Source organism: Garra rufa, chromosome 13 (assembly GCF_049309525.1).
Source record: "Garra rufa chromosome 13, GarRuf1.0, whole genome shotgun sequence".
Classification (NCBI taxonomy): Eukaryota; Metazoa; Chordata; class Actinopteri; order Cypriniformes; family Cyprinidae; genus Garra; species Garra rufa.
The window spans coordinates 30227656-30370012 of NC_133373.1; the positions used below are offsets into that span (position 1 = coordinate 30227656).

At 37.5% G+C, this 142357-nt stretch overlaps 10 protein-coding genes across 14 annotated transcripts; 4 read left to right on the forward strand and 6 right to left on the reverse strand.

Annotated features, from left to right (window-relative positions):
* Positions 1-1421: 1421 nt before the first annotated feature.
* selp (selectin P) lies at positions 1422-10765 on the reverse strand. The gene is made up of 14 exons (XM_073852760.1): positions 10378-10765; positions 9451-9558; positions 9180-9365; positions 7715-7903; positions 7246-7431; positions 6875-7060; positions 5815-6003; positions 5447-5632; positions 4796-4981; positions 3862-4047; positions 3540-3725; positions 2178-2381; positions 1950-2072; positions 1422-1549 (listed from the first exon to the last, which is right to left on the reverse strand). The coding sequence occupies exons 1-14, from the start codon at positions 10763-10765 to the stop codon at positions 1485-1487; spliced, it is 2568 nt and encodes an 855-aa protein (XP_073708861.1). The 3' UTR covers positions 1422-1484.
* Positions 10766-14439: 3674 nt separating this feature from the next.
* LOC141348464 (P-selectin-like) lies at positions 14440-16437 on the reverse strand. Its single transcript, XM_073852761.1, has 5 exons — positions 16312-16437; positions 16163-16214; positions 15710-16084; positions 15448-15555; positions 14440-14651 (listed from the first exon to the last, which is right to left on the reverse strand). Exons 1-5 carry the CDS (start codon positions 16312-16314, stop codon positions 14440-14442), a joined length of 750 nt encoding a protein of 249 aa, XP_073708862.1. The 5' UTR covers positions 16315-16437.
* An 11934-nt stretch (positions 16438-28371) lies between these two features.
* LOC141283248 (E-selectin-like) lies at positions 28372-33899 on the reverse strand. Its single transcript, XM_073816535.1, has 19 exons — positions 33786-33899; positions 33643-33700; positions 33171-33557; positions 32881-32991; positions 32594-32785; positions 32322-32513; positions 32004-32195; positions 31732-31923; positions 31430-31621; positions 31164-31355; positions 30862-31053; positions 30590-30781; positions 30269-30460; positions 30009-30185; positions 29740-29925; positions 29519-29641; positions 29387-29408; positions 29176-29261; positions 28372-28653 (listed from the first exon to the last, which is right to left on the reverse strand). The coding sequence occupies exons 1-18, from the start codon at positions 33786-33788 to the stop codon at positions 29201-29203; spliced, it is 2856 nt and encodes a 951-aa protein (XP_073672636.1). The 5' UTR covers positions 33789-33899; the 3' UTR covers positions 28372-28653; positions 29176-29200.
* A 3299-nt stretch (positions 33900-37198) lies between these two features.
* On the forward strand, positions 37199-39174 carry LOC141283249 (14 kDa phosphohistidine phosphatase). Its single transcript, XM_073816536.1, has 3 exons — positions 37199-37402; positions 37757-37881; positions 38965-39174. Exons 1-3 carry the CDS (start codon positions 37261-37263, stop codon positions 39043-39045), a joined length of 348 nt encoding a protein of 115 aa, XP_073672637.1. The 5' UTR covers positions 37199-37260; the 3' UTR covers positions 39046-39174.
* Positions 39175-42705: 3531 nt separating this feature from the next.
* LOC141348465 (zona pellucida sperm-binding protein 3-like) lies at positions 42706-44586 on the forward strand. Its single transcript, XM_073852762.1, has 8 exons — positions 42706-43221; positions 43312-43430; positions 43511-43614; positions 43692-43869; positions 43950-44067; positions 44148-44236; positions 44327-44418; positions 44504-44586. The coding sequence occupies exons 1-8, from the start codon at positions 42706-42708 to the stop codon at positions 44584-44586; spliced, it is 1299 nt and encodes a 432-aa protein (XP_073708863.1).
* A 1288-nt stretch (positions 44587-45874) lies between these two features.
* Positions 45875-66872, forward strand: firrm (fignl1 interacting regulator of recombination and mitosis). The gene is made up of 23 exons (XM_073852906.1): positions 45875-46147; positions 46308-46396; positions 46954-47058; positions 47154-47294; positions 47436-47598; positions 47700-47784; positions 54255-54393; positions 54581-54670; positions 54761-54825; positions 54947-55095; positions 55585-55714; positions 57458-57644; positions 57808-57890; positions 58218-58269; positions 59709-59798; positions 59973-60158; positions 61920-62036; positions 63834-63929; positions 64044-64157; positions 64259-64363; positions 64707-64787; positions 64866-64997; positions 65086-66872. Exons 1-23 carry the CDS (start codon positions 46111-46113, stop codon positions 65290-65292), a joined length of 2643 nt encoding a protein of 880 aa, XP_073709007.1. The 5' UTR covers positions 45875-46110; the 3' UTR covers positions 65293-66872.
* A 1838-nt stretch (positions 66873-68710) lies between these two features.
* Positions 68711-84802, reverse strand: scyl3 (SCY1-like, kinase-like 3). 2 transcript variants are annotated; one of them, XM_073852908.1, is made up of 14 exons: positions 84598-84802; positions 83915-84113; positions 83520-83705; positions 81259-81372; positions 80613-80669; positions 77982-78084; positions 77428-77539; positions 76132-76209; positions 75907-76046; positions 75627-75814; positions 75338-75509; positions 72168-72338; positions 69725-70476; positions 68711-69649 (listed from the first exon to the last, which is right to left on the reverse strand). In XM_073852908.1, the coding sequence occupies exons 2-14, from the start codon at positions 84077-84079 to the stop codon at positions 69593-69595; spliced, it is 2295 nt and encodes a 764-aa protein (XP_073709009.1). In that variant the 5' UTR covers positions 84080-84113; positions 84598-84802; the 3' UTR covers positions 68711-69592. The 2 variants fall into 2 exon arrangements, with proteins under 2 accessions (XP_073709009.1, XP_073709008.1); XM_073852907.1 differs by having other exon boundaries at positions 68713-69649; positions 83915-84116.
* A 4473-nt stretch (positions 84803-89275) lies between these two features.
* On the forward strand, positions 89276-96661 carry prg4b (proteoglycan 4b). Its single transcript, XM_073852707.1, has 11 exons — positions 89276-89521; positions 89891-90007; positions 90124-90246; positions 91540-91581; positions 91842-94385; positions 94574-94657; positions 94828-94964; positions 95098-95251; positions 95359-95457; positions 95932-96057; positions 96233-96661. Exons 1-11 carry the CDS (start codon positions 89458-89460, stop codon positions 96349-96351), a joined length of 3609 nt encoding a protein of 1202 aa, XP_073708808.1. The 5' UTR covers positions 89276-89457; the 3' UTR covers positions 96352-96661.
* A 136-nt stretch (positions 96662-96797) lies between these two features.
* On the reverse strand, positions 96798-118930 carry tprb (translocated promoter region b, nuclear basket protein). 4 transcript variants are annotated; one of them, XM_073852704.1, is made up of 50 exons: positions 118780-118930; positions 118418-118522; positions 118251-118324; positions 118060-118156; positions 117535-117638; positions 117131-117295; positions 116912-117004; positions 116742-116822; positions 116562-116649; positions 116312-116449; positions 116126-116223; positions 115833-116030; positions 115622-115729; positions 115313-115542; positions 114710-114870; positions 114241-114383; positions 113927-114075; positions 113679-113841; positions 113471-113605; positions 113241-113381; positions 112991-113147; positions 112631-112797; positions 111669-111821; positions 110584-110904; positions 110317-110504; positions 110059-110206; positions 109795-109932; positions 108051-108182; positions 107820-107950; positions 107524-107734; positions 107284-107430; positions 106489-106687; positions 106174-106370; positions 106010-106083; positions 105687-105883; positions 104515-104817; positions 104293-104435; positions 104131-104211; positions 103835-104041; positions 103613-103756; positions 100008-100095; positions 99677-99834; positions 99510-99578; positions 99311-99396; positions 99119-99222; positions 98896-98994; positions 98614-98767; positions 97316-97428; positions 97148-97237; positions 96798-97016 (listed from the first exon to the last, which is right to left on the reverse strand). In XM_073852704.1, exons 1-50 carry the CDS (start codon positions 118928-118930, stop codon positions 96979-96981), a joined length of 7059 nt encoding a protein of 2352 aa, XP_073708805.1. In that variant the 3' UTR covers positions 96798-96978. The 4 variants fall into 4 exon arrangements, with proteins under 4 accessions (XP_073708805.1, XP_073708804.1, XP_073708806.1 ...); XM_073852703.1 differs by having other exon boundaries at positions 99311-99399; XM_073852705.1 differs by lacking the exon at positions 99510-99578 and having other exon boundaries at positions 99311-99399.
* A 6826-nt stretch (positions 118931-125756) lies between these two features.
* On the reverse strand, positions 125757-131828 carry pdcb (phosducin b). The gene is made up of 4 exons (XM_073817169.1): positions 131737-131828; positions 129696-129761; positions 128047-128195; positions 125757-127895 (listed from the first exon to the last, which is right to left on the reverse strand). Exons 2-4 carry the CDS (start codon positions 129742-129744, stop codon positions 127380-127382), a joined length of 714 nt encoding a protein of 237 aa, XP_073673270.1. The 5' UTR covers positions 129745-129761; positions 131737-131828; the 3' UTR covers positions 125757-127379.
* Positions 131829-142357: the final 10529 nt, after the last annotated feature.

Here is a 142357-nt window from a genome sequence, read left to right on the forward strand (position 1 = left end):
CGCCAATATGGCCGATTATAAAGTAAAACTGTTTGCACTACAAACCAGTGTGTTCATACTGTAATTAAGATAATATATTAAAACAATATGGTAAGACACACCAATTTTGCAATATTACGCAGCACAACGAGCCATTTTGTTAAGCTAAAAATAGCTAGGCGCTCATGAGACCGGAAGCCAGACCCATAAAATGTACAAATGGCCATGCTCACTTAGTGAGGAAGAAAAGTAATGCACATAACTTCTGATGCAATCAGTGCACATTTGATAAAAATAAATACATGAATATGAAAGGAATGGCATTTTCTGACTGTATCGGTTTACTGATGTGTGAACACATCAATGTATTTTGCTTAAATCCGCATTGGCACACACATCTCTGTCTCTTGTGCATTTATTGGCGCAAGACTGGCCGTTGGCAAACCAAGCAGTCAAAGCAACCGAAAAATAATCAAACGGCTATCATACGGTCACAGCGGGTAGCAATAGCCTCGTTATTATTACGATAGCAGCCAGGAGGCATCCACTCAGCTGATCAGTTATTTATTACGCATTTCGTGCCAAGATGGGCTGCAGACCCCGCTCCCTCTTAAGCGATATAATTGGCGTCACGCTGTGTTAATGCCTGGACAGATGCGACTGGTTAGCACAAGTGCAACTCTCTCCTTCTGTGCTGAAATGCTGAAGAGCTCCTACTGACCAGCAGCACAAATAAACAGAAGGGCCTTCTGTACATTTGCATGTTCCCATCACATATGCCTTAATATATTGGCTAAATAAGCTCACAATTTAACAAAAATCATATTGCAAATAATAACTCAGACAAATCATGAACTTTAGATGTAAATGTTAAAAAAACCTTAGACAGAAAATGTTTTGACACAATAATGCACTCTTTTCTTTTCATGTAAGAGTGGACCAATTGTAAATTTTATAGGTTTGGCTTCTGGTCTCATCCGCATTCAGCTATTTTTAAATGTATAAAATGGCTTGTTCTGCTGTTTGATATTGCAAATTGGTGTGTCCATAAGCTTAACTTCCACACTGAAGAAAAAGGTGGACAGAAAATGTTCATTACCTTTCATGACCCCAAAGCCTCTCACATAGAAGAAACAAGGTGAAAGGGCAACTAGAGGCCAGAGTCAGGATTCTGGGCCTGGGTGACAGTGGGCAAAGTGCCCAGAGACAGCACATTCTGACCCGGGTGTCTTTTCTGGAGCAGCACATTCAGAGTGAGAATATATGAAACAGCGGGTGTGTGAGCGGGTGGACGACAGGGTGTTTCTGGCAGTGTTCATACTGTCTCTCACATACCTAGTGAGTGTCACAAAGATACTAAGGAATGACCCTGTTTATTTATAGTGTGCAAATAAATCCATACTACTGGCATGTGGATGTTTTAACACACAACACACAGTTCAGTTCAAATATGAATTTATTGTAAGCACAAAACAACATGGAAAATTTCAGTTACTTAACATATTTTAATTGAATTCGAATGTTGGGTTCAAATGCTCTTCCCATAAAGACTCACTCAGACCATAACGAGCTGCAGTGGAGAAGAATACAGTAAATATGTTAAGATACTGTTAGAAATGAAAGTAAAAGGGGTAGTTCACCCAAAAATGAAAAATTTTGGGGGGTGGGTGAACTATCAGCATGTTTTAGAAGTAAAAATGATTTGTTCCTGAAAGTATTGATATTTGTTGCATTAGTCCAACACATATCATTGGACTAACTTTTTACAATAGTCCAAGCTCAACTGACTTATTAAAGCTAAACATAACCAAGTTTGCTAGCACTAAATAATCAAATATAACAGTGCAAGCACAATAAAATACCAGCCAACTAATGTTGTTGTCAAATGGCAATAAATTACACTTTTTCTAAGTTTAATGGTTTTAAAAACGGTTATGCCAAGAGTGGAACAGGATCATTGCATTTTTTACCCTTTTTGGTGAATTGGCGCATCAACAGAAACATTAGTCCTCCAAGTAGAAGTAGACCAGCTGAAGAAGCAGCTCCCACAGCTGCATACATCAGTATGCCAGTGCTCACTGACATCTCCTTTACTAAAGCACATAATAGATGTTGTCATAAAGTTTTAGCGGCGTTTCATTTTAAATGCAATTAAAATTCAATATGTGGAATATTAAAGCGCAATATTTAAGTCTTACCAACACAACTGGGTGGAGAGCTGGTCCAGTACCCACTGGAGGTGCAGATGAGCTGACTGGTTCCATTGAGCTCATGGCTCTCGGCACACCGGAACATACACTGAGATCCAAAGCTGAAGTTTCCAAGGGGGTGAGAGCAGTTCATTGAAGGTGAAGGTCCCAGCTTAGGAAGTTGAGAGAGTGAAAGGGGCTCACAGCGAACAGCTGCCATTTCAAAAAGAAAGAGGGAAGGAGAGTATGTAGTGAAGAACGTCCCATGATCCTTATTAAACTCAGTTTTAAAGATCTTATCAAGGCCTTAAAATTCATTAATGTATAAATGAAAAGGAAAGCCCAGCTAAAAAAAAATGGGTCCCAGAACATTCTGAGAATGTCTGTTACAAAAATAGAACCTAAAGAAAACATTCATTAAAAATTAAAGGGATAGTTTGCCCAAAAATGAAAATTTGATGTTTATCTGCTTACCCCCAGGGCATCCAAGATGTACGTGACTTTGTTTCTTCAGTAGAACACAAACAAAGATTTTCAGCTCAAACCGTTGCAGTCTGTCAGTCATATGATTGCAATAGGACCAATGTCTTTGAAAGTCAAAAAACATACACAGACAAAACCAAGTTAAACCCTGCGGCTTGTGACGATACATTGAGGCCTTTAGACCTGAAACAATCTGTCTGTACAACAAACTGAGCAGTATTTATATCATTTTTTACCTCTAAATCACAGATATGTCCAACTGTCCTAAGTTTGTTCACAACAGCCGGCGTGTGACGAAGAGCAAGCAACCATAACTTCAGTCAATCAGGCTCAAAAGTTAGGAGTCGGTGAAAAGTCAACACTTGACAATGGATGAGCTTGCACAAGCAAATGTAATCTTTTACCCACAATGTCTTTGCGCTGTGTAAACAATGAGTGATGTATACGTATGCGTCTACTACTATGCCACAGCATGTTGATGCGTCACGTGCCGGCTGTTGTGAATGCGCTCAGGAAAGTTGGACATTGCGGTGGATCAGAGGTAAAAAATTTATATACAGTAAATACTGTTCAGTTTCATGCACAGACCGCGTGTTTCGTGTCTTAAGATGTCGTCACGAGCTGCATGGTTTAATTTGGTTGTGTGCATGTTTTTTTGACTCTCAAAGCCGTGGGTCCCATTGACTGCCATTATATGTCTGACAGACTGCAACGGTTTGAGTTAAAAATCTTTGTTTGTGTTCTACTGACGAAAGAAAGTCACCTACATCTTGAATGTTCTAGGGGCTAGCAGATAAACATCAAATTTTAATTTTTGGTGAACTACCCCTTTAAGAATTGGTTCCCTGAAAAATTAACCGAATTCTGCATTTGCCAAAAGGTAGATACCAGCACAAGAGGGCATCTCCTGACTCCAGTTCCCAGAAGCAAAGCACTGCATGCTTGGTTCTCCTATAATCTCAAAGCCAGTCTCACATTCCAGGACGCATTGTGAGCCATAGCTAAACACGGAGTGAGGATGAGAGCAATTCACCCAGCCATTTTCTGGAGCGGTCAAATGGGGGCACTGTTGAGCTATGAAAAAAATATAATAATAAAACAGACATAATCAGCAAACGAGGTGAATGAGGTGACAGATGAATATAAAATTTCAGAAGTTGACACGTAATTACATGTGTGAGGTCAAATAGGAACACCCAACAGCTATTACCCAAGCAGAAGGGTGGGGTGTCTGTCCACTTCCCCATCTCCAAGCACTCAATTCGGTGTGTGCCATGCAGTTTGAAGCCCGCCTGACAGCTCACTTCACACACTGTACCAAAGCTGAACTGCCCATTAGGATGAGTGCAGGTTAAAGTACCATGAGAGGGGTCAATTAAGGGGCTGCACTGCTGTGCTATTGAACAGAGAGTCAAAAGATATGATAATGATTGTTTTAAAGCGATAGTTCACCCAAAAATCAAAATTCTCTAATTAATTCCTTAATTACCCTCATGTTGTTCCAAACCCATAAGACCTTCGTTCATCTTCAGAACACAAATTAAGATATTTTTGAAGAAATCCAAGAGCTTTTTGACCCTGCATTGACAGGAACGCAACTGAAACCCAGAAAGATGGTAATGACATTGTTAAAATAGTCCATGTGACATCAGTGGTTCAACCACAATGTTATGAAGCTAGGAGAATGCACGTCGAAGACTGAAACAGAAGAGAAGAAATTGTTGAATAAAGCTGTTTTATATGTTTTCTTTGTGCACAAAAAGTATTTTCGTAGCTTCATAAAATTATGGTTGAACACATGGAGTATTTTATCAATGTCCTTACTACCTTTCTGGGCCTTGAATGTGGTAGTTACGTTAGTCCCTATGCAGGATCAGAAAGCTCATAAAAAATATCTTAATTTGTGTTTCAAAGATGAACAAAGGTCTTAAGGGTTTGGAACGACATGACAGAATTAACATTTTTGTGTAAACTATCTCTGTTCTATTAAAAAGTTATTTTGGGAGCCCACAATCATTCTTTAATGGCATTTCTTTTTATGTTAGGACAGGACTATAAAACCAACACAAATAAGACCTAAAGCCCTTGGGCACCCAAGATTCTTCCTGTTTAAGCATCACAGAGTATTGAGAGTGTTTGGTTACCTTGACAAACAGGAAATTCTTGGCTCCATTTGCCTTGTGAGGTGCAATAAGTAGAATTACTTCCATTTAAAGTAAATCCAGCTCCACACTCCAGCCAGCACAGGGAACCATAACTGAACTCCCCCAGGTGGTCCTGACAGCGCACAGAGCCATGCTGAACAGACTCCAAAGCATCACATTTTATAACTGAAAAGATAAAAACAGGATAAGAATTACGAACAAAAACAAAAGACAAAATGTGCAGCAGCAGGGTTCTACGTCACAATGCTGGCTCCTGTGTCAGCATCACCACACGCATACTGTTGTGGAATTATTATGAACGTGCAGGAGAGACTGACACGAAAGAGAAGAAATTGTTGAATAAAGTAGTTATTTTTGTTCTCTTTGCACACAAAGTAGCTTCATTAAATTCAGGTTGAACCACTGATGTCGCATGGACTATTTTAACAATGTCTTTACTACCTTCCCGGGCCTTGAACATGGTAGTTGCGTTGCTGTCTATGCAGGGTCAGAAAGCTCTCGGATTTCATCAAAAATATCTTAACTTGTGTTCCAAAAATGAACAAAGGTCTTACGGGTTTGGAACGACACAGGGGTGAGTAATAAATGATAGAGTTTTCATTTTTGGGTAAATTAACTCTTTAAACTTACCTTCACACGCAGGTGTTGGTGCTGACCAGTTTCCGTCACTCAGACAATTGAGTGTGGTTTCTCCTCTCAGTGTGTATCCCTCCACACAAGTTGCATTACAAGAAGAATAAAAAGAGAACTTTCCCAGTGGATCAGCACAGATCAGGTGGCTATTTGCAGGGGTTACGAGAGGGCCACAAGCCACAGCTTAAATTTGAATGAGATCAGTGATGAGTTTTACATCTGTTCTAAATCATTGCTAAATCAAACCTATAGAGTCTACACCATTTTTATTTTATTATATATATAAGTGTAATCAAATACATTTTATTTATGTAAAATAGTTTAATGCTATTAGGGCAATCAAATGATATGAACTGATGCCAAACCTGTACAAATGGGGGTGCTGTGTGTCCATTGTCCGGTATGGTCACAATGGGTGGAATCTGCACCTTTGAGCACGAAACCCTCTTCACACTTGAACTCACAGCTGGAGTTGTAGCTGTTTGTGGAGAGAGGGTGTGTGCAGGTTATACTTCCATAACTTGGTGCATCAGACAGAGGTGGACACTGTATAGCTGTGGGAAAACCAGAAGTATCTCATAAACTGATTCTGCTGGAACTACAGTATGAACTGGAGATATGCGTATGTACAGTTGAGGACAAAATTTTACATACACCTTGCAGAATCTGCAAAATGTTAATTATTTGACCAAAATAAGAAGGATCATATTGAATGCATGTTATTTTTTATTTAATTCTGATCTGAATAAGATATTTCACATAAAAGACGTTTACATATAGTCCACAGGAGAAAAAAATAGTTTAATTTATAAAAATGACCCTGTTCAAAAGTTTACACACACACACACACACACACACACACACACACACACACACACTTGATTCAGTGATTGTGTTTTTTGCCTTATTTGTCCTGAACAGTTAAACTGCCTGCTGTTCTTAAGAAAAATATTCCAGGTCCCACAAATTATTTGGTTTTTCAGTGTTTTTTTGTGTATTTGTGTAAAAGGTTCAAATACACAAAAATGCTGAAAAACCAAAGAATCAGTGCAACCTGAAGGATTTTTCTGAAGAACAGCAGACAGTTTAACTGTTCAGGACAAACAAGGGACTCATGCACAACCATCACTAAACAAAAAAGCACAGCTGTGGATCATTCAGGTAAAAACAGTATTATAAATCAAGTGTATGTAAACTTTCGAATGGGGTCATTTTGATAAATTTTGATATTATTTTCTCTTGTGGACTATATGTAAATGTCTTTTATGTGAAATATCTTATTCAGGTCAGTACTAGATAAAACATAATATGCAGTTTTTATGATCCCTCTTATTTTGGTAAAATAATTAACATTTTGCAGATTCTGCAAGGTGTATGTAAACTTTTGACCTGAACTGTACATGTATTGTTAAAGACGCATGTTACCTTGACAAACAGGAGGGATATGACTCCAGTTCCCCTGTTCGGTACAATGAGTGGAATTTGTACCATTGTGGACAAAACCAAAATCACATTTTAACCAGCAAGTGGAGCCATAAGCAAACTTCTCCACAGGGTCATAACATGGCAGGGAGCCATGTGGAATTGGCTTCAGTGGGTCACACTTTACAACTGCCAAAATAAGAAGAGAACAGAACAGATAAGGGAGGTTATATACTTATTTGAATATGTGTGAGTGTACAACAGTATTGTTTATGACTCTTTTTGGTGGTGCCCCAAAGTTTGGGCGTATTGACATTTTTCAGAGCTCACATTGTGATTGATATGTGAATTTAGTTACTCAGTATGTTAGTTACCTTCACACACAGGTGTTGGTTCTGACCAACTGCCATCATTTAGACAGGTGAGTGTGGCTTTTCCTATCAATTTGTGTCCCTCATCACAGGAAACATTGCAAGACGAACGAAAGGAGAATTTCCCCAAAGGATCAGCACATGTCAGATGACCCTTTGCAGGAGCCAGGATGGCATTACATGTCACCACTGCGACAAATGGGTAAAATGTTGATTACTGTCTATTCAAACAAAATAATTGCTTGATTTGTACCATCTGTGCACTTCTAGGGTGTGTCTTAGCAGTGTTACCCAACATTAAAATGTTTCACAAGAAAGAAAAGCAAGGGAAGTGCACTATTTCATTGCTCTCAGCACAATTTTGAGCTAATAAAAACTTAGTTAATCAGGTCAACATGGGTATTCAGTGCCAGTGTATGAACCAGCAACTGCATGGTGATTTAGTGAGGATAGTTCTGCAGATGTGATGTACCTGTGCATGTGGGGGGTTTGTGTGTCCATTGCCCAGTCTGGTCACACCAGGTTGTATTAAAGCCCTTGAGCTCAAATCCCTTCTCACACTTGAACTCACAACTGGAGTTGTAGCTATTATTGGAAAGGGGATGAGTGCAGTTCACACTCCAACCACCAGAGGCATCAGTGATAGGCAAACACTCGACAGCTGTATGAGGAACATGTTTTAAAACAAGTTAAAGGTTGTATCAGCGATTTCTAGCCTAAAACATAAAGTGTCAATTTCAGCTGACCTTTCATCACGATCCGCTCGCTGCCTGCCCCATAAATTGTCTGTGAAAAAAACGCGTCTCTCTGGTCAGCCTAGGGTCCGAGATATGCCAAAAAAACAATCGGCACTACCAACCTTTCCACAGATAAACAAACAGTGTTCCAACCAATCAGCGTCAGGGGTTTGGTGTTGTGGACTTTCGCTCCGCCTCCCTCACATCCCAGCACCAGTAGGAAAGTCCACAACATCAAAACCCTGACGCTGATTGGTTGGAGCACTGTTTGTTTATCTGTGGAAAGGTTGGTAGTGCCGATTGTTTTTTTGGCATATCTCGGACCCTAGGCTGACCAGAGAGACGCGGTTTTTTCACAGACAATTTATGGGGCAGGCAGCGAGCGGATCGTGAAGAAAGGTCAGCTGAAATTGACACTTTATGTTTTAGGCTAGAAATCGCTGATACAACCTTTAAGTCCAAACATATGTGACCCTGGACCACAAAACCAGTCATGTAGCATGGTTGTATTTGTAGCAATAGCCAACAATACACTGTATGGGTTAAAATGATCGATTTTACTTTAATGGCAAAAGTCATTAGGATATTAAGTAAAGATCATGTTCCATGAAGATATTTTTTTTTAATTTCCCACCAATATATCAAAAATATATACATTTTTGATTAGTAATAATATGCATTGCTAAGAACTTCATTTGGACAACTTTAAAGGTGATTTTCTCAATATTTAGATTTTTTTGCACCCTCAGATTCCAGATTTTCAAATAGTTGTATCTTGCCCAAATATTGTCCTATTCTAACAAACCATACATCAATGGAAAGCTTATTTATTCAGATAATTCATTATTTTATATGATGTACAAATCTCGATTTCAAAAAAATTGACCCTTATGACTAGTTTTTTGGCCAAGGGTCACATCAGCAATCAAATAATTATTTACTTCTTTTTTCTTTTTAAGTTTGATAAGCTGTAAGTGTTAGAATTTGACCTACTGCTGCACAATTCATGCACACACTCTTAGAAATAAAGCTACAAAGCTGTCACTGGGGCATTATCCTAAAACATGAATTTATTTACCACTAAATGGTATATATCAGTACCTTAAAGGAACACATCAGTATTTTTTTTAAATGTACCACCCCTGACAGATTTGTAAAAAAAAAAATTCTTAGGGTGTGGAAACATATTCTGGTCCATACCCTCACAAACAGGAAGGGCGTTATCCCAATGCCCTGATGCCAGGCAGTGTAGACTCTGTGCACCCTCCAGCTTGAACCCTGTGGCACATTGGAACTGGCATGATGAGTTAAAATGAAATGCTCCAAAGACACCATCACACTTCACAAAACCTTGCTGTGGATTTGCAATGGGCCAGCACTGTGCAACTGCAAAAGTAAAAATAGTAACTTCGTTACAAAATGCACACCATAAAAAGACCAAATATTCCAACTTAGATTGATTCTACAGCACCTTCCTCACAGCGTGGGCCCATGAAACCTGGGTGACACTGACATCTATAGTTTCCAATAGTCTCCACACACTCAGCATGCTCACTGCAGGATTCCTTTGAACAAGAGGCTGCAAACAAGAAAATAAAATCTAATGAGAGCAAATGAGGGCTGAGGTTTCAGTCATAACTGGATGTTAACAAATTGAGTTAAAATTGAGAAAAACAAAAATTACCCCATGGTTTACTCACCCTCAAGCCATTGTAGGTGTAAATGACTTTCTTTTTTTTTTTTTCAGAAAAATACAGTTGGAGTTATATTTTTTTTAAAAGCAGTGAATGGGTGTTGAGATTTTTAAGTCTAATAAAGTGCATCCACCCATCTTAAGAAGTGCTCCACACAGTTTCGGGGGGTTAATAAAGACTTTCTGAAACTAATCAATGCTTTTAAGAAAAATATGCATATTTAAAACTTTATAAACCGTAATCTCTAGCTACATGAGAGAGTGGCATTTAGAGTCACGGTTTCTAAAGAAGGCGGCATTTATTAACCATCTGGAGCCATGTGGAGCACTTTTTATGATGGATGGATGCACTTTATTGGACTTCAAAATCTCAACAGCCATTCACTGACATTATAAACCTTGGAAGAGCCAGGACGTTTTCTTAAATATAACTCTAATTGTATTTGTCGGAAAAAAAGAAAGTTACATACACCTAGGATGGCTTGAGGGTGAGTAAATCATGGTGTAATTTTTATTTTTGGGTGAACTATCCCTTTAATATGTAAAAATGCATTTGAAAATATCATACGCCAAAAACATTTACATTCTTTTATGACAGTAAGGTCATTAAAATGATCATTATCATATACATTTGTTCTCTTTATTACACGAAACTTCATAATTTCAACTAAATATAATTTATTTAGAGTTGTTAAGTGTGCTCACCTAAATAACAGACAGTTGCTTTATTTTTGCTGCACCTCTCATCATTCCACTTGGCTGTTTCTTTGCTCCTCTTAATGTAGATTTCCACACAGTCTTGTCCAGATCCCTTGTTATTTGGTTCGTTAGCTGCCCAGTTTGCTGCTTCAGAGTCTAAGCGCTTGTTGGTCCCAACCCATGTCCAGTAATTATCAATCTTCCTAATGCCAATCCAGTAGTATGCTTGATTGAAAGGTAGAATTTGGTTGAGGTATTCAACTTCTGCCTGATTTTGGATGGCTACCATATCAGTAAAATGATTCTGACACCACTGACGAGCTGTTGTCCAGTCCATATTAATGTCTATGTTGTAATGGTAAGTCCAGGCCTTGACTGTTAAGCACAGTTGCATTGGATCAGAACTTAGTTTATTATAATGCATAGTTAATTTGTGAACAGCTTTAATAGTGAAATAGAGTAATTAAGAACATACCATCATAAATTCCAGTTATAAGGACAAGATATCCAAATAGTCTAGTATGTGCCCACAAAACCATCTGAAGTTTGAGAAATGCATATGAATGCCTATTAGGACATTATTTGTATTCTCATTTATGTATGTCATCAAATCAAAGGTGTTCAGATGCTTTTAGAGTAATATTCATTGTTTGATGAATACATACATGAATAAAATACAATTAATAGCTGTAAAATATGTATAAAAAGTAATGCAGAGTGTTCATCTTACCGTACTTTCAATGCGGTTTAATTAATTCTGAGAGGATTTCTAGGAACACGTTTACAGTTGGCTGCATACGAAATAGTCAAACGTGATTTGCCAATATTCAGACACTTGAACTGCATAGGAACTAAGTGATGGGAAGTTGTGTAATAGAGCTGCCATAAAAGGAAAAGCAGCACAAGAGATTTCTAATATCCCGCATTCAGCATTTCTGAGCAAAAGATGACAAAGAGATTATTGACTTTCATTTATTGACTATTCCATATTTGCACAAACAAAGATAGTATCTACAAATGGAAAGAGCAGAAAAAGATTTGAGTCAAAACCAGTTAAGACATCCAGATTAGAATATTTTTTTCCCTTGCTTTATTTGTATTTCAAGTAGTACAAAAACATTTCAATTTCAAAAATCAGGTAAATTATTTCAACATAATTTATAAAGAAAGGGGATCATAAAATGTAGAAATAAAAAATACAATAAATTCTCCCCTAGTAGTAAAGCACAATTTTTTACCGATTAGAAATGTTTATGCTGAACATAGAGGGCCCTCTAGTGGTGTTTGTTCTGCTTCATATGCTGGATTCACCGTTTCTTGTTGAGTTCTGCAAGAAAACATTAGAAGTAAGATTTCAGTTTGAAATTGTCTACATCAGTGAATTTAATTAAAAAACTAAATTTTAAAATGAACATAATTTACCTCAGTCTTACTGGCTTTTTACCTGCAAAAAATATAGTTTTTTATTTTTGCAATTACCTGTTTGATATTTGATACACTCTTCAAAACCTTATAGTAGGCCTATACTCACTTCTTCTGCAGTTGGAGCAACAGAATAAACAGCAACACAACAGTGAGATGACAACAGATGCCAAAAGAGCATATAGAAAATGGACATAACCTGTAGAGAGATAAAACAAGTCTATTAGGAATTAATTTTATGCCGAAATGTGAAAGCAACTGTGTGTAATTATGTGCATTTTGCGATTTTGGAGTCCTCTACAGTTTGGTCACTGTCGTGAATCGGTGTTGTTGTGAATGACGTAATTTGTTGCTGGTTTAAAGTAATCTGCCTTTCTCACAGAATTTCGTAGGCCTACACGAATTTCGTGTTTGACAGGGAGTGTGGGAAAGAAACAGAAGAGTCACCTTATTAGAAGCCAATGTACCACCAGAATGATTTTGAAACTAACTTAAGTAGTTGCACTGGCGGCACTGAATGTAAACAATTGCAGTGAACCGAACGAAACTTGCATATTTTTCTGATTATGGTCAATTATTGTCATGTTTTGGGCTGTACTAATCAGTTGGACCGGGAAAAACATTTGGAGTGCTATAGACTGCCAAAAGTTTTAACAAATCAAGGAAACACGTGCAAAAAACTCTCAGAGGAACCAAAGGCATTTGTGGTTGGTCGAACTCAACCAGGATTTCCAGGGCTATAATCTTGACAACTCATTTCCGGTCAGGTGGGAGAAATATTTGGCTGATATCTTAATTAACACTGCTGGTACTTATCGTACCACCCATTAACTGTAGTTTGTCAAAATGTTGCGCCCTTTTTTATTTTCTAAGATCTTCTCTATATGATTTCGCAGCTTCCACACATTTTTTTTTCATGGTTTAGACAGCATAAATTAGCAAAAAAACATGTTCAGTAGTACATTAACCGTGCAATTAATTTATCCGAGTATCTACAATACGGGCGCCCTGCTGAAAAAAAACAGCATATGCTGGTTAGGTATGTTTTGGTGCTTGGATGCTGGTTTTAGCTGGTTTATGCTGGCCCTTTGCTGGTTTATGCTGGTTTATGCTGGTGCTTGACCAGCAACATGACCAGCATAAACCAGCAAATGACCAGCATTAACCAGCAAAGGACCAGCATAAACCAGCAAAGGACCAGCATAAACCAGCTAAAACTAGCATCCCAGCACCAAAACATACCTAACCAGCATATGCTGTTTTTTTCAGCAGGGCGTGCATCTGGGTAACTGACCAAATCGTGAAGTAAGGTCAAACCCTGTATAGGTATTGTTCTCTGAATATTCCTTGTATATGAAGTTGTTATTTTAGGTTTCTTTGCACAAAAAGTATTCTCATAGCTTCATAACATTACAGTTAAACTACTGATGTCACATTGACTATTTTGGGGCGTTTTATTGTTTCAGTTGCGTTGTTGTCTATGCAGGGTCAGAAAGCTCACAGATTTCATCAAAAATATCTTAATTTGTGTTCAGAATATGAACAAAGATCTTACGGGTTTGGAACGGCATGAAAGTGAGTAATTAAAGACAGTATTTTACTGTTTAAAAATTAAAGGGATAGTTCAGCCAAATGAAAATTTGATGTTTATCTGTTTACCCCCAGGGCATTCAAGATGTATGTGACTTTGTTTCTTCAGTAGAACACAAACAAAGTTTTAACTCAAACCGTTGCTGTCTGTGAGTCATATAATGGCAGTCAATGGGACCCATGGCTTTGAAAGTCAAAAAAACATACACCGACAAAACCAAATTAAACCCTGCGGCTGGTGACGATACGTTAAGGTCTTAAGACACCAAACAATCGGTCTGTGCAAGAAACTGAACAGTATTTATATAATTTTATACCTCTGACCCACCGCAATGTCCAACTGTCCTGAGCGCATTCACAATAGTCAGCGTGTGGCCAAGAGCAAGCAACTATAACTTCAGTTGATCAGGCTCAAAAGTTAGGAGTCGGTAAAAAAAAGTCAACAATCCCGAATGAGTTTGCGCAAGCAAACATAATCTTTTAGTTTCCAATCGGTTGCAACAATCAGGATAAGCACGAGTAATAATTACCATTTTGAGTAGCCGTCATACCCATAACAAGTGATGTATAAGCGCGACAGATCGCAGTTTCTTGCACAGACCGATTGTTTAGTGTGTTAAGACCTCAATGTATCGTCACGAGCCGCAGAGTTTAATTTGGTTTTGTCTGTGTATGTTTTTTTGACTCTCTAAGCCAAAATTTAGACAAATTAAACACCCTTATTACATACTATTATTACATGTCACTCTGATTATACTCAATATCTGTGGCACACAACTAAAAATTCTCCTTACTTGCACACATTAGTGGAAAGGAAGACTCCCATGTGCCATCAGCTCTGCAGGTGAACTCAGCAAAACCCATCAGCAAATGACCAGGTGGACACTGTACTCTACAGGCAGATCTAATGCCGTCATGTCCTTCAGTGCAGTTCAGTAATCCACCACCAAACAAAAGAACGGGAAAACACTCCCCTACAACAGAAAAACTTCAACTTAATATTACATGCATTTATTTATTTACATAATAAAAGACATTTTTGATGTAAACACAGAATCATAACTTTGAAATAGATATTGCACCTGCACATGAAGGTGGTGGTGCACTCCATGCACCTGAGGAACTGCATTTGAGCTCAGCTGTACCACTCAGTTTATATCCACCAGCACATGAAAATGTACAGGTTGAGTTGAGGGAATGATTCCCAAACGGACCAGAGCATTTCATCTTGCCATGCGTTGGCGTGGAGAGTTGGTCACATGAAATGACTGGAGAGAGAGAAAAATGACTACGTGACTTAAAGGAGTAGTTCATCCAGTAATGAAAAATTGCAGGATATTTACTCATCCTTAGCATACAATATGTAGATGAAACTGTTTCTTCCTCAGAGATGTTTTATCAGGTGTTTGAGTATTCATTCCGACAGCACCCATTCACTGCATGTGATGTGCTGTTCTGTTCTGATGAAGAAACAACTCATCTGCAGTCAAACCAAAAGTTTTTCAGACACCAGATGTAAATTTTTTATTTTTTCCATTTTTTACTAGTGGGTGCAGGTCGCTATTGTTAAATAATGTAAGTGAGGATCACAAAATAAAGGAAACTGTGACATATCCCCTAAAAGACCTGACCATATTAAGTGTTTTTTTTCTTTAATGTGACTGAGACTGAACAAAATTAAGCATTGCTTGGTAATTGGTCAACTAGTATTGACAGTTGTGTAAATATTGTTATCTGACATTATCAGGATTGTTCTTGTCATATTTTAGCGAATAATTTGTGACAATGTGAGAAATGTTAAAGGTGTCTGAATAAATTTTGGTTTGACTGCCATCTTGGATAGCCTGAGGGTGAGCACATTGTCAGCAAATGTTTTCATTTTTTGGTGAAATGTTCTTTTAAATAAAGATTATCATACATGTGTGCATCCAGGATTGTATATCATTTTGTCCATTTAACATAGTTTTTCATTCACCCCATCTGAACAGATCCTGGGTTATGAGCCATCAGCTGAAAGCCACTATTAAATTATATTATGTTTCACTTTCTCAGCAAATATTTCACCTTTTTTACACTTTGGTCCAGAAAAACCTGGTTTACACACGCAGGTGAAGTTGTTGACTTGTTCTATGCAGTCCTCTCCAGCAGTACATGTACTGTTTGGACATTGTGCTGAAAGAAAATGCATAGATTTATAAAAAACATATTTTTTTGGTTTATCAGATATGTCTCTAATTAGAATCATGAAGGTTATTAATATGTGCTCTAACTGGAAATCAATCAACTAATTGAACAAGTAAGGCACCTTTCATCTCCAACTCCCTACCTTGTTGGCATACAGGATACTTTTTATTTATACAACCGTCATCGTTCCACTTTCCACTTTTGTCGTCTTTGGAGATGTACAGTTCCACACAGTTTTCATTAGACATGTTGTTGTTGGGCTCATTGGTTGCCCAGTTTTCATAGTTCACAGTTTGTCCATTGGCAACCCATGTCCAATTGCCATTGATCTTTTGTAACCCCATCCAATAGTAGGGGGATGAAGATTTCTTTGTCAAAATTTTTTGAAGGAAAAGTGTTACATTTTCATCGTGGACCATCACAATGTCTGTGTACTGCTGTTGACACCAACTTCTTGTCTCATTCCAGCTCTTCATTGTATTGTTCAAGAAGTGATATCTCCATCCTTCAACATTGACTAAAATGACAACAAAAGTTAATTTATTTCTCAAATGTATTTTATTCTGGAAGGATGATCAATGTAGAATTTACTCACCCAATGAAAACCAGAGATGTATCAAAACTCCTATGTGCACAACACCTCCAGTCTGAACAATAAAAACAATCACTTAATTGTCAATACAAAGGTTTGTATTGAACCAAAAAGGTTCAAATGAAATGCAAAGTTTCATAATAGATGCATACCATGGTTCTCTTTAGTCTCCTTTCGACTGAATCACTTGTCGCTAGTAGAATATTGTTCGTCTGAGCTCACAGAAAGTCTCTTTTGCTCTGAAAACTGTGGACAAAGTGGGTTTTCCCCCCATATATATCAGTCAGTAGCATTAAATTGCAGGATGTTTTTTCACAGGTGCGAAAGAATAAATATTATGTAACATCCTTGGAAAAGAATGTCAATTTTCGAAATGTGCTTATCTCTTATGTCCTTTTATTTTTCCGTAAAATTCTGTCTTGCACAAAGAGAGCTGAGATGCAGATAATGATTAGATGATTTTAGTAATCCACACTCGTCATACAGTTTCAAAACAATAAAAAAAAAAATGTGTCATTTACAGCAAGGATCATTCAAAAGATGTTTTAACCTCTGAAAGGTATTTCTGTAAAAGCTAACCAACTAAAAATATATAATAAACATACACTCCCTGATTATACGCAGCTTCAGGGAATGATACAGTCACAGGATGCATCCAGATGAACATGACTTGGGTTACATAAACAAAATCTTTCACTGCCTTCACAATGCTAATGGCTTTATACTTAAAGGTGATGAAAGATAAAGGAGAACATTATTCCCAGCCTATATATAGGTGTTAAGATTTAAATATATGACTGATCATTCCATTTGTGCTTACTATTTGTTTATACATTGGTGTTGAAAAATGCTACTTTTATGCTTTTTAAGTTTTAGGCACTCAGCTGAAAGTGGAAAATGGATTGAAACACTCAAGATGTCATCTCATTAAAGTCAAACGTTACTGGTTTACATTTACAAGTAGTTTGGTAGTTCACCCCAAAATGAAAATTCCTTGATTATTTACTCATCCCCAGGCCAAAGTTGTAAAGGTCTTTTTTTTTCTTTAGCCAAAGAGTAATGAAAGGGATAGTTCACTCAATTACTCACCCTCATGTTATTCCAAACCTGTAAGACCTTTGTTCATCTTCGGAACACAAATTAAGATATTTTTTGATGAATCCAATAACTTTCTGACCCTGCATAGCCAGCAATGCAATTACCACATTCAAGGCCCAGAATGGTAGTAAAAAACATTGTTAAAATAGTTTGTGATTCAACCGTAATTTTATGAAGCTACGAGAATGCTTTTTATGCACAAAGAAAACAAACATAATGGCTTTATTCAACAATTTCTTCTCTTAAAGGAGTAGTTCACTTTCAGAACAAAAATTTACAGATAATGTACTCACCCTTGTCATCCAAGATGTCCATGTCTTTCTTTCTTCAGTCGTAAGGATTTTTTTTTTGTTTGTTTTTTTGAGTAAAACATTTCAGGATTTCTCTCCATATAATGGACTTCTATGGTGCCCCCGAGTTGGAACTTCCAAAATGCAGCTTCAAAGGGCTCTAAACGACCACATCGAGGAAAGAAGGGTCTTATCTAGCAAAACGATCGGTTATTTTCTAAGAGAAATTACAATTTATAATTTTTTTAACCTCAAATGCTCATCTTGTCTACCTCTGTGTTTACTCTGTGTAGAGATTAAAAAGTATATACATTGTAAATGTTTTAAGAAAATAACTGATCGTTTCGCAAGATAAGACCCTTCTTCCTCAGCTGGGATCATTTAGAGCCTTTTGAAGCTGCATTTAAACTGCATTTTAGAAGTTCAAACTCAGGGGGCACCATAGAAGTCCATTATATGGAGAGAAACCCTGAAATGTTTTCCTCAAAAAACATCATTTCTGTACGACCGAAGAATGAAAGACATGAACATCTTGAATGACAAGGGGGTGAGTACATTATCTGTATTTATTTTTTTTCTGAAAGTGAACTAATAGTTTAACAAAGTTGTTTTTTTCTTTCTAACCCTTCTCACAGGAATATTCACACTGAGAGCCATATGAGAAAGCTTTATGAGACCACATGATCTAGTGGTTTTGTCCTCCTGTTCATATTTACAACTGAAAAACATAAAATGGGACCACGATTAAATCCATTTGCTTAGCTCAGATAGCAAACGGCAGATCTGTTGGAGAGGAAAGGAGACTGCTAGGTTCTGGCTCTAATTATAAATCAGTATACACTCCTGAGGTGTCGGTCAGGACACAAAGAATGAGGAGACCGGAGCTTCCTTCCAAAATGTATTCAGTATTAGTCTAAAAATAACAAAACATAACATTAAGAAAAAATAAAGTCATTTACAAATGAATCATTCACTTCCTAGTCAAGAATGCTAACATTCGGTATCTTTGAATAACAGATAAAGCTCTAAATATGCAGCAGATGTGCACTTGTAGGTGATATACAGATCATACAACATGACTTCAGTAGGAATGCATATTACTAAATCCAGGTGCCTAAACGAACAGTGTAATTGGACAAATAAAATCACAGGAGCAATATTACTGGTTAAAATGTATGCAGCAGCAAATTTGACATATAACTGACTGATTACAAGGTAAACCTGATTATGTAACTGAGTAATTAGCCTAATGGCGTTGCACATTTTCGGACGATCAACTATAAATCGTTACACATCTGTGCATAATCATATTAAAGTACAACGTACAAAAAAACTCTTCAAACCTGGTTGAAATTATTTAGAAATAGAAGAAAACTTACTTGAAGGTCATTTACTAACACTTTAAACTCCAAAACACCAACAAACATCCAAAGTACAGGCAGGAAAAAACTTCTATGTCCACCGCTGATCAAAATCTACAATGACGCAGCAGGTAATAAACTATAACGATGATGCCTCCTACTGGATACATCAGGAACTGCACTCTTTAGACTAATCAAACAGAAGTGTCTTTATAAAGGTCTACCTATTTCTAGGAGCCTTTAATACAGCCGCCCCCAAAGGTGCTACGCAACTTTGTTCCTACTAAAGGCGACTCCACTTAGGGCAAGTTGGCAGGACAGGTTCCGTTATCTGGCAGAGCTGGCAGGATCACTAACCGTGCTACTGGCCGAGTATACACTTGCCCCCTTATATCTACATCAGCAGACCTGACATGTCCATCCGAACTGTGGTGAGTCTTGATGACATGTCCAACAGGCCAGAGAGCCCTTGGCATCTGGGGATCTACGATCATGACTACCATTTTCTCTTTCAAGTCCGGGGGAGAGGACTGCCACTTTTGCCGTGTCTGGAGGCTTGGAAGATAGTTTCGGATAAACCTGGACCAGAAGTTATCAGCCAGGACTTGCGAATGCCTCCAGCGCCTCCGACCCAACAATTCAGACTCTGGGTAGATTACCTGTGGCAAAGAACCATCCGGCCGCCCCATGAGCAGGTTGTTCGGTGTCACTGGGTCAATGTCCGCAACATCAGAGGACACGTAACCTAGAGGCTTTGAGTTTAGAATTGCTTCCACCTCTAGAAGGACGGTCAGCAGGACTTCCTCTGGAACTGATTGAGCCCCTACGGTGGTGTAGAGCAGCGGTTCCCAATTCCAGTCCTCGCGACCCACCGCTCTGCACATTTTGTGTGTTTCACTCATCGCTTCCGACATTTGTTCTATTCCAACGTTACTGCCCTTCGAAGTGGACATCACAGGATATTCCGCCATTATTCATTAGTTCGAAGCGAGCGTATGTGTTCCATTTGAAGGTCATTAAAGCGTGCGAGACGTAAATTTAAAATGCATTTATTTACAGATGCACTTATGTCACACTTCTCTAGTAAGTTTCATCTGTGTGTGAAGACGCTACATGCGGTGGCGTAGCGCAAATATGTGAATGAATGTTTCGAAGTATAGTAAACAGATTTCCCCCGCTTAGGGAGCAGGGAGCAATGAACACTTTGCAGGGACCATGTCAATCGGATCGCAGTTCCTTCACGGACCTCACTTCTAATGAGCTGGTTATCTGAATCAGGTGTGTTAACTAAGAGAGACATGCAAAATGTGCAGAGCGGTGGGGCGCAAGGACTGGAATTGGGAACCGCTGGTGTAGAGGGCTGACTTTACAGAACGTACCTCTCTCTCCCACACTCCTCCAAAGTGTGGGGCTGCTGGAGGATTGAAACAAAACTGAATCCTTTGGCGAGCAAGTTGGTTCTGTAACTCAGGAGCCATTTGACCAAAGGCTTCCCTCAGTTCTCTTTCGCCGCCTCTGAAATTTGTTCCTTGGTCGGACCACAGTTCGGCTGGTGTCCCCCTTCGTGCCATAAATCGCCTGAGGGCCATTAAGAAGGAATCAGAATTCATGCTATGGAGGAGGTCCAAGTGCACCGCTCTAGTGGTTAAACACTTAAAGATTATCCCCCAGCGTTTTTCTGTGCGTCTTCCAATTTTAATTAGCATTGGCCCGAAGCAGTCTACACCACATGAGTAAAAGGCAGGTTTGTGGAGACGAAGACGGGCAGAAGGCAAGTCTGCCATCTTAGGAATAGTTGGCTGTGCCCTCCAACGCTGACACTCTGAGCACCGATGCTGGTGCCGACGAATGGCCTCACGGCCACGGATAATCCAGTAATGGCGCCGCATTTCGGCAAACACGCGCTCTGTTCCTGGATGATGCAGCTTGGAGTCAAAATGCTTGATTAGTAGCTGCGTGACTGGATGATGAGCGTCCAAGACAATGGGGTGTAAGGTGGAGTCACCAATGGACTCAGTTCTTCTCAGTCGACCTCCCACTCGGATTAAACCACTAAATCTGTCTAGTTCAGGAGCTAAGGTAAGCAGACGGCTGTCAGACGACACTGGTTTCCCCTTTCCCAAACGGTCACAGTCAGTGGGGAAAGACTCCTGCTGAACCTGCTTGAAGATAAGGACCTCCGCTTGACGATAATCATCTGCATCAGGAAAGGAAGTCGAAGTAGGGTTTACCTGAATTTCCTTGGCAGTGGCATCCAGGAGATCTTGCCAGGTATTATAGTTCCAAGCATCAGGTATACTGGATTGGGGTGGCAACACTGTGGCACCACAGAAGGCAGACTTCCGTAGCTCGTTGGGGTCATCTGTCAAGTCTGTTCCTGGCATCACTGGCCAGTCAGCTGGATCTTGGAGTAAGAAGGGAGGTCCTTGAGACCATCGATTGGTCTCTGTAAGGACTTTTAGTGGTTTGCCTCGGGTGAGGTCGTCAGCAGGATTGCGAGCAGAATCCACATAGCGCCAAGAACAATTTTCAGTTAGTTCCTGGATTTCAGCGACGCGATTGCCGACAAAAACTTTGTACTGGCAGGATTCTGAGGTCAGCCAAGTGAGGACAGTGGAGGAGTCGGTCCATAACACGGTGGTTTCTATTTGCAAGGTCAGTTCCTTTTGAAGTAGCTGAGCTAACTGAGCGGCCACAAGAGCTCCACAAAGTTCCAATCGAGGAATTCGAATGAGAGCATTTGGGGGCCACTCGGGATCGAGCTACCAGGAAAGACAGGTACACCTGGCCTAATTTGTCAGTGGTCCTCAAATATGCCACAGCTCCATATGCCTGTTCTGAAGCATCTGAAAATACGTGGACTTCGTGAGTGGAGCCATCATTCTCCACCTCAGGAGGGACGTAAGTCCTAGGGAGGCTGATGTTTGGTAGGTACTGAAGTTCATTCTCCCAGATGTGCCAAGACTGCAAGAGCTCGGGTGGCAAGTTTGGGTCGTCCCAACCCCGCTGTTTATTCCATAGCTGCCTGATGATGACCTTAGCTCGTGTGGTGTAAGGCAACAGAATTCCCAGAGGGTCATATTGAGTAGCTAGGACCTTATAAATATTCCTGAGGGTGGGAATCTCATACACAACAGGTCGATGCTTGAACGCCAGTGTATCAGTCTGCCAATTCCAGCGTAGGCCTAAGGTTGACTCAGGTATGTCGATCTTGTCTTTAGCTAACCAAAGCTCCAAGCTCTCCGCTTGAGCTTCTGTGGGTAAGTGACTCAGAACCTCTGGGACATTGCTGGCCCATTGTCTTATTTCAAATCCAGCTTGGGAAAGCATGTCTCTCAGTCCATCAACCAAGTGCCTTGCTGCCTCAGGGGTGTCCAGACTCTGAAGGCAGTTGTCCACATAAAAACATTTCTCCACTGAAAACTTGATGGACTCATCAGCCATACTGTGCTTGACCACATGGTGCTGCAGAGCGTAAGTCGCACAGCAAGGACTGCATGTGGTGCCAAATGGCAACACCTGCCATTCAAAGACCTTAGGGTGCTCATCTACTTTCAGATCACGCCAGAGAAATCGCAGTAGGGGACGGTCTTCAGGAAGAAGGCGGACCTGATGGAACATCGCCTTGATGTCACCACTAACTGCAACTGGACGTTCCCGAAATCTGATGAGCTCACCTAGCAACGATGCGCCAAGTGTAGGGCCAGGCAGCAGATACTGATTGAGACTCTGCCCATGATATTGGTGGGAACAGTTGAAAACAACACGAAATTTCCCATTATGACTGACAATGTGGTGAGGGATATACCAACATTCGTCCGTGTCTGTGGTCTCTTCAACCACCTCCTGAACCGCTCCCGTCCACCTGAGCTTCTCAATCTCTTCCTTATAGGTCTCTGCCTTCACCGGATCCTTCAGCAAACGTTTCTCAATACTACGGAGGTTAGGCATGACCGACTCCTTAGGGGCGTGCAACTGAGGCATATACTTCTGCCGTAGTAAGGGGGTTGCCAAGCGAAGAAGGCCGTTCACTTCTGTGCGGATGGTCTTGGCTTCAAGTAGCTTTAAAGCCTCCTGATCCAGTTTGGATCGAGTCACCTCTTTCTCCTCCCGGTGGGGAACAGCTTCTAGCTGCCAGAGTCTTTGGACATTCCTAAAGAGCTCATCTTGTATTGGAGGGACAGATGTCAGCAGGCAGTGTTGGGAGGATGCAGGCCACCCCATGAATGATGCAGGGCCCTGGAGGGTCCAGCCCAGGCGTGTGTGGACAGCCGCAGGTCCGCCTGGAGAACCTAATCTGACCGGCTCAAGGGGGGTAATGAGATGTGGCTGATCTGACCCAATCAGAAGTAGAGGCTGAGCATCCTTCACCGGCAGAATGGGAAGACCACGTAAGTGTTTATACTTCTTCTGCAGCTGATCCACAGGATAAGACTGCTGTGACAAATTGAGGCGTTCCGCAGTGAAGGCATGATCAACTTTGTAAAGGGTTTGCGGTTTGTGATTTGGGGATACGTGAAAGGAAATAGATGAGCCGTGAAGAACTTCAATGTCTTGTCTTACAGTGTGCAATGGGAGAGCTTCAGGTGTGCCTTGTATACCGAGGGCTTTAGCAGCAGCTGGAAGCAGGATGGTTCTCTCGGAGCCATCATCCAGAAGTGCAAAGGTATCTAATGTACAGTCTTTATAATGAACATGTACAGGTACTACTTTGAGCATGACACGGTTCCCAACAACGGGTTTGTCCAGGTAAAATCGGTCTGGAGCAGAATTGGTAAGGCAGGTCTTCTCAACACTGACTGTATCCTCCTGGGAGGATCTGACATTTACATTGTGTAGAGGGCGAAGGTGTTTAACATGACACAGGTTGCAGGGCTTCCTGAGATCACACTGAGCAGCATGATGAGTCCTGGCACAGCGCCAACAGCGATTATTCTGTCGAATCCATTCTTTGGCTTGGTCAGTGGTAAGTTTAGCAAAGGCTTTACATTGACTCAAATAATGCTCAAGGCTATCACAGAAGGGACAGAACCATTTCATTTCAACTGGCTTAGACCCTTCTGAGGGACCTCGGTAGTTACAGGTTGAGCCTCTCCCACCCCATGAAGAATAGCTACAGACCTTTTACTCTGTGCAGGTCGAGAAGTCTGTCGGTCTTGAACTCCTCGTGAGGCATCAAAGTCATGGCACCAGGCTTCATAGCGGAGCCAGTTTGACAGGTCATGGAGATTGGGTACGGTTCCAGCTTGCCGGAACATGTGACGGCGGAATTCAGCTCGTTGGTCTGAAGGTAGTTTGCTCAAAAGTCGGGCAACATGTGACCCACAATTAAGCTCAATGTCACCTTCAGGTCCTAATGTCTTTAACAAGCCCACCAACGACTGTACCTGAAGAGCAAATTTCTGGAATGCAATGGTATCCCCTCGCTTTACATCAGGGGCTTCCAGGACACTGGCAATTTTCCTCAATGCTAGCTGGTGGGGCTGACCAAACTTCTCATTGAGGGCCACCATGGTATCAGTAAACGGAGTAGGGGAATTCAGGAATGCATCGGCAATCAGTTTAGCCTCATCCAACTTTAAGTGGTCTACTAGTATTTGATATTTAAAAAGTTCAGTCCCATCTGGCGGGAGCAAATTCTCCAACGCTATCCGAAGTCTAGCGAACTCGCTTGGATCTGGATGGCTGAACTTGGGAATAGAAGGGGTAGGCCCTCTATAGACATACTCTGACCGTGAGGTGGGGGTTAAAGGTGGACAGTTTGACACTACCTTAAATGTAGGTGCTGGATGGTTCGACTTCCCTGGCATGGTTCCATGTCGGGCAAAGGAAACTGGAATTTGGGTTCGTGAAGGTTTCCAATACAAGGGCGGTGCAGCTGAGGCAAACAACTCCCTGAGGTCTTCAGGTGTTGGAGGAGGAGGTAGAACATCTGTATTTTGGGAATGATACTGAGAAGATCGATATGCTGGTGTAAGGGGAGCCTGAGAACCCTTGAAATCCGTTGGTACGTCTGATTGGTAGGTATTAGCGCTGGGGTCTGCTAACTGTAAAGTCTCCATACCTCTTCTCAGTTCTAGCTCGGGCTGCGGCCAAGGGGGAAGCTCAAGCCACTCTTCATTCGCAGCTGAGATCAGCGTTGCCCGGTCTATGTGGCTGGGAGGACTGGATGGCAATTGGGGTAATGGTCGCACTGGAGGACTGTAATGGCTTTTAGTTGGGCTAAGGTCAGCTCTAAGAGATTGGGCAACTTTAACAAGTTCTTTAAACTCAGTACGAACCGCTTTCAACTCCATCAGGTCAGCATGAAAGGCTTGTTGTGACTGTAGCAGCTGTGCATTCTCTCTACGAAGAGCTTGGAGCTCGTGATAGGGGTCAGGCTCAAGGGAAATGGGCTGCTGGGTTGCTGTGAATGACTGGGGAAGGGTTTCCTTTTGCTCTGTATAACTAAAACTTGGTCTTAACCGAGGGACTGTGCAAGGAACAGCTTCATCATTAGGGTAGTCAGGATTGCCCCATGAGGACTGGAGAGGTGTCATATGGGAATGTACCTCCCAAGAAGGTGAGATTGCAGGTTTAATTACAGGTCTGCCCCTTACATACTGTACTTCAAAATCTTGAAGTCGTGCTGGTGGATGTGTTCGGCGTTTTGGTCGGGTCGCCCCCATGATCTCCTCATCAGACTCCATGGTTTCAGGAATGAACACTGATCTGGCTCGAAGGACCAATTTGTTGGAGAGGAAAGGAGACTGCTAGGTTCTGGCTCTAATTATAAATCAGTATACACTCCTGAGGTGTCAGTCAGGACACAAAGAATGAGGAGACCGGAGCTTCTTTCCAAAATGTATTCAGTATTAGTCTAAAAATAACAAAACATAACATTAAGAAAAAATAAAGTCATTTACAAATGAATCATTCACTTCCTAGTCAAGAATGCTAACATTCGGTATCTTTGAATAACAGATAAAGCTCTAAATATGCAGCAGATGTGCACTTGCAGGTGATATACAGATCATACAACATGACTTCAGTAGGAATGCATATTACTAAATCCAGGTGCCTAAACGAACAGTGTAATTGGACAAATAAAATCACAGGAGCAATATTACTGGTTAAAATGTATGCAGCAGCAAATTTGACATATAACTGACTGATTACAAGGTAAACCTGATTATGTAACTGAGTAATTAGCCTAATGGCGTTGCACATTTTCGGACGATCAACTATAAATCGTTACACATCTGTGCATAATCATAAAGTACAACGTACAAAAAAACACTTCAAACCTGGTTGAAATTATTTAGAAATAGAAGAAAACTTACTTGAAGGTCATTTACTAACACTTTAAACTCCAAAACACCAACAAACATCCAAAGTACAGGCAGGAAAAAACTTCTATGTCCACCGCTGATCAAAATCTACAATGACGCAGCAGGTAATAAACTATAACGATGATGCCTCCTACTGGATACATCAGGAACTGCACTCTTTAGACTAATCAAACAGAAGTGTCTTTATAAAGGTCTACCTATTTCTAGGAGCCTTTAATACAAGATCTAAACTACATTCATTGAGTTTCATTATTGTTAACTGAAAAGAATATAACGTTTTTGTTAATTTAAATAAATCAGAAATATAATAAAATATAAACAGTAGGTTGAAACTAAAGCTAAACAAAAAGGAGAAATATTGCCACTGCAAATTACGGAAATAAGTACAAGTTAAAGCACCAACATAAACTGGAAATAAAACTGAAAATAAAATAGAACAGAAACTGAACTGTAAGCACATTGGGGTTTCCCACCATATAAATAATTCATTAGCATTAAATCAAAGCATTTTTCCTCACAGGGTTGATTGAAAGAATAAAAAATTTAACCACCTCCTGGGCAAAATGTCACTTTTTGGAAATTGCTGTTTTTTTATTATTTCATAAAAGCATCTTTTTGCACAAAGAGTATGGTGCTGGGATGCATATAATGATTCGATGATTTTCATTATCGAACAACATAAGACCACACTCATCATAAAGGTAAAACCTCTGAAATGTATTTCTGTACAAGCTAACCCACTAAAATATATAACAAACACTCCATGATTATATATGATTATAGGCAGCTTCAAGGAAGGACAGTCACGGGATATGTCCAGATGAACATGACATGAGCTGGGTTATTTAAACAAAACCTTTCACTGCAATAACAATGCTAATAGCTTTATGCACTTACAAGTGAGGAAAGATAAAGGAAGAGAACCGTGGCTTTACTTCCAGCTTTTATTTAGGTGTTAAAGGAGAAGTTCAGGTCCAGAACAAAAATTTACAGATAATTTACTCAGCCCTTTGTCATCCAAGATGTTCATGTCTTTCTTTCTTCATTTGATAAGAAAGTATGTTTCTTGAGGAAAACATTTCAGGAATTATCTCCATATAGTGGACTTCAATGGTGCCCTCAAATTTGAACTTCCAAAATGCAGTTTTCATGCAGCTTCAAAGGGCTCTAAACAAACCCAGCCGAGGAAGAAGGGTCTCTAGTGAAACGATCAGTCATTTTCGAAACAAATTGACAATTTATACATTTTTAACCTCAAACACTTGTCTTGTCTAGGTTTGTGTGATCTGTTTTTTCCGGTTCAAGACAGGGTAAGTTAGGGTACTTCAAAATCATCCTTCATTGCTGCAAATGTACAAAGTGAACATGCAAAGAAGATCAAACGCCCTTTACAAAATAAGGTAAAACATGTAGTGAAAACAATGAAGAAAATGAGATGGGAGTTTTTTAGCATACCCTAACGGTATTGACTTGGAATATACAAACACGTGCGCATCGCAGAGACAAGACAAGAAGAGCATTTGAGGTAAATGACCGATTGTTTTGCTAGATAAGACCCTTCTTCCTTGGCTGGGATCGTTTAGAGCCATTTGAATGCATTAAACTGCACTTCGGAAGTTCAAACTTGGGTGCATCATTGAAGTCCTCTATTTAGAGATAAATCCTGAAATGTTTTCCTCAATAAACGTAATTTCTTTACGACTGAAGAAAGAAAGACATGAACATCTTGGATGACAAAGGGGTAAGTAAATTATCTGTAAATTTTTGTTCTGGAAGTGAACTTCTCCTTTAAAGGGTTAAAGGAGAAGTTTACTTCCAGATTGGTAGTTGCGTTGATGTCTATGCAGGGTCAGAAAGCTCTTGGATTTCGTCAAAAATATCTTAATTTGTGTTCTGATGATGAACAGAGATGAAGATGAAGGTCTTACAGGTTTGAATGACATGAGAGTGAGTAATTAAAGACAGAATTGTCATTTTTTGGGTGCAATATTCCTTTAAAGTTCAAATATAATGCTGATGATTTTACAGATTCATTTAGGTTTTGATGTTGAAAAATACATGCTTTTTTAAAGTTTTAGACACTTATCTGAAAGTGGAAAATGCATTCAAACACCCATGATATCATAAAAAAATCACACTTTATTGATTTACATAAAATAGCTTAATAGGACCAATACAGTTTTGGAACAATAAATAGTACAAAAATGTATATTAATAACATGAATAGAGTACATTTAAATAGTACAGAACAATATGTTCATTCAAGTAAATAATAAAAGCTTCCGTTGGGAAGTAGAAATCGTATTCAGTTAGGACTGATGCCTTGTAACCGATAATGCCCATTAGAGTTAAAAAATATGTGTCAAATTATTTGTGATGATATATTTTAATGTCCAGCGAGGCAGTTGTGAGTCCTGTGAAAAAGAAAGTTGTATTGAGTTTTTCAGTTGTTTTATTACACATACTGGCCAGTATATGTGACACTGGACCACAAAACCAGTCATAAGGTCAAATTTTACAAAACTGAGATATATACATCATATGAAAGCTCAATAAATAAGCTTTCTATTGATGTATGGTTTGTTAGGATAGGGCAATATTTAGCCGAGATACATCTATTTGAAAATCTGAAATCTAAGGGTGCAAAAAATCAAAATACTGAGAAAATCACCTTTAAAGTTGTCCAAATTAAGTTCTTAGCAATGCATATTACTAAGCAAAAATTACATTTTGATAGGTTTACAGTAGGATTTTACAAAAAATCTTCATGGAACATGATCTTTACTTAATTTCCTAATGATTTTTGACATAAAAGAAAAATCAATAATTTTGACCCAAACAATGTATTTTTGGCTATTGCTACAAATATACCCCAGCGACTTAAGACTGGTTTTGTGGTCCAGGGTCACATATGTGCATGAGGAATATATGCTCACCGTATATGCTGATGCTATTTTTGCTCTATATAAGACTGTCAATGCTGTTCTTATAAGACTGTGGTGGATCCTCAATATCCAAGGTACTAAAAATGAAATAGACAAAAGTAAAATTAAACAGGATATGGTCCTGTATGTATAAATTAAAACTAATAAATAATAACAGTAATGATGCAAGAAAAATATAACTGCAAAATAAGACATGTCTTACCTGTTCAGGTCAAAATTGCTAGCTGAAAAACAAAAAGGCATTATTTAGCATTTTAATTCATTTCCAGTATATTATTCAAAGAATTATATGCAAGAACATATTCAGGAACTCAACAAACTCAGTTTGACTCACCTTTCTTCCTCAGTTTCTTCAGTATCCAGAGGACTAAGCCCAGACTGGAGGCGCTGATAGCGCCTGCAACCCCAACAGTCACTTCTGTCGCTTCGAGCAGTGATGCAGAGGTATCAGGATGAGCTGAAAATACAAATAAAAGGAAATAAGCTGTAGAATGTCTTTATCTTATCATCTCGAAATGACACATCTGCATCCAACAATTGCTATCAGCTGTTTACCTTGACACACTGCCACTTCCCCTGACCAGCTCCCATTGGAGTTGCACATCATTATCTTGTCACTGTCCTCTTCAAGTAGTTGACCTTCGTCACAGATGAAGATGCAGAAGGTGCCAAAGGTGGGTTCTTCAGACGAGCAGTTCATATACCCATTGATTGGCTCAGGAAGTTGTGGGCAGACCACTGCTACAAAGTTGAGAGAAGACAAAGTGTTTAGTATGTTAACTTGAACCTGTAAATCCATAAATGTGGTAAAAGTTTGTTTTTACCTTCACAGCGAGGTGGTTCCTGACTCCACTTTGCTGTCTTTGTACAGCTGATCTCTGAAGCTCCCTGGAGGCGGAATCCTTCAACACAACTGAAGCTGCATTTGCTCCCGTAATTAGAGCTGGAAGTGCAGCTCAGCTCTCCATTGACAGGACTGTTAAGAGCTGGGCAGTGAATAACTGAGAGGAAACAAAGTAACATGTGAACAGATTAGCCAGTTTTCTTGAGAGCTTCAGATGTCTGTTTGCTAAATGGTACTCACGTTCACAGGTTGGTGCTTTGCTTGACCACTCTGTGGTAGAAGTGCATGTTGTCGTACTGGAACCCTTTAGTTCATAACCTTCCTCACAGGAATATTTACACTGAGAGTCATATGAGAAATTTCCATTAGGATAAGAGCACTGGACACTAGCATGATCTGGTGGGGAGACGTCCTCTGGTTTGCATTGTACAACTGAAAATCAGAAAAGGGGATTATCATTAGAGCCAATGAGCAGAGAGAGTTAAAGAGAAAATGGAGCAGAACTACTGATGAACTGTTTTAATAGAAGTTTAAGTCTAAGTAAATTCAGACCCGTCTTACTTTCACAAGTGGGTTGTGAATCGTTCCAGCTTCCCGTTGCCCCACAGAACAGTGTAGAGGAGTTGGAGTTTCGCAGCGTGTATCCTTTTTCACACATAAACTCACAGGTGGACTGGTATCTGAAGTTGCCCATTGGATTTTGACACTGCATTTTACCTTTTTGTGGTTTGTTCAGCTCTGGACATTGAACAACTGCAAAAAGATGTCCAAGTGTTTTAAAAAGCTTGTGATCAAATGTCTCATTTTCATTTTACAATGTAAATTCAACTCACGTTCACAGGTTGGTGGTTTGCTTGACCACTCTGTGGTAGAAGTGCATGTCGTCGTACTGGAACCCTTTAGTTCATAACCTTCCTCACAGGAATATTCACACCGAGAGTCATATGAGAAATTTCCATTAGGATAAGAGCACTGGACAGTAGCATGATCTGGTGGGGTGACATCCTCTGGTTCGCATTTTACAACTGAAAATCAGAAAATAGGGTCATGATTAAACTCAATGAGCAGTGAGCAGAACTACTAAAGAACTATTTTAATGGAAGTTTAAGTCTAAGTAAATTAAGACCCATCTTACTTTCACAAGTGGGTTGTGAATCATTCCAGTGTCCTATTGCTTCACAGAACAATGTTGAAGAGCTGGAGTTTCGCAGCGTGTATCCTTTTTCACACTTAAACTCACAGGTGGATTGGTAGCTAAAGTTGCCCATTGGATTTTGACACTGCATTTCACCTTCCTGTGGTTTGTTCAGCTCTGGACATCGAACAACTGCAAAAAGATGTCCAAGTGTTTTAAAAAGCATGTGATCAAATGGCAAATTTTACAATGTAAATTCAACTTACGTTCACAGGTTGGTGGTTTGCTTGACCACTCTGTGGTAGAAGTGCATCTTGTCATACTGGAACCCTTTAGTTTATAACCTTCCTTACAGGAATATTTACACTGAGAGTCATATGAGAAATTTCCATTAGGATAAGAGCACTGGACAGTAGCATGATCTGGTGGGGTGACATCCTCTGGTTTGCATTTTACAACTGAAAATCAGAAAATAGGGTCATGATTAAACTCAATGAGCAGTGAGCAGAACTACTGATGAACTATTTTAATGGAAGTTTAAGTCTAAGTAAATTAAGACACATCTTACTTTCACAAGTGGGTTGTGAATCATTCCAGTGTCCCGTTGCTTTACAGAACAATGTTGAAGAGCTGGAGTCTCGCAGTGTGTATCCTTTTTTACACTTAAACTCACAGGTGGACTGGTATCTGAAGTTGCCCATTGGATTTTGACACTGCATTTCACCTTCTTGTGGTTTGTTCAGCTCTGGACATTGAACAACTGCAAAAAGATGTCTAAGTGTTTTAAAAAGCATGTGATCAAGTGTCTCATTTTCATTTTACAATGTAAATTCAACTCACGTTCACAGGTTGGTGGTTTGCTTGACCACTCTGTGGTAGAAGTGCATGTCGTCGTACTGGAACCCTTTAGTTTATAACCCTCTTTACAGGAATATTCACACTGAGAGTCATATGAGAAATTTCCATTAGGATAAGAGCACTGGACACTAGCATGATCTGGTGGGGTGACATCCTCTGGTTTGCATTTTACAACTGAAAATCAGAAAATAGGGTCATGATTAAACTCAATGAGCAGAAAAATTAAAGAGCAAAGTGAAGAACTACTGATGAACTATTTTAATGGAAGTTTAAGTCTAAGTAAATTCAAACCCGTCTTACTTTCACAAGTGGGTTGTGAATCATTCCAGTGTCCCGTTGCTTCACAGAACAATGTTGAAGAGCTGGAGTCTCGCAGCGTGTATCCTTCGTCACACATAAACTCACAGGTGGACTGGTATCTGAAGTTGCCCATTGGATTTTGACACTGCATTTCACCTTCTTGTGGTTTGTTCAGCTCTGGACATTGAACAACTGCAAAAAGATGTCCAAGTGTTTTAAAAAGCTTGTGATCAAATGTCTCATTTTCATTTTACAATGTAAATTCAACTCACGTTCACAGGTTGGTGGTTTGCTTGACCACTTTGTGGTAGAAGTGCATGTTGTCGTACTGGAACCCTTTAGTTTATAACCTTTTTCACAGGAATATTTACACTGAGAGGCATATGAGAAATTTCCATTAGGATGAGAGCAATCAATGCTAGCATAATCTAGTGGGGTGATGTCCTCTGGTTTGCATTTTACAACTGAAAATTAGACAACAGGCAACATGGTTACACATGGTTCACACTTTCATTGTCAACATAAATGTGTTAAATGTATCTAGAGAAGTATTACCCACCATGTTCACATCGCTCTCCATAGAAACCATCAAAGCATGAGCATTTATGGTCGTTTATGGTTTCGACACACTCTCCATGACCACTGACACAGGAGTCGACTTTGCAGGCCGCTGAGAAAGAAAAATGGATGATTATGCATTGTTGAATGGGTGTATTCAACAAATACAGCGGAATGGCTTTTCTTCCATTTAAATTTTTTAATAATCTACAAAATAATATTAGGGCTGTATGATTTCCACAATGGGGAAAATGTGGTCATATATAAAAATTTGAGATGCATAAAGACTACCTGTGTAGCAAAGTGCCGTCTTCTTCCTGTAGCAGGATTCATCATTCCATTTGCCTTCATCTTTCTCTCTTTTAATGTATATTTCCACACAGTCTTCATGATTCCCTCCATTATTGGGCTCCTTCTCTGCCCAGTTCTCAGCTTCCTTGGTAAGCGTCTTATTAGTTCCCACCCAGGTCCAGTTGTCATTAATTTTACGGATGCCAATCCAGTAATATCCACTGACTTTTGGAAGGAAGCTGTTGAGGTGATTAATCTCTTCTTTGTTTTGAATGGCTACCATGTCGGTGAATCTCTGTCTGCACCAGTCTCTGGCAGATTCCCAGTTCATCATCGAATCTGAGTAATGGTATGACCAGCCTTCGGTGCCGCTCCATATGTTTAGCGCTGTAGAATTAAACCAATGCACCTTGAGTGAATTATGTTTGTTTACTATGTTTAGTTTATACATTAGTATGTTTTGCTTTATTACCTGAATAAATAAGTACAAGGGAAGCAAAAAATTGCAGTGGTACTTTGTTGAAGATGTCCTGCAAAATTAAAGAATTCTATCAATTGGATGAACATAATATTCATTGATACTATAGAAATGCACAATTAAAATGCTTTACGTACCATTGTCAGTGATGTACAGATATGAAATGCTCCTGTTGATGGTCGTCTCTGTACTTCTCTACCTATATGATGGTTCTGATTTGAGAATCTGGTCTGGAAATCAGTCTCTTGGGGTATTTATGGGGTTTAGGACTTCCCTTCCCGGATCCACATGTCACATCAGCCAGTAAAAGCAATGGAATTCTAGTTTGTGGAAATACCCCTCTCTAACACTGATCAAGGAGGAAACACTTTCCTTTTTTTACACTCTCAAGGCGTTAGTTTGCAAGGAAGTGACCTCTCAGGAAATAAGCTTTTGGGGCTGATACGACCACAGCAGGATGACTGCATATTTACACAGTATATTCAGAAATAGAAATAACACTTCAATTGCTCCTTTTTTATTGTGTATACAATTTCACAATAAAAACTTTCACTTTTTATTCTGAAAAAGTAATCAACAGGGAGATCTAATGGCAGAAACACATTTCATGTTAATATCTTCAGCTCTGTTTATATAAAGGAAAGAGGGATACAATATGGGTCAAGAGGGGAATCATAGGAATTGTTGCCAGTAATTATTCCATTAGTGCCTTTACTGTATCTTCCCAGTTTTGTGGAAATACAATTAATGGTGAATTTATCTAATCTGTGTAGTAAATGTCATGAAAATAAAATTTAAAGACAATTAATTACTTCTACAAACTGATAACTTTTTATAGGTATTACAAGAAACACCCATAAGAATATTCACGATTCAATTTAAAAAGTAAATATTAAAAGTAAGACAAGAATCATTGAATGTGAGACAAATTTGTTCAGTAATTAAACCTAACTGTTTCAAATTTCCTTTGTTTAAAAGCTGTTAGTTTCACATTTTAAAGTTTGAGTTTTTTCAGCTTGATTTTTGTGTGACCCTAAACCCTTTTTTGGATGCCACTCTGTTTAATGTGTTTGCACAGTGTTGGACCAGCTTCCTTATTACAGATTTAGCTGCCATGAAGGCACCGGAAAAAAAGGAGAAAAGAAGAGAAAAGAATAATAAAAATAAACTTGTGTAAACAATTTGTGATAGTTAGCTTATCTAACATCATAGAATATTAAATCTCATTCAAAAATATCTCTTTAAAAACAAATCCGCATATAAACATCTCAAATGAAGGATTATTGTTTTATTCTTTTTATTCTGATAAATGATTAGTGAGTGGATTGATTTGGTTACGATGATATAGTTAGCATATATTAGACTTAGTTTGAAGCAAAATGAATTAATTAAAATTGGACATGTGGAACTAACGATAATGGAAATAAAATTTGAATGTTTGAAATGTTATTTTACAGATGATATTTACCTTGATGTTTTTTTATTTGGGGCAAACGTACGGTGGCCGACAGAGGCCAACGCGCTGCAAACAAGAAAACATATGCAAACAGAAAAAACGACAACAAATTAAGAAAACATCTTCATCAGTTTGACAACACAGGCGCTGCAAATCCTCGCAACGCAAACACAAATACGGAAACGCGCTGCAAATTCTCACAACACAACCAAACTCAGAAACGCGCTGCGAACACACGAACGCGCTGCATATAGCACGGACCACAACGGAAATGTTTCAGGGGGACCTCAAAAAGTGACGAACCCATCTGGGACCTGATTATTTTGTTCAGTGGCTGTTGGTCAGAGCAGAGGTGTTATCGGTGAACTATCACCTTTTAGTGATAGTATAGTATCACTTAAAGGTGATAGTGATATAAATAATCAGGTCCCAGATGAGTTCGTCACTTTTTGAGGTCCCCCTGAAACATTTCCGTTGTGGACCGAGCTGTATGCAGCGCGTTTGTTAGTTTGCAGCGCCCTCGTGTGTTCGCAGCGCGTTTCTGAGTTTGGTTGTGTTGTGAGAATTTGCAGCGCGTTTCCGTATTTGTGTTTGCGTTGCGAGGATTTGCAGCGTCTGTGTTGTCAAACTGATGAAGATGTTTTCTTAATTTGTTGTCGTTTTTTTCTGTTTGCATGTGTTTTCTTGTTTGCAGCGCGTTGGCCTCTGTCGGCCACCGTACTACGAACGGATCTGATAGAAATGATGTTACAACTGAAGCACAGTCACAAGTAAACCAAACATGTTTACATAGATGGTTAATGACTGTGCTTTGGATTGTCATATTTTTTCCTTTAAAATGTAATAACATTTTTATGATTATATTAGGCCTAGGATAGATTCAGTTTAGCTTTTCTGCGTTCTTTTTGAATATATTTAAAAAAATGTAATTTATTCGAGTGATCAAAGCAAAATTTTCAGCATCATTACTCAGTGTCACATGATCCTTCAGAAATCATTCTAATATGCTGAATTGCTGTTCAAGTAACATTTATTTTTATTAATAATATTTAAAACACATTTCTTTTTCAGGATTCTTTGATCCAAAGATCACCATTATATGAAATGAAAAGCTTTTGTAACATTTTATTATTATTATTATTTTTTTTTTTTTTAATTATAGAAATTATTAGTTTTACTTAGCAAGGATGATTTTGGTTGAGACATTTATAAGTAAAGTATAAGTAAAACATTTCTATTTCAGAACTTTCTGCTCATCAAAGAAACCTGAAAAAAAAAAATCTACTTAGCTGTTTTAAAATAAAGGTTTTCGAGCAGCAAATCAGAATATTAGAATAATTTCTGAAGGGTCATGTGACTGGAGTAATGATGCTATAAATTCAGCTTTGAAATTACAGGAATAAATTATATTTTAAAATATATTCATATAGAAACAGTTATTTTAAATAGTAAAAATATTTCTGAATTTTACTTTTTTCCTGTACTGTGTATCAAATAAATGCAGGTTGGTGAGCAGAATAGACTTCTTAAATAACATAAAAAAAAAACATTCAAAATGTTAGGCTACTGTCCAAAAACTTTTGACTGGTTATGGTGAAAATTCACAAAATCTTGGTTACTTCAAGATTATTCTCTTTTATTCTCTTCTTCATTTGGAATTTTTTGATTCTAGATGAACAGCATGGAAAAATTAAAACAATTACTACTTACTAGAAGTAAAACAATTACTATCTTGGATTAGATACAGTAGCTATGCTGTGTGGGCTGAGAGGGAAAGTCCGCAGGTCTGTAAAAAGGAAAGGGTGGTGAAAGGGAGATAACGGGACAATGTCACACTGACATGCTAATGTTATTTTTTTTTCCAGTTTGACATAAACTGTATGAACCAGATAATACAAATAAAATAATGTCTTTTTTTGTAATAATTAATTTACTCCATTGACAATTTCTCCCCCTTTCTCCAAAAACGTTTTATTAATTTAGTTTCTACCAATATTTATTTATTGACTATAATTTCGGTTTTTGTATTTACATTTTTTTCGTCGTGTTATTTTTATTAAGTGTTTCCGGTTTGGAACGTCTGTTGATATAGCTTTAAGAATATGGCGTGATGCCTGTATAAGGTTCGTCTCTTGCCTGCAGCTGCCACAGCGAAGATGGCAGACTCTCTGAGCAAAGTGCCCGATGTCGACATTGATCCAGAGGGAAAGTTTAAATACATATTAGTGAACATAAAGGTTAAAGGAGGAACGGAACAAAAAGTGATAGTGAGAGGAACTAAAACTGCGGAGTACCACAGTAAGTGTGCGCGCGCGACTGTCTGTCTCTGCAAGCCAGCAAGTTTACTTTATCCTTCTCAGACAGCTCAGGAGTATTTATAAATCAACTGGTAACATCCATTCTGTTTCTCACTGTTTATTGACATTGAGGAAAGTAACCTGTCAACATAAATGATTGACAGGTATCATTACATTGTTTTTGAGGCTTAACTGATATAAAAGAGATACAGTACTAGCTGTAACTTAGTAATGTTTAGTTGATGAGTTTAACTGTTGTAATGTAAAAAGACCTAAACTTACAACAGATGTCAAAATAAACATGACAATTGATCCATTTTCCCTATCTATCCTCATTAAATAACTTTTTAATCAGATCACATATTTGAAAAAGTGAATCCTGCAATGGAGGCCTTGGGACTGGAGTGTAATTGTCTTGGTGGCGGCAAGATTGAGCACAACAACACAGAAAAGAAGCTTCGGGTGTTTGGAGAGTCTACGGTAACACACTTAACCATTATAACAACCGTTTAATAATGTGACATAAAATAAGGTTACAGCAGGGGGTTAAATAAACACATTCAAAAATTACAGTATCATAGAGATGCAAAGAGTAGCCTATTATTTTAATATTTACACTACCAGTCAAAAGGAAGTTTTTAAGGAAGTCTCTGCTCACCTAACCTGCATTTATTTGATCCAAAGTACAGCAAAAACAGTAAAATTTTGAAATATTTTCACTATTTAAAATGAGTTTTTTATTTGAATATATTTTATTCCGGTGATCAAAGCTAAATTTTCAGCATCATTACCCCAGTTCTCAGTGTCACATGATCCTTCAGAAATCGTTCTAATAAACTGATATGCTGTTCTTATTATTATTATTATTAATATTTAAAACAGTTGAGTACATTTTTTTTTCAGGATTCTTTGGTAACTAGAACGATCTGATTTACCATTTAAAAGCTTGGAGTAAAAAAATTATCTTAAGCAATGATAAAGACATTTATGATGTTACCAAAGATTTCTATTTTTAAAAAAATGCTGGTCTGCCGTTTTCAACATAATAACAATAATGTTTTTGAGCAGCAAATCAGAATATTAGAAGGATTTCTGAATGATCATGTGACTGGAGTAATGATGCTAAAATTCAACTTTGAAATCACAGGAATAAATTACATTTTAATATATATATATTTAGTTGAACATAGAAAAAAATGTAAGTTTTTTTCTGTACATTGAATCAAATAAATGCAGGCTTGGTGAGCAGAAGAGACTTTAAAAAGCAAAAATCTTACTGTTCAAAAACTTTTGACTGGTAGTGTGTCTTTCTTTATATTAAGTAAATTTCACAAGAGATCAGATCACACGTCCTCATCATATACGAAGACACTGCTTAAAATAGGCAGTGTATGTAAAGTGAACAAACTAGTGCATTAAAATAAGTGCACAATTTTGAGCATGAATATTTGGGGGACTTTCCTATGTTTCCTATGTTATGAAGAACTAAATATTGTTTGCTAGGCATGTTCTTGGTATTTTGAGTCAAAGCCTGCTTTTAAAGACATTTTTTCCTTTTTCTAGGGATATGGCAAGGCTGACCATGCTGTCACAGTGGAAAAGCTCAAATCTGTCTTCAAAGACTATGAAATCACTATGGAATAGAATAAGCTAATCACTTTAAATTCATGAACATTTTGTGAAAGTACACAATTTGATAACACTTTAGCTATCCCTTCTTTTCATTTGGTTATTTAGGCTGATGAGATGGTAAATAAATGTTCACTGATTTGCCAGCAGTGTCAAAGTTGAGGTTAGATTACTGACCTTGATAGAGAGGTCTAACTTGCACAGGAACTCTGCATGTGTTTTGCAGAGTGATAAACATATCCAGTCTCCTGTCTCCATCACGGAATGTGTCTGCGTAGAGATCGGGGACAGATAAAAGTGTGTCAGTATGATTCATGGTACGTCTAACTAGTTACTGGACTTCATTGACAAATTTGGCATTGAGATACAAGCACACCGTGTATGGATTCATATTTGGTGAGAAACCATTTCACTGCACCAATCACTTTTCACTATTACAAGTAATTGTGTAAAGTCTTACATTTATATAGTTATAGTGGATATGTGATTTTCAATAGAACCCTTAAAATGGTTCTCATTTTACAAATGGCATGGGTATTCATTGCAAGTGATTTTCCATCCTGTTTTTTAAGTTAAAACATTTACCAGTTTCCTGTAGTCTACCCCATAACCTTGAATATGACCCTCATTGTCTTTTACCATTAAGAGGTTAAATGTGACTTTGGACCACAAAACCAGTCATAAATAGCACGGGTATTTGTAGCAGTAGCCAACAATACATTGTATTAGTCAAAATTGTCAATTTTTGTTTTAGGCCAAAAATCATTAGGATATTAAGTAAAGATTTTTAGTAAATTTCCTACCGTAAATATATCAAAACTTAATTTTTGATTAGTAATATGCATTGCTGAGAACTTCATTTGGACAACTTTAAAGGTGATTTTTGCACCCTCAGATTCCAGATTTTCAAATAGTTGTATCTTGGCCAAATATTGTCCTATCCTAATAAACCATAGGGTCACAAACAAGAGAGCTTACACAACAAAAAGACTATTTTTACACTAAATAGTGTATTCATAGTTTAAAGTTGTCCTAAAAGGTGCCAGTGCCAAGCGCTTTGTTATAGCAAAGGCCTTCTCAAAATAGAAAAAAGGTTTGATATCATTTTGTAGTGTCAATGCCACAGCTTTAGTAGTAATTCATGGTAGGAATTAGAAAAAAAAATGTAGGTAGTAAGGTTGAACAAGGTGAAGTGCTTTGATTAACTGTGTTTTATCTTCCCTGTGAAATTCCCATCTTCCTGTGACACGGTTGGAGTCTATTTGATGCTGTATTTGGAAGTTCCTGTAGATGTTATCGCCATCATAGCCTCCTGTTAATAGGCTTTTGTTTCCCTTAGCATGCGGCTGGCGCACGTGTTCACACTTACCGTCAAGGATGTTTAAAAAAAAAAAATCTGAACGTGTCAGTTTGAAGTTGTGAGGTGTGGCATATAATTGAACACAATATTGGCAGCCAGTAGATATTCTCAGACAGTATTCTGGTAATTACTTTAATGAGTGTAGGAATGTGTGGTCAGCTCACTTACAGGAGCCACTGGAGTATTTTCATTGATCTAAATGTATACTGTAGTCAATCAGTCTTCATTACAAATAATGAAGATATGATTACGAAGAAGCTAAAGATGTGCAATCATTCAAAGTAGCTTTTTGTGGTGGTGACGAGATCAGACATTACTGACCCCCCCCAAAAAATATCTCTATCACCAATATAACTGTCAATAACTTAGGAGTGTTTTCATGATGTGCCATCAATCGGCCATATTGGTGGCAATGGATGTAAATACCTCTGAATCGAACGAAACTCACATATTTAGCTGATTATTGCTGCTGAAAATGGTCAATTATTGCCATGTTTTGGACTGGGGAAAACATTTGGAGTAGCCTGCTATAGACTGCTAAAAGTTCTAACAAATTAAGGAGAAGACTGCATAAAACTGTCTGAGGAGCAAAAGTCATTTATGGTTGGCCAAACTGAACCAGGATTTCCAGGCCAAGAATCTTGACAACATTCGTGTTTGTTCTTATCATTTCTGGTCAGGTAGGTGAAATATTAGGCTAATATCTTAATTAATACTGCTCGTACATATCTTTATCAACTATTAACTTGAGTTTGTCAAAATATTGTACCCATTCCTGCTTACTAAGTCCTTCTCTATATGATTTAGCAGCTTCCACATGTTTTTTTCTGTGGTTTAGACAGCATAAATAAGCTGATGCATGCCTGTTAGAAAAATGTCAAGAGTTATGTCTGACTTGATCTGATGTCATGCTGACGTGTGCCAAAAATCTGAATGGCGAGGCAGCTGTGTCAGATTGCACAGTTGGGCGCAGTAGCTCTCCACCGACTGCGCTGACCAAAAGCATGATGGGAAACGACTGGCTGAAGACACAGCTTAATGCTCATTGGTTCAAATAGCCGTGATGTTGCGTTCTCTTCTAAAATGTTTATTTTTTTAAATACTCCCAAACACTACAGTGCGTTCTCTGTGTGATAAGTGATTCTTGTCATATTTTTATAAAAATCTAAAATACATCTTTGTATTAGGGTGAAAATGGATGATAAATACGACTTTCATATGGAAGTAAATAGCAAGCACTTTGAGTGTCCTGTTCATCTTATTTATTTTCATATAAAAACAACAGAGCTGAAATTATGTCATGTGTATTAGTAACATTATATGTTATATAACGTGATATGTATCTTTTACAGGTATGTGCCAAAAAAATTTAATTTTAAAATATATAAAAAGTCCATTTATTTCAATAATTTGTTTCAAAAAGTGAAACTTGTATGTTATATTAGTTCACTAAACACAAAGTGAAATATTTCAAGCCTTGAATGATTTTATTTTCCTGGATTTGGCACCTGCCCACAAAGCCAAAACTACCAGTACCTGGTTTAATAGCCATGGAATAACTACTTGATTGGCCGGCAAACTCGCCTGACTTAGACCCCATTGAAAATCTATGGGGTGTTGTCAAAAGGAAGATGAGAGAACAGAGACCTCGAAATGCAGATGAGCTAAAGGCCAATATCAAAGCAACTTGGGCTACCATAACACCCCAACTGTGTCAAAGGCTGATCGCCTCCATGCCACGCCGCCTTGATGCTGTAATTAGTGCAAAAGGAGGCCCAACAAAGTACTGAGGACATAATACAGTACATTAACACACTTTAAGGCCAACATGTGTTTCAGATCCTTTTTTTATTGGTCGCATGAAATATTCAAAATTTGTGAAATAGTGGATTTGGATTTTTTTTGTCTTGAATCCATAATCATTAAAATTGAAACAAATAAAGGCTTGACATATTTCACTTTGTGTGTAGTGAACTAATATAACATACAAGTTTCACTTTTTGAAACAAATTATTGAAATAAATGGACTTTCCCTCGATATTATAATTTTTTGGCACATACCTGTACTTCGAGAGGTCAGAATTCTCTATCTTTACTACACTTTTTTCACTCCTCCCCTCACTGCAGCCATCTTGCCTATATTTCAGGCAAGGCAAGGTGCATCTCAAATAAGCCTATTTGTTCTTTGATTAGGATGGTCCACAGAGCAATTAAGCTTGTTTGAGGGTGGGTGGAGATATCATTCATGACACTATAAATTAGTGCTACAACACTTTACTGAAGTGTGGTTGTAAGATATTGTAATGGCTCTAATAATGGGACTCAGACAGTGTGTACTTGGGATTTTAGTGTTAGTTTTGTTTGCTCATGTGTGTTGTGCCAGACCAAAGGCTTGGGGGTTTCATCCCCGGATACTTGGTTCTCAGCTTAGGGAGCCGTGGAAACCAGTCCAAGCTCCTTATGGGGTTCAATCTCCGAGGCTCCAGCTGGCCCCGCTTGCTCCAAATCTAGCAACTTCAAGTATTCAGTCCAAAGAAGAATTGCTAGGTCCAGTCAGGGAGCTGACCTGGAAATTCCCAGAAGTCCCAGCAGAGCCAGAACAGCCAGATATTAACTTTGAGTTGCAGCAGCCTAGACCTTCCGACAGCGTGGCAGTCCAGTGTTGGGAAAATGGGGTGCAGGTGGAAGTGAAGCAGGACTTCTTTGGCACCGGCCAGCTGCTTGAGCCCTCTCTTCTGTCTCTAGGGGGCTGCGGTGTAGCGGATGTGGATGCAGCCGCCAGAGTCCTGGTTTTCCAATCAGCACTTCAAGAGTGTGGTAGTGAGCTTGTGGTGTGTCATCTGGCTTTTCACTGTCTTGTGTATTTGCTCCTATTGTTGAAGTTCTGCTGTATTCAGCAGCTTCTAAATTCTTTCTTGCAGGCAACTGAGGAGGAGCTTATTTATATCTTCACCCTTGATTATAGACCAGCAGCATTACAGAGTACTCCAATTGTAAGGTCTACTGGTGCTACTATAGGTGTTGAATGCCATTACCCCAGGTCAGATTTTTTTTTTGACTTTTTTTTAGTGTCACTCTGCCATTCAAGTGTTCTGGACCTGAATAAATGTATCGTTACAGGAGACAGAATGTGAGCAGTAATGAGCTGAAGCCAGCTTGGATCCCATATGTGTCCACCAAGGTTGCCGAAGATATTCTCGTGTTCTCCCTGAAGATCATGACAGGTTTGTATTGCTGTGTTAGTGTATTTGCTAGTGTTTTTGGAGTTTAATTTTAAGGTGTTTCCCTCTCTTCTCTTAAGATGAATGGACGTTTGAAAGGCCTTCAAATGTTTTCTTCCTGGGTGACGTCCTGAATATTCAGGCATCTGTAAAGCAGTATAACCATGTTCCCCTTCGTTTGTTTGTGGACAACTGTGTTGCCACTGCAGGCACTGATGTGAGCTCTGGTCCGATGTACTCTTTTATGGAAAATCATGGGTAAGAACCTACACTGAGCTTTCATAGAAATGGGAGGAGAAAAAAAAAAACCCAAGATCCTCATGAAGTCTTTGTTTTAGTTGCCTCACTGATGCAAAGTATACAGGCTCCATGTCCAGCTTTCTGCCCCGAGTGCAAGACGACAAACTCCAGTTTCAGTTGGAGGCCTTCAGGTTCAAGGAGGAAAACAGTGGTGCTGTATGTATTTGTGGTCTAAGTGTAGATTTAAAAAAAAAAATAATAAAATCTTTAATCTAACAGGTGGCCTTACTTTGCAGATTTACATCACCTGTCTTCTAAAAGCTACTGCAGTGTCATCGTCCCAGATTGATGAAGATCATAAGTCTTGCTCTTTTAGAGGAAATGGGTGAGTCTTGGTGGGTGACTCTACTATATTTTGTTTAATATACAGTCTCTAGATGAGTTTCTCGTTTTTTTTTTTTTTTTTTTTTTTTAGATGGGTTTCTTCTGATGGAGGTGATCAGGTGTGTAGCTGCTGTGAAACAAGCTGTGGATCAAGAACTGAAAGCGTGTTCCCCAAAGTTCCAGGTATATATTGCATTAGACGCAAGCCCACGAGTAAACTTATTCTGACATATCCTTATGCTGACTGGTTTCCTCTTTTTCACAACAGCTGGGTTCCAGTGGGAGGGAAAAACTCAAGTTGGTCCCCTGCAGGTCTGGGAGAACCAACGTCCAGCAAAAAATGTGATTTGATTTTTTTTTTTGTAAATAAAACTTTAAGTACTCATTATTGTGCATGTGGCTTTTTTCATTTTTGGGTTGGGGTCTGATATGTAGGCTACAATAATAAAATCCCTTAATTTTCAATTGGCTGTCTGAATGTGGGTTTACCTGAAAATTATATATGGGGGTCTTCATCTAAGTGAGCGGGGCAGAATGCTTTCAGCACTTCAGTAGGATCACATGTATTAACTTTATACTAAAACGACTAAACTAATAGTCACCACGAAGCTGTCCCACTGCGTCACCGCTTTGTACATCGATTCATCAACATTTCGTTTGTGATTGGGTCGTTAAAGGTAGTATACCACATTCTGACCAATCACCGTAGAGTGTGGTTTGAATGAGGTGAATTAAGCCACACAAAGAAAACGGCGCGAAGTTGAGAGCCATACCATTTCAAGTTTAAAGGGGAGTTTGTAAGCAATGCAGTGCGCTTTGACCTATGCAATGCAGTGCACTCTGATCTATTCAGTACTAACGCAGTGAGGAAATTTACTTTGCGTATCGTGAAATAAGGTCTATTTAGCGCGTAGGCAGTCATCCAATAGGTTTCGTTTTAAAGTCCTCACCCACCCAGTGCTGAGGAATAAAATCGCCCGGCTGAAGGAAATGTGAAGAACTCAAACAGAAGAGATAAATATGCTTTCAGGATCTCTTTAGTGTCCTTAATCACATGAACGCAAACGTTGTTTCCTTGAGTGATTCGGTAAGTTTTGAGTGGATAGTAGTTTAAGTGTATGAAGCAAGTTTAAGTTATTTTATTTTTAAAATTTAACGAATTAAGCAACTGTTTCCTGTCACCAAGAAAACATGTTTGCCCATCGTTTTATCAGTGAAATATTTTTGCTTATGTAGAATCGACTTAAGTTGCTCGCAACTTTGTTTTCAAGGCAGGTGTGATTTTAAAAGCGTGCCCAAAATGTCTCAAGTGACTCTTTTGGATGAGGTCTCTCAGTGGAACCAGGAGACCTGTCAACAAGAGCTGAAAACGGTCCTGCCCAAACTAGTTATATCCTTTCCTGAATTCCTTCATAAGTTACTTTCACTTCAAGGCATGTAGTTTAATGTTTGAATGTAGGTAGTTACACACATATGTGACCCTGGACCACAAAACCAGCCACGGGTCATTTTTTTTTAATTGATATTTTTAAATCATCTAAAAGCTACGTTAAATAAATAAGCTCTCCTTTGATTCCATTGGTTTGTTAGGATCGGACAATATTTGGCCGAGATACAATTATTTGAAAATTACAATTCTGAGAAACTTGCCTTTAAATTTGTCCAAATAAAGTTAGCAGTGCATATTACTAATCAAAAGAAATGGCATAAAAGAAAAATTGTTAATTTTGACCCATACAATGTATTTTTGGCTATTGCTACAAATATACCAGTGCTACTTAAGACTGGCTTTCTGGTCCAGGGTCACATATTTTATTTTTTAGGACTATGTTAATTGATTAATATGTTTAAGATTGCCCTTGACACTTGAACGCCATGCATCATGACACTGATAGCTGGGAAGAGCACACAAGTAAGTCTGAGCAAGTTTTGGGATGTATCTAGGCAAATAAGTGAAAGTGAAAATGTCAAATAGCTGTCCAGTGTATCTGTAGCTGTCTTATCCTAAACAGGTTCCTGACTTTCAGTGCTTCTCTTGATAAATATTTTATTTGTATAACCTTACTCCACAGATATTCTGCAAATAATCACAAGCAGGTTCCTTCCTCATCTTTCTTTATTTGATTTGGAGGCAGGATGTTTCTCCACTGTCCTGCCCAAGGTTTGAGATTTAAATATCAACAAAATATCTGTTTTATAATAGGGATGAGCATTTTTGTCATTTTTCCTTTTGAGTACTTGAGTATTTGGTGGTGTCATGATGATAATGAAACTATACTGCAAATGAATATGATATGTTAAAATAATACCGCTTGCCATTAAATAACGGATCAGTTTTTTTAAAAACTCAACAGCTGAAAGGAATAAAGCTGTTGCAGACAACCCAATCATAGTGAATTATGTCAGACATTGTGTTTGAGCTGTGTGAGATAAATATAAAAAGTGAATAAACACTGGAAAACTGACACGCTTTGGTAGCGGATTAATTAACTCATCGTAAATGAGTGATTCACATCTAAAAGTGACTCCTGTGCACTTTAAGCCATACTTTCACGTTCGTTTTCCAGTCTGGACTAAATAAATATGGGAAAAAAAACTAAAATGACACAATCATCGCTTTCACTTTCGAGTACTTGGGTATTTGTGCCAATTCAATTCTATAGCCTGCAATATTCAACAGGAAGCATGTTTTCATGTGTTGTCATGTACAATCCACAGGTGGTAAAAGTGTTTGCAAGTCTTTTGGAAGAAATCAGCAAGCAAATCGGAGGCCTTTCTAGTCAAAACACAGAGCTTCATGTATTTTTGCGAAATATCTTGAAGGTTTGCATATGCCATATTTTATGATATTTTAAGTTTGTGTACAACAGTAAAAAAAATTCTGGTCATAGTGATTTCTGCTGTTGTGCTTTTGCCAGATGATGGTCCACACCTTGGAGTCTCTCTCTGGCTGTGTGCGTCATGTCTGTTCCTTTGAAGAGTCTGTCTCCTTTAATGCCATTCGCTCTCTGCCCTCTCACATCCTCAGAGTCCTAAAGGACACCTTCCAGCACTGCAAGGTATAATGTTTTTATATAGTGCACTGGACATATTCTTACACCATCAGTCATTGAAGGCTGCAGGCTGTTTTATTGCAGTGCATGGTTATGCAGAAAAGTTAATTTTCTGTATATTTCAGTATGATTTTGATGTGTTTATAGGACAGTGAGGTCATGTACAGTGGAAGGCTATCATTGGTTGGCGATCTGCTTCAGGGCCTGTTTAAAGAGGCCTATTCATTGCAGAAGGCCCTGATGGAACTGCTGGACAAAATTAACTTGGAGGACACTGCTTCTGAGGAGGAAGTGTCCGATATTGTCACAGGTTTGTGGTGTCTTGTGTGAGGGAAAGGTTGTGTGTTTCAAAAAATTTCCAGTGAATTTATGTATGTGCTTTTCAATAATTATTTTGTGTTTTGCTTGCAGTGATTCACAGTCTGCTGGACATATGCTCAACCATATCCAGATTGGACATTGCGCTACATGCCAACACATGGAAATGTATCATAAAGTGAGTATAATGTGCATCACAATCTGCTTTTAGGGTGTTTTAGGGGTTTGATTAAAACAAACTGTGGTGCGATTGCTCTGTTAGTGCGGTTCATATGAGTAAGTGTGAATGCTACCATCCGAACCCTGGTGCGCACCAAACAAGCGGACCAAGACCACTAAAAAGATCGATCTGCTTCCAAATTAACTGTGGTGTTGTTTGTTTGAAATGAAGGAAGTAATGACAAGATGCAATGCAATGCGACATGATTTCACAGAGAACAAGCGGTGTATCCAAAACAAAATGAGCAGAGGGCAAACGTAGAGCAATGAGGAGGTAAAGTGCTCTTTGTGAGTTCGCAGGTGGTGAAAATAAAATCATATACACGCAACAATGAGTGCGCAGCAGACTGGATTAGATGTATTAGACTTAAAGTGGCGCTGAGCAGACCGATCAGTGAATGGGCACTTTTCACAAAATATGTGTCATTCAACCCGACCAATCAGGTTGTGTACGTATCACTATGCCTTTAGGTTCGGTATCTTTAGATTCGCTGTCAAAAATGCCAGTGTGAACACTAAGGGAACCAGGACCAAATGTATTTTTTTCCTTTTTGGTCCAGACTAAATGAACCAAACAAACCAAACTACAAATGTGTTGTACAAGTGATCGGATGGCAGCGTTCACACTTACTCAAATGAACCGCACTAACTGAGAAATCGCACCAGAGTTTGTTTTAAAGTGCATATTGCAGGTTAGAGACTCCGGTGAATTGATGTATAGAAAAATAATGTAGGAACCAGATTTTCTTTAAAATATACTTCAAAATGCGCTATTAAGGCTTCTGGAGTCGTTTTTGTGAGAGAATGTTACTTCCGCATCTGAAAAAAATCTGGCAAAACCGGCATTGACGTAACGCGAGGGAGAGCGGTCAATGTAAACCATAGGAAAACAATGGATCACAATGACTGTTCGGACGCAGAGAACATTTAAAATGTTTATTTACACTTATATGACGAACCACAGACACAAATATGAGCCTGCTATGTGGCCAAGAGAGCAGGGACATGCCAGGATTAAACAGAACAACGGTCAGATGAGACAAATTAAGTTGTGGTGTGAGGAGAACAGGGCAGGTGTCTTGGTGGGAGATCAGTGTTAGATATCTAATCAGGCAAAATCATAGCATTGGTCATCTAGAAGTATTGATTCTACTTACCAGTAACACAAACGAATAATCGTTGATCAAGCGTGTCATACTTGTTAATATCCGACGCTAACGTTACGTGATATAGCGGGTTTTTATTACTGCGCACGCGCGAGAAACACCTTTTTGTTTTATTATATGCTTATATGGGAAATGCCCCCAAACTTGATGTGCTGTCTCTGACTCTGCACCCAGGCTTTGAGGTTTGCTGTCTGAAATCAAAATAAGTTCTACAGATAGCTTATATGCATTTCAGGCAGGGGCATAGACATCTCCAGGCCAGCAGACATGAGTAAGTTTATGGTAGAGATAATTTATTACTCTGGGCTAAATACTTACGTATGTACAAATAAACAGTAAAATGTAATCTCAATTACAGGTTGACTATATTTAGGTCACAAATACCTATAAAGTAAAACTTTTTTAATGCCATTGGTATAAGACAATTAATATTGACAGCATACAGTCAAGTTGTGCGCGTTGGTATTCACCAGGAAGCCCTTACCTGCATGTGTTGTGTCTGCTATTAGACAGCTTACAGAGGAAGGATTACTTTATAAAGGTTTTGAACCCCATTTTGGTGACAATCAATAAAAAATAATCACAATCACAAATTGTCTTACTGTATAAAATTTTTATTTAAGTTTACATCATATATATCAGGCAGATCTGCATTTATGGTTATAAATAAATAAATCATAAATATTATTTCATTGTACTGTTAATACCCAACTTAAAACACAACATTGCAACTGTTTATATATATATATATGTATATGTAGATGTACCAAACATATAGTACTGAAAGAAAAAACATTTTCCGTGTGGGTATCACACTAATGTGTTACATTAAAGGTGGTTAATAACAGCTGGCCTCCACTGCTTCAGATCTTGACACATCCTCATGTCTTGCAATGTCTCCCAAAGCCCTATAAACACAACACATGACAATAAATTACAAATGAGCTGTGCAAACAATGTGACTAAGCTGTAACTAGACTTGATGATTATAATATTAACAAACTGAGGATAACTGACCAGTTATGCCTTCTCATATGGTACCGTTTTTACACCGTTTTTTAAAATTATATTACAAGCTAGCTACGGTGCTTTACAACAACTTATACACATCTCGTTGTGTCTCATTGTTTAAATAAATATGTTCACGGATTTGGTAGTTATGAGAAGTTATGAGAAGAAAAAAAAGACTTACGGTGCACAGTTCACGTTTTCATCGAGCTGCATTTCTGACGGCTTAGGACGAACCACAGTCTGACAGCGGACCCGATGAAGGTGCTGTATGCACCGAAGGAACTGCACCATCTCTAAGCCTCGCTTGGTTCTTGCTTCAGCATCTCATGTTGAACTGTATCATATCGCCGAGATGATAATCCTCCGGTGTAAAGTGAACGTGTTTTTCAAAGCAGATGCATTAGTATAGGCCCGTGTCTTTACCCGCACAAACGCACCCAGATATGGAAGATGCACCGTTCTTTTTATTGTAAGTAAACCCATGGACATGATGAATCAGGGTATCTTCCGTCCATTCCATATCCATTTTCAAACAAAAAAATGGAAAAAGAAAAAACTGATCAATTTTTTTAATTTATCACTTTTTTGCCTTATTCAGATATATACGTAAAACTATGTTTTTCTATTTTGCAAAAAATGATTTTTTTTTTTATAAATAAAAGATTTTAGAATATCGGCCTAAAAATAGGTCTGTGTAGGTTTTATTCATATGATTTTCCTTTATTCATTTTTTCATTTGTTCAGAAAACGAAAAAAAAAAAACAGATTTTGGCTCGATTTTTCGTTTTTTGGTTCACGGGTAGAAAAGGGATAAACGACTTAAATTCGTTTTCCACATGTGGGCGGTCACGAGACGCCCCTTTACGGCGATTGGTCAACCAAATCTGGACCAGTGACGCCATCCATTGTTCGTTCAACAAAATAAAAGACCATTATTTATTTATTTTCATTCTTTTGTAGTCTTTAAGACAACAAACATTCAAGTGCAATAACATTAATTACATCAAAATATAATATAACTAAAAATATTGTAATAATAATAAAATTGGAAAAGCAGTACCCAGACAGCGCAAAGAAGAACAGATCAATGTTCAGTCAAGTGTAGAGGCAGAACTTATCTTTTAGACATTATGCTCAGTTTTGGACAAGCGATGATAAGTGCAAATACTGTAATGCAAATCGACTGAAGGTACTGAGGGTACTGTATATCATAGCCATGGGAACGTTTCATTTCGCCAGGATTTAAGTTATTATAAGTGTGCACAGCCTTGATGCTTATGTAAAATGTTGATATCAGCTAGATAAAAAAATAACGCTTTAAAAAAAGTCACTTTTCACGGTTTTCAGCCATTTAACGATTAAATTACTTGCCCACCGCCCCACCATCGTTTTTTATTGAACTATTATATAGAAATATTTTTTATATAAATAATATCAAGGTAGTACAGCGGGACAACAGACAATCGTCTGCTTCATACAGCAGGAGCAACAGCGCACGAGACCATGATCCAGCGAGATGATTGACACGACCATAGCTGAGGCAGAAGCACGAGAGCGCTAAGTGAACTTTTGTTAATTAAGAAAAAAAAAGGTGCCTGAGGATAATATACATATACCGATATAGCCACAGGAACATTTTATTTTGCTGAGATTTAAGTTAAATGTGCACAGCCTAGATGCTTAAGTAAAATATTTATCTATCTATCTATCTATCTATCTATCTATCTATCTATCTATCTATCTATCTATCTATCTATCTATCTATCTATCTATCTATCTATCTATCTATCTATCTATCTATCTATCTATCTATCTATAATCGTCATGTCAATCATCTCGCTGGATCACTCGCCTCTTGCGCTGTTGCTCCTGCTGTATATGAAGTGGACAATTAGCTGTTGTCCCGCTGAATTACATTGATATTATTTCTATAAAAATTTATTTCTTCATAACATTTCTATAAAAAACGAAAGGACAATTAATTTAATCGGTGGATGGCCAACACCGTGAAACACAGACTTTGCAAGCCTAAGCGTTATTTTTTATCTAGCTGATGTCAACATTTTACTTAAGCATCAAGGCTGTGCACACTTATAATAACTTAAATTCTGGGGAAAGAAACGTTCCTGTGTCTATGATATACAGTACAGTACAAATTAAATTCTCCACCCTCGGTACCTTCAGTCGATTTGCATTACAGTATTTGCACTTATCATCGCTTGTCCAAAACTGAGCATAATGTCTAAAAGAAAATTTCTGCCTGCTGTGCATTTACACTTGACTGAACATTGATCTGTTCTTCTTTGCGCTGTCTGGGTACTGCTTTTCCAATTTTATTATTATTATAATATTTTTAGTTATATTATATTTTGATGTAATTAATGTTATTGCACTTGAATGTTTGTTGTCTTAAAGACTACAAAAGAATGAAAATAAATAAATAATGGTCTTTTGTTGAATGAACAATGGATGGCGTCACTGGTCCAGATTTGGTTGACCAATCGGCGTCTCGTGACCGCCCACATGTGGAAAACGAATTTTTCACGTTTTCTACCCGTGAACCAAAAAACGAAAAATCGAGCCAAAATCTTTTTTTTTTTCTTTTTTTTCTTTTTTTTCGTTTTCTGAACAAATGAAAAAACGAATAAAGGAGCCGTTTTCTTATTTCTGCTTATTTCGTTTCAAATTGTAAATCATATGAATAAAACCTACACAGACCACCACAGACCCATTTTTAGACCAATATTCTAAAATCTTTTATTTAGAAAAAAAGAAATAGAAAAACATAGTTTTAAGTATATATCTGAATAAGGCAAAAAATGATAAATTAAAAAATGATCAGTTTTTTCGTTTTCTGTTTTTTGTTTGAAAATGGATATGGAATGGAGTAGTATAGGAAGATATCCTGACTGTGATGTTGTACAGCCTCCATAAACACAATAATTTACCATGATGATGATCAATTGAAATTAAAAATAACTACCGAAAACACACTAACTCACGACTGCTCATACTGAATAGCAACAGAGCTTGGCGAACGACTCCCTCTCGTGACGTCATATGACGCGGTGTGGATAAAAAAAGCTGTTTTTGAGAGCTGTCAAGGAAACCGTCACTCTGTCTTCTAAATTTGTGCCCTTGCGTCTTGTAAAATATTTTCAAATCCTGCATTAACGGTTCGTATAGTATTTTCATACACGGATATATGTTTATGTCGAAATTTTTTTAACCTGCAATATGCACTTTAATTGAACCAAGCATGAGAAGTGTGAACACACACACCCTCAATGCAGCTTCAAAGAACTCTACACGATTCCAGCCGATGAATAAGGGTCTTATCTAGCAAAACAATCTGTCATTTTCTAAGAAAAAATACAAATTTTTATACTTTTTAAGGACAAATTGTCTTGCACTGGTTCGACTTCACGCATTACGTAATTACACAAGCGTGCCATAGGTGGAAGTACCAACCCAGTGTTTACAAATCGAACGTGCAAAGATAGTCAAACGCTCTTCCCAAAAACGAACGTTTATGCCCTTTTTTAACCGAAGTACACAGACGGAGAACTAACCTTGTGAGACACTTTCATGCGCATCGCAGAGCTACTGTAAGATACGCGTTTGTTTTTTGGGTTTTTTTGTAGAAAACAACAGATCGTTTCGCTAGATGAGACCCTTATTCCTCAGCTGGGATCGTGTAGAGCCCTTTGAAGCTGCATTGAAACTGCAATTTGGACCTTCACTGGGCACCATTGAAGTCTCTTATATAGAGAAAATACCTGGAATGTTTTCCTCAAAAACATTCTTTGCAACTAAAGAAAGAAATACATAAAATCAATCAGGTAATTTTAATTCTAGACGTGAATTTTTTGGCATTTTTATGGCTATGTTGCATATAAAGAGGAATTTTATGTGCTGATGTAAAAGGGAAAGTCTCACTTTTGGCTTGATTTATTGAAATACATTAGTTGCTAATAAAAAAATGAATTAACTAAAAATATGTTGTCATTTTAATTTTATAAATATTTATTTTTGGTGTTTTTATTACATTTTATTATAAAAACATACAAGTAATTTTAAGTCTTATTGGGCCCCCCCGGAAGCCAGTAAAATTAGTAATTTTTTTAGCCAAAGAGAAATGTTCAAATATTATAAATTATATTACAAATAATTCATAATTATTCAGTCTAAAATCTATATGAAGAAATAGATTATACAAATGAATGTACTAACAGTTTGTGTTTGATTTCAGACAGAGCGTGAAATACCAGTCTCTTGTAGAAGATCGGCTTCACCACACTGACATAGCTTTCTCATTGTGTGAAGACCTGTGTACGTCTGTCCAGAACTGTCTTGAGCTGGCTCAACAGATCCAACAGGCAGGCCTACAGGTAGGCTCATCTTTAAAAAATTTTGAACAAAACAGAGATGGTGATTGTTATTGTGGTATTTTTAATTGCAATAATGGTGACCTCGAATCCTTTATCAGGGACTTTTTTGTTGGATAAATAAAAATATGAAAATGTTTTTATATGAAAGGTCAGCTCATATCTGACTTCCTCCGTTTGTTTCTCATAGGAAATCGTGCACTGTCCTGAATACAAGCTTTTCCAAAAAGCAACAAAGATGTGTAGGTTTTTTGCCAACACATTAGTCCACTACACAAAGGTAACTGAGGGAAACGAAAGTTTCTCATCAACCTGTTATAATTATTTAAACAGTCTGAAATAGATTTATGTTTTTTTGGTCACGTGATAGGAATTTGAAGCATTCCTTGCCAAGTCATGCTGTCGGTTTCACCAGTTATATCTCCAAATCCACAGGTAAATCAAAGACTTATTGTTTGGGTTGATACTTATAACATGTTTTTGAAATTACTTATTTACATATTTTTACTTATTTGTCTATTATATTTAATTAAGCTTGTGGATTTTTCCTCCTCAGCAAGTTCCCCCCATCTGTGTGTGCTCCGTCTGTGCCCTCTGCCCTCAGTGAGGAGTTGAGAGTGGCGGTTCTGGTTCCCATGGATGCCATGCTGACACAGCTGCTCTCCTTCCGACCCTTTGCACAATCTGTCCTGGACCCAGAACACCGTGAGCTTCTTTTTGCAAACTACTATAACAACTTCCAGGGTCCTCTTGAACCCTGGCACATTCCTTTAACATTTCCTCCAAAAAACCTTTAGCTTGTCCATCGTAAGCTCATAGCTCACGCAATCTGGTCATTAAAGTTTCTGTTCTCTTTGTAATGTGAGTGATGGGTCACTACAAAGTCTCAAGAGGGAGAAAAGAATCGGTGATTAATTTCTTTTATGTCAAGGACATAGTTACATAAAAATGCAGAGAGACTGACTGTCCATGACACATTGCTGTGTGTATATCCTGTGCATTTCCAGGTCACTTAAACTGAGTTTGTGCCTATGCCCTTTCATTATTACAGGGCAGTTCATCCAGGTTTGCAACATGTGGACTTTCTGACAAATTTTGGATATTTGCCTGATTCGATGCAGCTTTTCCAACCACTTTGGAGACTATACTAATGTTTTTAACAACCAATTTGTTTTTCTTGTTTGTGCATTTTAGAGTGCAGTACAGAACTTTATCTGCCACAATGTCTGCTATTGGTGAATGTACTGGGTAAACTCTCATCCCAGCCAGAGGAGGCGCTGCGACTGTGGAGTGATGGCAGCCAGTTTTCAGAGGAAACTCCCAGGTACCTAACACTTGTATCCACCTTATTTTTCAACACAGAAGTAAGCCTTTGGGTGAGAGTTCCTGATCGTTAATCGCTATAGGGAAATAACGTGAAGAATAAGTACGTGCAGTAAACTGTAAAACTGTTTACACTATAAACCAGTGTGTTCATAATGAACAGGGCTCGAAATAGCGACCGTTTTGGTCGCATATGCGCCCAAAATTGAATCTGCACAACCTCAAAATATATTTGGGAGCATTTGTGTAAGTGCGAGAAATTGTTGTGGTGCAACTTATTTTTATTTCAATGCATGTGCATTCAAAAGCAATTTTAATATCCCACATTTAGAGAGCAACTCCCCAATGTGCGCAAATAAGGCTACATAACATATCTAGGCTGTTATTGGTATGTAGGCTATAATAAGTTGTGTAAGTTCTACAACCTATCACTGTTTGTACTTTGAATATTGATCCTATTTTGATTATGGCTGAATTTATTGTTTGCACTTAAAACAATTAAGAAAGAACTGTGTCGTTTATTTTTTGTTATTTATACTGTAGATAAATAAACATCTTGTTCATATTTGTTTATTCATTCTTGTCTCTTGCTTAAGGCATAAACTAAATATTTAAAAAATGCTTTCACAGTGTTTCCCACAGGATTTTGTGAGACTGTGGTGGGTGAACCTTGGTCCCTGGCATATTATTTGAATATAATAATAATAATTTTATATTACTATTCCTAAGACAGTAATAGTAATTTGTTGTAAAACAACTGCACTGTAAAATGAATGAAAATTTGTATTTTCCAGGTATGTTATTTTACCTTATTCTACAGTAGGGGAAATACAATACTTTAGTCCATATTTTTTACACTTTGCAAGCAGGGCTTTAAACTAACTTTTTGCCACATCTGCTTATGGCTGGTGACTTGAGAAATTTACCAGCCATAAATATTTCTTTCTGGTCATGAAACTGTTTTTGCAGTTGCTGCTACTAGAACAACTAAACATTTTATAAAAAATAAAAAAAATTTGAAATTAGAACCAACCACTGCATTTTATTCACGATACAAACAAAAATGCTACACTCATGCAGCATGAGCTGTTTGTTTAATTAAAATTTGATTGTATCATTTCAACATTTAAAGCAAAAAACAAAATGGTCTGACTTTAGATTTGTGATTTTAGATTTTGGCACACTGTCTTCAGTAAAAGCAGTTTTTAGACTAACAAGAAGGTTTTGAGTTCTGAAACTAACAAGATGTTTTTATAGTACAATGACCTCTTATATATCAATAGATCAAGGGAATTTTGGTTTCTTAGTTCATGACCCTAAAAATACAGTAAATATTGCAGTTTATTTGTCAGAATCACATGATTCTTCAGAAATCTAAAATTCTGATTTAGTGTTTAAGAAATGTTTCTAATTCTTGAAAACAATATTTTTTGGAAACGATGATACATTTTTTTCAGAATTTTTTTTATTAAATGGAAAGTTCAAAAGAACATTTTTTTAATTGATTTTTTGTTACAATATAAAAGTTTACTGTCACTTTTGATCAATTTAATTAATCCTTGAAAATCCTGAATTTTTTTTTTTCTATACATTATCCTTGTTATTTATCCTGTTGTTTACAACTGCATTTCAAACCTGGAAATGTTAAAATGGTGCATACTTAAATCAAGATTTGTTTTCTATAGGTGCAGTGCAGTATTTGTCTCAAATACATAATTCCAGCAAAAACTCTCTCTTTTCACAGATGGTCTGTGTTTGAGGCAGTCTTGCAGAGTTTTCGGCGGTGTATGGTGGAGCGTGCGTTGCCGGTGTGGTTGCCGGGAGTAATGCTGCGAGGTCAGGCCCAGGGTACAGTCAGTCTGCACCAGCATGTGTGTGTGCATATGTGTGCTTGTGTGGCTGTTCTGCCCGCTCAACACTTTCCTCCATTGGTCAGTGATTTCTTTTATTGAATTTGTTGAATTCTGTTTTGTATAACAAAGCTTGATCTTTTTGTGATGAAGAAGTGATGAAGTGACAGATGTACTTAAGACATTTCATCAGAAAAAGAAAACATCATATAATCTTGCTGTGTGCTCTGTTTCTTTCGTTCAGGAGCGGTCACTGTTAGCTGGTGTATTGCAGACTGACACACAGACGGCTGTCTTGGCCACAGATGTCTGGTGCTTCCTGGCACGGTAAGTATAGATACACACCCATTAGTGTCGACCATCGCACTTCTGTGACTTTTACTTTCCAGAGCTGTCAGAGATAGCAAGCATGAGCAATCAGGGGGCATTCCTGTTTTTTTTTAATTATCTTTTAAGAAGTATAAACTTCCGAAGTTTTATCATTGTAGTTTAGGAGTCATTCAATACTTTCTAAAACCCCCTAAATAATATTGATAACCATGCTCTACTAAGAGCCATGTCTATGCAAGTTGGAAAACATGTACTGTTCTAAAGAATGCAAGTAAAAATGTGTTTATATATAGTATCAGTTTTGTTCTTTCTGTCTCTCTTCAGGTATGGCACGGCCGAGTTGTGTTTTCACCATGTTCTTCTTATTGCTCACCTGGTGAGTGGAGAGTGCTGGGAATGTGACCTTTTGGTGATCTTGTTGTTTTCTGGAAATCTATCTTGGACCCTGACTGAGCTGACAATTGGTGTCAAAATGAACACCTGTTTGTCAAAACAGTCTTGTGCAATTTTTCTTGGGTGCTTGGTATTTTTGTAAATGTTGTTAATTATTACAAGTGTTAGATATACAACTTATTCTATAAGTTATATGTACACTACCAGTCAAACATTTCTGGACAGTAAGATTTTTAATGTTTTTTAAAGAAAAAAATGAAATAATTTCAAAGCTGATTTTTAAGAATCATTACTTCAGGCACATGATGCTTCAGAAATCATTCTAATATTCTGATTTGCTGCTAAAAAACATTTATTTTTGTTATGTTGAAAACAGCGGAGTAGATTTTTTCAGTTTTCTTTGATGAATAGAAAGTTCAGAAGAACAGCATTTATCTGAAATAGAAATATTTTGTAACATTATAAATGTCTTTAGCATCACTTCTGATCAATCCTTGCTAAATAAAAGTATACATTTTAAAAAATCCCTTTAAATATTTTTGAATGAGAAAAAAAAAAGTTTTTGAATGGTATAGTGTATACCAGTTACTAAAGCTTTTTATTTCAGATAAATGCTGATCTTTGCATCTTTCTATTCATCAAAGACTCCTAAAAAATTATAAATAATAATAATAATAATAAATGTTTCTTGGACAGCAAATCAGTGTATTAGAATGATTTCTGGAGGATCATGTGACACTGAAGACTGCAGTAATGATTCTGAAAATTTAGTTTTGATCACAGGAATAAATTTAAAATATGTTCAAATATAAAACTGTTATTTTAAATAGTAAAAATATTTTACAACATTACTGCTTTTGCTGTCTTTTAAGTTTGCCAATTCTGCATTTATTTGATGAAAAATACAGTAAAGCAGAAATGCTGTGGAGCCTTTTTTGTTTTAATATATTTCAAAGTGTAATTTTCAGGATTCTTTTATGAATAGAAAGTTCAAAAGAACAGCATTTATGTAAAATAGAAATCTGTATTGTTAAAATGGTATTACTGTCTTTTTTGATCCTTTTAATGCATCCTTGTTGAAGAACAGTATTACTTTTACTAAAAAAAAAAAAAAAAGGTAATCTATACATTTGTGTGTGTGTGCACGTTCTTTACATTTGACAACTAGAGAAAGTCCAAATACCTTTGTCTTAATTTTGAACCATATATCTAAGTTTTGCTTAGATAACTTTTTTTTGTTTTATCCTCTGTCCTTACAATTTAATTTTTCTAAATCAGTTGACATTTTTAAAGATTACTACATTTTTAGAGAGAAAATATATATTTTTCTTAAGTTGTCTCGGTTTGGACATTGTTTCAACAAATTCCCAGAGAATCTTTTTAATCTACTTCCATGACCTGTATTGTTGTTGTACTGTCTAGATAAAGTCATGTCCTGGCGAGGGTTATCAGCTGTTTCACTTGGCCCTGCTGCTTAGACGTCTGCTATTTCTCATGACGCCAAAACACCAGGTTAGTTTCTCTTTCTCCTGTCCAGAAAAACAATGAACACAAGCAGAAAAGCTTCCTTAGAACATTGATGAGTTTGTAATATAGTATATTTCTGTTCCCACAGTTGTTCTGTCTTTGTCTTGTAGGTAGCAAAGTGGTACGTTTATAAATGTGATGGAGTGTTTTATGTGACAGGTGGAATTTGTGGAGCGTTTCCCTCCTGCTCAGGAGGAGAACCTGTGTGTGTGGCGCCACACTCTGCTGAGGTGTCTGTGTGCAGAGGCATGTATGCGGGTGGAGGAAGAGGTGCTTGCTGGGGCTTCTGTTGTGCTGCAGGAATGGCAGAATAGCGGCTACAGGATGGGACATATACCGAGACTTGTGAGAGAAATAAAGTGACAATGGCACCACTTATCACCTAAACCTTTCATACTAAACAGGATGTTTGCCATCACATTGAATTACATACACTACCAGTCAAAAGTTTTTGAACAGTAAATGTCTTTTAAAGAATTCTCTTCTGTTCACCAAGCCTGCATTTATTTGATCCAAAATACAGCAAAATTGTATTGTGAAATATTTTTACTATTTAAATAACTGTTTTCTATTTGAATATACTTTAAATGTAATTTGTTCCTTTATTATAGAAATTAATACTTTTTAACTTTTTACTTGTTTCTACAAATAAATACAGGCTTGGTGAGCAGAAGAGACTTTAAAAAACATTAAATATCATACTGTTCAAAATCTTTTGACTGCTAGTGTAAGGCCTTGATCTTTTTTTTTGTTGCAGTTGCAGTTAGGTTAATTAAATTCCTGTTTTAACAACTGAAATGATTTTAGACTGCCACTGTCAATTAACTGGTCCAACTCCAAGATTCCCCTCAGTCTTCATGAGCAAAAGCCAATGTTCTGAATAACAGAGGGTAGGTCAGGGTAGGTCAATTTAATTAAATTTAAGTTTATTTGTTTAGCGCTTTTCACGATACAAACCTTTGCAAAGCAACTGTACTAAAAATGTAGGTTTTTACAATGTATTTAGTAGCTTACTAGTGGTGACTACTGTATGTCAAGTTGATGTACATATGGCGTAGATGTATGGTAAAGTCAGTAATGATGTAATCAAACAGACGATGAACACTATTAACAGTAATGATTATATGTTGCAATCAAACTTATAGCAAAATTTTGTAGTGCTGTATGCTGTTTCACGGCTGGCATCATCAGAGGTCTTCTGAGGGGTTGGCATCATCTCTTCTTGGGTATTCTGAATCCAGACTGAATCTTGCGTAATTCCTAGTTACCACGGGATGGCAATCCCTGGCAGAAACAGAAAAACAAATAGAGAAATAATTACCGTAGCTGCTGCTCCAACCAAGCAAAAATGATGTGTCTAGCCCAAGCTAAAGAATGCTAATGTGCATTTGATCAGATGTAACTGAAGTACAAGGTTATGAGATACATTATGTGAATGCTTGGCTAAAGGGATGAGTCTTTAATCTAGATTTAAACATAAAGAGTGTGTCTGAACCCTGAACGTTATCAGGAAGGCTATTCCAGAGTTTGGGAGCCAAATGCGAAAAAACTCTCCCTCCTTTAGTAGACTTTGCTATCCTAGGTTCTACCAAAAGTCCAGAGTTTTGTGACCTTAGGGAGCGTGATGGATTGTAGCATGGTAGAAGACTAATTAGGTATGCAGGAGCTAAACCATTAAGGCCTTACAGGTAAGAAGTAATATTTTGTATGGATGAAATGGGAGTAGGCCTTGATTTTAAAAATATGAAAAATGCTGGCATAAAAATAGCTTATTATTCATTACCCAAGACATAATTGTTAGCAGAGGAAACAGACAGTTTAGATCCAGATTCAAGTTCCAAGGATGTGAATGTGTTTTATTCCACAGTCAAATTTTGATAAGGGTTGTTGTGGATTAAACTTTTGGTTATGTACACAAAACACACAGTTTGACCATGGGAAACTTGGGGAGTTTTATTATTTCAACACTTAAGATACTATTGTGTTGTAGATTGACACATCCACATGGTTTCAAATTTATCTGACATCCTGCCCTTACTAGACTGGGCTTTAAGATAAATATCTAGCCCAGGCTTAGTTTGACCTTTCTTTGTCTTTGTGATTCAGAACCGGATACTAGGCTGTGTGTTGATGTTGATGGGAGGGAGCAACCTGCAGCCTGAATGTGTGGTGTCTTCTGTGAAGATCATCTCTCAACTGTGGAGTCGAATGAGTAGCAACCAGGTGATATGTTTTCACATACAACTCTTTAAAATGTTGGGCTCAGTACGACATTTAAATTTTTTGGGGGAATGAAATTAATACTTTTATTTAGCAAGGCTGCATTAAAGGGGTCATATGAAGCATTTTCTTGTTTTCCTTTGTCTTTGGAGTGTTACAAGCTGTTTGTGCATTGATAAGATCTGTAAAGTTGCAAAGCTTAAAGTCTCAAAACCAAAGAGATATTTATTAAAAAAGTTAAGACTCAGCCACACCTCCCTAAAACAGCTTGTTCAAACACGCCCCCACTTGTCCACGTCACGGGGTGAGTAGATTAGCATAACACCGCCCATATGTACATGGAAAGAAAGAAGGCCTAACTTTTACCAGCTGTAGTAGTGTTGCAGCCGCAATGTTGTGGAGACGCAGTGTGTTTAATTGCGAAAGCGAAAGTACTTTGTATGGCCTTCCAAATGAGGACACAACTAGAAATTAGTGGTTAAGTTTTATTTACAACACTGTTCCGGAACAGTACAACGCAAATATGCGAGTGGGTGATGCACATTTCACGGAGGACTGTTTCCTGAACCTGGGAGAGCAGCTTACAATGCCAGCTTTAAACAAAGGGTTAAGGCTATAAAGTGGGGCAATTCGAATGTTGCAAGGACAGTCTGCGTTTCTGACTGATGGGTTTTCATATTTTAGGACGTTTTCATATTTTAGGAATTTAGTACTGACTATTCAAATGTGAGTTTTGAACAGTGTGGAGTAGTGCTTGTTGTTTCTCCTTCTATGATCGCAAATGCAGACGTTTTATGTTTACGAGGTGCGACGCAACGTGTAAAAAGACACTATGAGCCGAGAAACGGCATGGTAAGGGGCATAACATTTTCGTCACACTCTTGAGGTATTCAGCCAATCACAACGCATCGGATAGCTGGCCAATCAGAGAACACCTCGGTTTCCATCAGTGAAGAGTTTTGTAAAAATCGAAGCGTTTCAGAAAGGCGGGGCAGATAGGAGCAACAATAATGTACAGTATGTTTAAAATAATGTTTTTTGAACCTCAAACTGCATAAACACATTGCATTACAAGAAATACACAAAATAATGCTCTTTATAGAAACATCATATGAACCCTTTAAGACCTATTATGCTAATTTTTACAAGATGTAATATAAGTCTCAGGTCTCCCCAGAATGTCTGTGAAGTCACAGCTCATAATATCTTAAAGAGCATTTATTGTATTATTTTGAAAATGCCTATTTTGAGTGGAAGCAAAAACACATTATTTTCGTCCATGTCTCTTTAAATCCAAATGAGCTACTCCCTGCCCCCCCATTTCCAGAATGGGACTGACATTGCAATATTAGTTTTAACTTCTGATAAATGGTTTTCTGAGCACACACAGAAAGCAGCTGTCACTCAGCATGTGAGTACTAAACTAAGGTCTCTTTTGTGCCTTATTGTGCTTAAACTGTTAAATACAATTGTTAAACCACAAATGGGTTACAAAAACAGTAATTTATGTCTATGCAGGTAAACAGCTAAAAAGCACAAATATTGCTGTTTTTATCTACTTTATTTTTGATTAAATAAACCCAACCTTGGTGAGCATAAGATACTTTTCAAATGCATTTAAAAAATGTTTACTGATTCCAAACCTTTGAACGGTTGTTTATAGTTTTACACAAGCTTTCTTTGTTACATAAAGGTTATATGTTTAGCATTATCACTTAATGTGATGACATGATGAGGTAAAGAATCTCATTCAGTTAGGTAAATAATTCTTTTTTTTTTTCACTGTTCATCTACTATCAGGTGCAGGTTCATCCTCCTCTCCAGTGCACTGTGAAGTTACTCCTGTCAATATCAGCTGTTCTGATCAAAAGTGTAGAACCACATGTCATTGTTCAGGTGATCTTTTAACATTTACAGTTTTTTAGGGCTTTCATAGTACTGTATTTTAAAGCTTTTTTAGATCTTTGTTTATTTTAATGCAAGTTGTCTTTTGTTATGTTGCAAAACAAGGCTGTTTCCTGTTTGAGTGGGTTGACTCTCCAGAAGTGCCCTGATGACCTGCTTTTAGCTGCTTTGGAGTTCCTTGCTTCCATGGGAAAAGTATTTATTTCTACTGATAATCAGGTATAATAGGAATATGAGTTTAAATATGAGTTTACCAGGAAATTAGTTCTTTAATTTAGTCATACGCTGTGCGTGCATATCTTTTTTGTGTTTGACTGCAGTGCCAAGTTTTGCCCAGAATCAGTGGTCTGTTTCATGGTCTCCTGACTCACCCGTCCTGGCTGATACTCCATCATGTCCTGGAGGCCTTTGGCCTCTTTGCAGAGGTAGGAATTTCCCCATTATATAACCGTGTTTTTTTTTTTATTAAAAAACAGACAATATCCTCAATTGTTAAATTTGTATTAGAATAAATCAGAAGTGAATGTATAATGATATACTAACTTAAAATAACTACTAATTATTATAAAGGTATAAAGGGTGGGTTTACTTGTACAAATATAGATGAATCCTGTAATGAAAACCTAAAGGACAATTTTCTCTCAAGAACTTGAGTTTTTATTATTTATTTATTTGCTTAAAAAAAATCTCAAATCACATCTTTCTTTATCACTGTTTTTTAAATCAACAATTTTGTAATCTAGCTCACGTCTCTTTTATAACTTTAAGATAACCAACCACGAGGAAGTGATTTCTCAAACATTGACATCAGAGGAGATCAAAACCAAAGTATTAAACTTCCTCAGTAAGGTATGAAATGAGAAACAGACTTTTTTGCTAAAGAAATTGCAGTTCTTCTTATATAGATTAATGTATTGCTTTCTACAGACAGTCTCACACCAGGAGTCCGAGGAAGCAAGACTAGAACGTCTGAAGGAGTGGAGGAGTATCGTAGGGAAACACTGTGAGCAAATGGAGTGTGAGAACAGCTCACCTGTAGACACACCACTTACTGAGGAGGTGAGTGAGTGAGAGGATGGCTTACTGTCCTGTCTGACTGTCTATGGAACAAATTTGTACAAATTCTGTAATTCTTCACCTGTTGCAGCCATGTCCGAAGAGAGCAAGACAGGAGACCAAAGTAGAAGAGGAGTATGAGCGATACCTCCAGACAGCAGAAAGTGCCTTGAAAGCCCTGCAGGCAATAGTGGGGCCAGACCACAATCCATCCCCTCCACAGTGGGTCAGCACCAGACTTCAGGTCTTACAGACACTGATAACTCAAATCAACAGCACTAGAGTTGAGCAGCCCTGATTCAACCACAACACCACCTCTACCTCCGGCTGCTTTTAACACAATGCTGCCATTGTTTCATGTCACTACATTTGCTGAAGTCACTCGAAATATATTGTATAATAGTTGTATTTTTTTAAGTTTATATGGAAGAGGGTCACTCCAAAGACCATTCAATTGTTTATTAAACTTGATTAAAATGTGTTAAAAGTGTTTTGTGAATTTTCTAACCAATGCATGAAAAATTAACAAGATACCATTGTGTAAAGTCAGCTATATGGTTAAAACAAAAATGCATAAGTGTAAACAGGGCCTGAAACGCAATCCTGGAGTTTTCAAACTAAAACGCCAGAGTAGTGTAAATGACAGGCATAACCGTAGCATACATATACATACATATTTTGGACTATGGGGGGTGCCATTATTTAGATGTATAATGGTTGCACTCTGTGAGCTACTGGTGCTACCTGTTGCTATTTTTACTACAACACAACTTGGAAAATAAAATACTGATACGATGACCACAGCTACTGAAAGAGCTTACAGGTGTCAAAATAAGCATAGGCTTAAATCACACACTGTACCATCAATTTTCCTCACAAGTGGCCTCATTTATAAAATGTTGTGCAGAAACCATCCTAAATTTGATCTTATGATCATCTCTCAAATATGCGTATATGTGATTCATACAATTAACGTATGTACAGAAAACGTATGTACGCATCCCTTTCAGATGTGAAATCTATGAATCGCAAATCATCTTGAACTTCCGCGCAGCTGTATGGTTTCAGCTCTCTTTGTAAACGAATCCTAATTAATGTTATTAACATATAAAAGATTGCCATGTTCATCCAAATCCTTTCATTTAGAACAGTGAGCTGCAAGAACAACTTACATTTTCAAAAACCTGCAGTACTCCGACAGGAAGTGTGTTTATCTGCTCGGACCCTGGAGTGACGCTAAGCACTTTTCCATGTCAGATATGGAAAAATATGAGCGTTGGCAAGGATTTGTAAGTGTACGCACACTCTAAGATCAAATCTGAGCATATGCATGCTTTATAAATGAGGCCCCATTTTATTTGTCCACAGGCATCTTCCCATTTGTTTCTCCTCTTCTTAATGCTAGGAAAGCAGTGAGGCTTACATCACTTCTTTTGTTGTCCTGCGACTAACAATTATAACCAAAAGCTGCACAATATGCCATCATGTCAGTATTTTTTTTCCAAGTTGTGTTTCCAGTAAAAATAGTGCCAGTAGCTCACCGAGTGCAACTATTTTGTGTCATCAAAATTATGCCGCCCTCATAGTCTAAAATATGTAAAAACAATGTGGATTTTTTTTAAATAGCCTAAAACTTTCATGGGTTTTCTACTACATACCTCAGTAAGAGACTTCAATTACGTTATACTAAGCCATATAAGTCTCAATGGGATAGTTCACCCAAAAATAAAATTTTATGTTTATCTGCATCCAAAATGTAGGTGACTTTGTTTCTTCAGTAGAACACAAACAAAGATTTTTAACTCAAACCGTTGCAGTCTGTCATTCATATAATGGCAGTCAAAACCAAATTAAATCCTGCGGCTCTTGACGATACATTGAGGTCTTAACACATGAAACAATCGGTCTGTGCAATTTTTATTGTGTGTATTTATAAAAAAATGTTTACCTCTGATTCACCACAATGTCCAACTGTCCTGAGCGTGTTCACAACAGCTGGCACGTGACTAAGAGCAAGCAAGAATAACTTCAGTTAATCAGGCTCAAAAGTCTGTGTCGGTGAAAAGTCAACACTCCCGGATGAGTTTGCGCAAGCAAACGTAATCTTTTCGTTTTTAATCGGTTGCAACAATCAGGATAAGCACAGGTAATTACAATTTTGAGTAGCTGTCTTAATCTTGCTGTGTAAACAATGAGTGACGTATATGCGTGACAGAGCGTGTCACGCGCCGGCTGTTATGAACGCGCTCAGGCCAGTTGAACATTGCGGTGGATCAGCGGTTAAAAATGATATAAATACTAGGGGTGTGACGAGACACGAGACTCGGTTCACGAAAACGAGACACAATTTTTAAAGAAATCCTCAATGATGAAATATATAGGGGAAACTTTTATTCAACTGAAAAACAAGATGCAAAAAAAATGTAGGTGCATTTTTAGATCAGCTTGTACTTTATGAAATTAAACTTCTATTTGAATGAATTATGTGAAGTAATAAACATGTTAACTAAAGCTGCATGATTCTGGATAAATTGAAAAATGTTTTTTTATATATATAAATTTAAGATCACAATTCTTAAGAAAAAAGATTAGAAATAACATAATTTACTAGTGATTCTGAAAAAATTTTCATTGCTTAAGTTTTTAAAAATATATATATTCAAACAAAAATAAATAAATAAGGAGCCAGTGTCTCAATTAATAAAGACTTGTTTCAATATTGGAATCTTCTGAATGAATGATTCAACAATAAATATTTTTTCAAATTTACAGTAGACATTAACCCCCGGTTTCACAAACAAGGCTTAAGCCTAGTCCTAGACTAAAATGTAAGTCTGAGCTGTTTCAACTAAAAGAAACTTGCACTGACTGATCTAAAAATATATCAGTGCCTTTGTTTTGTCTCAAGATGCACACCAGTAATATTTTTTTCTAAGCACGTTTATAAAAATTACTTAAATGTCCTAATTGAACTATGGGTTAATCCTGGCTTAATCTAAGCCCTGTCTGTGAAACCGGGCCTAAGTGTTTATATCCAAACTATAAACTTTTATCCCAGGACTTCTGTTATTTAAATGTTTGTAACACAGAAATAATGATCATTATGTGGTTAAAAAGACTTTGTGTTGCTCTTTCTGGATCAGCAACAGCGTGCATGCAGATTTGAATGTCTTTAATACCGGTTTCACATCATAAGCGTCAGTAGAGTACAAGCGGCGCAATGTGAAACAGCCGTAATAGACATGGCTGAATCATTGTCATTCAGGAATAAGATGACGTTGGTTTTTGAATAGATATCACAATCTTTTAACGATTGATCGTGCAGCTCTATTTAAACATTGCAAAATGTTTTGCAAGGAGGATATTGTCATGTTCTCGCAAGACCAGTTAGATCTCGCGGGAACATCGAATCTCGTGCGACGAGATCTCGTCATATCCCTAAAAAATTATTTTCAGTTTCTTGCACAGACCAATTGTTTTGTGTGGGAAGACCTCAATGTATCGTCATGAGCTGCTGGGTTAAATTTGGTTTTGTCTGTATGTTTTTTGACTCTCAAACCGTGGGTGCCATTGACTGCCATATGATGACTGCAAGACTGCAACAGTTAAAGTTAAAAATCTTTGTTTGTGTTCTACTGAAGAAACAAAGTCACCTACATCTTGGACGCCCTGTGGGTAAGCAGATAAACATCAAATTTTCATTTTTGGGTGAACTATCCCTTTAATACCCGGGATTCCCTTACAGGCTAATTCACACTGCACCAACAGACACCCGCCAGCAATTACTAGATTACATCAGTTTGTTAGAAAATCATACCATACTATCCAGACATTCCTGACCTGACAAACACTGATTGAATGTTCAGTCGGTAAAAACAAACACTGACCAACGGCAACAGACTGACAGGGCTAACACAGAGATCTCAAATACATGAAACACATCTGTTGGCTTCAGTTGGTGTCTGTCGATGCAGCGTGACCCAGCCTTACGTCAATAGGAGATGATTTTTTCATAGTCAATATAAAATCAATTTAACCAGATTTATTTAAAACCATATATATAAAAAAAAGAATCAAAGCAGGTCAAATACCATAAAACCATTTTATTTAATAAGCAGCTGATAATACAAATAAATTATGTTGGGCTCTCACCCAATCTACTGAACACAAATTAGAGTCTATATATATTTCTTCTCAAATTGAGGCTGTCTGTCCTCTAAGGCTCATTGAACAAAAAAAAAAAAAAAAAAAAAAAGAAGCTGTATGGCACAAATAAAAACTGACATTATAAGTGGATCTATTTCCAGGTTATGTACCCCTCCTCAGTGTAACATGACTGAAGGACTCCTATTGGGATTTGGCATGTTTAGGTCCATCATGCTATCTTGAAAAAGCTAAACAAGACAGAACCTTTTTCTGTAGCTGAACATTTTCACATTGAGTTTTCATATTGAATTGGAAGAGGGAATCTTAAAATATACACTATTCTCTTAAGTCGTAGTTACTTGCTCTTTAGTGCTAATGTCATGATGGCATATATAACAGTGTTCTTGTATGGGAATCTCTCTCATATGGCTTTCTGTAGAGGACCACACTGATCACCAGGCGTTCTCGTCTTCCCAGTTGAGATCATCACCCCATCCTTCTGCCTCCGTCTGTAAAAGCAAAACAAAATACTGTATCATACTGTAGTTTCAATAATTGTAAAACCATGAAATAATTAAACTTACCTCAGTCAAGTCAGCAGCGAACTTGGCAGTGAGGCTCAGTGTGTCTACTGATGGGTCTGATGTTGTGTGTCCCGTGATGGGTTCTCTGACCGAGCTCTCCACAGGGAGCAGAAGAGATGAGGAAGACAGCTTTATATCTGGGACCATGTCTGCGAAGAAGTCTAGTTCTGGATCTAGCTCTGGTTTCTTCTTCACTGCAATTGTAAACTCCTCCCCGAGAGATCCTGCTGCAGAGCTTTTGATTGTGCTTTTTGGCTTGGGCTCTAATGCTAAACTTTTGCTGGGTTTGAGGGTGTCAGTTGCCTGGTTCCAGCCGGTGTCCCATGATGAGGTATGGTTGTGATCTGAAGCGCTTTTGACACTAGAGTTCAGTTTGAGTGCTTTCGACTGCTTTGAAGATCCGGCGCTGGATTCAGACGGAGATACCGCCGTGCTTTTTGTTGATGTCTTTGGTGGTAAAGGAGTTAAGGGGGACTGGTCTGAGGTCACTTCCGAGTCCTCGAAATCATCCCAGGGTTCTTCGTTTTCTTCCTCGTTGTCAGCTGTTAAAGCAGAGTTGCTTTGACCAGCGATGTCTGCTGGCCGAATGCTTATTTGGACTGACTGGGTCTTGTCTTTCTCTGCCTCCTCTGTGTCACTCCAGTTAGGCCAGTCTTCATCAGATCTCACCGCTCTGTTATTTTTCGTGTTGTCTGCAGCTTGTGTGCCCATTCCGTACCCATTCAACGGGAACGACATCTCGCTGCTAAATACTAGAGAGACCACTTGAGTCAGAAGGGTTGTACATTTAAACACCAAGTAGAGACAAACAAATGTATTTCAAAATAACTTCAGCTTTTCTTTTCAAATTATTGCTTGACAATAAGCAGTTCAGACCGTGTTGTCCAAGATGTTCATGTCTGTCTTTCTCTTGTTGAAAAGAAAGTTAGGTTTTTGAGGAAAACATTCCAGGATTTTTCACCATAGTGGAATTCAATGGGGATCAGCTGGTTGAATGTCTAAATTGCAGTTTCAATGCAGCTTCAAAGGGCTCTACACCATCCCAGCCGAGGAATAAGAGTGTTATGTAGCAAAATGATCGGTCATTTACTAAAAAAAGAAAAAATATTTATATACTTTTTAACCAGAAATGCTCATCTTGCACTAGCTCTGCAATCACAACTTCACACGAATTACGCGAAATTACGTGACGGCCACAAAAAAGATAAAACAACGTCAGACGATTTTGAAGTTTTGAAGAAAATGTGGTGAAACTGAGAACTGAAATAAGTGAAGCGTGAAGTCGTAAATGTGCATCTCAGAGCTAGTGCAAGATGAGCATTTCTGGTTGGAAAGTATAGAAATAATATATATATATTATATATTAGGGCTGGGTAAAAAATATCGATTCTCCGATTTTAATCGATCTTCAGTTTAACGCAAGGATATCGATTCGGGAAATCCCCGAATCGATTCTTAATGCACGTGCTTCACGTAAGAGGATATGAATATTCACCTCTCGTCCTGAAGGTGTCACTAGTGTTCCTGCTGAGAGAGTTTTCTCAACCGCTGGTGATCTAATAACAGCGCAAAGGAGCTGCCTTAGATCAGATCAGAACATGTTGATCAGCTGCTTTTTTTGCAGAAAAATCTGGTGATCAAAAATGATTAGGCTGTAGTTAAGAACTGTTAGTTTTATGGACAGTTAGAATGTTTTGTATACGCAGACAAGGGCTTTATGATGGGCCTGTTTTGAACGTTTTGAATTGTTTGAAGTTCTTAATAGATTTCACTGTTGCACATTTAGTCTTTTAATTTTTTTTTACAGTAATGTGCATTTTGCAGTTTGTTTACATGGTGTACAGTGGATGCACATATTTATGACTTCTTGTTACAGTGTTCATTTAAAATAAAAGTTGTTTAAAATAAACAACTGTGTGCACCCTATTATTAATGTAGATGTGTATTTCAGTAATAAACTTAAGTAGGAGGGTTTCAGTTACCAGCATTTATATCAAAATATGGATCCCATGTCTGCAAAACTAACATTTTAAATGAAATATTGATAGCTAATCAATATCGAATCGAAGCGAATCGAAATCGGAATCGAATCGAATCGAAACCATAAAAATAAGAATCGAATCGAATTGCCAAATTGGTCACAATACCCAGCCCTATTATATATATTACAGTTTTGCTAGATGAGGTGCTCATTCCTCGGCTGGGATCATGTAGAGCCCTTTGAAGTTGCATTAAAACTACAATTTGGACCTTAATCTGCCTTGATCCCCACTGAAGTCCACTATATGAAGAAAATCCTGGAATGTTTTCTTAAAAACCTTAATTTCTCTTTGACCGAAGAAAGACAGACATGAACATCTCGACATGACATTGGGCTTAGTAAATTATCAGGAAATTTTAATTCAGGAGTGAAGTAAATCTTTAAAGATCAGTTGAGGCATACCTGCTCTCTCCGCTGTGGTGTGTTGGGTGGTGGTCTTTTCAGTTGCTTGGAAGGAGTACATATTTTGTAAAACCACCTTTTTGTCTTCTGAGCCCTTAGGGAACAGATTCAGGACCTTTGGTGGTTGTGAGATATGGGGATGTGATGGTCCAACAATATGCACAGGTGATGCTGCAGGGGACAAAAAAAAAAAAAAACTTTTTAAATGTGTCTATATACATGTACAGAACATTGACAAACAAGAGTTTTTAAATTATTAAAAATAAGTCTCTTATGCTCACCCAAGTTTGCATTTATTTGATCAAGAATTAATCAGTTAAATGAGTAGTTCACTTTCAGAACAAAATTGTACAGATAATGTACTCACCCCCTTGTCATCCAAAATGTTCATGTCTTTCTTCAGTCGTAAGGAAATTATGTTTTTTGAGTAAAACATTTCAGGATTTCTCTCCATATAGTGGACTTCTATGGTGCCCCCGAGTTTGAACTTCCAAAATGCAGCTTCAAATGGCTCTAGACGATCACAGCCAAGGAAAGAAGGGTCTTATCTAGCAAAATGATGGAATATTTTCTAAAAAAAAAAAAAAATTACAATTTATTTACTTTTTAACCTCAAATGCTCGTCTTGTCTAGTTAGGCAAGACGAGCATTTGAAATTACAAAGTATATTAGTTGTAAATGTTTTTAGAAAATGACCGATCGTTTCGCTAGATAAGACCCTTCTTCCTCGGCTGGGGTCATTTAGAGCCATTTGAAGCTGCATGTAAACTGCATTTTGGAAGTTCAAACTCGGGGGCACCATAGAAGTCCATTATATGGAGAGAAATCCTGAAATGTTTTCCTCAAAGAACACCATTTCTTTATGACTGAAAAAAGAAAGACATGAACATCTTGGATGACAAGGGGGTGAGTATACTATCTGTAAATTCTTGTTCTGAAAGTGAACTACTCCTTTAAAGGGTTAGTTCACTAAAAATGAAAATTCTGTCATTAATTAATCACCTTCATGTTGTTCCTAACCTGTAAGACCTTCCTTCATCTTTAGAAAAAACGTAAGATATTTTTTATGAAATCCGAGAGCTCTCTGACCCTCCACAGACAGCAAGAGTCCTTCCACGTTCTAAGCCCACTGATGTGAGGAGTTGGTTCAATCATAATTTTATGAAGCTATGAGAATACTTTTAGTGCGAGAAAACCCCCAAGAAAAATTAAAGTTTTATTAAATAATTCATCTTCTCTGTATCACGAAGAATGCTTGCGCTTTCCTCTAACTGTAAACAAAGCATGGGCATGCGTGTTCTATGTCAACAATATTATACTCTCCAAAATGGCATTAGGGTGAGGCAGAGGATATGAATCATTGATTAAAGTTGTATGACTGAACCACTGGATTTAAGTTCTGAAGATAAACGAAGGTCTTACAGGTTTGGAACAAATCCCTTTAATACAGTAATATTGTGACGTATTACAGTTTAAAATAACTATTTTCTACTTTAATCTATTTGAAAATGTAATTTATTCCTGTAATGACAAAGCATCATTACTCCAGGCTTCAGTGTCACACAATCGTTTAAGAAATCATTCTATAATATGCTGATTTGTTTATCAAAAAAAAAAAGTCTTATTATAATAGAATGCTGAAAACAGTTCTTCTGCTTCACATTTTTGTACAAAACTGTGATATATTATCTTTTTTTAAGTTATTGAATACAAAACAACATTTATTTTAAACAGAAATTGAAATATTAGAAATGTCTAAATCAGTAAATGATTTTCAGGGATCATAATAGTCTGAAATAATTATTTAATTTTTTATTTGTTTTTAGTCAGTATGATTAATTTCAAATCTTTGTTTAAAATGTAATGCATTCAGTTCCTCTTTTAGGGACAAAATATATATCATATATCATATCAATAACATTATAAACTGACACAGTAGCGTCCTCCAGTGGCCTCAAAACAATGTTAGTACCATTCATGTGTTTCACACTTAGGCATCTGAATTTCATTTATAAATCCATTAGCCATTAAAGACCTTTACTGATGAATCTGGCTGTAGAATATTTGATATGTACTTGATCTTATTCTGACCAGTCTTCAGAAATCACAAAAAACAATTAAAATGTAATGTAAAAACATAACATTTACATCACTACCAGTCAAAAGTTTTTGAACAGTAACAAATCTGCATTTATTTGATCCAAAGTACAGCAATAACAGTAATTTAAAAAAATATTCTTACTATTTAAAATTGTTTTCTATTTTAATATATTTTAAAATGTAATTTATTCCTGTGATCAAAGCTGACTTTTTAGCTTCATTACTCCAGTCACATGATCCTTCAGAAATCATTCTAATATTGTGATTTGCTGCTCAAAAAACATTTTTTTATTGTTATGTTGAAAACCGCTCAATCATCACTTTTGATCAATTTAAAGCATACTTGCTAAATAAGAGTATTCATTTGTAGAATTTCTTTACCCCCACCCCCTCCCAAAAAGAAAAACTAATAATAATTATAATATATAATAATATATATACAGATATTGACTCCAAGCTTTTGAATGGTATAGTGAATAATGTTACAAAAGTTTTTTTATTAATATTATTAAAAGTTTTTTATTTCAGATAAATGCTGATTTCTGGATCTTTATTACATTTACCAAAGAATGCTGAAAAAAAAAATTACTTTATTTATTAATAATAATAATATTAATTAAAAAAATGATTGAACCGCAAATCAACATATTAGAATTGTTTTTGAAGGATCATGTGACACTGAAGACTGGAGTAATGATGCTGTAAATGTAGCTTTGATTACAGGAATAAATTACATATTAAAAGTATATTCAAAACAGAAAGCAGTTATTTTAAATAGTAAACATATTTTGCTGTATTTAGATCAAATAAATGCAGGCTTGGTGAGCAGAAGAGACTTTGTGAAAAAATCAAAAACCTTTGTCTGTTAGTGTAGGTTTATGTGTCAACTTTATCAGCCTAAAAGCAGACAAAAATTAATAACAGAATTTTTATTTTTGGGTGAACTATCCCTTTAATTAAAAGTCAATCAAGCTAACTTAAAATGGTCATTAATGTATTAGGTAAAATATGCAGAGAATTATACTGAACTCCCTCTCATTTTAAAAGTGCATTAACAGACAGTGTCTTACTCTCTGGAGTGACTTCTGTAGACTTTGTGAAGTTTGGCGTAGTCCGTTTAAAGACTTTTGTTCTCTCCCCGCCAACAACCACTTGGGCTCCCAGCAACGGGACAAGCACAGCCAAACTCTGTAGTGTCATAGCCACGAGTGAGTCATTCGTGTCTCTCATTCCCAGCAAAACCTGAAAGATAATATGTGGGAAATAACTGGAACAATCCCAGTATCAACTTAAATTTATCAACTTATTAAAAGAATTCCATATTACTAAACATTTGACACGAACACAAAAACACAGTACCTGAGGAAGAATCTGATTTTTGAGTTCTTCATGAGGGAAGAACTCAGCATAGATGTGAATGTGGGAGAGAAGGACGATTCTGACATGCTCCTCGTTCACTTTATAGAGTTTAAGGAGTTGGGGAACCACGTATCTCCGATACAAAGACAAAGAGAGAAGACACTCCTCACCGGCGCTCACACTCGAACCTGTACATCAGGAAACAGACAGGTCTATTACACCAAGAACATGCTGAAAGTGTACAGAGAGCATCTTCTAAAAGTTAACTAACTGGTTCTACCTTGCTTAGGCCGTAAGAGATGAGGAAGGAAGCTTTTGACAGCCATCGGCTCAGCAAACACCAAAGAATTGAGCAGTTTAGGAGCCAGACGTGTAGCAATTAACTCCTCTGGGAGGTTCTGAACTCGGTCCAAGAGAAACCTGCAGAAAAACACTTTGTTATTTAAACACGTCAGCCTTCCAGAGTAATAAAGCCATGCATTTGAAAGGGAAAAAGAAAGCTTACTTGAAGAATTCATTCTTCTCCTCCTCATTTTTCAGGGTCAGACTCTTCAGAAAATTCATGATATCTAAGAAGTCGTTTCTGTAAGAATTACATATTGCTTGATATTATTTAATTATCTTATTTTTAATACAGGCTATATTAAAGGAACCGTATGTAGGATTGTGGCCAAAACTGGTACTGCAATCACTTTCAAAATACTGTAGATTGGTGTATCCCCTCCCTCTCCCCCCTGACTCGAGGTTGCCAGCTAAGCTGCAGGATCCAGCAGGAACCTAGGCTGCTGCAAGGAGCTTCCAGTGGCAAGTGACGAGTCCTACACAGTCATTTTTTTTCTTCTGTTGCTTCACGAGAGATGTTTTCCGAAGTAATTATGTATCGCAAAAATGTACTAATGGCGATTAGCCAAATATTTCGTAAAGATGTACTGTAACACCGTGTCTACACCGGACGCGAGCGGCGCGACGCGACAAAATACAATAGAACCTATTATGCTGTCTACACTGGATGCGGCGCGACACGGCAGATCCCCGACAGTAATCTGCTGCCGCGTTCTATTTATGACGTGCTCACACAAAGTTTAAATGATTTGCAACGGTCGCTTTGTCGCGTCCAGTGTAGACGGACTTTAGCTGTTGCGGTCGCGTCCGGTGTAGACACGGTGTAATACCACTTTTCAGTCGGAACATAAATTGTTTTCATACCCTGCTAGTGGTGCTTTTCATGAACACATTTAGCACGGCCTACTGTGGAAAATCCACTGTGGACGGCAGCAAAGTAAGCCAAACATAGATGAATCTTACCTGTCCAGGAGAAAATTAGCAACCTTGGCGTCTGTCTTCAAATTCTTCTCCGTTTTCAGCCGTCTCCATCTTTCAAAGGCATCTCCTATACAAATCCTTGTTTTATTTCGGACTTTGTCACGACGTATTTCGGATTCATAACGAGGTCTTTTAGGTTTCGTAACGTTATACATGTTTTATTCGACACGTTCATAGCTGCAGCTGTAACAGAGCTGGCAACCCGGATGACAAAACTCTACTGACTTCCTGATTGGTAGATAGCTGGAGGGTGGCGCCTCAGACCAAAACACAAAATGACAACAATAACATCAGATGTGGGCTGCAACTTTCACTTTTAAATGACAATATCCTGGCCGGACCACTGTTGTCAGTGATATAAGTATTTGAAATGAACAGGATTTCTAGTGTCTAGTGACATGTCAGGGCCATTTTATGATTAACTAAAATACATTTCTTACATACAGTTCCTTTAAGGTTTGTAAAATTAAAATTTAACCTGAAGAAGTTGTGAGTCAGCAAACTGCTGAGAGATGGGCGGGACATGGGGTCAGGGGTCAAAAGGCTGGCCTGCAGCATGTTCTTTAGACTCTCCAGCAAATCATCTGAGACTGAGACCGAAAGTTTGGGTGGAGAAGCACATGGATGTTACAAAGAAGGGGAGATGGAAAAATAAATAAAAACATGTGAGAAAGAGGGAATGGAAAAACAGCACAATTTAGTAAATGAGACTTAAAGAGAAAAAAAGATAGCACAAAAACAACAGAGCATTTGTTTTCAGTGAGGCCTTGCTCGAAAAAATAACATTGTAAAGCCAAAAGGTTGCATCATCATTACAGTGCTCATGTGGCTCATTTTATTCTTTGAAAACATCATAACCTACCATGAATGGAAAACTTGTGCTTGGCATATAAAATCGTTGTTGTCAGTACATTAACAATTATGTGGAGTAATGTCTGTGGAGTAAGGGCTTGGCAACTGCCACAACAGGATGAATCCTAGACATACTCAGCCTGCTTTACATGCGCCTGTTGAAATAAGAGTGTTACTAACCATGTCCCGTCAGAATTGGAAGAAGGGCCTCCACCATCACCCCGAATGAAAAAGCGTCTCGGGAGTGGGCATGCTTGTCGGGAAGAGTTTTGAATCCTTCAAACTAAAAATAGATCATTAAAAAAACATTATTATATTGCTGACACATAACGATCAGAGCTGTCGTCAGCCTTTAATTTTGTCCCAGGCCTTGTAAATTCTGGTAACAAATCTGAATATCATTATAACCTTGTGACTACCAGAAAAAAGGTTTTGTAAATTTTAATTTTTTCAGATTACAGTTAAAAAAAGTCCTGTTTTTAAAAGTAATAAAATAACATAAATAGACATGAAAGGGCAAAAACAAAAAATAGTTTTTAGTTTTTTTTTAATCAATCTTTTTTTTTTTTTTTACACCAAACTACATTATAAAAGATATAACTGAATGATTTAATGTACCACTTTTCTTTATACAATATTTGTGAAAATGGCCATAAACAGATTTCCCCACAGTATACAATGTATTTATACATTGTATCTTATTTTTACATTAATGTTTTTGGGGCAACATGTAATGAAAAAGAAGTGTACTAATGGGAGTATTAATTGGCAAAATTTTCATAATAATATTAATACACTACTAGTCAAAAGTTTTTGAACTGTGAGATATTTTTTATGCTTTTTTAAAGAATTCTCTTCTGCTCACCAAGCCTGCATTTATTTGATTCAAAAACAGTAATATAAATATAATATATATTGAATATATATATTGAATATTGAATATAAATTTTAAGCATCAATACTCCAGACTTCAGTGTCACATGATCCTTCAGAAATTATTCTAATATGCTGATTAGCTGTCCAATCAGAGGTGTACAGTAGTGAAGTATTTTTACTTTGCTATAAAAGTACTTTTCAAGTGTCTGTACTTTAGAAAACCTTGCTTCCCAACATTCCAAAGCACAATATTGTACTTTTTACTGCACTATGTTTAAATGTAATACTTAATTACATTAGAAATCTATTACTTTCTTATTTTTACTCAAGTGAAAGTAATTCAAAGATTTACTTGGAGTACAAGAAAGTACTACATTTTTAATGTTCTTGTTTATAAACAACAAGTTTTCTTTATGAAATGTGGTGCAGTAAAAAGTATGACATTATGCTTTGGAATGTAGTGAAGTAAAGTTTTCCAAAGAAAAACACTCTGATAAACTACAGATACTTTTTAAATTTACTTGAGTAAAGTAAAAATACTTCACTACTGTCCGCCTCTGTGTTTAATAAACATTTATTACTATTATAATCAATATTAAAAACAGTTGAGTAAATTTTTTTCAGGATTCTTTGATTAATAGAAAGATGCAAAGATCAGCATTTATCTGAAATATAAAGCTGTTATAACATTATACACTATACCATTCAAAAGTTGAGTTTTTTTGGGAATGAAATTATAGAAATTAATACTTTTATTCAGCAAGGATGATTTAAATTTATTAAAAGTGATGATAAAGACATTTATAATTTAACAGAAAATGCTGTTCTTCTGAACTATTCATCAAAGAATATTGTACTCTGCTGTTTTCAACATAATAAATGTTTTTTTGAGCAGCAAATCAGAAGGATCATGAATAAAAATTCAGCTTTGAAATCACAGGAATAATTTACATTTTTAAATATATTCAAAAAGAAAACAGTTATTTTAAATAGTACAAATATTTAACAATTTTACTGCTTTTGCTGTCTTTTGGATCAAATAAATGCAGGCTTGGTGAGCAGAAGAGACTTCTTTAAAAAACATTAAAAATCTTACTGTTCAAAAACTTTTGACTGGTAGTGTACATTATAGGAATACTGACATATAATTTCTTTCCCTATTTACTTGCTGTGACTCCCAAAATGTTTTAAGTCCTGGTGTCCCCTACAGTGGACATGTATGAAATCATAACAGTCCTGTTTCGTAACATCAAGTCATATTTTCATTTAAAACCCTATAACATTTTCCTGAGATGCTGATTTATGACAAACATTTGGAAAATTGGTCAGATTTAAATGATCGTTACATAATGTTATCATATTTCCATAAGGGTGTTTTTATATCTAAATTAGCATCAGCTATTTTTAAAGACCAAGGAGAGGGAGTGGTCAGGGTCAAACTTCCAAACATTTGGTATCTCTGAAAAGCCAAAAAGTGCTCTTAACAGGACATCCATAATTTTCAGTAAAATATAATTTGTCCTCTACAGAGAACAAAACTCCATAGCTGGTTGTCAGGAGGATATATACTACCATTCAAATGTTTTTATAATGTTTTTGAAAGAAGTCTCTTTTATTCACAAGGGCTTAATTTATTTGATTGAAAAACAGTAATATTGTAAAATATTATTACAATTTAAAATAACTGTTTTCTATTTTAATATATTAGAAAATGTCATTTATTCAATGGCAAAGCTGATTTTGCTATAATCTAATTTTTATGCTGCTTTGTTGTACATTTGTTTTCTTTGGATTCTTTGACAAACAAAGTTTAAAACAACAGAATTTACTTGATGTATAATTATTTTTAAAATTTTAAATGGATTTACTGTCAATGCATCTTTGAGTCAATCTTTGTTTCTTTAAAACAAATAAAAAATAGTATATGGTTCCTACCTTCTCCTCAGGAGGAATGGCACCATTTTCCCTTACATTCTGGATACTTTTGAGAAACTGGAGAGGAAGCCACACAGACAAAGAGTTACAGGACTCAACTTTGTACATGATTGTTTATAAAAGTATTTAAATTAATAGTTCACCCAAAAATTAACATTCTGTCATTAATTACTCACCCTCATGTTGTTCCAAACCCGTTCGAAAGACCTTCCTTCATCTTTGGAGCACAAATTAAGATACTTTTGATAAAATTGGAGAGCTTTCTGACCCTCCATTGACAGGACAAGGCGCAGAAACGTAGTAAAGAAGTCGTTAAAATAGTCCATGTCCACTTGACCGTGGTAGGACCTTTGCTATCTATGCAGGGTCAGAAAGCTCTCAGGTTTCATCAAAAAAAGCTTAATTTGTGCTCCAAAGATGAACAAAGGATTTACAGGTTTGAAGGACATGAGAGTGAGTAATTAATGACAGAATTTTCACTTTTGGGTGAACTAGCCCTGTAACAGAACCATGCCATTCAAGATTTATTTCCCTTAATCTTTTGAAACAAGAGAAATTGAGTCCCAGAGGGTATTAAAAAAAAAGATTTGCATTTCCTTTACATTATGTACAAGGCTAAATCAGCATAAGCAGTTACGGAAGTCACCTCTGGAGTTGCCTCTGAAAACTTGCAGACAGTTTCCATCCCCCCAAGTTTCCAATGGCCATCTTCACTGACAAACACTGATGATATACACACATTGTTGTGACTTGATTTTCCCTAAAAGACAAAAGAAAGAGTAATAATTTATATTTAAGTTGGTTAAAGTGTCTAAATAAAATAAAAAAATTAAAGAAGAAACTATATTTAAAGGTGACATATCATGAAAATCTGACTTTTTCCCGTGTTTAAGTGCTATAATCAGGTCCCTGGTGCATCTACCAACCCAGAAAATGTGAAAAAGAACAACCCAGTAATTTTGTTTTCGTAAGCCTTTTTCTGCAAGCATGTGAAAAAACGAGTGTGACAGATTTCGCTCCCCCCATTATTTTAATTTTACCGCCCCTTAATCTGCATGTTTCAACTCACGGTGCCGCCGTTTTGTTTTCGCAAGCGACACTGGTGTACTAGTTCTAACGGCACGGCAAATGTTTGAGCAAAGCTTGCTAACTGTTCTGTCGTTGCCTGCACAGACGAGCCCAGAACACTACTTAGAGTTCCAGCCTCAGAAGAAACAGGAGAGCTGTGGATTTATTGATTTATTTACTTTATATTATGCTGCCGCCACACAAATCTAATATAAACAAGCCTTTCTTTCCCAGCTGTTTACCTTTACAGAAATAATCGAATGTTTTTAACATGAACTTGTGTGTAGTTTAAAGGGGTCATCGGATGCCCATTTTCATATGATTCATATGATTCTTTAGGGTCTTAATGAAAAGTCTATAATATACTTTGGTTACAAATTCTCAATAGTAGTGTATAAAAAAACACCCTTTTACCTTGTCAAAATCAGCTCTGCAAAAAATCTACTAATTTTATTGCATGGGCCCTTTAAATGCAAATGAGCTCTGCTCGCCCCGCCCCTCTCTGCCTGGGATTATGAGCCATAATGGAAACTTGCCAACAAGCACATTATTGGCCATTTGCAAAGATGCATAAAAAACCCTTATACTCACTTCTGCTGTGGGTGAAGCTGCATCAGGAATGATTTGCACGAACATACACGCATATGTAAATCGGGATCTGTGCTTTCCTTTTTAAAACGAAAGTAAGGTTATCTTCTGCATCTGATGTCGGGAGTAAATGACGACTGCTATGTTCAATATTACATTCTACAACAGAAGACCTCAATTGTTCAATCGGAGACATTCTTGTCTTCCCTGCACCTGAGCCACACAATGGCGATCAGAGTCGGACTGTTTCAGCTCGGTGAGGGCGGGTCTAAGGTAAGGCGCTCATGTCAATCAACTATCGTGGGAGCGTCCTCTGTCTGTGTGCCGTCACACCGACAAGAAGCTGAGAATGACCTGATTTTAAAAAGGGGATATTACTTTTAAAGATTAAAAAAATACCACTGGGTGGATTTTTATCATTGTAGGGTGGTTGTGTACACAAACTGCCAACAAACATTAATGTTCACACAACAAGTTAAAGTTAGTTTTGCATCCGATGACCCCTTTAAGCAATAAGACATGAAAGAGAACTGTAATCTGTATAGACCTTTTTCCTGAACGCGGAAGTCATGCCTGACTCTTAACCTGAAGAATGCTTTGCATTTCCAGTCTTCAGTGTTTCTAGTCAAAGTAGCGTATATTTCGAGCTGTTAATCTAATGTTAAACCTAGTCAAATGTTTTTAAAAAGCACATGGCTCTATAGCGCCATCTCTTTGCGATGTCGCAATGACTGTCATTTGTCAGTGCATCACTCCTCAAAGTTTAATGAGTGTGTAAATGACACAAAGCTGCTGACATTAGCTACATCAAAACAGATGGACACTATTTTAATAGGCTCCTATGGAGACAGAACAGAAGAGCATCCAATGTGACCTTAGAATTCGTAATGGCTGCGCTCATCGTTTACTCAGGAAAAAGGTCTATATCAGACGTTTAAACTAATATGGTTTAAAACGCGTTATTTCAGCGCGATAGACATAATAATCAAAACCAAATGGATGGTTTTTGGCAAAGTATTTGAGGTACAAGCTGTGAAAGCACAGCTCTATTCTGGAAAAGGTGGCAGGGAGCAGTAGCTCATTTGCATGCACAAAAACAGTGCATTTCTGCTTCCACTCAAAACAGGCATTTTCAAAATAATAAAATAAATGATCTATGGGGTATTTTGAGCTGAAACTTCACAGACACAATCTGGGGACACTTTAGACTTATAATAGGTCTTGTTTAAAACGATATTCAGTGTGCCTTACCCTGTCATGAAGAAAGACTAGTGCTTGCAGCAGGTCATAGAGGCCTGCACAGATCTCCTCTGGAGTAAGATTGTCTAGCAGCCGTTTTAATGGTTGAACTGGTTCTGTCACTAAATGTATACCTCCATCTTGCACTGAGCATGACAGGAATCGAAGAAGACATGGATGCCTTAATGTCTTCAAGTGCTGTAAAGGAAGATGCATTAATCAGATCAATTTATATGACTGAAAATCTAATGATTCAGAGATTTATGTGTGTTCACATAGTTACATTTGGTATTTTTTATATACAATTTGTATTAAGTGACTTTACTTTTATTCTAAGATGTGGCAAATGTTAATGTGTGTCCAAACATTTGACAGGTATTGTAACTGTACCAGCTGTTTACTTTTACCTTGGCAGCTTTATTGACTTTATCTTCATTGTCTTGCTTATGCACAAAGACGGAGGCAGGCTTGCCATCCCGTAGGAGGGCAGAGTACATGGTAAGACCAGACGGCAGTGTCAGCAGCGGCTCTTCTAGCACATAGCTTGGCAGGGCACTGCTCTCAGCACCCATCCTTACACTGAGGTGGTATGGTTTGCCTATCACACTGCTAGTGGAAAAACATAATGAATACCAGTACTCCTTAAAACATGCACATTTTTAATATCTCCTTAATAAACATGCTGGTGACAAATAATGTCAATCGAGATCTCAATAAGACTTTTGAAACTAGGTAACCCAGTATCCATTGACATGCAAAGATAAACAGCATGCAAGATGTTAGGTATAACTTTAATTCAATGCTCTAACCTAGTTTTCAATAGCAATCTGCTAATAAGATTCAGACTAAGTGATAACTGGCATATGCTTGCAATGACATGCAAGTTTTCCAATCAACGTGTCATTTAGGGATTCTGGACAGAGCATATTTATACTGTACCAACAATGGCAGAATCACACTGGACAAGCTTTTAGCGTCATATATTTGATTTGTTTCGCATGCTAATTATCACTCGCTATTCAGGAAAAGTGTTTTATTTAGTGTGGTTATCTATTCCTTATACAGGACTGCTGTACAGCGAGTAGACTACCTGTATGGCGGTGTCACCTCGCAGGAAGCGAATTGCCTAGGAAAACCAGTTTCCCTTTCCAGCCGACACCATTATTGCAAAAAATCTCAGCGTTTGCTTTCCGTTAACTTCGACCAAGTCTCTGCGCCGCGGACAAACACTTTAAATTCATTTTCTCTACTGCAAATCGGTCGATTTGACAGACTGCATCGACTATGGTACGATGCACAACTTCCTGTTCGCAAACGGTAAACACCGGCTCTTCCTGTTATAGATTTGGACGAAACCATCTTGTTGTATAGGGGTGACTCTGTCTCTCAATAAAGAAAGGGGAAGATAACTTTCAAGACTGCCATTTAGCACAGCATTTTACTCTATGGGATTCATTTAAAAAGAGTTTGTTCCATGTATTTGTATATGAAGGTGTTTAAAGTGCACCTGTATACATTTAGTAAGATTCGTATCTACCGAAATATTACCAGTGGGTTTTCCCGTTGGTGGTGTGAGACCACGCAGGGTGAACAAACTGGGCATGAGCGATTTTATTGCTTAATGTTTTTTATTGCTGAACTACTTATAAACGTATTATTTACAAGTAGTAGTAGTAGTAGTAGTAGTGATAATAATAATTATTATTATAATTATTACTACTACTACTTCTGCTAATAATAATATTAATAATAATGATGATTATTAATAATAAAAATAATAGTAGTAATAATAATAATAATCATCATCATCATAATTATTATTACTACTACTACTACTACTACTACTACTAAAACTGGCATGGAAGATAAACAAATAAAGAAAAAATAGTAATAAACTAAAAGTAATTGTGCAATGTAAACACAATATTTTTATACATAACAAAAAAATATATATACAAAAAATAATATTTAAACGTGAGGATAATATTTATTAATAGCTGCAAAACAATAATAATAATAATAATAATAATTATTATTATTATTATTATTATTATTATTATTATTATTATTAATAATAAAACTGGCCTGGAAGATAAATGAAGGAAAAATTGTGATAAAATAAAAGTATTTGTGCAATGTAAACAACACAATCATTTTTATATATATATAACAAAAGTATATACAAAAGAAAATATTTAAATGTGAGGAAAAAGAATGTTTATTAATAACAAAAAAAAAATAAAAAATTATTATTATTATTATTATTATTACTACTACTACTAAAACTGGTCTGTAAGATAAATTAGGAAAAAATAACTATAAAATATAAGTTTTTGTGCAATGTAAACAACAACTATTTTATATACAGGTGCTGGTCATATAATTAGAATATCTTCAAAAAGTTGATTTATTTCACTAATTCCATTCAAGAAGTGAAACTTGTATAATGTATACACTCATTCCACACAGACTGATATATTTCAAGTGTTTATTTCTTTTAATTTTGATGATTATAACTGACAACTAATGAAAACCCTAGTTCAGTATCTCAGAAAATTAGAATATTACTTAAGACCAATACAAAGAAAGGATTTTAGAAATCTTGGCCAATTGAAAAGTATGAGCATGTACAGCACTCAATACTAGTTGGGGCTCCTTTTGCCTGAATTACTGCAGCAATGCGGCGTGGCATGGAGTCGATCAGTTTGTGGCACTGCTCAGGTGTTATGAGAGCCAAGGTTGCTCTGATAGTGGCCTTCAGCTCTTCTGCATTGTTGGGTCTGTCTTATCGCATCTTCCTCTTCACAATAGATTTTCTATGGGGTTAGGATCAGGCGAGTTTGCTGGCCAATTAAGAACAGGGATACCATGGTCCTTAAACCAGGTACTGGTAGCTTTGGCACTGTGTGCAGGTGCCAAGTCCTGTTGGAAAATGAAATCTGCATCTCCATAAAGTTGTTCAGCAGCAGGAAGCATGAAGTGCTCTAAAACATCCTGGTATACAGCTGCATTGACCTTGGACCTCAGAAAACACAGTGGATGCCATGGCACCCCAAACCATCACTGACTGTGGAAACTTTACACTGGACCTCAAGCAACATGGATTCTGTGCCTCTCCTCTCTTCCTCCAGACTCTGGGACCCTGATTTTCAAACGAAATGCAAAATTTACTTTCATCAGAGAACATAACTTTGGACCACTCAGCAGCAGTCCAGTCCTTTTTGTCTTTAGCCCAGGTGAGACGCTTCTTAGGCTGTCTGTTGTTCAAGAGTGGCTTGACACAAGGAATGCGACAGCTGAAACCCATGTCTTGCATACGTGTGTGCGTAGTGGTTCTTGAAGCACTGACTCCAGCTGCAGTCCACTCTTTGTGAACCACATTTTTGAATGGGTTTTGTTTCACAATTCTCTCCTGGGTGCGATTATCCCTATTGCTTGTTTGCTTTTTTCTACCACATCTTTCCCTTCCCTTCGCCTCTCTATTAATCTGCTTGGACACAGAGCTCTGTAAACAGCCAGCCTCTTTTGCAATGACCTTTTGTGTCTTGCCCTCCTTGTGCAAGGTGTCAATGGTCGTCTTTTGGACAACTGTCAAATCACCAGTCTTACCCATGATTGTGTAGCCTACAGAATTAGACTGAGAGACCAGTTAAAGGCCTTTGCAGGTGTTTTGAGTTAATTAGCTAATTAGAGTGTGGCACCAGGTGTCTTCAATACTGAACCTTTTCACAATATTATAATTTTCTGAGATACTGAATTGGGGTTTTCATTAGTTGTCAGTTATAATCATCAAAATTAAAAGAAATAAACACTTGAAATATATCAGTCTGTGTGGAATGAATGTATACATTATACAAGTTTCACTTCTTGAATGGAACCTCTGAAATAAATCAACTTTTTGAAGATATTCTAATTATATGACCAGCACCTGTATAACAAAAAATATACAAGTGAAAATAATTAAATGTGAGGAAAGAACTGGTCTGGAAGATAAATGAAGGAAAAAATAGAAATAAAATAAAAGTATTTGTGCAATGTAAACAACACAACACAATAATTATGTATATATATGTATTCGATGAGCAAAGTTATTTAATTTAAGTTAAATTGTAATCTGACTCTATTTTATTATCTAATCTGACTTCATTTTATTATAACCTCAAATTTAAGTTGAAATACAAATTGGTTGTTTGCCTTTTTCTAATTATTATTCCTATGACATTTGATTATTCGAGAACGTGATATTGCGAACACTGAATGTTATTTTTAGGGGGGCCCCTCAGCTGAGTCAGTGCACGGGGCCCATTATTCCCAGCGACGCCCCTGTGACTAACTATTTAAAAGACTGCATCATGCTTGTCATTCTTCAAATAGTGGTTCTGTTTAGCCCCCTACAGTCACCTGTGTAACAACAAATACCAAATGCATACCTGGCATTCTACAGACTCATTCTGGCTGCAAATCTCCCTGATCTTCTTGCAACATTTCCTTAAGTACCTTAGATCAAGACAAACCTTCTCCAAATGCAGACAGGAACTAACAATTGGAATTTGCATTCATCAAGTCCCAGACATGATCGTTTACACCTTTTGGGGGACAAATGGTAATTTGCATAAAAGACACTGGGAAATGGCAGTCTACATTGAGCAAAATATATATAAACTCTTAGGATCTGTTTACCTTTTAGTTTACTTCTTGTAAAAATGAGACCATTGTACCAGACGCACAGAGACAATTCAAATGATATCAAACATGACTGTGAATACCACTTGTATTCATGTAGAACATTATATTTTGCCATTGACCATTTTGAGTGAGCTGAGAGCTGACAGGAGATGGTTGGGGGAAGTGAATGGAAAGAATGGGTGATAAGGGACTTTTCTCACATCTTCTGTCAGTGAGATGTGGAATCAGATGTCTGTATCTTAATTGACCCTGTGTGTATTGTCCATCTCAGAAGATCAAAATGTCTGAGGTTCAAAATATATACAAAGGAAAATATTTAAATGTGAGGAAAAAGAATGTTTATTACTTACTGCAAAATAATAAAAATAGTAATAATATAATAATAAGTATTATTATTGCTATTGCTATTACAGCTACTACTGAACTGGTCTGGAAGATAAATTAAGGAAAAATTGTAATAGTAGCCCAGATAGCACATGTACCTCTGCAAGATGTCTATTAAAGATCTCTTGATCTGTAAAGCATCTGCTGTGTACAAACATCTGACATTCTAAACCATAAACATCTTAAAGACATCTAATAGACATGAACAAATACTCTAAAAAATGGGTCTTCCAGATGTAAATACAGACGTCAAGTAGACGTCTCCAAGATATATTTGTGCTATCAGTTGTTATTCATATGCCATTTTAAGAATTTTGTTTGATTTTTGTTTTAATTTTTTTATTGCTAGACGGCCAGCTGAGGGGGGAAAAATATTGAAGGGTTAGTTTTTCCCAAATCGTAGGCCTTTTATTTTTAGCATGTATGTTTGATATAAACTATATATGTTTCAGCAGCAGTATTCACGAAAATTAGATTACAGAAAACTGTCAAAAGGCGTCGTCAAAAGCGAGAGAGGAACAAATTGCGGCCAGAAAATCTTGAAAGAAATAAATTCCATAGAAATGTTGATAATAAAGTATTTAATGTCTAACGTTTTTTTCCCCACCTGGAACATTTTATGGCAATAGTCTGTGATGTCACCCAGCCAACTTTGTAGATGTTTTCGACAGGCACACAGAGTGAGGGGGAATGTTCAAGTCTGTTTGTCCATGTGGATCACCGCACCCTTGCAAACGAGACGATTACTAATTCAGCACTGACTGTATAATTGGACCGACAGGGGAACACCAACGCACTCTGCCTCTATATTAAAGTGAAGATCACTGCAGGTGAAAAAAACAGATGCTCTGTGAGGTGATCCCCAGAGGGAACAACCGAGATGGCCACATATATGCCCTTACTGCTGCTGTTAGCATATGCCTCCACAGGCTCTTCAGATCCAAGTAAGTCAGGAGATTGTTTCTCTATCTATCTACACTGCCAGTCAATAATTACGTTTTTCTTTTGTATATCATCATTTAAAAAAATGTATTATTCAAAACTTTAACTGATATCTATCTATCTATCTATCTATCTATCTATCTATCTATCTATCTATCTATCTATCTATCTATCTATCTATCTATCTATCTATCTATCTGTCTGTCTGTCTGTCTACCTTGTGTAAATATAACAAACCGTTTTACTTTTAAACATGCACTGATTTCTGGTAACACTGTAAATAATTAACTCATCTCTTGTTGTGTTTCTCAGAATACTGACTTATCAGTAAAAGTCTGTGATTTGTAAAGTAAACACTGTTCTCTGTCCAGATAGCTGTAAGGGTCGTTGTGGTGAAGGCTACTACAGAGGAAGCTTGTGCCAGTGTGACGAAGAGTGTATGAGCTTGAATGAGTGCTGTACAGACTTTACAGAGTTGTGTACTTCAAGTAAGGTTTCATATGTTTCTCTGTTATGTCATAAGCACTGATGTAGTCTATATTCTTTTTAACAATCTATAGAATTATTTTGGTGAGACTGCATTATTATTTTTTTCTGATCATAGAGGACTCATGCAAAGGACGCTGTGGGGAGCCTTTTCAGAGAGGCAATGATTGTCACTGTGATTTTGAATGTGTCTCATTCAATCAGTGCTGCCCTGATTATGAGGATTTGTGCTTGGTGGAAGGTAAGAATGTAAACCACTAGGAGTATTTATGTGTAGTAGCTAAAGGAGCTAGAAAGATCCAAAGATTAGCATTTATCTGAAATAAAAAGCTTTTGTAATAACTAAAATTAAATTGTTCAAAAGTGATGACAAAGGATTTCTATTTCAAATAAATGCTGTTCTTCTGAACTTTCTATTCATCAAAGAAACCGGAAAGAATTTTACTCAGCTGTTTTCAACATGATGATAATACATGTTTTTTGAGCAGCAAATTAGAATATTAGAATGATTTCTGAAGGAAGATCATTGACTGGAGTAATGATGGTAAAAATTCAGCTTTGAAATCACAGGAATAATTTACATATTAATATATATTAAAAAAGAAAACAGCCGTTTTAAAAGGTAAAAATACTTAGAAATTGTATTGTTTTTGCTGTACTTTAGAACAAATAAATGCAGGCTTGGTGAGCAGAAGAGACTTCTTTAAAAAAACATTACAAATCTTACTGTTTAAAAACTTTTGACTGGTAGTATATCACAACAGAAACATTTTTAAAGAAATAACCAGGGTTTAATTTTTTATTTAAAATAAAGTAAGAACAGTAATATTTTAAAATATCATCACAATTTAATAATAACTTTTGTATTTGAATATATTTAAAATTAAATTTACTTCTGTGATGGCAAAGATTAATTAAAAGTCTTAAGTGTCACATGATCCTTCAGAAATCATTCTAATATGCTGATTTGGTGCTCAAGAAACATTTCTTATTATAATTAGTGTTGGGTTTTGCTGCTTAATATTCCTTTCTTAAAATTTTTTAAGATTCTCAGATAAATAGAAAATCCAAAAAACAGCATTTATTTTCAAAAGTAATCTTTTGTAACAATGTAGAAGTCATTACTGTCACTTTGATCAATCTTTTCAGGAAAGAAGTATTTGTTTCTTTAAAAAAATAATAAAAAAACTCATACTGACACCAAACAATTGAATGCTAATATTCATTATTTATTAATTCAAGTAAATAATAACAAAAATGTGGAATCCATTTGCATGCTTCGAATCTTGCCCTGATTTTACACTTATATATCTATGACTGTCACAGATGCCTTTAAAATCAAGAAACACTTCCACCGCAGTTTAAAGGATTGCTAATTTATGCCTAAACAAAAAGAATAAAATGTCTGCAGGTGTAATTACTGTAGCTTTGTCACTAATAACCAAATCAAAGTGTACTGATCTTTTGCTTTATTTAACTTGATTTTGTACTAACAATACACTTCAAGTATAGTTGTGGCATTTGTTTTTGGTAGAAACCTCCAATGAGGAGATGACTAACGATGAAGAGTTGGGAGGTGAGTCTTTCTCTCTTTTTTTCTGTAGGGCATTTATTCCTGAATCATAAACTAGTTTATGATTATGATTTATGACAATAAAGAATGCAAATGACTATACAGCCAAACATTTTATACTTAAGATAATTGCCGTTTGGTAAGACACACCTCAGTTTTAGTCAATATGGTTTTGCAACCATAGGCAAAATGATTGTACTCAGATTTGTTCACAAAGATATGTTAATGATGACAGAATTAAACATTTAATTCTTATTTTGAAGATCAGACAGAAGATCCTTCAGACATAACACCAACTGAAGGTCCAACAAGCGCAGCACCAATAGATGGTCCATCAAGTGCAGGGCCCACAGAAGATCTTTCAGACACAGCATCAACTGAAGGTCCAACAAGCGCAGCACCAACAGAAGGTCCATCAAGTGCAGGGCCCACAGAAGATCCATCAGACACAGCACCAACTGAAGGTCCAACAAGCGCAGCACCAACAGATGGTCCATCAAGTGCAGGGCCCACAGAAGATCCATCAGACACAGCACCAACTGAAGGTTCAACAAGTGCAGGGCCAACAGAAGATCCTTCAGACACTGCACCAACTGAAGGTCCAACAAGTGCAGGGCAAACAGAAGATCCGTCAGACACAGCACCAACTGAAGGTCCAACAAGTGCAGGGCCAACCAAAGACCCTTCAGACACTGCACCAACTGAAGGTCCAACAAGCGCAGCACCAACAGATGGTCCATCAAGTGCAGGGCCAACAGAAGATCCGTCAGACACAGCACCAACTGAAGGTCCAACAAGTGCAGGGCCAACCGAAGACCCTTCAGACACTGCACCAACTGAAGGTCCAACAAGTGCAGGGCCAACAGAAGATACGTCAGACACAGCACCAACTGAAGGTCCAACAAGTGCAGGGCCAACCAAAGACCCTTCAGACACTGCACCAACTGAAGGTCCAACAAGCACAGCACCAACAGATGGTCCATCAAGTGCAGGGCCCACAGAAGATCCATCAGACACAGCACCAACTGAAGGTTCAACAAGTGCAGGGCCAACAGAAGATCCTTCAGACACAGCACCAACTGAAGGTTCAACAAGTGCAGGGCCAACAGAAGATCCTTCAGACACAGCACCAACTGAAGGTCCAACGAGTGCAGGGCCAACCGAAGACCCTTCAAACACTGCACCAACTGAAGGTCCAACAAGTGCAGGGCCAACAGAAGATCCGTCAGACACAGCACCAACTGAAGGTCCAACAAGTGCAGGGCCAACCAAAGACCCTTCAGAAACTGCACCAACTGAAGGTCCAACAAGCGCAGCACCAACAGATGGTCCATCAAGTGCAGGGCCCACAGAAGATCCATCAGACACAGCACCAACTGAAGGTTCAACAAGTGCAGGGCCAACAGAAGATCCTTCAGACACAGCACCAACTGAAGGTCCAACGAGTGCAGGGCCAACCGAAGACCCTTCAGACACTGTACCAACTGAAGGTCCAACAAGTGCAGGGCCAACAGAAGATCCGTCAGACACAGCACCAACTGAAGGTTCAACAAGTGCAGGGCCAACAGAAGATCCATCAGACACAGCACCAACTGAAGGTTCAACAAGTGCAGGGCCAACAGAAGATCCGTCAGACACAGCACCAACTGAAGGTCCAACAAGTGCAGGGCCAACAGAAGATCCGTCAGACACAGCACCAACTGAAGGTCCAACAAGTGCAGGGCCAACAGAAGATCCATCAGACACAGCACCAACTGAAGGTTCAACAAGTGCAGGGCCAACAGAAGATCCATCAGACACAGCACCAACTGAAGGTTCAACAAGTGCAGGGCCAACAGAAGATCCGTCAGACACAGCACCAACTGAAGGTCCAACAAGTGCAGGGCCAACAGAAGATCCATCAGACACAGCACCAACTGAAGGTTCAACAAGTGCAGGGCCAACAGAAGATCCGTCAGACACAGCACCAACTGAAGGTTCAACAAGTGCAGGGCCAACAGAAGATCCATCAGACACAGCACCAACTGAAGGTTCAACAAGTGCAGGGCCAACAGAAGATCCGTCAGACACAGCACCAACTGAAGGTCCAACAAGTGCAGGGCCAACAGAAGATCCGTCAGACACAGCACCAACTGAAGGTTCAACAAATGCAGGGCCAACAGAAGATCCGTCAGACACAGCACCAACTGAAGGTCTAACAAGTGCAGCACCAACAGATGGTCCATCAAGTGAAGGGCCAATAGAAGATCCTTCAAGCCCAGCATCAACAGAAGGTCCATCATGCACAGATCCAACAGAAGATCCATTATGCGATGTGCCCCCAGAAGATCTTTCAAGCCCAGCATTAACAGAAGGTGCATCATGTTCAGATCCAACAGATCCATCATGTGCAGCACCACTAGATCTTTCAAGCCCAGCATTAACAGGTGCATCATGCACAGATTCAACAGATCCATCATGTGCAGCACCACCAGATCTTTCAAGCCCAGCATTAACAGAAGGTGCATCATGCGCAGATCCAACAGATCCATCATGTGCAGCGCCCCCAGAAGATCTTTCAAGCCCAGCATCAACAGAAGGTGCATCATGCACAGATCCAACAGATCCATCATGCGCAGTGCTAACTGAAAGTCCAACACCCACTGAAATGACTACCAAGGCACAGACACCGTCCACTCCAAGAAAAAAACCAAGAAAACCATCAAGACCAACAAGGAAACCCACTCATCCTAGTATAGACATGAATGAACCTAAACCTAGTTCAGACAAGAATGGCTTTACAGATAGCATTAAAGATTATCAAGCTGGTAAGAGCTTTCATGTTTTATATTTATTGTATATGTTGTTACCTCTAAGAGCCTTAATGCTTCCCATCTGAACACTGTGCTGACACTAGTGCTAGCATGAATATTTCTAGTTAAAAAAAAAAGAGAGAAAGTTTTAAGGTCATTTTAATATTTTGGTTCTTCAATATTTGTACACCTTTGTTTTCCAGACGATTATGACACTAACCTCTGCAGTGGGCGTCCAGTCAGTGGTTTAACTACTCTCAGAAATGGTACCACTGTGGTGTTCAGAGGTCAGTACTAGATAGTACAGCATGCTTGCTTTATAGCAACACTTCATTTATTTTGGTTCAAAGCACTTATCTTTCCATTTTAAGATGTCAAAGCTTCCAAAGTGTAGGGACCTGTGAAAATAGAAGTTATTTGTGAAAACAAAACGGCACTCTTCCTTTGTTCTCTATAGGACATTACTTTTGGACACTAGACGGACAAAGAAATCCAGATCCCCCTCGGTTAATTACAAAGGTCTGGGGAATCCCATCTCCCATCGACACGGTTTATACCCGCTGCAACTGCCAGGGCAAAACCTACTTCTTCAAGGTTGATACGCAGTCATCAGAACAAAACACTTCAATTCACTACAGATTGAGAGTCACAGAAAATGATAACTAAAGTGGAGTCAAATGAAGTGCTCAGTGACAACTGACATGCCCTGTTTGCACATATTTCACAGGGAAGGAACTACTGGAGGTTTGAGAATGGTGCGATGGATTCTGGCTTTCCCAAATCCATCAGCAAGGGCTTCGGACAGATTGGTCACATCACCGCTGCTTTATCTATACCACAGTACAGAAGCAGAAAAGAGTCTGTAATCTTCTTCAAAAGAGGTAAGAATTGCAAGAAAAACATATATGTACATTCTGTAAGCACACTCCCGAGTGCTTGTTTTTATTAGACGTGTGTCGGTGTTGACTTTTTAAATCGATTTCTGCAGGTGGGATGGCACAAAAGTACACATATCAGGTTACGCCAAGTTGTGGGAAAAAGCCAAAAGTTACTCTGTTGACAGTGAGGAGAGCCAGACGACAAGCTGGTAAAAAACCACAAGTTTCATTACAAAAGAGATTAATCACATTTAAAATGACAAAATAATAGGACATTAGACATTAAGAGAGGTTGTGCAGACAAGTATTTGTCCAAAAGTAAAAATACCATGTATAGCAAGGATCACCAAACTCGGTCCTGGAGGGCCGGTGTCCTGCAGAATTTAGCTCCAACTTGCCTCAACACACCTGCCTGGAAGTTTCAAGTATACATATTAAGACCTTGATTAGCTGGTTCAGGTGTGTTTGATTAGGGTTGGAGCTCAACTAGGACACTGGCCCTCCAGGACCGAGTGTGGTGACCCCTGATGTATAGTAATTCCTAGAACAGATGTTTTACCAAGGCCTCAAACACATTTTGTTTCAAATGAGGACTAACAGACCAGATAAGTGACCTTAAACAGTTGAACTGAAACAGACCACTGAGCATTGATTCATTTTAGTTTTTTTTCTTCTTTTCACAGCTTCACCTCTGGGGCAGATAATCAGTATCTCAAGGACCTGGAAAGGATTTCCGACAACGGTGTCCGCAGCCGTGTCTGTACCCTCAAGGGTGAGAGAGGGATACAAGTATTACGTATTCTCTCAAAGTGAGTGTTATGTTATTCTGTCCCAGCACTGTTTTAGGTAACAGCTAATGAGTTTATGTAGCCAAGGATAACTGAAAGACTGTCGCCTTTAAGTTTTAGTCTGATATTTGCTTTATTTTCCAATAATGATTAAATAGTTTAATTAACAAAAACACCCCTTTGTTGTCTTCCACAGGCAAGTATTACAGCATGAAAATGGAAAGAGAAAAACCAGTGATCATAAAACCTGCTCAGGGTCCAAAGGAAAACGCAGCGGGCAGCTTCTTCAAATGCCCACTAAGCCAGAAAAACTGAGTCATTCATTACTTTACCTCATGTCCTATATGATATTTAATTTTGTAGGGATGCACTTGTCTTAAAGAAATAGTTGACCCAGAAATGAAAACTTGATGTTTATCTGCTTACCCCCAGGGCATCCAAGATGTAGGTGACTTTGTTTCTTCAGTAGAACAAAGATTTTTAACTCAAACCGTTGCAGTCTGTCAGTCATATAATGGCAGTCAATGGGACCCACGAGTCCAAAAAACAAACAAATTAAACCCTGTGGCTCGTGACGAAATATTGAGGAAAAACTTAGTTTGTGTTCTGCTGAAGAAAGTCACCTACATTCTTGTACGCCCTGGGGGTAAGCAGATAAACATCAAATTTTCATTTTTGGGTGAACTATACCTTTAAATGCAGTGGAAAACAACCTTTGATGGTAATGCTGCATCTTTGGAGACAGAATTAAGCACAAAGAATTTCTTCAAAACAATTTTATTGTACGAATGTAAAACTATTAAAATAACATTGATGGATTGCTCAGAGCATTACACTAACGAACCAAACTTAATACATTGACTGAAGCTTTAAAAGAGAAAAAAAAGTATGGCTGTGTTCTTTCAGAGATGTTCATTCAAAATGTGTTTCTCCAGAACTGCTTCACCTGGCAAAACGTCCCCTTACACTTGTGACGCCATCTACAGCAAGAAAGTTGAGAAATGTCAAATCAAACTTGATCATGTTTATTATTACTGTGTTAATAACTAATGTATGAATAAATAAAATATATTTTTGACAAGTGGAAAAAACAAATTGTACATACTCTTACCTCTCTTTACAAAGCTCCTAGAACCACGACCACTTGTCCACTGTCTCCCAGATCCCGTTCTGACTTTAGGAGGCTGAGAGCTGCTTGTGTCTGAGAGTGAAAAGATGCAGAGTTAGTGAAACAGATATGAGATATTCGAGGTTTGTGTAAATTTTAGTGTGTTTGTACCTGCAGAACTAGATGAAGGTTCCTGGCTTGTGGAAGGCAGACTCGCCTCATCTGATGGCTGGGCTGCTTCCTCTGCCTCAGTCTGCGACACAGCCTCAAGTGAAGCTTCAGCACTGCAGAAATATTTATCAGACAGTGTTATCTTAAAATACACATATATAGTTGAGGTCAAAAGTTTACATACACCTTGCAGAATCTGCAAAATGTTAATTTTAGCAAAATAAGAGGGATCATGCACGGTATTTTTTTATTCAGTACTGACCTGAATAAGATATTTCACTTAAGACATTTACAGAGTCCACAAAAAAAGTTGAATTTATAAAAATGACCAGTTCAAACGTTTACATACGCTTGATTCTTAAAACTGTGTTGTGGAGTGATCCACAGCTGTACTTTCTTTTTTGTTTAGTGATAGTTGTTCATGAGTCCCTTTGTGTGTCCTGAGCAGTTGAAGTGCCCGCTGTTCTTCAGAAAAATATTTCAGTTCCCATAAAATAAATTCAGTATTTTTGTGTTTTTGAACCCTTTTCAACAATAACTATGATTTTGAGATCTATCTTTTCACTGAGGACCACTGAGAGACTCCAATGCAACTATTACAGAAGGTTCAAACACTCACTGATCCTCCAGAAGGAATACAATGCATTAAGAGCTGGGAGTGAAAACTTTTTGATTTTGTCTTCTGGGAAAAATGAAAGTATATTTTGTAGCTTCTGAAGGGCATTACTAAATAAAAAGAGAAAGATATTTAGGCAAAATATTAATAATAATTAAAAAAAATGTCCACGTCGTTGTGTTCAAAAGTTTTCACCTCTTAATGCATAGTTTTTCCTTCTGAAGCATCAGTGAGTGTTTGAACCTTCTGTAATAGTTGCATATGGGTCCCTCAGTTATCCTAAGTGTGAAAAGTTTATACGGTCATTGTTGGAAAGGGTTCAAATACCCAAGAATGCTGAAAAACCAAAATATTTGTGTTGGTAAACTTTTAAACAGGGTCATTTTAATAAATTCAACTTTTATTTTCTCTTGTGGATTGTATGTAAACGTCACGTGAAATATTTTATTCAGGTCAGTACTTAAAAAAAAAAAAAAAAAAAAAAAACCTCTTACTTTGCTAAAATAATTAACATTTTGCAGATTCTTCAAGGTGTATGTAATATTTTGACCTCAACTGTACTTCAACTTGTACTCCATTATAGAATCTGTGATCTCTCAATAAATTTAACTTTTTATGGCACAATGAAAGTAAATTGCGATGGCAGCGTTTTGTGTGGGCAGATTTAGGGGCTCATGTTTACCTGTCTCCTGCATCCATGAACATGTCGTCTCGGTCCTCCACTCCACTAGGGCCTGCAGGAGCACTAAGGCCAGGTGTGGAGGTGCTCACCATGGGCACAGACTGAGAAGCATGCTCGATCCCTTCAGATGCAACAGTGTCTGATAAAACAGTAACTGAATGGATAAAAAAAAAAAAGATTAACATTGTAAAATGGTAAGAGGAGAATAAGATATAAAACGGGATACTAAAACCTTTTCGAAATAGCTTATCACTCTATTAGGATGCATGGTTTTGTACGTACCAGGAGCGGAAATCTGTAGTGGTGTTGTGGGCACACTTCGGCCTCCTGACTCCTCCTCATGAGCTCCAAGAAATACAGAACTCTCATACATGCCTAAACCTGAACACACAGATGACGCCATTAAAAATACACCAACCAATATCTGACAGAAACTGCTGTTAGTCATTGGTTTGGAGAAAAAAAAAAAAAAAAAAAAAACACAATCTAAGGTAATGTGTGCTACCTTGTGATGGCAGCTGACCAAGGTCTGAGTGAGAGGAACTAGTCTGTGGGAGGTCATCTGAAGGACCGAATCGAAATCGCGATACACCTGCGACCTGGGGAGAACTTCATACAACAGAAGAAATAAATTATTTGGCTAATTAAAAAAAAAAAAAAAAAGTGAAGAGCGAAGTGTAAAGGCAAAAATACATACTGGATTGCTTCAGCAAATCCATCTGAGCGAGGAAGAGGAAGTGTAGGGGTACTAGGAACCATCCTGTCATCATCCTCATAGAAATGCTGCTGTTGGAAAACCAAGAAAGAAGAATATTAACACACTGAGTTTAATTGACAAGCATTGAAGCTCAGATAAAAACACCACACAACCAATCAAGAACCAATAAGCGACTCACTGCACTACTGGCCATTCCAGAAGTAAGCTGAAGGCCTCGTCCCACTGACTGCCGTCGAACTGGGAGCCGCTGCAGACACATGAGTTTTTTTTTTTTTTAAATGCACATTCCAAGCAACGGCACACTAAGAGCTCTGCCATACAGTACACTGAGACTTTCGCACACACCTGGACTTGAGAAGGGGGTCCCAACTCTTGAATAGGTGGGGGTAAGATGTTTAGACGTGGGGGAAGAGGATGCTGAGGTCTTCTGGGTGATTGAGGGTGAGGTCGAGGGGCAGAGCTGGTGACGGGTGCTTCAAAAACATCCAATGTGCTAGTTTCAACTAAGACGCCACATACAGATGAAAGGAAAATAGAAAGTGTTTTAAAACTTCAAAAATGACTTCATGAAGCTTGAAAGGCTCAATCTTATTCATGGTAAAGACATGGAAAGATCAACATGTCAGACGCTACTACACATCCTTTTCAGACAGATGGTTAAATCATGTTGACTTACAGCTCTGAGAATCTGCCATGCGTTGGGTGGAGTCTGTCGCTCCAAGACTTTCCTCTGTCTCAGTGCCTGGATCTGTGGGATCTGGGCCCTTGAAAAGGATGGCGTGGGAGAGAGGCAGAACAGGGAGAACTAGTCAATTTCCTGAGTATTACATTCTGATTTGCACATACAAAGAGAGCATTTGTCCAAAGCTATTTAGACTCGATTATTAAAAAAATATGGGTAAAGGGGTGTGTAGTCAAACTGAGCCGGTTGCACCAGCTATTCATAAATACATTGCATAACTTCAAGTTGCGGTTGGATCATTAAAATGTCATGAGACACCTCACATCGGAAACTTACGCTGACACAAACTCCTCTGAAGTTCAGTTCAAACTTGAGTGTTTATGCTCCATTAAAACCACGTGTCTACTAGGGCTTTGTAAATGGAATCGAAGAACTGACTCACTTTCAATTTATGACTGCATCCCAACCAATGGTTAATTGAAATGAGAAAAGGAATTTACTGAACGTTAATTTATAAGGGGCTTTCTCACCACGTAGATCTAAGAACTAGCCAGCATTGTGGTTCCTAGAAAAACAAGGCCGTTTTCCTGGTTGCATTCACATCGGCAGCAGGAACTCTCCGACAGCGAAGTCTTTAAACACGGCATTTACAAACGTCAACAACCGGTGAACGAAGGGCGCCGTGATCGGAACTGCTTTTATTGTGTGACATGGACATAAACGCACAATTTAGGCAACTGAAAGAGCACAAAATTGGGCTGACATCATTTTCCATGCACATGGCATATTAAAAATGCTGAGTAGCTGCTGTTTCACATGCATTTGAACCAATCGGTGTACACTTACGTCACTGGTACTTCCTATAGAACTGTTATAGACCCTATTCTGAATTAGAAGCTAATTTAGTTCTTCCAAAAGGAGTTCCTAGAACTAAAACTGTTCCTAGTTACTGGGGTGTGAACACACCAAAAAGCAGGAACTTCTGCCAATAGTTCTTGGAACTATGAAAAGGTTCTTCCGTTGCGAAAGCCCCTGTAGATATCTATTCACAGCAAGGAAATTTCATTATTTCTTTAGCACAGGCTTTGCAACAAAAGCATTCACACCACAAAGTTCTAGGAACTAGTCTGGGTTCCTGCAGATTTGAAGTGAAATTTTATACTTTTAAAGACCTTTTTAATGCCACCTTATATGAAATTTAAGACCTAAACCTGTAATGTAAATACACTTTATATTACATACATATGTAATATTTAATGTGTTTGATGTAAAAAGAAAACTACATTTCATTGCTGTCATGAATGATATTTATTATTACAATATACAGTGAACTTTTCATATCAGGAGACAATATCCCACACAACATATCCCCACAAAAGGTACCACATCACTGAGATTTTAGTGGTGTAAACAATTTATTTGAAGCAATATTTTCAGTGTTCTATTAGCTTTTACATAAATCAGATTTTTTACATTTATAAAGACCTGTTTTTTTTACTTTTTAAATGTATGCTTCACCTTTCATGTCAAATTACAATTTATCAATAAATTCTACAGAGCCATTACCAGTCAGATTAAATAATTTACACTACAAAATTACAACTGCAATTGATAATGTTATGAGATTAATGTTTTAAATACATTTATGATATATAATATACAAATAAGAAATGCTGGGGGGAAAAAAGCATACTTTTAAACATACTAAACTATCAGTAGGTGGCAGTAAGTCACTTAACGAGAGAGCATTAAGTGTTTCATAAAACTGACTATTTAAATAAAACTCTGAATCATTCAGTAACATCATTCAGTGTTGCTTGGAGGATGTGCTATACTTCTGTGATCCTTGTTTGGAACTATGTTCGTTGGTGAAACAATATTTACTGTTTTGTTCTGTGTCTAAAATGTAAGTAACTTAAGAACTACTTGACTAACTACATGTTTATTGAACTAAAATCAATGTAACATCTGTAATCATTAATATATTTGACGAAATAGCTCCCTATGTTACTGACTTATATCACTTTATAAATAAATTACACATTTTGAAAATTTACCTGTTACTACCACGAGGGGAGAAAAAATTAAATAAAATCTTCGGTCTGTCCAATGATTGTAAACAGTCATTATGTCCATCAGACTTAAGGTATTTTAGCGATAATGTGACTAAAAATATTTAAGACCAATCAAATCTGAATTTAAGACATTAAGACTTTAAGGACCCCTGGGAACCCTGCAAGCCAGCATGGTGGTTCCTAGAGAACCAATTTGAGCCCTTGAGCCGTTATTCTGGTTGCAACCGCACCGCCAGCAGGAACTTTAAAGCAGCAGACAGCACATCTTTATTTGCGGAATTTACAAACGTTAACCGGTGAACGAAGGGCTCTGTGATCAGAACTGTTTTTGTTGTGACATGGGTTTCGTGACAGTGGAGATGGAACGTAAATGCACAATTTACGCAACTGAAGGAGCAAAAAGTTGGGCTAAGAGTCTAAATCTCCTATGACAACTTGTAGGTAAATGTCATTAACACCGTTTTTAATGTTCCATGTACTTGGAGTTTTAAAAATGCCGGATAGCAGCTGTTTCATATGCGTTTGGCCAATCAGTGTACACTTATGTAACTGGTAGTTCCTATAGAACTATTTAAGAAGTAGTAGCAATTTAGTCCTCCAATGGAGTTCCTAGTTCCTGGGGTGAACATGCCAAAAAGCAGGTACTTCTGGCAACAGTTCTAGGAACTATGAAAAGCAGGGGTGTTCAAACTTGGTCCTCTAGGTCCAGTGTCCTTTAGAGTTTAGCTCCAACCCCAATTAGATACATAAACCAGCTAATCAAGCTCTTACTAGGCATGCTAGAAACTTCCAGGCAGGTGTGTTGAGGCAAGTTGGAGCTTAACTCTACAGGATATCAGCCCTCTGCAGTATATTGGCCAGGATTTTCACCCCTGATGAAAAGGTTCCTCCTCTACGAAAGCCCCTACAGATACCCATTGACATAAAAGAAATTTAATTATTCCATTAGCACAGTGTGGTTTCTAGAGAATCAATTTTTCCCCCTCAAGCAGCAACCAACAGCGACGTCTTTATTCACAGCATTCACAAATGTCAACAACCGGTGAATGGAGGACGCCTTGATCTGAGCTGTTTTTGTTGTGTGTCATGGGTTTCCTGATAACAGAGATTAAATGTAAACACACAATTTAGATGATTAAAAGAGCACAAATCTGCCCAAATCTCCTATGACAACTTGTAGTCTTACATATCATACATAACAGGTAGCTAAATGCAGTTATTGCCGTTTTCCAGATTTGCAGAGTAAGTATTTTTACACAGCTTTTTAAAAATGCCAGGTAGCCTGTTTCTCCCATGCGTTTGGCCAATCAGCACACACACTGATAGTTCCTATAGAACTGTTTTAGATCCTACTCTAAAGTAGGGCCTAATTTAGCTCCTCAAAGTTCCTATATGGGTAATTCAGGCTAAAAACAAAATATATTAACAAAACCACACCTACAGCAGTTTCTTTAAATGTAATTTTAAATTGAGGAAACTACATTCTCAATTGAATTCTTATTGGGGCACATTTCTGGTGTATACCTCTGTATCGTCTCCCTCGTAGGCCTCATTGCCATCTCTGCTGCCGCTCCCTTCATTGCTGTCTTCTCCCTCTTCCCCAATACCGCCATCCTCCTCATCGTCATCATCTTCCTCCTCCTCTTCCTCATCCTCCTCCTCATAATCCTAAAGTAGTAAAAATCAGTTTATATAATAGTATTAAACATCACTAAATTTCAGCTTCGATGTAGTGTGACTACATACTTGCTCTTCTTCCTCCTCCTCCTCAGATTCCTCTTCGTGGTCTCCCTCACTATCTGTGTCACTAACAATGACTATGACATGATGATCAGGCTCCTCCGGGCTTCGATGGATCTCAGAGGGATGGGGCAGAAGTCGGTCTCCAGGAACAGACTGAGATGGTCCTGGTTCCTCATCCATCTCTTCCAAAGTAGCATAGCTCTCCAACTCCTTCACACAGACATGCATTTTTATTGGTTTCACACTTCTGCTGTCTGAATACAAATAGGAAGTTTCTACACACATCCTCTTACTATTACCTGTCCAGCGTCAGGAGCCTCCTGGCTCTCACCTGGTACAACGCTCTCAGCCTCAGTGCTGTCTTCAGCCAACATCTCTTCCTGCAATGCATAATCTGTTATTTTGTTGCACAAGACCTAAAATGCTTCAGTTAAATTAAAGATTTTATTTATGAATCTTACCTCCAGACCTACTCTATGAATGCGAACCCTCTTGCAAATGGGGGTGTCATTGGGCTCATCCTGGGACTGTGTGTCAGCAGACATGCTCTCTTGTTCCTCTTCACGGGGGCGTTTGCTCAAGGCACTACTAGGAGATGCGGACACTACAAGAGGATGCAGCATTAGAAATGATCTTTCGAGTGAGGTGCTGTAACTGTATCTGGTTGACTTAATTTATATTACCTGCACTGGCACTGCTAGTGCTAGCGGTGGCACTCCATATCCCTGTGGATGTAGAAAGAGGCCTGTCTAACTGTGAGGTTGGCAGCATTACAACGGCTGGAGGTTCCTGATTGGATGGTTCAGCAGGGGGTTGGGTTTGTTGCTGAGTGGGCTGGATGAACGCAGTGGCCTGGTTCTGCTGTTGAACGTTCAGCAGAGGTTGAGCCAGGGTGGTCTGAACATTAGGGCTGGTAGACCGCACTGAACCGCTGGCACTGCCATACACAGTCACATGCTCAAGCGGGGCCTCGGATGACTGCATGGCTGCAAGGTCAAGGGAGTAAAGATAAAATCCATTTGTTTGCACACGAGTGTTGTTACTGTTTAAGAGATAGTTCTCCCAAAAATAAAGATTAAAAAAAGATAGTTTTGATGAAAACAGAGAGCTTTCTAGGTAGTACGGACATCGTTAAGATAAATAGTCCATGTGACATCTGTGGTTTAACATCAATTTCATGAAGATTCAAGAATTGTTGAATAAAGTTGATATTTTAGTTTTCTTTGCACAAAAAGTATTCTCATAGCTTCATAACATTACAGTTGAACCACTGATGTCACATGGGCTATTTTAACAATGCATGCACCTTTTGGGGGCCTTGGGGGTAGTTGAGTTACTGTCAATGCAGGGTCAGAAAGCCTTAGGATTTAATAAAAAATACCTTAATTTGTGTTCTTTTACAGTTTTTGAATGACATGGTGACTAATTAATGACAGAATTTTCATTTTTGGGTTAACTATCCCTCTACGTAAAAATATTAAAGCTGTTTTTTGTTAAAAGAAATAAAATAAACACTTAATGAAAAAACATACATTTAAAAATGTTTCTTGGCAACTAAGATAAAAAAAAAAAGATATATCTACATAGAAAAACAACCTATTTTCTATACTTTTTTTAATCAGATTATTTTTATATTACACTTTTATATTTTATAATGCTTTTATTTTAATTGCAAAGTTTTTTTAATGTCTACATAGTTTTCATAAAATCTGTTTTAGTACAAAAATGAGCTAATATTGTTTTAGTTAATACATTTAAAGTTACATTTTTCAAAATATTTTCTTTTAGTTAATGTTTACTTCAAAAATATTTTTAAGTTTTTAGTTTTAGCTAATGATAACAGTCCAACACTTACGCTCTTGGCTCTCCACCTGTGTGGTTGGCATGACTGTGGCAGTGGGTGTCGGGGTGGGCACTGGAGCAGGAGTGATCATGGGTTTGATGCTGGCCCTCGGGGTGGATTTGTTTCCTGGAATGGCTGGAGGCTTGCTGGGGGTTGCTGCCAGTGGTGTGGGCTTTATGTTGGCAGTTGGAGGCTCTGAAGTGCTTGCACTATAAAAGCAACAAAGTAGAGAGGCTTGACTTGTAGAAAGGCCATTTTTGTAAATGAGACAACTGACTACTAGCTAAATGTGTAGGTGAACATGCACTGCCCACCACCCCTCATAAAATACTGACCTTCCTCTTTCTGCCACTGGTGTGGACTTCAGAGAGATCTGTCGCTGTTCCGTTGTCCTTTGCGGCTCCTGGGTCTGAAGACAGAAGAGAAACTAGATTAAAAACTTAAAACATTTAAACTTGTTCAGCTATAACTTTGCAATTGGGCGACTATGCAGTGTTACCTTGCTGGATCCCTGCTCTGGAGGCTCATCTCTCTGTTCTCCATGTCTCTCCTGCTGCTCGCGGAGGTCTCGCAGCTCCCTTTCCTGTCTGCTCAGACGCCCCTCGTACTGAGACTTTAGTGCACTCACTCGCACATCCAGTTCCTCTTTTTGTTGCTTCAGCTCTTCATTTTCTTTCTGGAGTTGACCTTTCACACCTTGAATTAGAGGTGAAAGATTTAAATACTGAAAGGAAACTAACACGGGCCACAAACCTCAGTGTCAAACTAACTAGAAGAGAAAGATTATTCATTTTAAAATATGGTAAATTCTTACCAGTAAGCTGACTGATCTTCTGCTTAGCCATTAAAATGGCCTTCTTGGTCCTCTCCTCCTTTTCAGTCAGCTGCTGTTTGAGTCGCTCCTCCTGAGACGATTTCTCCTGAAGCTCCTGCCGGAGACGCGATAGCTCTGCCTGTAGACGAGCGGCCTGTTCCTGTGCACTGCGTGCCTCTGCGTCCCGCTCACCTACAGTCTGCAAAGGAAAATAGAAACCTCAAACCACGAGCATCGCATTTCAAAAAGTACCCAATCATTTGAGTCTGATCTTTAAATATTGTGCTGTGCATTTCAGTGCAGACTGTTTTTGAATGAATAATATCACAAGTTTTGATCAATAAATTTAAAGGGATAGTCTACCAAAAAATTTAAATTCTGTCATTAATTACCCTCATGTCATTTTAAACTTGCAAGACATTCGTTCATCTTCGGAACACAAATTAGCATATTTCTGATGAAATCCAAGAGCTGCCTGACCCTCCATAGACAGCAAGGGTCCTACCACGTTCAAGGTCCAGAAAGGTACCAGGAATTTCAACAAAATAGTCCATGTGACATCAGTGGTTCTACTGTAATTTTATGAAGCTACAAAAATACTTTTTATTGCGCAAAAAAAACTAGAATAACTTTATTCAACAATTCTTCTCTTCATCACCTTAGGACCCTTGCTCTCAATGGAGTGTCAGAGAGCTCTTGGATTTAATCAAAAATATCTTAATTTGTGTTCCAAAGACAAACGAAGCCAAGAAAAAGCGGGGGGGTCAAAACCCTTAAACCAGGCAGTTTACTTACTCTATTGAGATTCTCCAAACGTCCTTCCAGTTCCCTTGTCTTGTTCTCTGATTGGTTGAGGGACTCTTTGAGGGCCTGAAGTTCTTGAGCTGATGCCTGCTGTGCCTCTTGATCTTGGGCCGGTGCAGATGCTGCTGCAGCTACCAACTGCACAAATAAAATAAACCTGATTAAATCAGACCTCCACTCCAAACACATTTGCAAATTCAAATCACTTTCTTAGTCATAAACCCTGCACACCTTGTCATATTCAACCTTGAGCTCTTCGTACTGGGTTTTGTAACGTCGTCCAATCTTTTTAACTTGTGTGATGGTTTTCAGTTTCTCCTGGATGTCCAGATTTTTGGCCTCCTGGTCTTTCTTCAGGTTGTCCCTCTCCACCATCACTTTCCCTAAGTTCTCTCTTAGGTTCTGCACCTGGGATTGCAGCATAGTCAAAGAGCCACTGCTCCTGCAGAGAGAAAGAAAAAGCTACATGCATAAAATAGCCAATACAAAAATAAAGACATCCAGTGAAGGTAGAGAAGTGCTTTAACCTGACAGCTTCAGCTTTGAGCCGATTAGTCTCGTCAACAAGCTGCTGGATGCGTTTGACATGCGTTTCTCTCTCAGAGTGCATCCGCTTGTACTCCTCTGGGTCAGTGTCCTTCTGCTGGCTCACCAGGTGCTAAAAGCCATAATAAATTGATGAGAACCAAGTCATTTTCACCAATGACAAATACATAGTTTTTGAAGGCAACACCTCAAGATACACTCAAACTTCTGACCTGAGTGCGAGCTTTCCAGCGTTTGATATCTTCTTCCAGAAGTTTCTTCTCTGCCTGGAGCATACCACTCTTCTCACTCAGCTCTGCATTGGACTCTTGCATGGGGAAGATGTCTGACTCCAATTTACGCACCTGTAAACCAAAAAACAGCCAAGTTATTATTATTTTTAAGCAAATACATTAGGTCTGTCACTTATGGTTATTTTGATAATCTAGTAATCGGTTGCTTATTCTGACGATTAATCAAGTAATTCAAATTCATGTACGTTATGCATTATAACAAATGCCTGACGAGGGCACAAACGGCCTGACGATTGTTTTTACATTTCACTGGATGATCCAATCCTTGTTTAATATTTCACTAAACTACATTTAATTCCACTTAATCTTTAATATTTGGCCATTTCTTTACACAGAAATGCCACAGCCAGTGTAATTTCTTGAATATAAAAATATGAGGTTTTAAACTTATTTTGAAATTGCGATGAACAGTTAGCATATTTAGAAAGATGATGTATTCTCCTGTGTTTGCATTGGTTTATAAATAATTTCCCCAACACATTTGATGAAATGGTACACGCTGCGTTCCCACATAAAGTGCATATATTAAACCCACATATTTAATGAAATCATATATCATGCAGCCTTGGAAAACAATGCGTTTTTTGGATTTTCGTCAGTGGAACGCACCATTTCCGGTATTTTTCCGGTTACTCGAAATGGGCAAATTGCAGGTGAGGACTTTTTAAAATAGAGTACTCGAATCGAGGAACTGTGCCACCTCTAAAATACAGGTTACATTTTATTAAATTTTAAAAGTGCACATATCACTTTTGTTACATGTCAAGTAACATACACGCATAATTATGCACATAAAAACCTTAAAGGAGAACTCCGGTGTGATTTTGACCTAAAGTGTATTGAATCATGATATCTCATGCATATCTCATCTCGGTTTGTGTCCTGCTGTCCGAAATCTGGGGTCAGTTAGCCGATGCTCTCAACAGGTTGTCAATGGGAGTCAACAGGGCATCGGAATAGCCATGTAAATAAATCACTGTTTTACGCCATTTACGAGTCACAAAGTAGCTCCACACTTCATTGGTAGACTTCCAAGGGCCCTGACATTTAAAACGAGACATTGAGAACTCAGAAAAAGCACCGGTAGTTTATTTACAAGAAGATTTATACAGACAGTACCTGGAAGAGAAAATCCGGTCGCCGCCATCTTGAACTTAGTCACGATAAGTCGAGTGTCGAGCACCAAGGAATTTATCAGGTTATCAACTTATCAGGTTGTAGTTTCCTTCGTGCTCGACACTCGACTTATCGTGACTAAATTTAAGATGGGGGCGACCGGTCTGTTCCTGGTGGAAAATGTCTGTATAAATCTACTTGTAAATAAACTACCGGTGCTTTTTCTGAGTTCTCAATGTCTCGTTTTAAACGTCGGGGCCCTTGGAAGTCTACCAATGAGGTGTGGAGCTACTTTGTGCCTCGTAAATGGCATAAAACAGTGATTTATTTACATGGCTATTCCGATGCCCTGTTGACTCTCATTGACAACCTGTTGTGAGCATCGGCTAACTGACCCCAGATTTCGGACTGCTGGACACAAACCGAGATGAGATATGCAAGGTACGTTCACACTCGGTATCATGATTCAATACACTTTAGGTCAATATCACACCGGAGTTCTCCTTTAAGTGTAAAGTATTCATTTTAAAGCAGTATTTCAACTTGCCTTGTCTTGAGTATCCTGCATCTCTTTTTCCAGTTTCTCCTTCTCCTCCCTCAGCATCTTATTGGTCTCCATTAGCACATTCATTGTTTCCGTCTTCTTCATCAGCTCATCATGCTGGGCCAATGTCTTTGCAGTCACCTTTAAACAATTAAACAGGCTGAGTAACAGGCATAGGCAAAAGGAAAGTACAGGGCAGATAACTAAGGCAGTTAACTAGTACAGCTAGTATCAGGAATAAAAAACAACAATAAAGTATGCACCAACCTGCATCCTCTCTCTCTCCGCATTCAGACTCTCCTTTACGTCCTTCAGCTCTCTCTCCAGATGTTCCACTCTCAGCCTGTGCCTCAGACTCTCACCCTGGACCACCTCAAACCGAGATTCTGCAATCTCCTTCTCACGTCGCACAAACCTGCAAACCACAAAGGAATAAGACACTGTTGAGAAGACTAGAGAAGACTCTACAAGTGTCCTCTCAGCAAAATAAAAATCACTGAAATTCATAACATGTTAGAGAAAGACCTTAGGATCTCCAGGAGCTGCTCCTGAGACTTGCCCTCTTCTGTCAGAGAGACATTGAGTGAACTCTCAGTGGTGGCTCGCTGCAGCTGACTGGCCATTTGTCCACTCAGAGTCTGTATCTGCTCGTGAAGGAGTGTATTCTGCCTTTGCAGCTCCTCACAGCGAGACTCTAGCTTAGACTGCTCCTCCTGATGTGGAGAAAGTAACAAAATTGTGAAAATGCTATTACTACTTCCACAACAACCATTTGTTTCACAATTTCTTTACCTTGATGATCTTCTCTTGCTCTTCCCAAGAAACGCGAGCCTCTAGCAGCTGTGCGCTGGTGCTCTGAACCTTCTCCTCCAGCTGCTGTCTGAGATTAGCTGCCTGCAGAGTCTGTGCTTTGGCAGCCTGCAGTGCTTCCACGTCGGCAGCATGCAGCAACATCTCCCTCTCATACTTATCCTGCGCCTCAGCTGCCATCTTAGCCTGCTCCTGACTGTCAAGGATGGCCTGCTGCTCCTGTGCAGCAGCAACAGCAGCTCTTTCCAGGGCGCTCTGGTGCTCCGACTGCAGGCTGCTAAGAGATTTCCTCAGCTCACTCAACTGTGATAAAGAATCAAGAAATAAATCAAATTGTGCCTCTAAAAAAAAATAAAAAAAAATGTATAAATAAATCGCAATACTGTTCTCTTAGAATGGATAAAAAGAGAGTATTATAGAAAATAAACAATGAATTACATTAAAGGGTTAGTTGAAAACTGACAAGGAAGAGAAGAAACTGTTGAATAAAGTTATTTTTGTTTTCTTGGCACACAAAGTAAAAATGGCCTCAGAACATTACGGTTGAACCACTGATGTCATATTTAATGATGTTCTTACTACCTTTCTGGGCCTTGAACATGGCAGTTGCATTGCTGTCTATGCAGGGCCAGAAAGCTCTTGGATTTAATCAAAAATATCTATGTGTTCTGAAGATGAACGAAAGTTTTGAACGACATGAGGGTGAGTAATTAATGACAAAATTTAAATTTTTTAGGTGAACTAACCCTTCAACATCTATTCATCTATTTGTCCCACCCCAGTAAACGACTGTGTAAACTACTGTGATGGCTGGACTCTGTTTTCAATCTTACAGATGCCAAGAACCCCCAAATAAGATAATCTTTTTGACTAAGATTTATGGTCCCCTAGAAATCCCTTGCGGATCACAAGACCCCAATTTGAAACCCTAAATTGTTTTAGTGCAAAATACCTTAAAAAGTAAAAAAAAGAAGAAAAAAAAAGAAAAATGTAGAATGTGCTCTTTAAATCAGAAAGGTCAGAGATCTAATGAGTAAAGACAGTGAGCAGAGGTATGAATTTAATACCTCATGCTCCACAGCAGCAACAGTTTTGTTTTTCTCTTCCAGCAAGCTCTGCTTCTCCTTGTCCGCTTCTAGGAGTTTCTGCTCCAGCTGTTTAAACTGTTCCTGAGATGCCTCCACCTGGGTTTGCACAGATGATCGCACCTGCTCTGTTACCTAAAAGTGGAAAGACACATAGGATTTTTTTTTATTATTTATTTTACAAATTCAATCAAATAAAATATTAAAATTAACCATATTTACACTACCACTCAAAGGTTTTTGGACAGTAAGATTTTATGTTTTTAAATAAGTCTCTTCTGCTCACCAGGACTGCATTAATTTACTCCAAAATATAGCAAAAGCAGTAATATTGTGTACTATATTTACCATTTAAAATAACTGCTTTCTATTTGAATATATTTTAAAATGTAATTAATTCCTGTGATCAAAGCTAAATTTTCAGCATCATTACTCCAGTCTTCAGTGTCACTTGATCCTTCAGAAATCATTCTAGTATGCTGATTATTATTATTACCAATATTTAAAACAGATGAGTACATTTTATCAGGATTCTTTGATGAATAGAAAGATCAGTATTTATCTGAAATTAAATGCTTTTGTAACATTATACACTATATCATTTAAAAGCTTGGAGTCAGTATAATTTGTTTTTTTGGCAAAGAAATTATAGAAATTAATACTTTTAATTTAGCAAGGATGCTTTAAATTGAACAAAAGTGATTAAAAAACGTTATTTTAAATATTAACAAATATTTCACAATGTTACAGTTTTTCCTGTACTTTAGATCAAATAAATGCTGGCTTGGTGAGCAGAAGAGACTTCTTTAAAAACATTTAAAATCTTACTGTCCAAAAACTTTTGACTGGGAGTGTACTTAATTTCCATTGTTCTTGTCTTTTTTATGGAAGGTAAAGGGTGTTTAAGAAGAGCATACTATAGTGATTTTTGTCATAACACCAACCTGTTTCTCTTTATCCAGGGACTCCTCTAAGCTAAGACTCATGGCCTTATACTGCTCCATGCTGGCAGTGGTGTTTTTCAGCCGTTCAGCCAGCTCTTCTACCTTGCTCTCAGCCTGCTTCAGCTGGGCACGCAGAGCCTCTATATCACCCTCATTGCCCTGCAGGCCTGGAGAGGAAAAACAAAAACTTCACAAAGAGTCTTTTCCATCAACAATGCTCTGGTCTTTAAAGCTAACAAGGTTGAGCAACCAAACTTGAACAAATAATTTAAAGAATGTTAGGTAAACTTAGCAATATAAACTGTTCGAAGTGGTCTGATACAATGTGAGATTATTCAGGAGATGGATTATTCTACTCACCTGTATGTACTGTAGGGGACATCAGCCGGATCTCTCTGCTACTCATCTGCAGTTTTAGGTTATTAAGCTCGAGTTGGGCAGCACTAAGCTGTTCTCTTGTCCTGTGATACTGGGAAGTCTGTGTCTCCAGCTGCTTCTTAACATCCATCAGCTGCATCTATGATGCAAAGGAATGTCAAAGAGAAGGAAATTATTAAAAGTTCCAAATAAGGGAGGAAAAAAAAAGTGTTGAAAGAGATGTGGCCCTTACGTCTTGATTGCGTGCCAGCAGGTGCTTCTGTTCCACCTCATTCTCAAGTCTCTTCTGGAGCTGAGTGATTTCTCGCTCCTGCTTCTCAATCTGAGTAGTCAGCCGTTGTCTGGTCTCCGTCTCAGAGCGCTCTAGAGTTGCCTGCAAAATTTATTTACGGACAAAATAAGTTCTCAAAACATCCCATGTAAGGATTAGATTGTTTGAGTTACTTCCTAAAAGCATGTCACCTGTATTGATTTGAGGTTGGTCAGCAGCATGTTCTGGCCAAGCTGTTGGGCCTGGAAGGACTCTTTTTCCTGGGTCAGTCTGATCTCCACCATCTTCAACATGTTTCTCTCTTTACGCAGGTTCTCTGCTTCAGACTGAAAGAGAAACATCATTAGACTAACAGTGGTCAGAGACACTTGCGCTTGAGTGAATGAACCAATAAGACACCTCAGCATTGGAGAGTTTCTCAGCTGCTGATCGCAGGTCCTGGGTGAGGGTGTGTATGGTCTGTTCACTCTGCTGAATTGCTGCAGCCTGTTTCTGAGTCTTCTCATTCAGAGAGGCAATCTCCTTACGGTAGCCCTCAACGTTATCCTGGAGCATCTCATACCTGAAATACGCATCACATAAAACAAATTATTGATTCTACATTTGAGAAAAACCATGAAGACGGAAAGAATTGTATGAGTGGATACCGTTTAGAGGTGAACTCCAGCTGTGTGGAGATCTTCATGTTTTCAGAGCGGAGCTCAGTCACTTGATCCTGCAATTTCTCGCTTTGCTCAGTAAAGGCTTTTTCAGACTCTGTTTTTTCCTTTTTATAGGCCACGAAGACTTCCTGAAGCTGATAAAAGAAACAAACAAACAAAAAATCTTACCAATCCTAAACTTTTGAACAGTTTATGCTCGATGTAAGGGTATTAAAGAAGTTTTTAGTCTCAATGTCAGCAATGGAAAAACAAAAAACAAAACACTGTTAGGAGTGGACAGCCTGCTCCGTCCGGCCTACCTGCTTCAGTGCAGCCTTGGCCTCTACTGACTCAGTGGATTCTATCGCTGTTGCAACCAGTCCTGTAGGGGTGCCTGCAGTGGGTGTGACAGATGGAGAACGGCGAGGGGTGGAGGTCAGCATAAGCTCCTCATTACCAGCACCTGCCACAGCAAAAGATTGTAAAACTTCAATCATCTACATAAAACTTTTCTATTAAGACGTCTTATAGTGTCTTGAATATTCACAATAATTGCAATGGCAATACAGACTAGACCAGTGGTTCTCAACTCCAGTCCTCGAGGCCCACTGCTCTGCACATTTTGTATGTTTCTGAGTCTGACACACTCAGTTCAGTTCATGAATCTTTCTTCTAATGAGCTGATGATCAAAATCAGGTGCCTTAAATGAGGAAGACATACAAAATGTGCATAGCAGTGGGCCCCGAGGACTGGAGTTGAGAAACACTGGACTAGACTAACAGACTTACCCTGTGGGAAGGTGACTCCAGTGGCCTGGGTCAGAAGCATGCGGAACATATCCCTTTGTCGAGCCACAGCGTCAACCTTCTGCAGATCCTGCGTTCTCTTTTCCTTCAGCTGCTCCAACTCCCGCTGAAGCTCCTCAAGATATTTCTCCAACTCACTGCGTCTGAACACACAAAAAGCATTGTTTTCTCAGTCAATACTTAATTTGATATTAGGCTGACAGATCCATTAAAAAAAATATTTCAATTCATGGTTCATGTCTTGCTTTCTTCAGTCAAAAAAAAAATTAAGGTCTTTGAAGAAAGCATTCCAAGATTTTTCTCTATATAGTGGACTTCAATGGGAGCCAACAGGTTGAAGGTCCAAATTCCAGTTCCAATGCAGCTTCAAATGACTCTCCCAGCTGAAGAGTAAGGATCTTATCTAGCTATATTTTCCACAAACACTCATCTTGCAACCCAATGGCTCCCAATGAAGAACATTTTGCTCAAAAACCTTACTGTCTATTCGACTGGAAAAAGAAAGACATAAACATCTTGGATGACAGATTATAGTGAAATTTATATTCTGAAAGTGAACTAATTCTTTAAATCTCTCACACTTACTTCATGGTGTCTCCCTCCAACTCATCCTTCTCCTTTTCCTCACTGAGGTCTCTGAGTGCTACTAAGAGTCGCTGGTTCTGCTGCTGCAGCTCTTCAACGTTGCGGAAGGTGACCAGGTGTTGAGAAATCACCTCTGAAGTGCTGCTCACATCTGCAGAACACACCTCATCCTCTTCACGCATCACATGGTTACCACGTGCTTCCTCCAGCTCAATAAGGAGGACCCGCACCTGAGATATCGAAACAGGTTTATAGATTTTTTTTTCTCTCTTAAGAAATTGATGCCCAAGCTGTGACATCAGTCATCACCTGTTGAGCCATGTCAGCAAGTTGCACCTCAAACCTCTGGTTATCTCTCTCCAACAAAGATGCGCGTTTGTTGCTTTCATCTGCTTCTTTCTGCAAGCGGTGGACCTCCTGAACGATCAGTGACATTTTTTTAGATTCGTTTCATAAGCAGTATGTATTGGCAGTGTAAAACATAACAGGGCTTTTTATTTCTAAAAGACTCCATTCTCACCGTGACAGCTTGCTCCAGTTTAGCAGAGAGACTGGAAACAGACTTTTGCACGCGCTCAAACTCCTCTCTCTGCCTCTTCAGAATAGGTGCCTTTGCTTCCATCTCCTGCACAATGTCATCCAGGTATTTGTGCAGTCGTTTGTTCTCTAGTTTCACCCGTTGTAACTGTTCTTGAGTCTCAACATAAGCTGTATATATCTACACAAAATAGGAGAAGGTATATTGAAACTGAAAAAAGCTTCGGTTAATATGAACAATGCACTAGTATCACAAATCAGAATGCAGGTCAGTACCTCTGTAAGTTTCATGCCTGGTTTGATGATTTTGGCAACTGCAGCTGCTGTGGGAGACATTGTGGTCACATGCTCCTCTGTAAGAATTGAAGAAGTTCCTGGAATGGCGACCAAACAAAAAAAGCAACAAAATTACAATTCCTACTTCACATGATAGAAGCTAAAGAAATAAGTGGTGATACTGACCTCTGTGTTTGTCAGACAGCAGCTCATTTGCATTGTCCAGCTCCTTCTCCTGGCTGCTTATTTTCTCTTTCAGTTCAGTGATTTCTTTGTCCTTACAACTCTCCAGCTCTGCCATCCTCATCTCCAGAGCTTTATGTGCTGTTCAGAGTGGACAAGACATATGTAAATACACACAAGCATCAACATTAGTTTTTTTTAATGGTCCTCATGATTGTCAACATGCATGTGTCTGACCAGTAGAGTCACTTACCCTCTCCAGCTTCTTTAAGCAGCTTGTGAAGTTCATCAACAGCTGTGCTTAGCTCCTCACTTTTGGCCTCTGCATCAGCTGCAGCTCCCTGTGAATCATCAACAGAATTTAGAATTACCTTGAGTTATTTATGAATTACTTTAATCATATACTTCAATTCTTCAAGTATTTAAAACTTACCTTATACAAATTTGAAAGTTTAATGTTGGCATTGAGCTCATTACTGAACTTCTCCTCCAAACTGGCTTGCTGTTCCTTTGCCTAAAAGCACAAAATATGTCCAACAGATTATGAAGAATTCTAAAACGCCATTCAGCTGATAAATTTAGCGTTGGATGTCATTGTCTTACCTCTCTCATCTTGGTGATCATCTCCTCTGCTTGCCTCTGAAGGTTCTCATTGGACGCCTTCAGACTGGTCACCTGATCTTGAAGGCAGGCAATCTACACAGGTACCAAGAGATTATTAGCACATGGGCTGAGAACTTATACAACACATTTCAAAGCATATCAGCTATCTCGTGATAGCTTAAAACACATTTAATTCTAATAAAAAAGTGTGTGAAGTACTTCATCCTCCTTGTTGTTAAGGTTGCATTGGAGCTCCAGGATCTCATTGCCTTTCTGTCTGGAAAGCGTCAGCAGCTCTTCACTCTTGGCCTTCAGCTCAGTATTCAGCCAGGTCACCTGACCCTGGAGTAGATCTTTCTCCTGCTCCATTCGTTTCTCTTTATACTGGAAGATGAACAGTGTCAGCATATCAAAAATCAGTGTTTAAGGGCCTGGTATAAAAATGCCAGTATGTTACACACAACAAAGAAAACTGTGGATGACAAATGCATCAAGACACAAGGTTGATCTAGATCAACACTGATCTAGATTAAATTAAATAGTCAGTATTCATGCAGATAATGATACAGGTATCAGATTATAGTGGATTCCTATGAAAATAGTGTGATTTTATTAAATTTTACCTTGATTGAAACCTCAGTGGATTCTGACTCATCCAGCTTGAGCTGAAGCTGCATTCTCTCTGCATTGACTTCCACCAATCTGTCATTAAGACGCTTCAGGTCCTCTAAAAATAAGATAAATAAAAATAAGTATATTATACACTACCGTTTAAAAGATTGGGGTCTGTATTTATTTTATTTTATTATATATTTTTAAAATGAAATACACTTTTAATCTGCAAAACATTTAATTCATCAAAGGTTACAGCAAATACATCTATAACAACACAAAATGTTTATTCTAAATAAATGCCTTTTTATTTAACTTCCTTTTCATTTATAAAATTTTATTTGAGTGCATTATAAAATACACTGAAATTGAAAACAGTTATTTTAAGTTGTAATATTGCAAAACGAGGTTGCTTTTTACTGTATTTTTGTTCAAACAATGTATGTGAACAAGCAGGTCAAGGCAAAACCTTCAAATTTCATATAAGCTGTGAAAAATTAGTTTTTATTAATCATATAAAAATGCTTATTAATCACCGCTTTGCTGTTCCATCTCCTGGGATCTCCTTTCCAATGTCCGCACAAGCTCTCGTTTTTCTGCCTCAAGCTCATCTTTGGCTTTAGAAACTTCATTCTACACAAAGGCACAATTTCACCTCTTCAGAATCACAATCAAGACAAGACACAGAAGTTCTCCTCTATCAAACTATTATTTGATCTTTCATTACCTGTTGTGATTCTAGTTTGCTGTATGAAGACGTTTGCTCCTTATTTTTCTCTCGAAAGCATTTCAACTCATCCTCTGTAAAAAGAACGACAAAAGTACAACTACAACATTAAATCCATTCTTTTCAGAATGAATTAAAGAAGAGGTGTTTGACTCCCACCTCCTTACCTAGTTTGCAGTAATCTTCTTTCAGTATCTGATGCTCTTGCGTCTGGGACACAAACTGAGCCTGACTCTCTGCAAACCTCTTCTCGATGTCAAAATACGTTTGTTCTATATGGAAAAAAAGCATAACAGAACGAATCAACAAGCATGCACACAAGCCTATGGTAATAAACATAAATAGAAACGTTTACTGTTAAACTGAAAGTTTATGCAATAATTGTAACATATTTTCACTACATACAGTTTGTAGAATAATATATCCAAAGGGAAAAACAAAGCTTAAAAACGATAATGAAACACAGGCCTCGTTCTCTGTCCGTGGCTATAAACAGTGCATGTTATCTATTAAAACAGCATAACCTTACCATTATCCACACGATATTGCTCCTGCTGTGCCTTCAGACAATCAACTTCACACTGCTGTTCAGAAATATACTTCTCTAACTTCGTCAAGACAGTTTTGGGAAGTTTTGATATCTCCGACCGCTCCAATATCTGCTGCAACACAGCCGCCATTTTTTCGTTGCAATGGCTCCTCCTCCTCGGCGTCAAACGTAAACGTGCTTATTACTATTTCCTGTGGGCGCCAGATGGCTTTGAAATTCAAGTCATTTAGGAGATTTTGTACGCTATAACAGTATAATCGTTTAAACGTCGTCTAATTCCAAAACATGTATTAATGAAATACAAAAGAAAATCGATCGTGTACCTTTTGTAATGTTTCGCTTTCTAGTAATCACAAACGACTGTGATTGGTCCAGCCTGAGCAGCGAAGAGAAAAGTAACGTGAAAACCGCATCTACGTCATAGAAGTATCCTGTTAATCCAAAACAGTTTGACACTGCGTTTGGTGCTATCCTGAATAATGTAATTATGTTATTTAAGGGCTGTAACAGTGCTTTGACAAGTCTGAAATGCCTCTCCCAGACCCGGTTGCCACGCATGTAGGTAACCTATGTTTTAAATATACATTAAAAATTAACAGAAACATTCGCTTTCTTTTTGTTAATGATTGCTTCCACTCCTCATGCTGTTTTAAAATGAAATAGGTTAGTGGAAAATAGTGAAAAAATTTATATATTGGTAAATAAGCTTAAAGAGAATTATTTTAAACTCATTCATTAGTACTATCCTGTTAAAACCTTTATTGTGTCAAAATTCAAATTAAGCTTAGATGTGAAGTGTACTTTTTCTGACTCACAACCAGAAACTGTCTTGCATCTTTTTTATATTGGCATTGTGTTCAAACAAGAAATCTTTGGCAAGACCATTGCCAATTTATTGTAAACTTCATAAACAGTGACTGAGCTTTTCTTTAAGGATGTTTTGTTCGGAATTTTCACTTTTGAGAAGCAATATGAAAATGTTTACTTTCTCTGCAACTTAATTATTAGGCTTGCAAAATATTTTTTTCACAAATGCAAGGTAATGAGTCCCCCCCCCCCCCCTTTTCTTAGTTTTAAGAAGATATTAAAATCTATATTAAATCTTTATTTACCTCTGTAACAAAAAGGCGACTAAAACTTTGAATGTATGCTTACTTTTTTGTGTTTTTGTATAATTTTATTTGATCAGTAATTTATATTTTGTAAGAAAGATTATGCTTATTGTTATGAGATCTGCTTATTTATTTTATTATTTATTTATTTTTTCCTCAATTTTTATTTATTTATTTTCACTCTCTCTCTTTTAAAAATGGGAATTGCTATGTATTGCTTGGCTGTCCTTGAACTCCTTTCCTTGGCATATCTTTTTCACATTTGTAGTTTCTGAGCAAGTGTTTAATAAACAACAAACAAAGGGCATTTTACTTGCTTTAAAACAGGCAAAAATGTACAGGTGTATATTGCTATTTATTATGAGTCTTTCTCGATTTTGAGCCATATTAAGCTCATAAAAACATCTATTTGGAATGCAAATTTAATGTTTATTTACATTAATAATATTAAACTTAATTTACATTTAAAAAAAAGTCATTATGTCACTCATAAAGTCACTGAATTAAAAACACAATTAAAAGTTAAAATAGAAAAAAATTCTAGTAAAATCAGTAGCGAGAGCAAGCAAGCTTATGTCTTAAATATATTTGGTACTTGAATTTATTCATTTGAATGATGGTTAGCGATAAAGACACTGGATTACTGATAACCCCCAGATTATGTTCATTAATTGAAACAAAATAAAGCTATAAAGTATATTCATCAAGTGGCAGCTAGTACAAGGGTTAACAACTAAAAAGGGTTTAAGGATAAAAACAATAAGTGTAATACGTCTTTAAATTGTTGCTGTTTTTCCCCCCCAAAATTAAAAAGTTTTCTGTTTAATTGAACTGCATTTTGTTTTTTGTTTGTTTTTTTATAAGACACTCATTAAAATGTCATTCAGTTTAACAGTCTAGTCAGGCATATTTACAACCAAAAATAATTGATGACATTAAAAGACAAATTGGAGTTATTAAAAGACGAATATTCTTTTATATATTTTAATATGTACAAGTCAGAATAAACAAAAAAATAAATGTTTGAATTTTTACATAAATATTGTGTTACACTGAATGACAATCTACCATTATTATCTGAAACCTTAAAAGTAGACAATTTACTTACATTTAATGTGCTTTCTATGGACATAAAATCACTTTTGTAAAATTATTTTGAATTGAACATCTTAACGTCTTTGACCCACAAATAAATGAACACAAGAGGGAGATGTAGTATCATACATGCACTGCTGACTCCATTGCATTCAGGGTCAATCACAGAAACAGATTGAGATGGATGGTTGGACAATAGTTGACAACCTTTGCCTTAGTTTACCAATTTTTTTGTAAGCTTTATTAATCTACATAAACGTGCTTTCAGTAGCTACACTCTGTTAAAATAACTCTCCTTAGTACTTTGCTCATTGTCCATAAGTTTGGATGATTTATATCTTAAAAAATTCTAAAAGTAAAACGTTTTTCTTATTGATTTATGGATTTTATTAATTAGAATAATGTGTACAGTTCACATTTATGTTCATAATTCATATTATATGGTCTTATGTTACAGATCCTGTTAAAAAAAAATGTTGATAAGAGATAATTGACAGTTACATGTGTTGGTTTTACCTCTGTCTCATTTCTACTTGGCTCATCTCATCCCATTCTCCCCTACAGTCTTGGCTTTCATTTGATGAATAGCGTTACCCGCCTTTGCTGTCTCTTTCTTGCTTTTATTCTCTAGCAGTTTTCCATTCCTTAGGCCAGTCATAACACATATTAATGAGACCACAGATGAATAATCAATATGGAATTTTAAAATGGAAACAAAAAACATATAATAGTTGTTAATGCCGTTAGTGGTCCCTTAGGCACTGGATATTATTTACAGTAAGACTGTCTGTATGGAAAGATAGTGTAACCTCGCCTCTCTTTGCTATGCAGCCCTAACCTTGAATCAGCCAAGCAATGCTCTCTCTTTCACCTCTTCCAAACGTCAACACACTAGAAAACAAAGACCCATGGGAATGTCTCACACACCTCATGTTTTGAAAATGCTGACTTTTTGTTGCTTGCTTAGTCTATAGAACCCAATGCATTCATAATTACTGCATTCAAAAAAATGAACATAAAGTCTTGCTTTTTTATGATTTTGTGTTTCAGAGCCATTGGTGGTTAAACATGGAGTCTAGTTTTCATTTCACTATTCAAAGAAGGCAATAGCTGACTGTGGGTAAGTACATGTGTGCTTAATGGAAATGTTTCATGTGTATGGAATTTTTAATTCCGTGATTTATTGTGTTTTTACTTCAAATCCTGGTTCCCATAGTGACATACAGGGAAAATAAACTTCATTACTACTACCTTTGCGTGACAAAGCTACATAAGATGTTGAGTAAGAAGAGGGTAGGATGTTTTCAAGTATGTGTTTGTGTGTGTGGGTGGTGAATGCTGCTGTAATTTTCACACAAAGCAGTGTTAAAAAGCTTTGTGACCTCATATCCCCTCCATGTCAACCCCTCACCCCACCTCCATCCAGTTTCTCTCACCTATAGCCCCATTTATACCTGACATCAACATCAATCATATCTGTCCACCCACTACCTCTCCTGTGTCCAACGTCACTCCCAGAAGGCCTTTGCCACCATTATATTCAGAGCTCAGGAAGCCCTTCAATGGACAGACTCATTTTGTTTGTATTTTTGCATTTTTTTTCCCCTATACTCTCTTCTAGAATTCATGACACATTTGCTTTCTTTCTCGCTTAATTCTACAGTGTTTTATTTTACAGTGTCATTATTTATTTTATTCGCATGCATGATTCATGTTGTCACAGGTTGTTACTGTAGAATTCCTGTGGTTTTGTCTGGGTTCAATTGTTGCTTACCTCTAAGGCTACTTACACAAAGCTTAAAGTTTTTTATTAGACCACAATTTTATTAGACCATCCATCTCAATTATGATAGAAATACTGCTCTATATCATATGTTATTATCAGAATCCATCTATTTTATTATTTGTGACCCTGGACCACAAAACCAGTCTTAAGTAGCATGGGTGTATTTGTAGCAATAGCTAGAAATACATTGTATGGGTCAAAATTCTCAAATTTTCTTTTATGCCAAAAATCATTAGGATATTAAGTAAAGATGTTCCATAAAGATATTTTGTAAATTTCCTACCACAAATATATCAAAACTTTATTTTTTGATTAGTAATATGCATTGCTAAGAACTTCATATTGACAAGTTTAAAGGTGATTCTCTCAGTATTTAGATTTTTTGCACCTTCAGATTTTCAAATAGTTGTATCTCAGCCAAATATTGTCATATTCTAACAAACCATGCATCAATGGAAAGCTTATTTATTCAGCTTCAGATTATGTTTAAATCTCAATTTCAGAAATTGGACACTTATGACTGGTTTTGTGGTCCAGGGTCACATTTTATTTAATTTTGTTTAATTTTATTACTATACTGTACCTTATTGTTTGCTATAAAATATCATCACAGATATTTTGCCATAAAGGGCCCCTCTTGTGCCACTTTTTTACAATATGTAATATAAGTCTCAGGTGTCCCCAGAATGTATCTGTTACATTTCAGCTCAAAATACCCCACAGATCATTTATTATATAATTTTGAAAATGCTCATTTTGTGTGAAACCAAATTGCATATATTATTAAAATCCATGCAAACTATGAGATGCTTTATATACACTATCAGTCAAAAGTTTTTGAACAGTTTTTTAGAGAAGTATCTTCTGCTCACCAAGCCTGCATTTATTTGATGTACAGCAGATTATTTATTTATTACAAAGTAACAAAGTACAGAAAAACAGTAAAATGTTTTTAAAAAAAATTTACCATTTAAAATGTTATTTTTTTCCTATGATCAAAGCTACATTTTCAGCATCATTACTCCAGTTTTCAGTGTCACATGATTATTCTAATATGCTGATTTGCTGTTCAAGAAACATTTTTTGCAGTACTTTGGACTAAATAAATGCAGGCTTGATGACCAGAAGATACTTCTTTAAAAAAACATAAATCTTACGGTTCAAAAACTTTTGACTGGCAGTGTGTAAGATACTGTACTGAGGCCAGCTGCATAAATGTAGCCTCTGTGTTAAGACTGTGCCTTAAGAACTAGTCTGACTAACTAGCAGTGAGCCAATGTGGTAATCAGTCTTATTTTTTAGATTCAACATAGACTAATCTACATTTTTATGTAAGCAAATTAAAAAAGTTATGACAAATCTTAAAGAAAAAATGATGACTAACTTGTAAGACTAGTTTTATGCAACCAGCTCTTGTTGTATACTGTATTGTTTTGTTTTTTATTAAATACTTTTAACATTTTCATATATTTTATATTAATATTTTTATATTACAAAGGACTGTAAATTAACTCAAGGCAGCATAATAACTTTTAAATACAGTATATATATATATATTATATATTATTATTTCACTGGCTTATAATACAGTACTCATAAAGTTTTTACTCTTTTTAATCAGTCTGAGCCATGAACCCGTGACAACATGTCTCAGGAATTAAGTCCAGACGAGGACTTGGCTGTTTGGGCTACTCCTTCACGCATGCAGAGAGGATGGAGGCAAATGTGGTGTCAGGTGCCGATGTTGTCAGAACATGTTCGCATGAAACGCAGACGACCTCGTCGCACGATATAGCACGAGCTCGGCGTGAGACACACAAAACATTACCACAAAATCACCAAACCCTGCAGGCCCTCAGTGGGTGTGCCTGCATGGCTTGGCCCTCAAGAGAAAATATGTAAGTCTCAAATTGGTTTGCATGTCTTTTTCAAATATGCAACAGACGGAAAAAAAAATGCTTCACGACCCCACAAGCTGATGCAATTTTGTTGCAGTTGCTGTTGAATTAGTTCTGAACTATAGATTAAAGACTAAAAAGAGATTAAAAACTTAGTTTCGGGCAAAGTAACAATCAAGGATCAAATTATAGGATTCAAGCATACAGTTATATAACCTGTATTTATCAGTATTGCATGTGCAAATTAAGTAGGTAATTTACAATATTTATTTCTACAATAATTCATTTTCAAAAACGCAAATTTTTGGATTAGACTAAAAATATATGCTGCATGATGACAAAGGCTTCAGTCGGGGCAGCCTGTATTTTGATCATTGATTTAAATCCAGTAATAAGATTCCAGACTAAGCTGATCAAAAAATAAGATCACACACACACTGCTCATAAAAGCATGACGGTGTGGGCGTATAGCCACTGATTAAGCTTACTGATGACATGATAGTGCTAAACTGAACGGTACATCAGCTATTTTAAGACAACAGCAGATTTAAATCCACTCTAACAAGAGAATATCACTGAAAAGCCCTTGCTTTTTTAGTATTTTTAGTAGCCAGGAACAGTGGCATGTCTTTTGCTGGCTCACTTCTTCAAAACTCGTGGTTCATCAGGAGTTCAGCTAAATCCTCATCATTGCACTTACTTAACTCAACTCAACGGATGATTCCCATAAATACATAATTAGAACATGTCAAGTTATGGGGGAAATGATTGGAAAATGAGCAAATGTGCAATAAGTACCTATTCTTTTAATACTGAATGGAACTTTTGAACTTGCAGGTCACAGTAAAGTCAGCTGCAGAGATTGTGTTTCAGCAAGTGCCGTCTCGCTTCTCAAACCACATTAAAGGAAGGTGCAAATTCTCTGGAATTTTACTTTATTGCTCTCTTGATTGATTCTGTTCTTCAAATGCCTTTTTCAGGGGTGACATGTAATTTGTGTGCAAGTGAAGCATGTGTATAAGTAATAGCTGTTTTTTAAAAGTAAATCTACAGTACAGGCAGGGGAAATGTTCACTGTGTCTATTTGCATTTATTTACGTATGCCTAAAAATACTGTTCACATCAAAATTTCCTGATTTATGCAAAAAAAAAAAAAACCAAACCAATTTACAGTAGCTTGTGCATGCAAACCAAAAGTAGTTTAAAACCATCCCCATCAGAGAATCACATTTTACTCGGGATTCTGCTTATCTTCAACCTCACACAATTTTTTAAGCGCCGAAAATCATTAAAGTGATCATGCACATGTTTAAAGGAACAGTTTACCCAAAAAATAAATGTATTGTTTATTTACTGACATATTACTCACCTTCAGGCCATCCAAGATGTAGATGAGTTTGTTTCCTCATCAGAACAGATTCGGAGAAATTTAGCATTACATCACTTGCTCACCAATGGATACTCTACAGTGAATGGGTGCCATCAGAATGACAGTCCTAACAGCTGATAAAAACATAGTTTTTTGCTCTTTCATTGTGAGTCTTGTTTTTCACAGGATTTGTACCCAAGGATTCCACATTCTAAGTCCAATTCCTTGCCAGCTGAGCTAGCTGCAAACTTGTTATGTCTGGAAAGTGAAACATACGGAGCTGTAATCATAACTGGTACAAAAACGATAACAAATGCTCACTGTTTTACCGCCTCTAATGTTTATTACTGCTGGAAACATCAGTGACATGTACTTATTGGTAAGTATTTCACATCTTGCGAAAATCCATACTGTAAATTAACTGCTTTTTCCAGTGAAAAGTCATCTGAATCAGGAGAGAAATATTCACAGATCAAGCACCGTTTATAAGCATAAACAGTCCAAAACAGTTCTAAACAAATATGTTTTATGATTATGATGATGTCTTTGACATGAGAGGACAAGAAGGGATGGATTTTTTCACTAAAAAAGCATTTTTATGAATGATGGAGTATGGTTTAAAGTTAAAATGCCTTGATTTATTTCTTACAAACATGTTGTATTTCACTTCACAAGACGTTAGTTGACAGACCGCAGTTGTGTGAATTACTGGTTTATTGTGGTGTTTTTATTAGCTGTATGAACTCCCATTCTGACGGCACCCATTCACTCCAGAGTATCCATTGGTGAGCAAGTGATGTAATGCTAAATTTCTCAAAACCTGTTTTGATCAAGAAACAAATTACATCTTTCATTTTTGGGTGAACTATTCCTTTAAGAAACCATTTACAACTTACAAGTAGAAGTCATTAAAAATACAATGTTGTGTTGCTTCTAAAGAAAGAGCACTAAAATCGATCATGGACCATTCTTATTTGCATCATCTTTGGCTACATGCAATCACATGTACAATATGTGTATATGTATTCCAAATATCTATTTCATATATATGCAGTTGTCTATTTGTTTATATGAGAAAACATAATATGGTATAATACCTCATTATCTTTCTCAACTTGATTCCATTCCTTGTTGTACTGCACAAATCATTCAGTAGTTTTCTCTACTGTGCTCAAGAAGGTCTTTACCCTGAGCTGTGTGTGCACACAGAAGCATCTCATCATTTTAGCTGGAAGAATAATGCAACTTATTCTTGTCCTATTCAGAAAAAAACATTCCTTCCATTCATTTCATCCATGCTTACACTCTGCCATCTTTCATCACTCTACATCTGCTTCATCTTCTTCAGCTTCAGGGCCACATTCCTTCTCTGGCAGCAGTCCATACTCATTGAGAAAGGCCTCCACGTCAGTAGCAAAGAACTCCTCGCTGAAATGCTGTGTAACAGCCAGGAAGTTCCCCAGAAGCTCTCCAGCCTTGTACACTAACAAAGCAGGCAGCACGTCATCTGAGAAACGCTCGCCAGCTCCAGTGGCGGCTGCACCAATGCGGCAGAATTTAACGCTAGGATATTCTGTGGCCAGGCAATCCATGCAACTGTTAAGTGCCTCGCATCCCTGCACTCCATCTTTGTAGATGTGCACCACCACCACTGTGAGCCGGTGCTCCTTCTCAATGACCTCCAGAAAGGCCTCGCCACTGTCAAGGTCATACACGCCCTCAAATTTGGGCCCGAAGCTCAGGCGCTCGTGCATCTCCTGCATGCACTGCTTGCGGTACTTACGGAGACTTTTCTCATCATCTTCCTTTATCAGCTCGTATTCCTGAGCACTCATCTGGGAAGTGAAAAAGAAGCAGGGAAATTCAAAACTTTTAAGGCCAATGCAGAGTTAAATTTGGATTTAAATTTGAAACTCAAACTATTAAATCATGTTTTTCTTCAAAGAGCAAATGCTTATGTTGAAATTATGGTTAAAAATATGCAACCTTGCGATTGAATCCACCCACACAGGAGTCTCTGGGTTTGTGGGGGGATGACATCTGTCTTAACAGCTCTCTCTTGCCGGGAGGCAGAGCCTCCTGGTCCATACTTTCCAGTTTAAATTTACGCCAATCATTGATGACACCTTTTGGTCCTAGAGATAGTTAGAGTGGAAAATACCATAAGTGAATAAACAGATGAGTGAATTATATCAATATACTGTACTGTATACTGTGATTGGTTATCACAACTCAAAATTCAACATTAGACTACAGTTGAGGTCAAAAGTTTACATACACATTGAAGAGTCTGCAAAAATGTTAATTATTTTACCAAAATAAGAGGGATCATACAAAATGCATGTTATTTTTTCATTTAGTACTGACCTGAATAAGACATTTCACATAAAAGACGTTTACATATATTCCACAAGAGAAAATAATAGTTGAATTTATAAAAATGACCCCATTCAAAAGTTTACATATACACTTGATACTTAATTACACTTATTACAAAAGATTCAAATGTTCACTTATGCTTCAGAAGGAAACACAACACATTAAGGAGGGTGAAAACTTTTGAACTAAATGAAGATGTGTACATTTTTATTTTATTTTACCTAAATATCATATAGAATTTGTGGGACCTGAAGGATTTTTCTTAAGAACAGCAGGCAGTTTAACTGTTCAGGACAAACAAGAGACAAAAAAAAAAAAAAAAACACAGCTGTGGATCATTCAGGTAACAACACAGTATTATGAACCAAGCATATGTAAACGTTTGAACGGGGTCATTTTTATAAATTCAACTTTATTTATTATTTTCTCTTGTGGGCTATATGTAAATATCTTTTATGTGAAATATCTTATTTAGGTCAGTACTAGATAAAAATAACATGCATTTTGTATGATCCCTCTTCAAATTGTTCAGTAATTAAAATTATACTCAGGCCTCAAAATTCCTGCTGCTATCTCAGGGTTGAATATGTGTACTCTTCTTTATCTCTTATTTATGTGTACTATTCTTTACTCTTATTTATCTACAGAAACAATATGTTGTTCACAATGGGAAGCTGGCAACCATAATGCAAGGAATCCCACTCAGGAAAACTCCTTTGACCTAAAATTGTTTCTTGAAATGACCCCTGCGTTTTAAAGTTAAGTTCACTTCAGTCATCCAACACATTCGCTTCATGCACATGGTTCTCTGATGTTGGTAAATAGCCATATGACAAGCAGGTAAACAAATAAAATATTTCATGGATTTAATAAGTGTTTTATTTTAATTGGATTTATTTAAATATTATGATTCAATTAATTAATTGCTTTTCATCAATTTGCAAAATCCAATTTGGGAAACCCTTTTTGTCCTCATTCTGCATGCTCTTAATACAGGGGCCCGGAAGTCCCGGAAGGTGTCCTACGGAGTTTAGCTCTAACCCTATTAAACACACCTGAACCAGCTTATCAAGGTTTTACTAGGCATGCTAGAAACTTCCAGGCAGGTGTGTTAAGGCAAGTTGGAGCTAAACTCTGCAGGACACCGGCCTTTAAGAACCGAGTTTGGAGATCCCTGTCTTGATACATTATATCACTTTACCTAACCTGCGACACGTTCATTGTACAATCTCACAGACAATAAGGACCATACTGACCTGTGTGAGTTACAGTCACTGGCTCCTCATCTACGATTCTGTCAGACATTTTTATTAGTTGATTATCTGTGGAAAAAGGTCAAATCTTCATCTCACATCTATATGTCCAAATAAATGAAAATTTTCTTAATAGTTTGAACTAGGGCTGTGCAATTTATAAAAATTACCGCAATATGCATATTGCTACAGCTTGTAATATTTGGGGCCATGAACAAAAGACAAAGAGAAAGTCACACACTGCTCTTGCCTAAATAACTTTTGTAGCTTAAATAAGAATCAGTGCATACTGAATTTATAGAGGGAAGACTAAGCAGTGTTTTACTTTTACTTTTTATTATTCACTTCCTAAACTAATGTTAAAATGATTACACTAATGTTAAAATGCTAGAGTAAAACACTACTGTTTACTATCAGAAGTAGTAGGGGTGCTTTCTTCTCACAAAAAGTGAAATATGATAGATATATTAGAATCAGAATCAGAATGAGCTTACATACATGCATATAAATAACCGTATATATACTATATGACACAAGGTTGTTATGGAAGTTCACAGAATTGGCCCAGTAACAGCGGACTAAAACGGTTTTATCTGAGCATGTGGCACTTTAAGTTCCACATGTATTCGTATTCGTTATCGAATATTGCATTTTTATTCAGTATCGCACAGCCCTAGTTTGAACAAAAGTAACAAAAGCTGCATGTCTCTGAACAACTATCTAGTTTTTTCATTACTTTTGCAGGAAGTCTAGATATATTTAATCTTGATTTAATTCAAACAAGTTCTAGCATCAAAACTGCACTGAAATGTTGGCAAGTGGACAGCGTCTCTGTGCCGCTGAACCCGATCACTCTTTCTTGGAAGATATTAGGTTTATCAAGAGTAAGAAGATCAGATTACTCCTTGATCCAATTTGTTTGCACAAGTGGGCGTTGTCGATATGACGTCACGGAATTACAAATGAGCTGTCCTCAAATAATTTCTAACATGCATCAATTTTCATTCAATTTAAATCATCTTGATTCAGTTGAATTGCTTCTTAATTCTTTTTAATGAACATTTCTTTGATTCCATTTGAAGCAATACCAATGCCTTTGCATAACACTTTATTGCAGACAACCTTAATGACTATGTTAAAATGAACAATGCAGAACATATTTGGTTATGTTCAGGTCAGTCGTTACACTGATCTTTTTCGTGTGAGGTTGAGACTGAGATCAGATAAGCTCATGAACAAACTGCAGCAGATTAGCAGTTTAATACTAGAGCTCACTAGAGCTTCATTTTGCTCCGCTAGCCTCTGACCTCACACCCCCTCCAGCATCTGTACCTTTCACTACTCTCAGTAAATCACTGATCGCTAATTGAGATTACAGCTATGATGCAATGCTTTAGCTCAGATGGCAACCGCTAAACTCCTGTGACAGCTTTGGAGGTTGCTTCAGTTTTCATTGTTATCTCTTTTAAACTTTGATGATTGGTTTGTGCACTCAGATCAGTCTTCCATTTCAGTTTGCTTAAAAAATACAAAACAATGTTTTCATATTTAACCACGTATGAGTCTTTTTGAATGTTTTTCATTCGAATCTTGAAGTCTTGTTGAATCATGCAAGATGATAAACACGGCATGCACGTTTGCATAGTTTTCTGAGATAAACATACCGTAGACAACACTACCGCTATCTAAATGTATCTGAACAACCCACTTAAAAATGCCAGCTCCAAGGTTTGTGTTAGATTCATTGAAAAACAGGAATGATGTTGTAACTTTTGCATGCAAATCAAATCAAAGTAGACTTTGTTTCAAGCAATCCATTCGGCTGTAACATCACAGCTCATCAAAAGTATATCCAGGTCTATGGTTACATTGGCTTCAGTTAAATAACAGTTAACAGTTAAGCAAAACAGAGCAAACAGGAAAAGATGCACCTAAGCATGAAACTCAATAGACTATAAGCTTGAATTAAATAACAATGTGACTCACAGCTGTAAAACAGAACAAACCAGAACAGAAGCTGAATAGACAATAAATGTCTGCTCACCTTTTTACCGTCCGAATGCCTCCCGTCGTTGAGTTGTTATGTGGTCACTATCACCATTAGCTTGTCCGTCATGCTTTTTTGAGTGTGCATGGGGAGGGCACAAAGAAGCTTTCTTAAGTCAAGATACATTGGACAACTCTGTGCTCCTATGCAAAAATAGCACAGGGAACCTAAGAGGATTTAAGGGCAGTAATTAGACACAACCAAAGACAAAGGTACCATAGTAAGAGAGAAGAGCGGTATATAACATGTTGAGAACAATTCGGGGAAGACGGAGAAGGGATTAAAGTTGAAAAATGTATGCTAACATGGAAGAAAAAAGTTTTGGTTTCTGACACGTTACATTAAATCTGCTGCATGCAGAGTCATTTATGTGCAGAGATTTAAGCAGTGTTTAACAGGCCAACAGTAAATGTCATTTTAGACTACAATATTTTGGGTATGGCTAATGGATTAGGCATCCTGGATACGTTTAGAGAGTTATTATTCAAAAATAATAATAAATTCTGTCATTACTCAGCTTCATGTCGTCCTAAACCCATAAGACTTTTGTTCATATTTGGAACACAAATTAAGACATTTTTGAGGTATGATTGATGCATGGACAACAATGCAACTATAACATTCCCAGGCCTAGAAAGATAAGCACACAAAAAGTATTCTCATAGCTCCATAAAATTATGATTGAATCACATGGACTATTTTTTAATCATGTCCTTACTGCCTTTCTGGGCCTTTAACGGTAGTTGCATTGCTGTCTATGCAGGGTCAGAAAGTTCACGGATTTCATAAAAAAATTTGTGTTCAGAAGATGAATGAAGGTCTGAATTTTCATTTTTGGGTGAACTATCGCGTTAATGTTCAGACTGTGAGCCAGAGTGTAACTCAGCAGTTGGTAAAAAGAATATGTTTGGCATCTAAGGGATGCCATCACAGAAATAAATTACATTTAAAAACACATTAAAGTAGAAAACAGTTATTTTAAATTATAATATTTCACAATGTTACTGTTTTTACTGTATTATGAGCAATGAATGCAGCCTTGGTGAACAAAAGAGACTTTGTTTAAAAATATTTGAACCCCTACACTTTTGAATGGTGTTGTATTTACATCTGCACACGTTTTAGTTTTTCTTGAAATATTCACTGTAGTTACTAAATATTAAAGGGGTGGAAAGGATAGGGAATCTGCATGGGTAAGGGAAAGAACAGAGAAAGAGAAAGAACTAGAGCAATGAGATAAAGCAGCCCTGACCATTCTGGCTCAGTGGAAGTAAATGTACAGATGGTACATAAATAGGATTGACCTCATTAGTGTGAAAACACTCATCTTTTCAGCCGAAGTATTACTCGCTGTATCCTTCCTGTGTCCGATTGACATCACAAACACAAACAAAAATGATTTACTTAAATTAACCCAGTTACTAATATGACACATAATTTTACTGTCCTCAAACACAATTTTTTTTTTTTTTTTTAATGAAAAGTCATGAATCTACATGTTAGAAGTGGAAGTTGTGGTTAGTTTTTTTAATGATGGTATTGCATGACAGCCTGAAAAGCCTCATGGCTTTGTTTTTATAACTTTCTTTGAATTTTATTTAACCACATGGTTTGTGAAGAAATCCTTATTGGAAGTACAGTTTGAGTTTCCTTTCCTTTTCTTATTAATGTAATACTATGTTTCACGGAGGTTCCATGGATTTGGAATAACTGTACAGTGCAGTCAACAGAGCAACTATGATTTTGTTTTAAAATGGGGCCATTCAATAGCGATACTATCTATATAGCTCTATGTATGTTTCTGTTTACTATGTACTTGCCTTTCTATATATGCCTTTTGTCAGTGACATTACTGCTGATCAAAGAGCGTTTTGACAAACCTGAGGTGTGGGAGGTGAACTGAATGTTATTAGTCATGTGAAGTAAAAACGGCTTCTTCTTTTTTTTTTTCCTGCTCACAGATACACACCCATATCGGGATCACCAGCAGGTGAGTGTGTGGATTGTCATTGTAACTGGGTGTGGTGCAAATGTAGGTAAACCCCATTAGGATTCCTATCAGGGATTGCCATGGCACCATCATAACAACAGGGAGTTGTGACCACAGGTTTCAAGTGAAACCTGCATTATTTTGCAAAGCTATTCTAGGCTTCTGCTTTTGAAGTGCTTTTAGAAAAAACAAACAAAACAAAACTTTACCATACATTTTTTTTTCTCTACACTGCATAGACACTCCATGAAGGTTAGCATACCTTTGAGTGCAACATGCCTAATTTTAATTATTTTTTTGTCCTTTTCTTGGCTTAAAACAGATCAAAGGAATATTCTGGGTTAAGGAACATATAATTATACAATTCACACACCAGATATCATTTTTGATATTTCTTTACTAGTGGGTGCAGGACACTATATTACGGAGCCCCTTACGTCACCTGTAGAAGAAAAATAATTAATCCGTGGGGACGGTTTTGCAATTCGTTCCCTCAGTTTATAAACCGTTCTCACGAATTCTTAAACTGTTCCCTCAGTTTAACAATTCGTGCCCACGGATTAACAAACCGTGCGCTCAGATTTTGTAAACCGTACCCTCGGATTTTGAATCCGTACCCACAAATTCATAATCCGTGCGCACGCTTTCGCAATCCGTTCCCACAGTTTGTAAACTGCTCTCACGGATTTGTGGCCCCGCCCCCAAATTCAACCAGGACACCTGTTTATATGCTGGATGCATTGTTTTGCATTTATTAAACTTTATTTCTCAGTAGGCCAAGGGCGAAATTGTCAATCACACATTGGGGGGGACAGCTGTGGGACTTTTTGTGTTTGCGCATGCACACATATAAAAAATAAATAAATAAATAAAAAAAAAAAGCCAGAGTCCAAATGTTTGTAATTGTATAACACAACAAGGAATTTTATTACATCTGATCGTCAAACCAACGTATACTCACCCTGTAATGATTACAGCATCAGCATACATGCTATTAAGTCACAAAGCTGAATTTAAAGGGATAGTTCACCCAAAAATGAAAATTCTGTCATCATTTACTCACCCTCAAGTTTTTTTAAAACCTGTAAGAATTTCTTTCTTCTGCTGAACACAAAAGAAGATATTTTGAAAAATGTCTGTAACCAAACAGTTGATGGACCCCACTGACTTCCATAGGTCAATGGGGTCCATCAACTGTTTGGTTACAGACATTTTTCAAAATATCTTATTTTGTTCTATACTTTAAAAAAAAAATCACATTTTCTAAAAATCTAAACATCTTTTTCCCTTCATAATTCTCATAAGAATGGCCATGATCCACATGTTTTATTTCCTCTAAACTTTGCTTTTTTGTTTCAGTAATTAAACATTGTTCTAAGGGGCGGCTTGTTACCACATCTTACCCTATAATGTTACATTCACTCACAATGAATGTGAGTTAACCCTTGTGTGGTGTTCATATTTTTGTTATTCAGCCAGTGTTTGTGGGTCTGGTGGACCCGCTGCATTTTGGGGTTTTTAATTCAACATAATCAACCAATTTATGTTAAAATACTCAACAGATATTTAGGCTACTTCATCCCAATTACAAGCGATAGAAACAGCATTTATGGTTAATATTTCCTCTCTAGCTTTGTTAGATCACATTTAAGAATTGTAACCTTGTGCGGGAACGGCAGGGGTAGAAACAAAACTCACATTTGCACTCACACTCTCTCACACTTACACACAACCTCTCTCTCACATGCACACACACACACACACACACAGATATGTGGTTCATACAGGGAATCTCCATAGGCGTAATGGTTTTACAAATGTACAAACTGTATAATCAATGCCCCTACACTAACCCTACCCCTAAACCTACCAATCACAGAAAACTTTTGGCCTTTTTTGAAGTTCAAAAAACACCATTTAGTATGTTTTTTAGCCGTTTGGTTTAAGAGGACACAGATGTCCTCATAAACCATGTTTACGTTGTAATACCCAAGTCATTATACACATTTGTGTCCTCATAAACCATATACTATACAAGAACACACACACACACACACACACACACACACACACACACACACACATAACAGCAAGGCCTGACAGGAGGAGGACAGAGTAAAGGTCCTACAGACCCGAACACCATACAAGGGTTAAGAGCTATTAATGTCATGCTGTCCGGTACCTTAGAACATTAAATTAATTACTTCTCACTTCTCTGTTAAAAATGCCTAAAATCTCCAGAAACGTACTTTCTTTTTCTTTCCAAAGAAATTACGGATGTCAGCTGCTGCAGTCTTTCTCTTGTTCATTTTTGGCCACTACTATGAAATATAACAGCAACGCAATTCCAAGCGATGAAAATGGTGAAGTAAGAAAGAACAAATGGCAGGACTCTAAAATAACTTGCTAGATAAACCCAATTCAGAGAACAGGACCGTGGCTCAAAACGCTAACGTTAGCTGTAAAAACTGGGTTTGGTACAGTAGATTTGACAAGCCTGTCACTGACCGCTATCCCAGTTTGCTTTAAAGCCAGGCTACATGCTAGCGTGTAACGTTATACAGTAACGTTAGCTAGCTGTCGGCTAGCTTGTCAATAGACCCATTCATACAAGCTGTATAATATTACAGTCGAAATTTACAAATTCTACAATTCGAAATTCTAGTGAAATTCACCTGGTCGTTATCTAAGGGATTATGTCAGCCAAAAACACCATTCATAGATATGTGCCAATTTCTGCCAAATGTCTGTCAGATTTCGCGCTCTTCTTCTGTTTGTTTTTTCCTTGCTCACTGACGGTGGCGGTGCACGAGCTACTAAAGGTATAGGGGAAAACATGACATGGATCAGGTTTTGTTAATGTATAGTGTAAGGCCAGTCGAATGGATTTGGGAAATGGACCGGCCGGGATTTTATATTTTCGGAGCTGGAAAGAAAGACGTATTTGCAATCACATCGATATTGCCCGCATAATCATACAGTATGATCAAATATTGGGGGGGACAAATTGTCCTTCTTTGAATATTGGGGGGGACGTGTCCCCCTGTCCCCCCATAGAATTACGCCTATGCAGTAGGCTATATGAGACTATGCAACACTGACAAAACAGAGTTTTTAGCTTTATTTTATATTAATCACCAATAGATTAGCTGCCAAAACATCATGTGTTTTAACCTATTGGTTATAATGTAAAATAAACGATAAAAAGAAGCCTGTTTTGTAAGTGCGGTCATGGTACCAAAATAAAATAATAAGTGAAGAGCGCTGTTCAAACGGCTTTGTTTTATATAATATTTTTCAAAATATAAAATTACCTGAATTAAAAAAAAAAAAAACGAGTTTTGGAGAGGAGAAGGTAAAAAGTAATGTAGCCTAATATATTTCATATTTAATAATTACATTAACAGTGAAGCATGCATCTAACTCTGAGTAAAAAGATTATCATAAAATCACCAAAATGAGTCTGCATGTTAAGAATGAACAAACACATTTGTGCACTCATTTATTTAGCCTATAAATTAAAATAATAATTACTATTTTAAGTATTATGACGTAAACAGCTTATACTGTTTCTACTGATCGGGGCCACAAATCCGTGAGTACAGTTTAAAACCCGTGGGAACGGATTGCTAAAGCGTGCGCACGGATTATGAATTTGTCGGTACGGATTCAAAATCCGAGGGTACGGTTTACAAAATCTGAGCGCACGGATTGGAAATTCGTGGGTACGGTTTGTTAATCCGTGGGCACGATTTATTAAACCGAGGGAACAGTTTAAGAATTCGTGGGTACGGTTTATAAACTGAGGGAACGAATTGCAAAACCGTCCCCACGGATTAATTATTTTTCTTCTACAGGTGACGTAAGGGGCTCCGTACTATATTTATGTAAGTGAGGATAGCAAAATAAAGTAAAGTGTTACATATTATACCCAAAATTCTTCATACAGTGGACTACCAGTAAAAAAAATTATTAGTGTTATGAGTGTTTTTTTTAATTGCTAATGCAATGTTTTTACAACACAGACAGAACAAAATTAAGCATTGCTTGGTAATTGGTCAACAAAGTATTGAGGGTTGTGCATATATTGTCATACTAACAGCTTTCAGAATAATTTTTGGTTGATTGTATTCCATTACATATCATTCTATCAAAGTTATCTGATATTGTCAAGATGAATTTGCTCTGAAAGAGTTTAACTCTGAGTTCTTGTCATATTTTGTTACCATTTTCTAATCTATAGCAAATAAACTGTGATTAAAAGAGATATGTTGAAGGTGTCTAAATAAATTTTGGTTTGACTCTATATATATACAGTCAAGCCTGAAATTATTCATACCCCTGGCAAATTCTGACTTAAAGTTACTTTTATTCAACCAGCAAGTTCTTTTTTGACCGGAAATGACACAGGCTTCTCCCAAAAGGTAATAAGACGATGTACAAGAGGCATCAGTGTGGAAAAAAATATTTCTAAGTTTTTATTTACATTTGAACAAAAAGTGGCATGTCCAAAATTATTCATACCCTTTGCAAACCGTCACAGTCATTGGGAAAATCCAAAGTTCTATACCATTCCAAATAGTCCAAGCTGTTCTAAAGCATCCTAATTACCCTGATTTATTGGGAATAGCTGTTTTAATCAACTCAACAGGTGAAAAACAGAAGCTCTCTGCTGTTGGTTTGTGGACAGTCATAGTTAAGACAAAGGAGCTCACTGAGGACCTGCGGCTACGCATTGTGGCTGCTCACAAGTCAGCAAAGGGCTATAAGACCATATCTAAATGTTTTGAAGTTCCAGTTGCTACAGTGCAAAGTATTATTAAAAAATACAAGATGTTCCGCACTGTGAAAAATCTCAGAGAACGTGGTCGGAAGCCAAAAGTGACACCTGTGCTGGCCAGGAGGATAGTAAGAGAGGTAAAAAAAGAATCAGGGATCACCACCAATGCCATCCTGATGAATCTGGGCTCTGCTGGTGGCAACATCTCCAAGCAGACAGTCCAACAGACACTGCACACCGCTGGATTCCACGGACACAGACCAAGGAGGACACCACTTCTCCTGATTGGAGAAGCCTTTGCAAATGCTCATCTGGACAAAGAAGGCTTCTAGTCTTGTGTTTTATGGTCAGATGAAACAAAAATTGAATTGTTTGGCCACAGTGATGTAACCTTCATTTGGCGTAAAAAAGGAGAAACCTTCAACCCTAAGAACACCATCCCCACTGTCAAACATGGTGGTGGGAACCTAATGTTTTGGTGGTGTTTTTCAGCCGGTGGACCAGGGAACCTTATCACAGTAAACGGCACCATGAAAAAGGAGCAATACATCAAAATTCTTAACAACAACATCAGGCAGTCTGCAGAGAAACTTGGCCTTGGGCACCAGTGGACATTTCAGCACGACAACGACCCAAAACACACAGCAAAAGTTTTGAAGAAATGGTTAGCAGACAAAAACTTTAACATTTTGCAGTGGCCCAGTCCTGACTTAAATCCAATTGAGAATCTGTGGAGGGAGCTAAAGATCAGGGTGATGGCAAGGAGACCCTCCAACTTGAAAGAGTTGGAGCTCATCGCTAAAGATGAATGGGCAAAAATACCAGTGGAGACATGCAAAAAGCTGGTCAGCAATTATAGGAAGTGTTTGATTGCTGTAATAGCCAAAAGTCTTTTCTATTGATTATTAAGAAGGGTATGAATAATTTTGGAAATGCCACTTTTTGTTCAAATGTAAATAAAAGATGAGTAATAATTTTTTTCCACAACAATGCCTCTTGTACATCGTCTTATTATCTTCTGGGAGACGTCTGTGTCATTTCTAATAAAAAAAAAAACTTGCTGGTTGAATAAAAATAACGTCAGAATTTGGCAGGTGTATGAACAATTTCGGGCTTGACTGTATATATAATGTGTGTGTGTGTGTGTATATATATATATATATATATATATATATATATATATATATATAATGACTCGTCCCATGTTAATTTTTTCTATTTTTGAGAGAACTATCCCTTTAAAAATGATTAAGTATGTGCTCTCTTTTGAAACAATCGACAGGAAACACTCCCATAGCCTTTCTACACGTATCTACATGCAAACTAAAGCCAGTATGTGCTTCAAAACATACACTTGTTTCCTAACTATTATGATTCTTTTTATGAAAACCAGTGACTCAGAGTGTGATGACCACTGTGGAGTTTCTATTTTTTACCTTTCATATGAATGAAGCTGGATCACAATGACCCACAAAAGATTTCGTTACACCACTCTGTCCAGTCATACACCCACGTTTCCATTTACGGTGAATAGGAAGTGTCTGAAAATCCGAGATTGCTTTAAAGTAAAGCGTCCAGAATTCCTCGAGGGCTTTTCACTTCCACTGGTCAGATTGAGATAACACAACATTAATACACACTAGTATGACAATATGCGTCTATGGCTGACCCATTCTGGCTGAAATCTGTTTTACTAATCTTATCCAGGAAATTACGTGCACAAACTCACCATCTCCATGGGAAAAACAACCCAGAAAAGGTCAAAAGTGTAAAAGGGACTTTGTAGAGCACAGGAAGGAGGTGCAGAAAGTGGAGTTATTACAACTCTAATACAGTTTCCTCTATTAATATCTGCATTACTATGGTTACAACAAAAGGGAAATTAGCATAACTTTTGAACCATCTGTATCTATAGATTTAGTGGTGTAAAATATACATATATCATGGTTTGAAAAGTGGTGATGCTCTTTCGATGTAAAAAATATATATAATAATAAATAAAAATGTAATTTAACTCCTGTGTTGTCATAATAGAAATGACATTTATGACCCTGAACCACAAAACCAGTCATAAGTGTCAATTTTTTAAAATTGAGATTTATACATCATCTGAAAGTTGAATAAATAAGCTTCCCATTGATAGGACATTATTTGGCCGAAAATCTGGAATCTAAGAGTGCAAAAAAATTAAAATATTGGGAAAATGTAAAGTTGTCCAAATTAAGTTCTTAGCAATGCATATCACTGATCTTTAATTAATATCTTAATATATATTTAATATATACTTGATACTTAATAGCATAAAAGATAAATCGATAATTTTGACCCATCCAATGTATTGTTGGTAATTGCTACAAATATACCCATGCTACTTATGACTGGTTTTGTGGTCCAGTGTCACATTTGTAGAAATTAATTTCTTTGAATTTTATTCCATTTGAATTCTGCATTATATTTAATTGTACATTACAAACAACATACAGTAAACATAATTTCTTGATTATGCCATACATTTTATGCAGCTTTTAGTACATTATATTTCATCTTCATCAAATAATTTATGTTAGTGTAACAAACAGTGCATGTTCAGGCTAAAACTATGTGGGGATGTGCATGTGCGTGTATTGTGCAATCCAGGATCTCAGTAGGGCCGTGCTCACGCAAAGGAAGTGCTCTGGCTTTCTCTTTCCACTTCTCATAAAGCAATCTCGTTCATTCAGGATCATAGATTACTCATGCTCATTCATAAGTTTTTTATGTTTGTTTTTGGTTGGTGGCCCCCTTTCTCCCACTGAGAGAAAAACAATGGCTGTGTCCAAATTCAGGGTCTACATCCTTCGGAGGACTCATTTGAAGGATGTTACGTCACAGCGCAGCGACGAAGGCTGTCCAAATTCATAGGATCCTTCAAATGCGGCCGACAAATACGTCCTCCTTTTCCCCGAATTTGAAGGATGGGTCTGGTGGATCCTTTCCCGTCCTACTTATCCCACAATTCCTTTCGGCAGAGCGCTTCCAGTATTTTCATATAATGGCGGACGAAGCAAGCGGTAGTAATGATGGAAGTTTAAAAAAAACTGCCGTTTCAAAAAATATGTTTTTACAGCGGTTGTCTAGTTTGGCCTTTGGTTTTAGCGTTAAGCTTTTTTTTTTTTACATTTGTATGTATATATGATAAAAAACAGCACTTTCATAAACTAGCTTCTTTCTTAATGCCTGTGTAAATATCCCCTTACACACAGCTAATTTCTTGTTGGTGATTGAAGGTGTTTTTAACGCTTTTAGGGATGAAAGAGTAGTTATTTTGTTTTGTGCAGTACAGATAACCTTACTTCTTGCTTAGCGCTGTCACGGTTGCTAGGCGACAGGATATGAGCAACGGGGAAGGGAGGGAACTGAAAGAAGTGTAGGCTGTCCAAATTCACTGCCACCTACTTCCAGGTTTTGCGGTCTTCGGAGGACCCCTCCTCCTTCAACCTGGTAGGAAGGATCCTAAGGAGGATGCAGACCCTGAATTTGGACACAGCCAATGACTCATGTAGATTCTCCTCACAGCCACCAGGTGACAGTACATACACAGTAACCACTTCCTGTTTGCTTCTAAATTTAAAGAGCATAAATAATGATACCATAAGTAGCCATTTTTCAGATGTTTGTGACGTACTAATTAGGGCAGGTGGGGTTCAAGAAATTGTTCATGGAAAAAAAAATACTGTCATTATGTAGACCTACTCACCCTCCGTAGCTCCAAAATCGTACTACTACACAAAACGAAAGTTTAACGAGTTTGTAGAATATATCTATCGCTGATTTTGTGAGAAGCCTAAATTAAAATCGTTATTCAGCGA

Bases quoted from the DNA above. Each gene is read 5' to 3' on its own strand.
- selp (XM_073852760.1), bottom strand. From the start codon at position 10,765: ATGCAACTGTGCTTAACAGTCAAGGCCTGGACTTACCATTACAACATA. The intron at 5,633-5,814 runs GTTTGGCATCAG...TTCAAATTTAAG, and splicing joins CAGCACCCCCATTTGTACAG to CTGTGGCTTGTGGCCCTCTC. The intron at 4,982-5,446 runs GTAAGTTTAAAG...TTATCTTTTCAG, and splicing joins ACCAACACCTGCGTGTGAAG to TTATAAAATGTGATGCTTTG.
- LOC141348464 (XM_073852761.1), bottom strand. The intron at 16,085-16,162 runs GTGAGTAAATTC...TTGTCATTTTAG, and splicing joins ACATCTCTGGTTTTCATTGG to TCAATGTTGAAGGATGGAGA. The intron at 14,652-15,447 runs GTGAAATATTTG...CTCTCTCTCCAG, and splicing joins TGGACCAAAGTGTAAAAAAG to TCATTTCATGTGACCAACTC.
- LOC141283248 (XM_073816535.1), bottom strand. The intron at 30,782-30,861 runs GTGAGTTGAATT...ATCTTTTTGCAG, and splicing joins CAAACCACCAACCTGTGAAC to TTGTTCAATGTCCAGAGCTG. The intron at 29,926-30,008 runs GTAAAAACAAAC...TCAACTTTGTAG, and splicing joins GGAACCACCTCGCTGTGAAG to CAGTGGTCTGCCCACAACTT.
- LOC141283249 (XM_073816536.1), top strand. From the start codon at position 37,261: ATGGCAGACTCTCTGAGCAAAGTGCCCGATGTCGACATTGATCCAGAG. The intron at 37,403-37,756 runs GTAAGTGTGCGC...CTTTTTAATCAG, and splicing joins TAAAACTGCGGAGTACCACA to ATCACATATTTGAAAAAGTG. The intron at 37,882-38,964 runs GTAACACACTTA...TCCTTTTTCTAG, and splicing joins GGGTGTTTGGAGAGTCTACG to GGATATGGCAAGGCTGACCA.
- LOC141348465 (XM_073852762.1), top strand. From the start codon at position 42,706: ATGGGACTCAGACAGTGTGTACTTGGGATTTTAGTGTTAGTTTTGTTT. The intron at 43,431-43,510 runs GTCAGATTTTTT...GTATCGTTACAG, and splicing joins GTTGAATGCCATTACCCCAG to GAGACAGAATGTGAGCAGTA. The intron at 44,237-44,326 runs GTGAGTCTTGGT...TTTTTTTTTTAG, and splicing joins TGCTCTTTTAGAGGAAATGG to ATGGGTTTCTTCTGATGGAG.
- firrm (XM_073852906.1), top strand. From the start codon at position 46,111: ATGCATCATGACACTGATAGCTGGGAAGAGCACACAA. The intron at 57,645-57,807 runs GTCAGTGATTTC...TCTTTCGTTCAG, and splicing joins CTCAACACTTTCCTCCATTG to GAGCGGTCACTGTTAGCTGG. The intron at 64,364-64,706 runs GTAGGAATTTCC...TATAACTTTAAG, and splicing joins CCTTTGGCCTCTTTGCAGAG to ATAACCAACCACGAGGAAGT.
- scyl3 (XM_073852908.1), bottom strand. From the start codon at position 84,079: ATGGGTGCTGAGAGCAGTGCCCTGCCAAGCTATGTGCTAGAAGAGCCG. The intron at 83,706-83,914 runs GTAAAAGTAAAC...CTTCCTTTACAG, and splicing joins AAGTCAATAAAGCTGCCAAG to CACTTGAAGACATTAAGGCA. The intron at 78,085-80,612 runs GTAGGAACCATA...ATCTATTTTTAG, and splicing joins CCATTCCTCCTGAGGAGAAG to TTTGAAGGATTCAAAACTCT.
- prg4b (XM_073852707.1), top strand. From the start codon at position 89,458: ATGGCCACATATATGCCCTTACTGCTGCTGTTAGCATATGCCTCCACA. The intron at 90,247-91,539 runs GTAAGAATGTAA...TGTTTTTGGTAG, and splicing joins GGATTTGTGCTTGGTGGAAG to AAACCTCCAATGAGGAGATG. The intron at 94,965-95,097 runs GTTGATACGCAG...CATATTTCACAG, and splicing joins GCAAAACCTACTTCTTCAAG to GGAAGGAACTACTGGAGGTT.
- tprb (XM_073852703.1), bottom strand. From the start codon at position 118,930: ATGGCGGCTGTGTTGCAGCAGATATTGGAGCGGTCGGAGATATCAAAA. The intron at 117,296-117,534 runs GTAAAATTTAAT...TTCATCTTCCAG, and splicing joins CCACTGAGGTTTCAATCAAG to TATAAAGAGAAACGAATGGA. The intron at 113,382-113,470 runs GTGACATGCTTT...TAAATTTTGCAG, and splicing joins CCAACCTCAAATCAATACAG to GCAACTCTAGAGCGCTCTGA.
- pdcb (XM_073817169.1), bottom strand. From the start codon at position 129,744: ATGTCTGACAGAATCGTAGATGAGGAGCCAGTGACTGTAACTCACACA. The intron at 128,196-129,695 runs GTCAGTATGGTC...AACTATCTCTAG, and splicing joins AGTGACTGTAACTCACACAG to GACCAAAAGGTGTCATCAAT. The intron at 127,896-128,046 runs GTTGCATATTTT...TTCACTTCCCAG, and splicing joins TGGGTGGATTCAATCGCAAG to ATGAGTGCTCAGGAATACGA.